This window comes from Solanum stenotomum, chromosome 8, assembly GCF_019186545.1.
Source record: "Solanum stenotomum isolate F172 chromosome 8, ASM1918654v1, whole genome shotgun sequence".
Lineage (NCBI taxonomy): Eukaryota > Viridiplantae > Streptophyta > Magnoliopsida > Solanales > Solanaceae > Solanum > Solanum stenotomum.
The window spans coordinates 18,348,759-18,492,937 of NC_064289.1; the positions used below are offsets into that span (position 1 = coordinate 18,348,759).

At 33.6% G+C, this 144,179-nt stretch overlaps 9 protein-coding genes and 1 non-coding gene across 61 annotated transcripts; 4 read left to right on the forward strand and 6 right to left on the reverse strand.

Moving 5' to 3' along the window:
- The first annotated feature begins 4,845 nt into the window (after positions 1-4,845).
- On the forward strand, positions 4,846-6,930 carry LOC125874558 (alcohol dehydrogenase 3). The gene is made up of 9 exons (XM_049555459.1): positions 4,846-4,998; positions 5,127-5,263; positions 5,360-5,406; positions 5,505-5,830; positions 5,906-5,988; positions 6,088-6,163; positions 6,275-6,336; positions 6,443-6,538; positions 6,625-6,930. The coding sequence occupies exons 1-9, from the start codon at positions 4,962-4,964 to the stop codon at positions 6,901-6,903; spliced, it is 1,143 nt and encodes a 380-aa protein (XP_049411416.1). The 5' UTR covers positions 4,846-4,961; the 3' UTR covers positions 6,904-6,930.
- An 8,100-nt stretch (positions 6,931-15,030) lies between these two features.
- Positions 15,031-67,750, forward strand: LOC125874619 (transcriptional corepressor SEUSS). 50 transcript variants are annotated; one of them, XM_049555549.1, is made up of 12 exons: positions 15,033-15,288; positions 15,678-17,016; positions 17,151-17,270; positions 17,510-17,558; positions 17,734-17,951; positions 18,078-18,146; positions 21,618-21,715; positions 22,827-22,888; positions 39,585-39,616; positions 40,369-40,438; positions 41,989-42,039; positions 66,133-67,750. In XM_049555549.1, the coding sequence occupies exons 2-12, from the start codon at positions 16,009-16,011 to the stop codon at positions 67,101-67,103; spliced, it is 2,748 nt and encodes a 915-aa protein (XP_049411506.1). In that variant the 5' UTR covers positions 15,033-15,288; positions 15,678-16,008; the 3' UTR covers positions 67,104-67,750. The 50 variants fall into 50 exon arrangements, 49 of the variants coding, with proteins under 49 accessions (XP_049411525.1, XP_049411526.1, XP_049411523.1 ...); XM_049555571.1 differs by lacking the exons at positions 17,151-17,270; positions 17,510-17,558; positions 17,734-17,951; ... (4 more) ...; positions 40,369-40,438; positions 41,989-42,039 and adding exons at positions 29,403-29,632; positions 54,125-54,308; positions 54,444-54,563; ... (4 more) ...; positions 61,430-61,523; positions 64,784-64,853 and having other exon boundaries at positions 15,678-16,599; positions 66,082-67,750; XM_049555581.1 differs by lacking the exons at positions 17,151-17,270; positions 17,510-17,558; positions 17,734-17,951; ... (4 more) ...; positions 40,369-40,438; positions 41,989-42,039 and adding exons at positions 28,927-29,025; positions 53,527-54,308; positions 54,444-54,563; ... (4 more) ...; positions 61,430-61,523; positions 64,784-64,853 and having other exon boundaries at positions 15,678-16,123; positions 66,082-67,750.
- LOC125875317 (small nucleolar RNA U3) lies at positions 51,584-51,800 on the reverse strand. Its single transcript, XR_007447386.1, has one exon. It is a non-coding gene; the product is annotated as a small nucleolar RNA U3 (small nucleolar RNA).
- Positions 67,751-86,103: 18,353 nt separating the features above from the next.
- LOC125874353 (non-specific lipid-transfer protein-like) lies at positions 86,104-99,780 on the forward strand. Of its 3 annotated transcripts, none has more exons than XM_049555230.1 (2): positions 86,104-86,453; positions 99,758-99,780. In XM_049555230.1, exons 1-2 carry the CDS (start codon positions 86,104-86,106, stop codon positions 99,762-99,764), a joined length of 357 nt encoding a protein of 118 aa, XP_049411187.1. In that variant the 3' UTR covers positions 99,765-99,780. The 3 variants fall into 3 exon arrangements, with proteins under 3 accessions (XP_049411187.1, XP_049411186.1, XP_049411185.1); XM_049555229.1 differs by lacking the exon at positions 99,758-99,780 and adding an exon at positions 95,166-95,222; XM_049555228.1 differs by lacking the exon at positions 99,758-99,780 and adding an exon at positions 86,571-86,599.
- A 2,189-nt stretch (positions 99,781-101,969) lies between these two features.
- On the forward strand, positions 101,970-102,326 carry LOC125873572 (non-specific lipid-transfer protein-like). Its single transcript, XM_049554475.1, has one exon. It carries the CDS (start codon positions 101,970-101,972, stop codon positions 102,324-102,326), a length of 357 nt encoding a protein of 118 aa, XP_049410432.1.
- Positions 102,327-103,053: 727 nt separating this feature from the next.
- LOC125874667 (F-box protein At5g62510-like) lies at positions 103,054-104,155 on the reverse strand. Its single transcript, XM_049555661.1, has one exon. It carries the CDS (start codon positions 103,873-103,875, stop codon positions 103,054-103,056), a length of 822 nt encoding a protein of 273 aa, XP_049411618.1. The 5' UTR covers positions 103,876-104,155.
- A 2,843-nt stretch (positions 104,156-106,998) lies between these two features.
- Positions 106,999-108,204, reverse strand: LOC125873573 (F-box protein At1g11270-like). Its single transcript, XM_049554477.1, has one exon. It carries the CDS (start codon positions 108,202-108,204, stop codon positions 106,999-107,001), a length of 1,206 nt encoding a protein of 401 aa, XP_049410434.1.
- A 2,232-nt stretch (positions 108,205-110,436) lies between these two features.
- On the reverse strand, positions 110,437-111,642 carry LOC125873574 (F-box/kelch-repeat protein At3g23880-like). Its single transcript, XM_049554478.1, has one exon. It carries the CDS (start codon positions 111,640-111,642, stop codon positions 110,437-110,439), a length of 1,206 nt encoding a protein of 401 aa, XP_049410435.1.
- Positions 111,643-126,356: 14,714 nt separating this feature from the next.
- LOC125873575 (F-box/kelch-repeat protein At3g17530-like) lies at positions 126,357-127,566 on the reverse strand. The gene has a single exon (XM_049554479.1). The coding sequence runs from the start codon at positions 127,542-127,544 to the stop codon at positions 126,357-126,359; it is 1,188 nt and encodes a 395-aa protein (XP_049410436.1). The 5' UTR covers positions 127,545-127,566.
- A 156-nt stretch (positions 127,567-127,722) lies between these two features.
- LOC125872232 (ACT domain-containing protein ACR3) lies at positions 127,723-136,563 on the reverse strand. The gene is made up of 8 exons (XM_049552948.1): positions 136,266-136,563; positions 134,173-134,380; positions 133,909-133,954; positions 132,280-132,394; positions 131,370-131,437; positions 130,013-130,630; positions 129,319-129,423; positions 127,723-128,581 (listed from the first exon to the last, which is right to left on the reverse strand). The coding sequence occupies exons 2-8, from the start codon at positions 134,241-134,243 to the stop codon at positions 128,261-128,263; spliced, it is 1,344 nt and encodes a 447-aa protein (XP_049408905.1). The 5' UTR covers positions 134,244-134,380; positions 136,266-136,563; the 3' UTR covers positions 127,723-128,260.
- Positions 136,564-144,179: the final 7,616 nt, after the last annotated feature.

A 144,179-nucleotide genomic window follows, 5' to 3' on the forward strand; every position in this document is an offset into this window, starting at 1 on the left:
TGTATCTCTATTTCTATTATAGTCAATTTATATCATTTTTAGAATATTATATTCTTCCTCAACAGATTGTATTATTTCCACCATGTATGCTATTTTTTTTCAGAATCTTGTATCCTTTATAAATCATATTCATATGTAATGATTAGATTATATTGAGATACAATCAATATTACTTTTGTAATACAAATAAAAGAAAAATATATTTGACAATCATGTAATACAATTTTGATCACTTGGATACAAGTTGTAGTTTTCACTATGAAAGTAAAATACCAATTTTAATTTGAATGGTAAAGTCATCACATAAAATGTAAAAATCATTGGTATACAATTACGATTTTAACATAATAAAAAAGAAAGTTGATTTCTTTGAAATTGTAACTGATGAGAATTAAGTAATATGTTCCTTTTTTAAAATATTATATCCCCTGATTTTCTCCTTTATGTTATTAAATAATTGTATTCTTGCAAATCAAACAAATAAGAAATTACATAAATCAGATATATAATAAACTAAAATATTGACATTTTAAATAAATATTGAAAGTATGGCAAAGGGATCCTATTAAATGTCAAAATATTGACATTTTGAAAAATTTCCCTTTTTTTAATTGTTTGTTAATCCTAAAAATCAATTTAAGCTCAATCTCAACATATTGATATTTTAATGTGAATTTCCTCTTAAAATTGAGATTGCTTCTTTGTAACAAGGGAGACTTCAATTTGATGTTACTTATATATTCTATCACGATAAAAATAGTTTTTACTTGTCGAATATTACATTTTTACTATATGTATCGATTCAATGTGTCAAGAACCATGATGAATCATGAAATTTTGATTGTTTATGTATCTTTCTTAATAAGTATTTTTAATTTCTAAAATATCGAGCAATCAATACTTAAAACTTTAGTTAAATTTTGATCCTGATTGTTCGAATTGATCCTTCACTTGTCTTTACACAAAAACAGTAATAAAACCAACAATCTAATATTGTCCTAATACCCAATAGTAGTAAAGAAAAAATTGGATTTTAATTGGACACCAAAAAGGCGTAGATTCTCCCTTAAACTTATTTCGAACAGTCAGTTACGCGCTTAAACTATTATGGTGATCTACTACACACTTTTACTACTTAAAAGTGAATTTATTTACCCTCTAAAACTGATGTGGAAAAATAATTTAAAATAAAAATAAAAATAGGCGCGTCAAATTTATTTAAGTAGACAAAAAAAAATCAAAATTCAATTAGACCCCACCCCACTCTTCACATCTCTTCTTCTTCTTCTTCAACCCCACTCTCTTGATGGAACATATTTTTCTCCTCTTTCTTTTAAGCAAAAATCTCTCCTTCTTCCTTCTTCTACTTCTTCTCAGCTTGCTTAGCAAATTACTTATCATCAATCTAAGTTTTGTGGATTTTGATTTGTATTTGTTAACAAAAGATTTCTCAATTTCATCGACGGTATAAAATTTTGGGGGTTTCTTAGTCGCTGCAGCTATGGCGGGCTTTTTTGACAGAAACGGGAGAATTTTCCACTCCATAAATCAGCTCCATGTTTCGATTAGTGAGGCCATTGTTAAAATTTTCATCTTATTGTAATTTTGCTATGAAGAAAATATAATTATTAGAGAATTTTAATAATTAATTGGAGATTAATTAGTGTAAAATATATTTAACAAAAGAAAATTTAATTAAAAATAAAAAAGAATAATTTTATTTTAAATTTCTAACATGGCACTGATGTGGCAACGAGTGTAATACACCACATATTGTGAGAGTGGTGTTACACGTCTCAGGGGTAAATAAATTCACTATTAAATAATAAAGGTGTATAATAGATTATCATAATAGTTTAAACGTATAACTGACTTTTCAAGACAAGTTCAGGAGGAATCTATGCCTTTTCCCTAAATTGTTGCTAGTAACATGCACAAATTGAAGCTTTTAGGCAGCCAAATGTCAGCACATAACATGTAGGTGATTGGTTTAAGTGGAGTTATGTTTATGTCTAACTTTATTTTAAGGCTTAAGTCATACACAGCTCATCAAAGTTGTCTGTATATTTCACTTGAACACCTCAATTAAGTTTTGTATCTATTGAACACCTCTAGTACTTCAAATTGATACCAGTTGAGCATTTTTTACTTGCGTGGCATTTTGGGTGTTATTCACGAATAATAAGCGCGCAAAAGAATTAAATTAGACATTTTTTAAACTTAAAAATCTCTTTCTTCTTTATTGGACTTGTTGCCATCACTTCTCCACCTTACCACTCGCATCCGCCATTGTTGCCATAAACACCCTTCTTTTTCCTCATTTTTTTCTCTTCATTTACCATCATAATCATTTTATTTTCCTGATTTGTTATTATCGCAGCCAATACATCCATTTCTTCCTCTTCTTTTAAGCAACAACTGTTAGGACCAAAATAAGCAGGGGTAATGCAGAAGTTAGCAACGCAAACCTCGAAAGACCACGAGTAAGAAGACAAACGAAAAACACACCAAAAGAGACAGATTTAACGTGGTTCGGTCAATCGACCTACGTCCACAAAGGAGATGAGCAATCCATTATAAATATGAAGTGCAAAATATAGAGAGAAACAATCTCAACCAATTCACTCGGAATACATGGAGGTACACAAAATTCTCCTCCATAACCGCAACTCTCAAAACCCTAGGACTACATTGTGAATGATGATTAAGTTAGAAGGAACAAGTCTTTATTTATAGAGTCCTAAACCTTTTCCTACAAGGAAAATCTATTTATGGTAAGAAATTTAGGGCAAATAAAACCCAACAAATCTCCCCCTTGGCTTGAATTTCTGACAAAATCAATTTGTCCACCTTCTTCACATAATCTTCAACAGCTTGCTTCTTCACATAATTTTTAGGATCTTGCATCTCTTCTCCATAATCTCCTTCATCAAATCTACGTCTCGACACAGAGAATCTCTCTGAAACGGTTTCTCCAACAAAATTTTCATTATTGTCAAAAAAGTTGCGACTAGAACTACACCCGTCAAGATGATCACCCATCTCTAACATGGTTCCATCATTGAACCATGACTCTGATACCACTTGTTAAGACCGAAATAAGCAGGTATAATGCGGAAACTAGCAAAGCAAACCTAGAAAGACCACACGTAAGAAGACAAATGAGAAACACATCAAAAGAGACAGATTTAACGTGGTTCTGTTAATCGACCTACGTCCACAAAGGAGATAAGCAATCCACTACAAATATGCGAGTACAAAATATAGAGAGAAACAACCTCAACCAATTCACTCGGAATACAAGGAGGTACACAAAAGTGATAACGTATCAAGCTTGTGACCCACAAATTCTCCCCCTAACCAAAACTCTCAAAGCCCTTAAGACTACATTGTGAATGTTGATTGAGTTAGAAGGAACAAACCTCTATTTATAGAGTCCTAAACCTTTTTCTACAAGAAAAGGACTAGCCAATCCAAAACATTTTCCTAAAAGGAAAACCTATTTATGGTAAGAAATTCAGGGCAAATAAAACCCAACAACAACTACCATCACCTCTACCATTAACATCAACACTTGGTCTGTATTTTTTTCTTTCAACGCTATATTCCTTTTCTTCTTATTATTATTTCTACAGTCACTTCACCTCCTCTATCACCATTGAATCTATATTTGTCATTGTTCATTTAGAAGCTTAGAAAATAGAAAAAAAAAGGAGAGTAGTGTTTTGATAGGTAGCAAGGAAGAACTTGGGTGGTTGGTAACAATGGTAACTATTAAACTTTTTTTTTCTTTTTTTTTTTTGAATCTAAACAATCTGTCATTGTTAATCTATGATAAAGAAGAACAGAAAACAAAAAGAGAAGGTCGGATGACCCCCTCACAGAAGGCTGGCTCCGCCCCTGTTTGTGGGTGGGGGAATTGTGCAGGGATTACAGAATTTTCTTTTATTTTTTATTATTTAAAATATATTTTTTCACTCATATTGAGTTATACTATTTTAATAATTTTTTTGGATTCAATTGACACATATCATAATTTAATTCGTCATAGTGTCATGTTATAACGAGTGTATTTCACACATTTAATATTTTTGGCTAATTGTCCAAAAAATGTCAAATAGGTGTCAATCCTAAGTGGTAGAGGGGTTCAATAGGTACAAAACTTAATTAATGTATTTAAGTGAAATATGCGAACAACTTTAAAGAGTTCTGTATGACTTAAGCCTTCTTTTAATTATAACGTTGTTAAGATACTCAAAGGACCAATTATAGGGAAACCACCCAAAGGTTTCATGAAAAGGATTGAAAAAACCATCAAACAACGCAATACAACTGCTTAGATAAAATCAAAGATAACAAAAAAAAATTCTACTTAATGAGATCACTTATAAGCTAATTATAATTTAATTTATATATAAATAATTAGTATTTCGATAAATATCATAATTATAATGACAAATACATTTTAGGAAACCAGAATGACCGAAATCATCCTTATTTTAAGTATAATTTTATTTTAATTTTATGTCTTTTTTATTAAAAAAAAAAAATTTTACGCATAAGAAATTTGAAAAAAAATTAAACTTTTTTCTATAAGTGGTAAAAAAATCTTAATTTCTCCTTCTTATTTTCAAGAGAAGATAAAAAAATTACAAGTGGACATAAAACAAAATGAGATACAATATTGTTTTCCCATTGGAATATTAGCATCACTTTACCTATCACATTCTTGACAAAAACTCAAACAACTAACACAAAACAAACAGCTAAAAAGCGGTTTTGGAAAATCCAGTGACCAAAACATGCAAATGGTTTTACTGTGGCCTATTGTATTTTCACTTTTCCCAGTTATAAATATCCCCAGTTAATGCACTGCCTCAACAAAATCAACTAAGTAAACAACCAAATTTGTGTTCTATAAAAAGTTGTCATATTTAGTGATCAGTAAAAAAATCAAGAAAATGTCGACTACTGTAGGCCAAGTCATTCGTTGCAAAGGTATGATTCCATGATTTTGAAATCAGTGAACTTCTCTATTTCATGATTCTGAAATTCTCTCCTCTTGTTTTTTTAATTTTGAGAATTTTTGTGGTAATTATGAACTAATGGGGATATATTATTTATAGCTGCTGTGGCATGGGAGGCTGGTAAGCCATTAGTGATGGAGGAAGTGGATGTTGCTCCTCCACAGAAAATGGAAGTTCGTCTTAAGATCCTCTATACTTCACTCTGTCATACTGATGTATACTTCTGGGAAGCTAAGGTAAACAAAACAAAATTACTTCTTGTTATTGTTGTGAGCAAATGTTATAAGGGGATCAATTTTTGTTTTTACAGTATTCTTTTGAACTAATTTCAGGGTCAAAATCCAGTCTTTCCTAGAATTCTTGGACATGAAGCAGCAGGGTATGTGCTATCTTGTTTCAATTGATTGATTTAAATTCATCATTTACCGTGTCTAAAGCCAAAAGGGTACTGAATTTTGTTGTTTTCTTGATATCTAGGATTGTGGAGAGTGTTGGAGAGGGAGTAACAGAACTTGCACCAGGAGACCATGTTCTTCCTGTCTTTACAGGGGAATGCAAAGATTGTGCTCACTGTAAATCTGAAGAAAGCAATATGTGTAGCCTCTTAAGGATTAACACTGACAGGGGAGTGATGATTAATGATGGACAATCAAGGTTTTCCATCAATGGAAAGCCCATTTACCATTTTGTTGGGACCTCCACTTTTAGTGAGTACACTGTGGTTCATGTTGGATGTGTCGCCAAAATTAACCCCCTTGCTCCTCTTGATAAAGTATGTGTCCTTAGTTGTGGAATCTCGACAGGTATAAACAAAATGACTATGTTAGTAGTTTCTTTTAAGGGGTTCAAATTGTTGATTGATATGCCTTAATTTCTAGGCCTTGGAGCAACTTTGAATGTTGCTAAACCAACAAAAGGCTCAAGTGTGGCTATATTTGGACTAGGAGCTGTAGGCCTTGCAGTGAGTATTCTCCATATTGTAAATGACTTTCTTGTTCTGTTTAATTATTTCCCGTATATATGTTTTAAGCTTACGAATGATCTGATCTCATTTGGTCAGGCTGCAGAAGGAGCCAGAATTGCTGGTGCTTCAAGGATAATTGGTGTTGATTTAAATGCTAGTAGATTTGAGCAAGGTAATTAACTTGTGCCTTATACATTCTCGATCCATTATCTTATAATTCCTTCCTTGTAACTTGTTTCATAGCAAATTAACTCATGCCATCCATTTTACTTCTATTCTACAGCTAAGAAATTTGGTGTGACAGAGTTTGTGAACCCCAAGGACTATAGTAAACCAGTTCAAGAGGTACTCATATTTACTTCTCCTAATGGATCATTTCGCGAAAGAAAAACAAAAGACAGCCATGAGTCATAGTTGATCATCTTTTCTTGAATTTTGATTATTTGATCAGGTAATTGCTGAGATGACTGATGGCGGAGTCGATAGGAGTGTGGAATGTACTGGCCATATTGATGCTATGATTTCAGCATTTGAATGTGTCCATGATGTATGTTTTCTATCATCAAATTTCCTTAGTTGTATGTTCTTATTAATACATCCATCTTAACGAACATTGTCGTGATTAACTTTCAGGGCTGGGGAGTGGCTGTACTTGTTGGAGTACCCCATAAAGAAGCTGTGTTCAAGACACACCCTATGAACTTTTTGAATGAAAGGACTCTCAAAGGAACCTTCTTTGGAAACTACAAACCTCGTTCGGATATTCCTTCCGTTGTTGAGAAATACATGAACAAAGAACTTGAATTGGAGAAATTCATCACTCATACACTTCCATTTGCTGAAATCAATAAGGCTTTTGATTTAATGTTGAAGGGAGAAGGCCTTCGTTGCATCATCACCATGGAGGACTAAACTTACTGTCCTAGAAAAGGAGCTTCTGGCTAGTCGCTACTGTTTGAGAAAAGACCAATAAATTGTCAGTCCTATTTTCCCTTTCTTGTTTGGTGATTGAGTTGTAACATTCCTGTCCAAGTCCATCCATGTCTTTTCTTTTGGTTTTTTTGCTTATAGATGTGCTTTGTCTTTCGCAATGCCATGTCTATTTCTGTTATCTAAGTATATTTACAGAATTTCATTGATTTCTATAGTATTCAAACAAGGTATGATAATGCATCTTTTATATTAGGGCTGGGATAGCACAATACATGAAGCTAGCAATCACTGGCAGAGCTAGGATAGTCATTAAGGGGGTGTCAATCGTTGTGGTAAAAAATAGCTAGCAAGTAGCAACTGTTACATTTCTAGCATTCAAGTGATCAGCCCATCGGCATATTAGTAATCTTTGGCAATTTCTCCTTAGAATTCTCCGACGTCACCTCCTACGATCACTCTTTCTTTTTCTGCACACTTTTTTTGTTTCTGCAAAATACTTTTACTATTGCATTTTCTCATTGTTCATCTGAATATCCTTGAGTAAATTAGCTATGGGAAAAAATTTTCCATAAATCTAAGCTTAGATTGCAATAGAAAATTGGGAAAGTAGATTGCAATGAGCTCTTATTACTCCCTCCATCTCAAATTATTTATCGCAATTTCTAAATATAATTATCTTTAGTTACTCTCATTGTCCATTTTGACTTGTCTAAAAATAATTATCTCATCTCATTTTTATTATCTAGCTAATTTAGAAAATCAAGTTTTATTATCTAGCTAATTTAGAAAATCAAGAGATAATTTATCATTTGACTCCTAATTTACATGTACTATTAACTAAAGTCATTTTTTAAAATATTAAATTTATTATATTCAAATGATGATGTAAAATAATTGGCATTTTATTTATTGCTCCTTAAGAAGTGTACTAAATCAATATGGACAGAAAAAATATTTATTATTTTAGAAATTCAAAATAAAACTGATTTTTTGTTTTAAATTTCATGTTTAATAGTAATTGTTCTTGAAAATTAGGAACATGTCAATAGAATAAGTATTTAATAAAGAGGGATTATACCTTAAAACATTAATGATAATAAAATAGTAAAAAGGAATCTGATAAATATTTTTAAAAAAATATATAAAAGAGAAATACGATAGAGGATAAATTTTTAGTCAAGGTACACAAATAATACCTTCTATGAATTTTTTAATTTTATATCACTCGCAGTCTCGCATGTGACATTAGTCTCACAAATTGATTGACGCAAAGATTTAAAATTTTGGGGCCATTAATTTGTGAGACAAAGAGAAGCTTTACACAATTAATATTAGGTGCCTGAGACATAAAGTAAAGTTTTTAATCTTCGGCTAAAAGCACACTACAAGTTAATGGCGGAGTTAGAATTTTTAATAAGAGGATTCAAAATCTAAAAAAATAAATACACAAACTAATCGAAGGGGGTTTGACATATACTAGATACATAAAAAAAAAATTAACAATATATAAATAGTAATATTTTTCGCCGAAGGAGGTTCAGATGAATCTCCTGAATGTATGTTGCCTCCGCCCCTGATTACAACCGTTGTGTAGGGATAATAGCGGGTGGGGTAAATGTGGGGTGGCAAGGGTTAAGGCTATATAGGGCGGGGGCGGGGTAAATGCGGGGTGGGAAGGGTTCAAAGCTATATAGGGCGAGGCGATTTTAAGGTTGTACGGGGATGGAAGGAATGCGGGGTGGGGCGGGTTATGGGTCTATGCGATTTTATGCGGGTTCAAATTTAATTTTAACTTTATACATGTTATAAAAGTGATAGAGCATCATTTCGTAAGATAGTTTTTTTAAAGTTACTAAAATATTCAAGATAGTAAATGAAAATGGTTCAATCAAAACTAATATGGTTTCTTACAAAATAAAATTTTAAGTCATTATCTATTAATTTAATGCAACGAAATTTTATTTTTAATATCAAACTTAACTAAAAAAGAAAATATTAAAACTATTATGCGGGATGAATTCATGCTGGCGGGTCTATGCGGGACGGAGTAGGACTGATTGAAAACTTTAAAAAAAGTTATTATATAAAATAAAGCGGATTAAAAATTTTACAAGTTAAGCTCAATCCGTTCCACATCCCATTGTCATCCCTATTGTTAGGCGAAGCCACCTTAGGCAAATAAGGATTGTTTAGTACATGCCTTTTTATCAAAAAATTATGTTGTATGATAAAAATTATATATTAGTTATTATGATTGATATTTAATTTTACTCCTTCTTAACGTAATTAAAAATAATTTGTACATTCTTCGTCAATTTTCTGAATCTATCTCAAACCCTCGCCCCCACCCTAGACCGTTTTTATTAGTTTATTTTTTCAATATAATTTGATAAATTATTGTGTATATGTATGATAATTTAGTACGACATGTATATCAATTTCATGGAGGCAATGCATGATATGACATGGAGAGATGTCATCAGGCTTCATCACATTCATGCATGCATATTATCATCAATGTTAGGTTTTCTTGTAATCCACCTTTGGCTGTCGTCACTTGCATTAGTTTAAGTAACTATTCGTCTCGTATTAATTGTCTATTTTTTAAAAATATATTTCTTAAAAAATTATAAACAAAAAGTGTTTCGTCCTATATTATATTATTATAGATGTTTATCTTAAATTATTCATCAATCGACAAATTAATATATAATTAAATTTTTTCTTATTTTATTCTTCAAATTAATTTATTTTTAAAAGTGTTGAATATTGATCGATCACCTAGATGAATATTATAAAGTTATAAAAAAAATTATATTGTTAATCATAGTATTAATAGACTAAGCACATAAATAAAAGTGCATTAAAATGTTAAGAAGGTAAATTAATAAAAATATCTTTTTTATTTATTATTTCTTATGAAGTGTGTAAATAAAATAAGTTGACAAGTAATATAGAACGAAAGGATACTATTTTATTTGTATGTCTCTCCAATAAATTACAATTTATTTAAAAATAAGATTTGGTTAATTTTATTTCAAGAATATTTAATATTAATAAAAAAATAGAATAAAAAATAGTTAATTTTTATTTGAATTTTATAAAATAATAAGTAAATTAGAACAAGTATATTAAGTAAAATATTGACAATTAACAAAATAGAATGTAGGGATATTTCGTCCATCGCTTTCTCCTAGTGTATTCTAGCGACAACTTTACCCCTCCATGAAAAGACTAATTTGCCATCCCACATTATTTATTGTTTTCATGCAAGTTTTTTTTAAGGCTTAAGTCATCAACGGTTCCTTAAAGTGGTCTGCATAATTCACTTAGACACCTTAACTAGGACTTGTACATATTGAACACCTCTAATTTGGATTTGAACCTTTTGAACGCTTTTTTTACCATCAGCTCAAAGTATGAAATGTGTGTAATACACTCGCAATGACATGGAAAATTGACAAATCAATGACGTACATGTGGCATTTTGACGGAAAAAAATAAAAGAAAAAAGAAAAAATTGAAGTTGACATCCACCCAGCTATAGATCATGCAGCTTGTTGCAATGTCCAATGATGCATTGAGAATTTCTATGAAGTAGAGACAGATTTACTATCAACCATAGTCGTTGTCACCATAGTCCCGTCCTCCACCATAGCCGTCGTCACCTTCAAATTCTCTTAATCCACTAATTTTTTTTCAGATCCGTTTTTTTTTTAAGTTGAAAATAGCAAATTACATATACATAAAAATTAATCAATACATGTACCTACAAAATATGAACCATTTATAATTTTAGATATCAATAAAATCATTGACTACATAATCATCTAAGCAATACACGGAGAAAGGAGGAAGGAGAGGTGATTCATTTTTTATTTAAAATCTGATTTGTTAGATATATTTTTCAATAAGAAAAAAAAATGGAAGAAGAAACAGAGTAGTCATTGTATGAGTCTCTATTTTTTCCTGTAAATAAGATCACAATATTTAGCAAATTTAAAGAAAATGGAGAAGAAAATCACAATGGTATTTCCCCAGTTGAATACGATAGAGGTGAGGGGGAGGGAGAGGAAGAGGAGGCAGGAGAAAAGAAAAGGGTGGAATGTGGTGGTGGCAACATCGACGGCAACGGCGGAGATGGTACTGATTTTGGAAGAAGTTATGGCTAAGGAAGATGGAAGAACAGAGAGATTTAAAAAAATAAACTAAAAATACGTTTTGACGTGCTGAATGGATGTGTATTACGCCTTTCTTGCCATGTTAGCGAAAAGTGTCAAATAGGTACTTATTATGAACAATAGAAGTGTTCAATAGGTACTAGTCCAAGTTGAAGTGTCTAAATGAATTATGCGGACAACTCTAAGGGGTCGCAAATGACTTAAACCTTTTTTTAATAACATGTATTAATTAGTAGTAGTTATTAATTAATTCAAATAAATCAATAAGATGTTTAACTTAATATTTCAAATTAGAATACAACAAATCGTCAAATTAGCTTCAGGATATTTTAATTGCTAATCGTATATCATAAAGAAGACGAAAAGATATATATTTCTGACCTGTGACCTGTGAGAGTGTCTAGCTATTAGAGAGTTATGGCCTAAGTCAGGAAACTAATATCCATCTGTTTTGTTCTTCTCCAGGTTGGCTTGTTTCACATGGCACATTATTTTACAGCTATATATGTCACCCTACTATATACACAGTTCAATTTTTATAATATATGTTTTCTTCACTGACCAGTTCACTGCACTTGTAAAATTATTACAAGCCCAAATTTTTGATATTTTGTTAAAATTATTAAATTCGATCGAATCAATAACTGATTAGTTATAGTTGTCGTTGTCCCAATTAGTAAATATCTTCCATGAGAGATTATATATATAAAGTTATTACAAATAAATAATTAGAGGTGATAATAGATAAATAATTAGAACAAATTAAATAAGAAAAAAATAATTGATATCTTCTCTAATCATAGAATCTTCATTCCATATCAGCCAAATTGTCAAAGGGTATCTATCAAAGTTAGAATGTGTTTCAGAATATATAGCGTTCGTCTTTTATTGATATGAATAAAGAAAACATAATAATACAATATATGAATAAAAAATTGGTATACTTTAGTAAGTCAAATAAAATTTTTAATTAATCTTTCTAATATATTCTAAATTGTTAACTTTTAAATTTTAATTTTTGTAATGTAATTTTAAATATAAAAAATTATTTCTAAAAGCGTGAAGACCTTCTACTCGTATACCCACCAAAATTTCGTATTCGGAACCTCATCAGTCCTCACAAAAAGTAAACAAAAATAGTACAAAAAAACAAGAGGGAAGATAAACAACATAAAAGTACTCCCTTCATTTTTGACATTTATTAATACTTCTAATCAATCACTAAATAAAATAATTTTGTTTTATCGGAGAGTAAGAAAAATGTACCTAAACACATAACTTAGCCCCTATTATTTTTGATATCCGTATTGAAGCCTGATTACAATTGTGATTATAATACTACTTTATTCCTCTGACCATTTCATATTACTTAGCTCCAATATTAAAACTTATTACTTTGATTTATAATTTTAATTTTTAATTTTAAATATTATTCCATTCGTTCACTTTTCCTTGTCATATTTTGACTTGCCACGCCCATTAGGTATTTTACCAAACTGTCCTATTAAATGATGTTTAGTATTAAATCTTGAAAAATGATTTAAAGAAAAAGTATTTAATATTGAGGGTAAACATCAAAAAATTATACTCCAATTTATTTTTCTTGATATGTCAAAAGTGACAAGTAAAAAAGAATTGAGGGAATAGTCAAATTAAAATAGTACTGTAAAAAAAAGGGAAAATGCATAAGTACCCCCCCAGCCTATGTCCGAAATTCCAGAGACACACCTAACCTTTACTAAGGTCCTATTACCCCCCCGAACTTAATTTAACTATAATATTCTACCCTTTTTCGGCCTACGTGGCACTATCCTTGAAAAAAAAGTCAACATGCATTGGGCCCATAAGATAGTGCCACATAGGCCAAAAAGGGGTAGAATATTACATATAAAATAAGTTCGGGGGGGTAATAGGACCTTAGTAAAGATTAGGTGTGTCTCTGGGATTTCGGATATAGGCTGGGGGGGTACTTATGCATTTTCCCTAAAAAAAAACAGAAGAAGATTACATCATGTTAACGTCACTGCTCACATACCCAATTTAGTAAAAAAGGCAAAATAGGTGTGCCATTAAAACAAAAGGGTAATAATGGAATTTCGAAAGCAGTTTCGAGATCCCTAGATGTAATGTGTGGGCATTATTCATCATTACAAATGATTTTCCCGAAGATGCTAACGGTACTCGTAGTAGCATGAAAATATATATGCTCCCCTCCTTCATGTTTTGACACCTGTAAATTTCCAGCTACATTCCACATTAATTTCTGTGAACTCCATGTGACGTTATCATTCCCCTTTCTTCAGCCGCTGTATTGAAGTTGTTAATTGCTTATCACACACTGGATGACACGTGGTCATCAAAATTGGCGGGCATGGTATTTCGCCTTCTGTTTTTATTTTATTGACCGAAATACCCTCCATATATCTTTTTAGTACTAAATGATACATTTGGGTGTGTTTAGTAGAAAGTGAAACACTCACTGTCTCGAGTTTGTTAGATTTGACACGAAATTTAAAAAATAGATAATAGTTTTTGAAATTTATCATATACAAAGACTTTTTTTATAAATATTTCATGTAGATACCTTAACTAAGACTATACCTATTGAACACTTTTATCTATTCAAAAATTGTTCCTATTAGGCATTTTTCGATAATCAGCAAAAAATATGAAGACTGTGTGATATACTTGTGGTGACATGGCAAAATAGCTAATTAAAAAATAACATGTGTCATTGGGCTCCGAAAATTATAAAAAAAATAATTTTGTTTAAAATTATTTCAAACACATTTATATCTAATTTTTAAAAAAAGAAAAAGAAAAAAAATGAAAATGTCAACCTATTCTACCCAACCCCACCCTTACCCAACCCCCTTTCATCTTCATCTTCTTCTCAAAACACATTCTTTCTCAAATCACAAAGCCTACCATTTCATCTTCTTCCCAAAACACATTCATTTTCAAATCATAAAATCTAATTTCTTTTCAAATAACTTGAAGATTAACTTTTTATTAAAAAAAAATATATATATTTTCATACTAAGAGTGAAAAAGAAAGAAAAAATTTTCGGCAGTTATTCAAATTTTCAAATATCATTTTTGATAAATTTAATGGGTTTATATATGACTTTGAGTAAAAATATCTGTTCAAAAATTGTGATAAATAAATATTGGCTAACTCTTTTTATACGCAAAGTTATTTATTTTCTTCATATTTGTTCCATTATTTTTATGAGATTTGAAATAAATCATACAAAAGAAAGTCTTTCTTTCAAATGTGAATCGTATGATTTCTTCATAGTTGATTTTCATTTATCTTCATATTTGAAAGAAATAATATTCTTTTTTTTATATAAAAAAAGAAATAAAAACAATGTTGAAGCTAAAGTGGAGAAAACTTTGCAAATTAAATTATGAAGAAGATGACTGGTAGGGGGTGAGGTGCTTTTCTTTTTTGAAAAAAGTGTAAATAAAAGAAAAAAAATGTTTTTAAGTTAATTATAATGCCAAATGTCAATAAAAGAAGAAAAAATGTAAAAAAATAATTTTAAAAAACACTATTTGAATCTTTTCACGCGCTTCAGGGAAGTGCAAAACACAATTTTTGCCATATCAGCATTTTGTGTTTAATAGATACATGTTTTAAACAATTTAGATGTTCAATAGGTACAAGTCTTAGTTAAGGTATCTAAGTGAATTATGCGGACAATTTTAAGGGACGGTGATGACTTTAAGCCATTACAAAAGGTAAACAAGCGGTGATGATGTACGTATAACAGTCCCATAAAATATCCATCACCATCCATCCACATACATGTGGAAATCACCCCCTCGCCCCTTCTCTCCCACTACCCCTACGCAAAGCTAGAAAAAAAAGAAAAAGAGAAGAGGATTTGACTTCGTTTTGATTGAGAGAAAGAGAAGAATTGGTAAGGAAAAGAAGGAATGAAGAAGAAAATTCAATCCAATTGAATACAACTTTGACGTCCGTAAACATACTCTCTCTCTCTTCAACTTTCTCTCTCTAAAAAAAATTATACAGCTAAGAAGCTGAATCTATCTACTGAAAGCGCAGTGAAGTTCAAAAAAGGTGACGCTAAAATTTTGTGTGTTTTTTGTGCTTGTAGTTCCGTGTAAGGAATATACTCAATCTTCGGTGGGTCGGTGTTGAAATTGTCTTCTGGTAAGTCTTCTTTGCTTTCTATTCTAAAGCTGGATACAGGTTGCTCATTTTGAGCTTTGGATCCACTATTTTGGGTTTGATCAAGTGTTCATATGGTTGTATAAGTTTTCTGCTTATTTTTCTTTTTTTTTTTTGTTCAGTGTTCAATCAATTACTGCAGCTTCTTTAATTTTTGTTTTGGGTAATATTCTCTATCTGTTACTTTTTTGAATTTGTGTTTTTTAAAGGGATAAGGATGAAGTTTGATGTCTGTCTTTGAAACTATTGAGATTTGGGGTTTTGTGTGTCCAATATTCTGATTAGATGATTTAAAGTAAGGTTGGATAGGGTTAATCTATCTTTCTCGGAAGGGAGGGAAAAATTGACACAAAGTTGAACAACTCTTGCAGTGGATGGTGCAGCAAAAGACAGTTATTTGAGAGGAAAGAAGTCTGGTTTAGTTGTTTCAGAGACGAGTTTCCATCTTTTGGGTAAAAATTGGAGACTTTCTGTCTACCTCAGATACATTTAGTAATCACTCCCTTAATTGAATGACATTATTGGTTTTGCTTGGTTCTCCGACTAGTTATTTCTTCGGAGCAATTGAAGTTTCTTGAGCTTAGTGGGGGATTTGATGCCATTTTATGAGTTTTCTCTACTCACTTGAGGCTTTTATGCCATTTTTTAGGAAGTTTCTATATTTGCTCAAGTGTTGGTAGATTGTGTACTTCTTGGTGAAAAATGGTTCCAACAGGGCCTCCTAATCCAATTGGAGGTTCCCAGTCTGTACCGTCTTCATTACTGCGATCAAATTCCGGTGTAATGGGTGGTCAAGGGGGCTCCATGCCTTCACCAGGTGGTTTCCCTTCTATGGTTTCTCCTCGGACAATGTTTGGTAACATGAATATGCTAGGGAATGCTCCCAATGTTTCACATCAGTCCTTTGCAAATGGAGGTCCTAATGCAGGACTGGCTGGACCAGGAAGTTCTCAGCGTGGTCCTGTTGATAATGGGGCCGAGACTGATCCACTTTCTGGTGTAGGAAATGGGATGGGTTTTAGTGCTCCTTCAACGTCATTTATGTCATCAGCCATGGTGACAAATCCAGATAGCAGTCGAGTTCAAGGACAGCAGTTTCCTAACCCCTCTGGTAACCACATGTTGACTGACCAACAACGATCCCAACAGCTTGATTCCCAGAATTTTCAACATAATCAACAGTTGCAGCAGTTTTCTTCCCCTATCAATTCCCAAACACAGCAACAGCAGCATCAATTTCAATCCATGCGTGGTGGATTAGGAAGTTTGGCACCTGTCAAAATGGAAACACAGGTGACTAATGATCAAACACCGCAGCAGTTGCAAGCTCTGCGAAACTTGGCACCTGTAAAAATGGAACCACAACAGATTCAAAGTATGAGAGGTCTTGCGCCTGTCAAAGTAGAACAACAACAATCAGACCCATCTTTATTTCTACATCAGCAACAACAGCAGCAGCAATTCCTTCAGATGTCCAGGCAGTCCCCTCAAGCTGCTGCTGCTGCACAGCTTTTGCATCAGCAGAGGCTAATGCAGTTCCAGCATCATCATCAACTCTTGAAGACTGCCCCTCAACAACGAAACCCATTACAACAACAATTTCAATCACAGAATCTTGCTGTCAGACCTCCTGTAAAGCCAGTATATGAGCCTGGGATGTGTGCCCGTCGGCTGACTCATTATATGTATCAGCAGCAACATAGACCTGAAGTAAGAAGAATGGGTCAACTAGATCATTGTTTGGCATCTATGCACTGCACCCTACCCCACTGCTTTCCCAGATAATGAAAAAGGAAGTATGATATCGATTTTTTCCCTAACATATTGCTCTACCTTCTTTATAGGATAATAACATTGAGTTCTGGAGGAAATTTGTTGCCGAGTATTTCGCTCCCAATGCCAAGAAAAAATGGTGTGTATCTATGTATGGAAGTGGTCGGCAGACTACTGGAGTTTTTCCTCAGGTTCACTGCTTATGTGGAAGCTATTTACATTTTTGTTTTTGTAATGTTTTTTGTTCTCCCATCAAATGAAAATGGAGTTGTAATAACTTTCATGCTACAAGTTTAGTATTCTATTACAGCATAGATATAATTTCATCTCAGATACTCCTTTAGCTTGTTCTATAAATGATGCTGATTAGCTGTAGAACAACTGTTAGCAAATGAGTTTATATCTTTGATTTATATTGTGTAAATTGCAGGATGTGTGGCACTGCGAAATATGCAGCCGCAAGCCAGGCCGTGGGTTCGGTATGTTATTTGCAGCATCAAGCTCTTGAATTATTTTTTGGTCCTAGAAGCACTTAACAAACTTTTGGCTTAACAAAACCCTTTCTTTAATTAATTCATCTTTATTAATTCGGTTTTCCTCGCAGTTGATAATTCTGTTTCAGCATCTGATAAATCTCAAATAATTTTTTCTCAGAAGCGACTGCCGAGGTTTTGCCCAGGCTTTTCAAGATAAAGTATGAAAGTGGCACTTTGGAAGAACTTCTCTATGTCGATATGCCCCGTGAATATCAGAATTCATCTGGGCAAATAGTCCTAGATTACGCAAAAGCGATTCAGGAGAGTGTCTTTGAGCAACTTCGTGTTGTCCGTGATGGTCAGCTTCGCTTAGTGTTTTCACAACCTGATTTGAAGGTTAAATGAAAGGCTGATAGTTTTATATTCTGTGAAGTGCTTATTCATGGACAGTTGAGACCTAGCATGGTGTATATTAATTTTATAATTCGTTTGATCTGGATTTCTTTTGTATCTACTTGGCAGATAGTTTCTTGGGAATTTTGTGCACGATGTCATGAGGAGCTTATCCCTAGAAGATTGTTGATACCTCAGGTTAACAATTTTACCTTTCAACTGCCATTCCGCAGATGCATTATGAAGTCATACTTCAACTGTGATTTGAATCATAAACTTCTATTCACTGATAGCAAACTTTTAGGTGGCCTAGGTTTAAATATACGTAAAAAAAAGTCGGTTGATTTTTTTCTTCAAAAAAATTTGAAAATGCTTTATAAATTCTATTTGAGAAGTAAAGAACTTCAATCGAATTTCTTGCCACATCTGCTATGGCAGAAGCCTTTTCGTTTCATTGACCTGGAACTATGTGCTAATTCAGTGCGATTGATCTTTATTATCGACATTACTTATGTAATTGGATGAGAGTATGGTCGTGTGAGTATTTGTGGTCACTATTTCCTTTTTCTTTTGTCTGTTGGTACAAGCTCAATATACATGGAAGTACAAGATTTCAGTTGCATTTTTGTTCTTTTCTAATTTCAAAATTTACCTGTTTCTTCTTCTTAGCAATATAGAACGGTTTAGAAGCATCTTATTCTCTATCCTCATCTTGTGATATTGAAGTGGTAGGGGCTGCTGGACAGACAGCTCTAAACTGCTTTTTAGATGAATCAAGCTCCAATTAGTTGTTTGTGGTTGCAATTTCTGTTAATTAATGGAAAGAATTGACTGTTCGTAATCGTATGGCATTTCTATTTGTTTTTTTCTTTAGTTTTGGGGAGAATCTGTCTCTGGAAATTTTTTTTTGAAAACTATTGCATGGCTGGATTGTGTTTGGATTTAATATTGTTTTTTGAAGTATTTGGTGGATTGTATTGCGTTCTTGAAGAATTTTTTTGGTATCCTGAGTTTGAGCTGGTTTTGCATTGGGTAGAAGTTCTAACCCTGGTTAAGGCCCAAGGGTTTGGATATGTTATGGTCACGGTCACGGGATAGTTAAGATGTGATGGAGAAAAAATCAGAACAGTTTTATTGGGTGATGTTGATGCTATCTGAGGTCCATGGAACAGGACTTTGATGCTCTAAGTTGTGCATGTTTTAAGAAATTTGTGTTAGCACAGGATAACAAAGTATAATTTAAATAAGCTCCGACTTCAAAATGGAAATTGAGGACTTGTAAAAAGGAGTTGTGCTTTTAATATGATCACTTGTGATTCTAACTATTCCTTGGTATATTTTTCAATCATAAATGGCTTCAAATGCCTAATATCAAGAAGATCTTTTCGCTGCTCAGTAGGATTGTTAAAAGAGTAGTACTGGTTGATGGATCTTGGTGCACCAAATTGGACACAACTCAATTAAAAAAGTCAAAACACAAATGAAAGCTAGATCTAAGCTAGTAAACCTCGAGTTCATTTCATAACCTTCAGATTTTGTTATCTTTTTGTTTTTGCTTGTATGCCTGTATTATAGTGAACTACTACTATATGATAAAAGTGTGCTACAAAAAAGAAACCAAATGTTAGAAATTAAACTTCAATTGACAATGTATAGAAACATGGACTGAAGTAAGCTTTAAATGTGTTCGTTGTATGAGGTGAAATACTTTTGGCGCCAGATTTGGTACAACTTATATTTAAAAGAAAGAAAAGAAAAACAAAAGCTAGATTGGAACCGGTAAACACAAAACTCATTAATTTTCACCTAGAGCTGCACTATCTTCTGTTTTTTTTTTTTTCCTGTTTAAGTGTGCGTATAGTGAACTAGGATCTGATATATGCATATGATAAAAACTCATTTTCGAGTAACCAAGTAAAGGATTCATGCTTTAACTATCATTTTTGTATTATGAGTTACTTAAATGAAGTGCCTGTTTGGGCAAATTTCTTGGAGGCCAAAAGTACTTATTTCAAAATTTGAAGTGTTTGGCCAATAAGTAGAACTGCTTTTGAGTAGCAGCAAAATCAGTTTTTTTGCTATTGGAAAGAAGTTAGAATTTCTGCTTCTTGAAAAAGGTGGAAGTAGAAATTTTTTTTTTCAAACAAAAAATTTCCCTACCATAAATACATACTTATCATGCATAACGCCTCATCAAGTTATTACTTTTTTATTATAGAACCACCATTTCCTTTTCTTTTAAAAATAGAAGAAAATAATGACTAGCTTTCAAATTATCTCATTTCCTTTGACTCTTAATATTAGTATCCATGCATTTCATGCCGAAGTTTTTTTCGTCTTTTATTTCGTTCTGTGAATGATTTTACTTATTTTTGTGGTAAATACCCCATATATGGTTATTTAATTTGAGGATTAATTTTTTAATATATATTGTGTAATGTTTCTTAGTATATTCAAATCATCATGTTAATATTATACTAATATTTAATATTTTCATTGATTTATTAATATGTACCATATATTGAAAATTTTAATATGTATTTTAATTTTAATTAGATAACAGTACAAGCTTGATCAAAGTCTTTCATTATTGATACTTTTAAAATAATATTTCTCTATAGAATAATCTTAATTATAAACGTGCATTAATACCTGTCATAATTTGACACTCAAAATCATTTTTGTTAGAAAGATTAGCCTAACACGATTTGCTTATCAAATATGAAAAAACACTTGCCAAACACATCGCTTTTCTCCCAAAGTACTTTTTTGGGAAGCTATTTTATAGAAAATGCTTCTCAAAATAAACAAATATTAGCAGCTTGGTCAAACAGTTTCTCTATGTGTGCCACTTAACAATTTTAGCGTTTGATTAGGAAGTGACATCTAATTAAACATGCTTTCTTAATAGATCAGTTGGCTTTTGTTTCGTATGTTTAAGTTGCACGGACTCTTCAATTTCGATGCCGCACTCGTGCCGGATCTCCAAAAATACACTACTTTTGGAGAATCTGACACGCACCAGTTGACATTTTTGAAGAGTCCGAGCAACATAACTGTAGGTTTGCCATGCTATTTTTCATGTTTTGGTACACTCATTAGGTCCATTGAAGAACCGTTAGTACAATATTTTTAAGAGATCTTGTGCACAATGAGCAATGTTATTAAAGCATGCTTCATCTCTGAAGCAAGACTCATAACACGTTGAACGCTTCACCCTGCTTAATGTGCCCTTCAGTGTTGTCATTAAGGCTCTAAGACACACTTTTCCTTGTGAATGAGCGTTCCCTGAAGAGGCGACTCTAAACCATTGTTATTTCATTTTATCCTAAAAACAATAAATTTCTTTGTCCATATATATATATATATATCCATTTACGCTTTTCTCAATAAAGCCAACGCTTTATTTGTGCTCAAAGACCAGCGCTTTTTTTGCTCTTTTGATAACACTTACGGTGAGTGGATCAGGTTTTCTACTTCAGGATGTCTCTTTGAGGCAGTTCTCAATTTATTGTGTGTGATCGTACTTCTGTGGCATCTAGTTGTTTTAGCATATAATTTTTATGTTAGCTGGATGTCGTTTTAGCTTTGAGTGTTGATGTTGCATATGAGGTAGGGGCTATAGAATCATTTCTGATTTGCCTATTATTGTTTTGATATACTGTACAGGTTAGTCAACTTGGTGCTGCAGCTCAAAAGTACCAGGCCGCCACCCAAAATGCATCATCTAGTGCGTCTGTTTCTGAGTTGCAGAATAATTGCAATATGTAAGTCCAGATACTTACATTAAGGCGCTCATTCTAAGTATTGGGTTGGGAATATTCCATAACTTTGTTTGATTGTTTTGTTGCGTTACAATTTCTATTTAGCTATCTAACCCTCTTTTTTAAGAGGTTTGCAATAGACTAACTTTGTTTAATGGTAGTTGTTGTTGCCTAGCAATTTCTATTTTGAATTTTGAATATCTAACCCTCTTTATTAAGAGGTAAGCTGTGGCCAATTATTAGATCGCCGTCATTAGTGGGCAGTGATGATGAGATAGGATCTATTTGTAATTCACATTTTATACAGCTCTGTTTTTGGCATTGAGCTTTAATGGTCTTTACTGGTGCTGTTACCTGCTCTTTCTTAGCTTAGGTTAGCCTCTCCATGCTAAGGTAAGATGTTCTACCATTGAGTTGCTCTAGTAAGCTTTTGGCTATCCAATAATTTTCTTAAAGCTGAAACTTACTGTCATCTGATTCAGTAATTTACCGGGTACATATTTTCTTGTCTTTCCTTTGTTGGATGAATTTGGTATAATGGAGTATGGTCAATTTAGCATACTGTTGAACCTTAGAAACTCAAACTCTTTAAACATTATTATGAATGTCTAGTTGATAAATATTCTACCACAATGGTGTGTTTAGGTGCATGGCTGTCTACCTTCCTTCGATACTTTTTTTTTAATTGAAAGTTGAACTTTGGAGTGTCATGATTTTGGGGTGTGGGTTGAGGATGTTGACAGTGACCTGCGTGAGTGTTGATTTATATTCTAGTCCTCTCAGTGCTATGGTGACATATGGGAGGAGCTAGGGATGTCATCTGGTGGACCTGCCAAAAGGGAAAGGAATAAATCTTCTTCCCATGGAATAACATTAATCTCACGAGCTGTGAGTAGTGGTTTGAGGTGGTGGGGCGAGGGTATGTAAAGATATGCATGCCCTTTGAAAAAGTCAGAAGTGATCCATGTAAGCATTCAGTTGTGAAGTTATGTTTAGAGATTCCTTGATTCTCGAAATTTTATTAAGATTGTGAATCTGCTATCATCATGTGTTCCTTTATTTAGCTTTAGATGTGCGAGTTATTTTGTAATTTTGACTTCTAATTGCGCTTCAGGTTTGTTGCTTCAGCTCGTCAGCTAGCAAAAGCTTTGGAAGTTCCGTTAGTAAATGATTTAGGTTATACAAAGAGATATGTGAGATGCCTACAGGTATGTACCTTGTTCTGACATAGAGAGCTCCTCTTTCCCCCCTTTTCTGTCCCTTGTGTAGGTTTTTGTTTCAGTAGTGGGAATAGTCCTCGTGTATCTATTGAGTCACTAAATGTGATTGTTGGAATTTTAGCTACTGTAATAGTTAGTTATTAAGGGTCTCGGCCAGCTTATGCATCTCTCTTTTTATGTCTGATTCAAAAGTCAATCAGTTCTGTCGACCTGTCTTCAGTTCATTTCTTTCCATATGTCCTACTGTTTTCAGAGCAGATTCGAAAACAGAGATGAATTCAATTCTTTTAACAGTCCGCAGGTTAGAGATGGTTGTTAATGTTGTGGATTTAAAAATTCCTTTTAATAATGTGTAATTAACTCATGCATAATGCTTCAGCTTTTCTCTTGGATACAAATATGTGGTGTAATGTTTTCCTACTGTTGGTTGTCTTTCCTTCAGAAATTGACTTCGTTTGAAAATGCTTGTTCTAGCAGGAAGTCAAGGTCTTTTGGTTTTAGGTTCTTCTAATTCAGTTTATTTATTTCTCAAATGTTTTATAATCATTAATTTTGAAACCAAATATAAAGTTGCTTTTGTGTGATAACATCTGGTCAAATGATGTTTTGCTTGTGTGATTAACTATGGATGTGTTGTGTTCTTGGTGGATTGCAGATATCGGAAGTGGTAAATAGCATGAAAGATTTGATCGACTATAGCAGGGAGACAGGGACCGGACCCATGGGTAAGTTCAACCTACTTAACCTTTCTATTAGTTCCTTACATCACAGTTCAAATTTCCTGACCTTGTGACAAACTAATGACTCACTAACATAGGAGGATAGATGGGGTTGTTTTCCTGTGAGTTAGTGTTGCATACAACGACAACAAAATACCTAGTGTAATTTCACAAGTGGGGTCCGGGGAGGATAGAGCAAACACAGACCTCAACCTCCCTACCTTGGGATGTAGAGAGGCTGTTTCCGATATACCCTTGGCTCAAGGAAAAGGAAATAGCGGAACTAAAGAAGCTACTAACATGGCATATTGCCAACTAATTGATATTTTCTCTATAAGGTGTTTTTTCCTTCCGTTGTGACCCATTTTTGCTAAGCCTACATAGATTCTAAGAATTGTACGTTTTTCGAGACACTATTGAGCTAGTGTTGTATAGATAATAATGTATTTCACAAAGAGGCATCTGATTGTTATTTAAAGGTGTCCCAGGAGTTTGGTTCAATGGGAAATGTGTGCTACGCTGTTGTTGCTCCAAGTTTGGTTCTAGGTGAAGTGTAGAGAATTAGGCCCATTATCTTCTTGTGAGGATTGTATTGGAGAAGAATATTATTGAAATTGTGTATCTACATTATTACATAGAGACCCTATTTATAGACACTACAATATAATCCTTTACCAAGTAGGATACTATTACTATTCCTATTCGTATTCTAAATAGGATTTTATAAACCTATTCCTATTCTATCACTTCTTTTAATAAGTAAAGAATGACACTTAAATAGAGAGCATTAGGATCATTATCCTGAATTTCTAAGCTGAAACAACGGATTTCTTAGTCAACCAAAAAAAACAGAAAAAGAATAAGAGAGCAAAATGTTGGGGGGGGGGGGGCAAAAGAAAGAAGATTGCCTTTTGAAGTAAAATTTGCTCATACCATGAAATTGCTTTGTGGATGGAAAATAGAAACCATCATGTGCCTGAGTAGAGAACCCATGGGACAAAGCAGATTCCGCTGCATCGTTAGTCAACTTTGTTGGTAATATAACTGTCATGTAATAACTAGTGCCATGCAATATGCATGAATGTGGGGGACTAGAGAATAGGACACTCAACTCTTGCAAACTAAGGCTCACTTTCATATTGGACATAATGTATCGTTAATTTTCTCGCTGATGCTGACACTGTCTCTATCAATGATGTGTTAGACTCATTATAGGGGTAGGACAGTGCCTTTAGAGTTCATTATGTAAATATGGTTTCAGTACAACCCATGTACTGATTTAAAGAAATAGAAACAGTTACCAATCTCAAAAAAAATATAAAAAATTCTCGCTGATGCTCATTGATCCAGTTGCATAGTTTCCCCCCTGAATTTCTTATCAATTCCCTCTTTTGCCCCAAAATATATCACTTTTCCTAGTGGCATTCTGGATTTGGTGTTTAGTTTTTTTTCGATAATGAGGATTTGGTGTTTTATATCTTAGTGCTACCTCTTTGTGCTCTGGAGTTTGCTGTGGTATTTAAGTCCCAGGAGACCGGGTAAGTGGTCAAGTGTTTCCCCAACATTCATGAAGTTCAAGTGGTAATCTACCAAAATTCAATTTGTGGGGTAAATAAGTGGGAGCTCAACTTATCATTAATCAGTTTTTATGTCTGGCCTAGTGTTATCCTCTCTACCTGTGATGCGTATGTGAGTGGGCCATTTTTGTGTGCGCTAATTGATAATTTGGAGTAGATATTCAACTTGAGCTTGATGAACTTATTTTTTTATTTTTCATCTAGTATTGATTATCTGTCCTGGTGTTTATGTTTAACATTATTCTTACTGTTCACATTGTGCCCAACTCTTAATTTTCCAGAGAGCTTGGCTAAGTTTCCTCGTAGGAACGGTTCTTCAGCTGGAGTACAAGGTCCAGTTCAATCAACTGAGGATCAGACTCAGCAGCAGCAGCAACAGCAGCAGCTGCAGCAACAACAACAGCAGCAACAACAACATACACATCAAACAGTCAGTAGCTCGAACCATGAGACGACTTCACAGCCTGGTGTACCGCCTCTACCTTTGAGCAACGGTATGTCGAATGTAAACAATTCTGTGAACCAAGCACCTGCTACTTCGTCTAGTGGTACTGTTGTTGGATTACTGCACCAAAATTCCATGAACTCCAGGCAACAAAATCCAGTGAATGGTGGAAGTAGTACCTACTCAGGAAATGCTGTCCAAATGCCTTCACCTAATTCTTCAAGTACAATGCCTCAGTCTCAACCCAACTCTTCTCAATTCCAGTCTCCAACACCATCATCATCCAACAATCCACCACAAGCTTCACACAGTGGCTTATCATCAGTGCAACACATGAACTCTGCAAATTCCCCAAAAATCACAATGCAGCAACCAGCCCATTCAAGTGACGTGGATGCTAATGACTCTCAGAGTTCTGTACAAAAGATCATACATGAAATGATGATGTCTTCACAGCTCGGTGGCGGTGGCATGGTAGGTAATGGTACTATTGGGAATGATATAAAAAATGGACATGGGATGTTGGCAACAAGTAATAATTCCCTTCTCAATGGAAGCAATTGCCTTGTTAGGAATGGGACAGCCAATGCTAACAGTACAGGTGTTGGTTCTGGATTTGGGAGTATGAACAATGGACTGGGCCAAGCTGCAATGGTTAATGGAATGCGTGCTGCATTGGGTAATAACCCTTCAGCCATGAATGGGTTAGTGGGCATGACAATGGTGAGAGAACGTAATATGAGTCAACAGCAACAAGATCTGGGAAACCAACTGCTAAGTGGTTTAGAAGCAGTCAACAGTTTTAACAACCTGCAGTTTGACTGGAAAACATCTCCTTGAAAAGGTTCAGGTTGGCAATTATTTGGCTATGTTCTGCTGCTTGTGTTGCAAAGATTGTTTGATGAGTTTGCCTCTCATGATGAGAGTAGCCATGGTTGCTGAGCAGAAGTGGTTTCAAAGATTGCCCCGTTTGTACTGATTTGAGTGGGAAGGACAACGTATAGGGTGGCATCTTAACAGCTGAAATGTTATCTCATCCGAGAGTGCACTCTCTTCTAACTTGATTTTGCCTGGTTTGTCGTAGCTGCTCCTTTAATGGGACATTCAGGGAACGACTTGGCTAATGGACCGCTACATTCAATCTGTTTATACCATGCGGAGGCATTTGTTAACTATGTATGGGCTGAGCTATTGCCCCTATCGTACTGCATCTCTACACCACTCCAGAGCATGCAGTTGTATATAGTTGGGGTTCTGTTGTAGAGCTTTCAGTAGCTTCTATAATTGGCACCGGTGCAATCATCATTTCTTCTCTCCTTCCTACTTGTCTTTCTGTTAGGCTTATTTGGAGTGGCTTGACAGGAAAAAAAAAAAAAGTAGGAAGAGGCTTGGTGGAATTAAAGTAAATCCATTAGTATGAAGTTATATCTGAAGGAATTTGATTTTAAGCACTGGAATTTTCATAGGGGCATAATTTGAAGTATTTCTATTAGCCTGTTGATTAGGAATTGCTGGCTTGATTTTAACCCACAGATGTTTGTTCTAATTGCTTTACAAAGTAGAAAGAGCCAGTTGCTCATGTTTTTTGCTGGAAAAAATTAAACCAGTGATGAGGCCGTCCTACTTTACTCTTGTTGCCATCATCTTTAACTTGTTATTGGCTTTCTGGAGTGCAGTGTTTTTCTTTTATTGAACTGCGAGGAGAGAGATGCTATTGCAAGGATACTAGTCATGAAGAAAACTTGTCGGCAACATATTCTGGTGTCTCTACTGCCGGCAACTCCATGAGCTCCAGAGAGATCATCGACAATGGAGCAGCAGAAACCTATCATTTGCAATTCTTAATTTATATAGTTTGAATCTCGAAAGTTCAAAATCTCAGGTCCGACGAAGTTAATGTAATGAAAAGAATGCATGTAGTATAAAATAAAGAGTTCAGAGGAGAACCTTTTTAAATGTTCATAAATTGAGTTCAAATTACAATATTAAAGTAAATTTATTGACAAATAGTAGGGATAAATAAAAACGTCCACCCATTTATTCTTTTGCTTTACGTGGCGTTTTATAGAAATATAATAAATATAAGGAGGGTACTTCGTAAATATTGTCGATATCAAATGTCAATTACAAAGCAGAACAATGTATGTATAACAGTCCCATAAAATATCCATCATTCTATCCGTCCACATGCATGTGTAAAGAAAAAAAAAAGAGATTTGACTTCGTTTTGATTGATTGAGAAAAGAGAAAATTAGTAAAGAAAAGAAGAAGAAATAAAGAAGAAAATTCATTCCGATTGAATACAATTTTGACGTCCGTAAACACACTTTCTCTCTCATCAACTTTCTCTCTCTAAACAAAATATACAGCTAAGAAGCTGAATCTATCTACTGAAAGGAACCACAGTGAAGTTCAAAGAAGGTGACGCTAAAATTTGTGTGTTCTTGGTGCTTGTAGTTCCGTGTATGGAATATACTCAATCTGCGGTGAGTCGCTGTTGAAATTGTCTTTTTGTTTTCTAAAGCTGGCTGCAGGTTGCTCATTTTTATCATTTATTGCGAGATTTAGGGCTTGATCAAGTGTTCATATGATTGTATAAGTTTCCTGCTTTGTTCTTTTTTCTTTTTTGTTTAGTGTTCAATCAATTACTGCAGCTTCTTTCATTTTCCGAGTTTGAAAATTTGGGTGTTTTTGGGTAATATGCTCTGACGGATGTTTTTCTGAATTGTTTTTCTAAAAGGGATAGGAATGAAGTTTGATTTCTGATTAGACGATTTCAAGTAAGGTTGGGTAGGGTAAATCTATCTTTATCGGAAGGGAGGGATAAATTGACACAAAATTGAATAACTATTGCAGTGGATGATGCAGCAAAAGACAGTTATTTGAGCAGAAAGAAGTCTGGTTTAGTGGTTTCAGAGATAAGCTTCCATCTTATGGATAAAAAATGGAATGATATTGTTGGTTTTGCTTGGTTCTCCGCCTAGTTTTTTCTTCAGAGCAATTGAAATTTCTTGAGCTTAGTGGGGGGCTTTGAAGCCATTTTATGAATTTTCTGTACTCACTTGAGGCTTTTATGCAATTTTAGGAAGTTTCTATATTTGCTCAAGGGTTGGAAGACTGCGTACTTCTTGGTGAAAAATGGTTCCAACAGGGCCTCCTAATCCACTTGGAGGTTCCCAGTCAGTACCTTCTTCATTACTGCGAACAAATTCCGGTGTAATGGGTGGTCAAGGGGGGTCAATGCCTTCACCAGGTGGTTTCCCTTCTATGGTTTCTCCTCGGACGATGTTTGGGAATATGAATATGCTAGGGAATGCTCCCAATGTTTCACATCAGTCCTTTGCAAATGGAGGTCCTAATGCAGGACTGGCTGGACCAGGAAGTTCTCAGCGTGGCCCTGTTGATAATGGGGCCGAGACTGACCCACTTTCTGGTGTAGGAAATGGGATGGGTTTTAGTGCTTCTTCAACGACATTTATGTCATCAGCCATGGCGACAAATCCAAATAGCAGTCAAGTTCAAGGACAGCAGTTTCCTAACCCCTCTGGTAACCACATGTTGGCTGACCAACAACGATCCCTACAGTTTGATTCCCAGAATTTTCAACATAATCAACAGTTGCAGCAGTTTTCTTCCCCTATCAATTCCCAAACACAGCAACAGCAGCATCAATTTCAATCCATGCGTGGTGGATTAGGAGGTGTGGCACCTGTCAAAATGGAAACAGAGGTGACTAATGATCAAACACCGCAGCAGTTGCAAGCTCTGAGAAACTTGGCACCTGTAAAAATGGAACCACAACAGATTCAAAGTATGAGAGGTCTTGCGCCTGTCAAAGTAGAACAACAACAATCAGACCCATCTTTATTTCTAAATCAGCAACAGCAGCAGCAGTTCCTTCAGATGTCCAGGCAGTCCCCTCAAGCTGCTGCTGCTGCACAGCTTTTGCATCAGCAGAGGCTAATGCAGTTTCAGCATCAACTCTTGAAGACTGCCCCTCAACAACGAAACCCATTACAACAACAATTTCAACCGCAGAATCTTGCTGTCAGACCTCCTGTAAAGCCAGTATATGAGCCCGGGATGTGTGCCCGTCGGCTGACTCATTATATGTATCAGCAGCAACATAGACCTGAAGTAAGAAGAATGGGTCAACTATATCATTGTGTGGCATCTATGCGCTACACCCTACCCTACAGCTTTCCCAGATAATGAAAAAGAAAATATGATATCAATTTTTCCCCTAACAAATTGCTCTTCCTTCTTTATAGGACAATAACATTGAGTTCTGGAGGAAATTTGTTGCCGAGTATTTCGCTCCCAATGCCAAGAAAAAATGGTGTGTATCTATGTATGGAAGTGGTCGGCAGACTACTGGAGTTTTTCCTCAGGTTCATTGCTTATGTGGAAGTTATTTACATTTTTTGTTTTTGTATTATTTATATGCTCCCATCAAATGAAAATGGAGTTGTAATAACTTTCATGGTACAAGCTTAGTATCCTATTACAGCATAGATATATTTTTTTTATCTCAGATACTTCTTTTAGAGCTCGTTCTATAAATGATGCTGATTAGCTGTAGAACAACTGTTAGCAAATGAGTTTATATCTTTGATTTATATTGTGTAAATTGCAGGATGTGTGGCACTGCGAAATANATTTTTTATCTCAGATACTTCTTTTAGAGCTCGTTCTATAAATGCTGCTGATTAGCTGTAGAACAACTGTTAGCAAATGAGTTTATATCTTTGATTTATATTGTGTAATTTGCAGGATGTGTGGCACTGCGAAATATGCAGCCGGAAGCCAGGCCGTGGGTTCGGTATGTTCTTTGCAGCATCAAGCTCTTGAATTAATTTTTGGTCCGGGAAGCAGTTAACAAACTTTGTGACTTAACAAAACCCATTCTTTAATTACTTCATCTTTATTTATTTGGTTTTCCTCTCAGCTGATAAATTCTGTTTCAGCATCTGATATATCTCAACTCATTTTTTCTCAGAAGCGACTGCCGAGGTTTTGCCCAGGCTTTTCAAGATAAAGTATGAAAGTGGCACTTTGGAAGAACTTCTCTATATTGATATGCCCCGTGAATATCAGAATTCATCTGGGCAAATAGTCCTAGATTATGCAAAAGCGATTCAGGAGAGTGTCTTTGAGCAACTTCGTGTTGTCCGTGATGGTCAGCTTCGCTTAGTGTTTTCACAACCTGATTTGAAGGTTAAAGGAAGAACTGATAGTTTAATATTCAGTGAAGTGCTTATTCATGGACAGTTGAGACCTAGCATGGTGCATATTAATGCTATAATTTGTTTGATCTGAATTCCTTTTGTATCTACTTGGCAGATAGTTTCTTGGGAATTTTGTGCACGGCGTCATGAGGAGCTTATCCCTAGAAGATTGTTGATACCTCAGGTTAACAATTTTACCTTTCAACTGCCATTCCATGGATGTATTTTGAAGTCATGCTTCAACTGTGATTTGAATAATACACTTCTATTCACTGATAGCAGACTTTTAGGTTGCCTAGATTTAAAATAGGTAAAAAGAAGTTGGTTGACTTTTTTCCTCAAAAATATTTGAAGATGCTTTAAAAACTCTACTTGAGAAGTAAAGAACTTCAATCTAATTTCTTGCCACATCTGCTAATTCTGTGTGATTGATCTTTATTATGAACATTACTTATGTAATTGGATGATAGTTTGGTCGTGTGAGTATTTATGGTCACTATTTCCTTTTCTTTTGTCTGTTGGTACAAGCTCAATATACATGGAAGTACAAGATTTCCGTTGCATTTTTGTTCTTTTCTAATTTCAAAATTACCTGTTTCTTCTTCTTAGCAATATAGAACGGTTTAGAAGCATCTTATTCTCAATCCTCGCCTTGTGATATTGAAGCGGTTAGGGCTGCTGGACAGACCACTCTAAACTGCTTTTTAGATGAATTAAGCTCCATTTAGTAGTTTGTGGTCGCAATGTCTGTTCATTAATGGAAAGAATTGACTGTTCATAATCGTATGGCATTTCTATTTGTTTTTTCTTCAGTTTTGGGGAGAATCTGTCTCTGAATAAATTTTTTTTTGAGAAATATTGCATGGCTGGTTTGTGTTGGGATGTAATATTGTTTTTTAAAGTATTTGGTGGATTGTATTTCGTTCTTGTGATTGGTTTTTGGTAATCTGAGTTTGAGCTGGTTTTATCTCAATTCCTAATAAAGGTAGATTCTGCTTTGAACCTGCTATCTAGGAACAATTTGAAATGCATCGGGTAGAAGCTCTAACCCTGGTTAAGGCCTAAGGGTTTGGATATGTTATGGTCACGGGAGATGTGATGGAGAAAAACTCAGAACAGTTTTATTGGGTGATGTTTATGCTATCTGAAGTCCATGGAATAGAACTTTTGATGTTCTATAATGTGCTAGTTTTAAGAAATTTGTTTTAGCACAGGATAACAAAGTATAATTTAAATGAGCTCCGACTTCATAATGGAAATTGAGGACTTGGAAAAAGGAGTCAAATTGTTGTGCTTGTAATATGATCACTTGCTATTCTAACTATTCCTTGGTATATTATTTTATCACAACTGGCTTCAAACGCCTAATATCAAGAAGTCCCTTTCACTTATGAAATTTAGAATCAAATTCTCTCTCAGTAGGATTGTTAAAAGAGTAGTACCGGGTAATGGATCTTGGTGCATTAAATTGGACCTAACTCAATTGAAAAAACTCAGAACACAAATGAAAGCTGGATCTAATCTTGTAAACCCTGAATTCATTTCATAATTTCCAGATTTTGTTATCTTTTTAATTTTGCTTTTGTACTTGTACTATAGTAAACTACTACTATATTATAAAAGTCTTCTACAAAAAAGAAAATAAGTGTTAGAAATTGAACTTCAATTGACAAAGTAAAGAAACATGGATTGAAGTTGTCGCGACCCAAAAATGGGTGTGTGATGGCACTCGTCTTATCCCACCAAGAGTAAGCCTAAAATTTGAAACCTAACGATTGAAATGCGGAAAGTAAATGATCAAAACATAACTATGGATAACTTAGTCAAACTCATAAATGCCCTCAAAAGCTGGTTGATACATGTACTAGCCTCTAATGTATTACAATAGGATGAGGAAAAATACAAAGTCTTTATGTCATTGTTTCTCGAGTAGAACAAGAACATAAGAAAGGAATAAGAGGGTCACTGAAATGACAAACAACTACCTCTCAAGTCTCCATAGTAAAGCCTCAGACAAGATAAAGGGGAAGGGTAATCAAGAAGATCTTGACTCGTAACCTACACAAGTGTTGAAGCAGGGGGTGAGTACCAATCAGCACGATACTCAACAAGTACACAACTGACCCAAAGTAAAGCATTATTGAACACAAGTACTCCAACTACTCCATCTGAACCTCCATAACTACAACCTGCAACAATCAAACAACCTAACCTAAACATTTCTCACTCCACCAGTGGCGGAGCCACCTTACAATTAGGGGTTTCATCCGAACCCCCTTCGGTGGAAAATTATATGATTTATACATGGTTAAAATAACTTTTTAGGTATATATAGTAGATGTTGAACCCTCTTCGACTACTTCATGTGTTTATTTTTTCAGATTTTGAACCCCTTTATTGAAAATCTTGGCTCCGCCACAACACTCCACATCACAAAGCTAGGAATAATTCAATTTGCACCTCAACACGAGAAGTCCATCAACACAGGGTTTTACAAAATCAAGGTTCCCAACAACATACATATCAATGGTTATAATCAAATGAAGTGCAATGCAATGATGTGCAATGTCATATAGAGTGATGCATGTCTGTCCTAACGACACACACCCACTATCTCTTTGTTCGGGACCCATGGGGAATTTCTCAGTCCATGCATCTGCCACGGGCGTGTGGCCCGATCCCAATTTCATCTCAATGAATCCGACACGAATGTGTGGCGCGTTCCTTATTTCCACTCAATAATTCCTCCATGGATGTGTGGCCCGATTTCTATTTCCTTTCATCCTCACCAATTTCATCACAACAATGGTACAACATCAATGCAAACATAATACTGCAATGATCAAATATGAGGATGATAATTCAACACCAATATCTAATTACAATCAGATAAAGCATGTCATCAAGTGAGTAATCTCATTCGGCCAATTGCCCACAACAAAATCAAGTCACACATAACAAGATTCTTGTTTTAACCCAAGTTATTTAGCAAGTTCACCTCATCAATTTACAATATGAAATTCTTACATGAATCCCTTCACCAATTCCCATTTCTCCCAATCATATCAAAGCATACAAGGTTCAAAACTCTAAGAAAAATCAAGAAGTCTGCTTGCCTTAAGAAAATCACACAATCACTCCGGCACTTGAACTTTTTTCTTCTGAACAGTATCCAAATCAATGCAATCTAATTAAATAAGTTATCACAATAAGATTTCAAGTCTATCAATACTCATATCAAACATTTTGGAAAAAAGAGTCAAATTGACCCAAAAACCCGATTCATAAAAACGAATGTTAAATCTGGAAATTTATACATGAAAACGCTACCCAAAGAATTTAGAAGTCACTGGTAAAAACCATTTTGAAAATGGAGTTGAAATCATTCACAAACCCCCATTTTCCCCCAAAACTCAAGTTCTTGAAAAATCCCCCCAAGTTTGAACCCAAATCAATAATTAGGTGGAAAAATATTTACATAATCAAGGCATAATAAAGGGGGAGAGTTGAAATCTGTTGCCCAATTGAAGTTTCTTGAAAATCCTCCTTGAAATCGCTTAAGTCAAGTTTCTAGGGTTCAAAAATAGAGAAAAAGGGAAGAAATTCCATCATTTTGAAAATACACATTGCCAAGGGTCCTCGCAAACGCGAACTCAGGTTCACAAACACAATCCCTAGTCATGAACACGACTGCTAGATAAAATGACCCTTTGCAGATGTGGTCAAGTCTTTGCTAACGCAAGGCACAACAAACACCAGACGTAAGAAAATCAACCAACACACAAGTCTCCGGAAGGACCTTGGGAATTCGTTCGGAATCTCGTACACAAACCAAATTTGTTACCCAACTAAACTCGTTGTTCCGAACTTAATGGAACCATCAAAACACAAATCCAAGGTCTTCTTGACTTGAAACTCGTGAAAGTTGCAATAAATTAACATAACGCCTAAAAAGACCAAATTAAGCTTGAAACCTTTGAAAATTCAACTGAGACCTCTCATAGGCCTAAAATCATCCCCCAAATTCGATGGAATTGCTGAAAATTTGATCTGAGCATTTGAACTTCGAATGTTGACCAAAGTAAACTCAAGGCATAAAATTATATCAATTTTCAACTTAGGACCTCAAATCCACGGAACCCCTCTAAATTTGAAAATGACAACTCTCCTAGTCCAAATTTCACATTTCGAAACGGATGGAACTAACGGAATTCCATTACAAGGTTCGAAACTCTGATTGCTACCAAAAACTATCTTGCTCGGACTCTTCAAAAATGTCGACGGGTGTGTGTCGGATCCTCCAAAAATAGTGTATTTTTGAAGGATCCAACACGAGTGCAACTACATTTTTGGAGAGTCCTAGCAACTTAGTCCAAAAACCACTTTTAAACAACTTGATTCTTTCAAACTCAAAACTTCCAAAAATCCATGTAAAAGTGGCTGATTCAACTTCTAATAGACTTGTTAGTTCCGCAGCTCAAAAATCATTACTTTCCAATCAATTTACAAATCCAACTCCACAAACTGGTCAGAAATGACCTGGGGCAACTTTCAGGAGGGGTAAAATGGTAATTTTATAAAAAAAATTCAAAAATGACCTTCCGGGTCATTACAGAAGTAAGCTCTAAATGTGATCATTCTATGTGGATCTACTTAAAGAATTCTGTGTTTGCTATCAGTAGAAAAAAGTTGTTTGCTATCTAATAATATTAACATCTGGATTTCTACGATACATTTAATAAATTAAGTATGCTATACTAGTAAGTTCCTGTCTTTCGGTGTTAGTTTCCTAGGTTTGTCAATGTGCAGTATGGGTTGAAAAACTTTTGGCGCCAGATTTGCTACAAACTTAGATTTAAATGAAAGAAAAGAAAAACAAAAGCTAGATTTGAACCGGTAAACCCAAAACTCTTTAATTTTCTCCTAGAGCTGCACTATCTTCAGTAATTTTTTTCCTATTTTAAGCGTGTGTTCAGTGAACTAGGATCTGATAAATGCATATGATAAAAACTCATTTTTGAATAACCAAGTACAGGATTCATGCTTTAACTATTATCTTGGTATGATGAGTTACTTGAATGAATTAGTGCCTGTTTGGGCAAGTTTCTTAGAGCTCAAAAGCACTTTCTTCAAAATTTGAAGTGTTTGTCCAATAAGTAAAAGTGCTTTTGAGTAGCAGCAAACTCAGTTTTTCTATTGTTGGGAAGAAGCTAAAATTTCCACGTTCTTGAAAAAGGTGGAAGTAGAAAAATATCCCTACCATCAATACTCTTGAGAATATCATTAACTAATAAAAGTGTGCTCTCTAACAACTTAAGCTTTTAGATGAGATGGTCACACACTTTTACATGGTATCAGAGCAGGCAGAGAACCTGATATTGAATCTCACTGCCACCCAAATTTAAAAAGGATTTCCATGTGATTAGCCCATGAAAAAGAGACAAGTCTGCACGTGAGGGGACGTGTTGAGAGTATCATTAACTAATAAAAGTGTGCTCTCTTTAAGAACTTAAGCTAAAACTTTTAGATGAGATGGTCACACACTTCAACAAATACATACTTATCAAGCATATCCCCTCATTAAGTTATTACTTTTTTATTATATAACAACCATTTCCTTTTCTTTTAAAAATAAAAATAGAAGAAAGCAATGACTAGTTTTAGAATATCTCATTTCCTTTTGACTCTTAATATTAGTATCCATGCATTTCATGTAAGAGTTTTCTTTGTCTTTTATTTATCTCTTTGTTAAAATGAGTAATATTAATAATTACTAATATGCTTCATATATCGTAGTGAATTTTCGTTGTGTGAATGATTTTACTTAGTTTTGTGGTAAATACCCCATATATGATGATATAATTTGAGGAATGATTTTTTAATATATATTGGTTAATGTTTCTTAGTATATTCAAATTATCATATTAACATTATACTAATATTTAATGTTTTCATTGATTTATCTATATGTACTATATTGATTGAAAATTTTAATATGTATTTTTATTTTAATTAAATAATAGTACAAGTCTTATCAGTCTTTGATTGTTGATACTTAAAATATTTTTTCTCTATAGAATATCTTAATTATAAATGTGCATCGATACTTGGCCATTTTTGTAATTTGACGCTCAAAAGCTTTTAAAAAATAAATAAAGATTAGCCTTGTACGATTTGCTTATCAAATACTGAAAAAACACTTTTAAAATGAACTACTTGTCAAACACATTGTGTTTCTCCCGAAATACTTTTTTGGAAAGCTATTTTAAAGAAAATGCTTCTGAAAATAAACAAATTTTAGTAGCTTAGTCAAACAGTCTCTTTATGTGCGCCAATTAACAATTTTAGCGTTTGATTTGAAGGTGACATCTAATTAAGTATGCATGTTAATAGATCAATTGGCTTTTGTTCCGTAACTCTAAGTTGCATGGACTCTTCAATTTCGATGTTGCACTCATGTCGTATCCCCAAAAATGTACTACTTTTGGAGAATCCGACACGCACCAATTGACATTTTTGAAGAGTTTGAGCAATGTAGATGTAGGTTTTTCATGTTTTGGTACACACATTAGGTCCGTTGAAGAAATTGTATATAAGTGTGTGCATGCATGTGTACACATATGAAATTGATACTTGTATACATGCGTGAGTATAAATCTCTCTCTTTTAGGCAGTTAGTACAATATTTTAAGAGATCTTGTGCACAATGACCAGTGTGAATGAGCATTTTCTGAAGAGGCGTTGCTAAACCATTGATATTTCACTTTATCGTAAAAGCAATAAATTTCTTTGTCTATATATTTCTTTATTCATGCTTATAATTATTAGTCTTGGACTATACATGGGCAGAAAGGGGTGTCGCTTGACACCCCTTCGTTGGAAAATTACTTTGTATATAGAGGTCCAATTTTGGTTTAATCAATATAAATACAAGTATTGACACCTCTTAACACAAGTTAAAGGTTTAGTCTAGTGGTTACGGTGTTGTGAAAATTCCTTGAGGTTGTGTGTTCTAGTCCTACTAACCTCATAATTATATTTTTTTCTCCAACCATCGACACCCCTAATGACAATAATGGGTCCGTTTACATATATATATATATATATCTCTTCTCCATTTGCGCTTAAATCCCCAATGAACTTTAGAGCTTTTTTGCGCTTTTGACAACACTTACGGTGAATGGATCTGGTTTTCTACTTCAGGATGTCTCTTTGAAGCAGTTCTCAATTTATTGCATTTGATCGTACTTCTGTGGCATCTAGTTGTTTTAGCATATATGCTTTGAAAGTTGATGTTGCATATAAGGTAGGGGGCTATTGAATCATTTCTGATTTGCCTTTTATTGTTTTGATATGCTGTACCTGTACAGGTTAGTCATCTGGGTGCTGCAGCTCAGAAGTACCAGGCCGCCACCCAAAATGCATCATCTAGTGCGTCTGTTTCTGAGTTGCAGGTTAATTGCAATATGTAAGTCAGATACTTACATTAAGGTGTTTATTCCAAGTATTGGGTTGGCAATGTTCCATAACTTTGTTTGATGGTTTTGTTTCATTACAATTTCTATTTAGCATATCTAACCCTCTTTTTTAAGAGGTCAGCATTAGACTAACTTTGTTTAATGGTAGTTTTTACCTAGCAATTTCTATTTAAATATCTAATCCTCTTTATTAAGAGGTAGTCGTGGTCAATTATTAGATCGCCGTCATTAGCGGGCAGTGATGATGAGATAGGATCTATTCGTAATTGACATTTTATATAGCTCTGTTTTTGGCATTGAGCTTTTGTGGTCTTTACTGGTGCTGTTGCCCGCTTTTTTTTAGCTTAGGTTAGCCTCTCCATGCTAAGGTAAGATGTTCTACCAATGAGTTGCCCTAGTAAGCTTTTGGCAATCCAATAACTTTCTTAAAGCTGAAACTTACTGTCATTTGATTCAATGATTTACCAGGTACACATTTTCTTGTCTACCATTGTTGGATGAGGTAGCTTAGAATTTGGTGTAATGGAGTATGGTCAATTTGTCATACTGTTGAACCTTAGAAGCTCAAGCTCTTTAAACATGAGTATGAATGTCTAGTAAATAAATATTTTACCACAATGGTGTGTTTAGGTGCATGGCTGTCTACCTTCTTTTCATACAATTTTTTTTGTTAAATCGAAAGTTGAACTTTGGAGTGTCATGGTTTTGGGGTGTGGGTTGAGGATGTTGAATGTGACCCACGTGAGTGCTGATTTAAATTCTAGTCCTCTCATGCTCATCCAACTTCTCCAATTAGTTCGCTTCAGTGTTATGGTGACGTGTGTGTGGGGGGTGGGGTAGGAGCTAGGTATGTCATATGGTGTCTGGTCCTACCAAAAGGGAGAGGAATAAATATTCTTCCCATGGAATTAACATTAATCAGGAGCTGTGGGTAGTGGTTTGAGGAGGTGGGGCAAGCGAATGTAAAGATATGCATTCCCTTTGAAAAAGTCACAAGTGATCCATGTAAACATTCAGTTGTGAAGTAATGTTTAGAGATTCCTTGATTCTTGAGATTTTATTAAGATTGTGTAGCTGCTACCATCATGTGTTCCTTTATTTAGCTTTAGTTGTGTGAGTTTTTGACTTCTAATTGCGCTTCAGGTTTGTTGCTTCAGCTCGTCAGTTAGCAAAAGCTTTGGAAGTTCCGTTAGTAAATGATTTAGGATATACAAAGAGATATGTGAGATGCCTACAGGTATGTACCTTGTTCTGACATAGAGAGCTTCCTCTCCCCCCCCCCCGCCCCCCCCCCACCCACCCCCGCCCCCCCCCCCCCCCCCCCCCCCCGCCCCCCCCCCCCCCCCCCCCCCCCCCCCCCCTCCCTCCCTCTTTTCTGTCCCTTATGCAGGTTTTCGTTTCAGTAGCTACTGTAATAGTTAATTATTAAGTGTCTTGGCCAGCTTATGCATTTCTCTTTTTATGTCTGATTTAAAAGTCAATTAGTTTAGTTCTGTCGACCTGTCTTCAGTTGATTTCTTTCCATACGTCGTCCCGCTGTTTTCAGAGCAGACTTGAAAACGGAGACAAATTCAATTCTCTTAACAGCCAGCAGGATATAGATGGTTGTCAATGTTGTGGATTTTGAAAATTCCTTTTGATAACGCATGTAATTAACTCATGTATAATGCTTCAGCTTTTCTCTTGGATACAAATATGTGGTGTAATGTTTTCCAACTGTTGGTAATTCTTGTCTTTCTTTCAGGAATTGAATTCATTCAAAAAATGTTTGTTCTAGCGGTAACTCAAGGTTTTTTGGTTTTAGGTTCTTCTAATTCAGTTTATTTACTTCTCAAATGTTCTATAATCGTTAATTTTGGAACCAAATATAAAGCTGATTTTGTGTGATAACATCTGGTCAAATAATGGTTTGCTTGTTTTATAATACTTGTTCAATTAAAAGAGGCTTGTGATTAACTATGGATGTGTTGTGTTCTTGGTGGATTGCAGATATCGGAAGTGGTTAATAGCATGAAAGATTTGATCGACTATAGCAGGGAAACAGGGACTGGACCCATGGGTAAGTTCAACCTACTTAACCTTTCTATAGTTCCTTACATCACAGTTCAAATTTACTGACCTTGTGACAAACTAATGTCTCTTTAAAATAGGAGGATAGATGGGGTTGTTTTCCTGCGAGTTAGTGTTGTATACAGCGACAGCAAAATACCTAATGTAATTTCACAAGTGGGGTGTGGGGAGGGTAGAGCATACGCAGACCTTAACCCCCCTACCTTGGGATGTAAAGAGGCTGTTTCCTGTATCCCTCAGTTCAAGGAAAAGGAAATAGTGGAACTAAAGAAGCCTACTAACATAGCTTATTGGCAACTAATTGTTGATAGTCATTAGAAGATTTTTTTTTCCTTCTGTTATGTCATATTTTCGCTAAGCCCCACATACATTCTAAGAGATCGTACGTTTTTCGAGACATTATCGACCTAGTGTTGTATAGATCAGAATGTATTTCACAAAGAGGCATCTGATTGTCATTTAAAGGTGTCCAGGGATTTTGGTTCAATGGGAAAGATTGTACAACACGAGATGTGATAGGCTACGTTGCTCCAAGTTTGGTTTAAGGTGAACTGTAGAGAATTAGGCCCATTATCTTCTTTTGATAAGTAAAGAATGACACTTATATAGAGAGGATTAGGATCATTATCCTGAGTTTCGAAGCTGAAACAACGGATTTCTTAGCCAACCAAAAAAAAAAAAAAAAAAAGAGCAAATTAAGGGGGAGCAAAAGAAAGAAGATTTGCCATTTGAAGTAAATTTTGGTCATACCATGAAATTGCTTCTGGGGATGGAAAATAGAAACCATCATATCTGAGTAGAGAATCCATGATGCAAAGCAGATTCTGTGGCGTCTTTAGTCAAATTTGTTGGTAATATACTGTCATGTAATAGCTTGAGCCTTGCAATATGCATGAATGTGGGTGAATAGAGAGGACACTCAACTCTTGCAAACTAAGGATCACTTTTATATTGGACATAATGTATAGTTCATTTGCTCTCATTGATCCAGTAGCACAGTTTTCCCCCTGAATTTCTTATCAATCTCTCTTTTACCCCGAAATATATCACTATTCCTAGTGGCATTCTGGATTTGGTGTATAGTCGTTTTCAATAATGAGGATTTGGTGTTTTATATCTTAGTGCTACCTCTTTGTACTTGGTAGTTTGCTGTAACATTTAAATTCCAGAAGACCGGATAAGTGGTCAAGTGTTTCCCCATCATTCATGAAGTTCAAGTGGTCAAGTGTTTCCCCATCATTCATGAAGTTCAAGTGGTAATCTAACAAAATTTAATTTGTGGGGTAAATGAGTGGGAGCTCAACTGATCATTAATCAATTTTTATGTCTGGCCCAGTGTTATCCTCTCAACCTATGATGCGTCGTATGTCAGTGGGCCATTTTTGTGTGTGCTAAATCGATAATTTGGGGTAGATATTCAACTTGCACGTGATGAACTTTTTTATTTATTTTCATATAGTATTTGATTATCTGTCCTGGCGTTTATCTTTTACATGTTATTCTTACAGTTCACATTGTGCCCAACTCTTAATTTTACAGAGAGCTTGGCTAAGTTTCCTCGTAGGAACGGTTCTTCAGCTGGAGTACAAGGTCCAGTTCAATCAACTGAGGATCAGATTCAGCAGCCACAGCAGCAGCAGCAGCAGCAGCAGCAACATACACATCAAACAATCAGTAGCTCAAACCATGAGACAACTTCACAGCCTGGTGTACTGCCACTACCTTTGAGCAATTGTATATCGAATGTTAACAACTCTGTGAACCAAGTACCTGCTACTTCGCCTAGTGGTACTGTTGTTGGACTACTGCACCAAAATTCCATGAACCCCAGGCAACAAAATCCAGTGAATGGTGGAAGTAGTACCTACTCAGGAAATGCTGTCCAAATGCCTTCACCCAATTCTTCAAGTATAATGCCTCAGTCTCAACCCAACTCTTCTCAATTCCATCCTCCAACACCATCGTCATCCAACAATCCACCACAAGCTTCACACAGTGGTTTATCATCAGTGCAACACATGAACTCTGCGAATTCCCCAAAAATCTCAATTCAGCAACCAGCCCATTCAAGTGACGTGGATGGCAATGACTCTCAGAGTTCTGTACAAAAGATTATACATGAAATGATGATGTCTTCACAGCTCGGTGGTGGCGGCGGCATGGTAGGTAATGGTATGATTGGGAATGATATAAAAAATGGGCATGGGATGTTGGCTACAAGTAATAATTCCCTTCTCAATGGAAGCAATTGCCTTGTTAGGAATGGGACAGCCAATGCTAACAGTACAGGTATTGGTTCTGGATTTGGGAGTATGAACAATGGACTGGGCCAAGCTGCAATGGTTAATGGAATTCGAGCTGCATTGGGTTATAACCCTTCAGCCATGAATGGGTTAGTGGGCATGACAATGGTGAGAGAACGCAATATGAGCCAACAACAACAAGATCTGGGAAACCAACTGCTAAGTGGTCTAGAAGCAGTCAATGGTTTTAACAACCTGCAGTTTGACTGGAAAACATCTCCTTAAAAAGGTCCAGGTTGGCAATTATTAGTCTATGTTCTGCTGCTTGTGCTGCAAAGATCGTTTGATGAGTTTGCCTCTCATGATGAGAGTAGCCACGGTTGCTGAAGCAGAAGTGGCTTCAAAGCTTGCCCCTTCTGTACTGATTTGAGTGGGAAGGACAATGTATAGTGTGGCATCTTAACAGATGAAATGTTATCTCATCCGAGAGTGTACTCTCTTCTAACTTGATTTTGCCTGGTTTATCATAGCTGCTCCTTGAATGGGACTTTCAGGGAGGAACTTGGCTATTGGACTGCTGCATTCAATCTGTTTATACCATGTGGAGGCATTTGTTAAGTATGTATCGGCTGAGCTATTGCCCCTACCGTGCAGCATCTCCACCACCACTCCAGAGCATGCGGTTGTATATAGTTGGGATTCTGTTGTAGAGCTTCCAGGAACTGCTAGAATTGGCACCGGTGCAATCATCATTTCTTCTCTCCTTCCTACTTGTCTTTCTGTTAGGCTTATTTGGAGTGGCTTGACAGGAAAAATTAATTAGGATGAGGCTTGGGGAAATTAAAGTAACTCCGTTAGTATGAAGTATATCTGATGGAATTGATTTAGCACTGGAATTTTCATAGGGGCATGATTTGAAGTATTTCTATTAACTTGTTGATTAGGAAATGCTGCCTTGTTTTTAACCCACGGATGTTTGTTCTAATTGCTTGACAAAGTAGAAAGAGCCAGTTGCTCATGTTTTTTGCTGGAAAAAATTAAACCCGTTGATGAGGCTGTCCCACTTTACTCTTGTTGCCATGATCTGTAACTTGTTATTGGCTTTCTGGAGTGGCAGTGTTTTTCTTTTATTGAACTGCGAGGGGAGCGATGCTATTGTAAGGATACTAGTCATGAAGAAAAATCTCAATATATATTCTTGTCGGCAATATATTCCGGTGTCTCTAAGTGCCGGCAACTCCAGAGAGATCATCCGGCAACGGCAGCATAGACACACCATAATTAGGATTCATTTCCTTGGGGTGGTTTGCAATTTTTCATTTAACAAATTTATATAGTTTGAATCACTAAGGTTCAAAATCTCACGTCCCACAAAGTTAATGTAATGAAAAGAATGCAGGTAATGTAAATTAAAGAGTTCAGAGGAGGACCTTTTTATGCCTCACACAATTGACACCATGTTGTGTAAGGTACTTTTCTGTGTCAAATCAGTGGTGTCAAATCTTTAACACTTTTGGATTCACAATATATTTACCCTTACATATATAAGCCAACAAGATTGGGACTATCACAGCACTAAATAATTGTACAAAATGCAATTCAAATTGTACTATCGAGTTGGACGAACACTGCATTACAGAAGTGGACCGAAAGCTATTTAGATTGTACTATGATGAATTTAATATTTTATTGTTTGTGGCCCTATTTGATTGGCTATTACAATTCATGCATTTTTTTAGAGACACACGTGTCTTTATTTGCTTATTCATCATACTTGGTACAAAATAAAGACCTTCCCTTTCTCTACATCTTCCATCTCTTGAAAGTGTTAGCTCTGTTCATCTTTCATCTTTCATCTTCTGAAAGTGTTGCTGCAGTTTAAGGTACTTCTTATCCTTTGTTCTTCTTCTCTCTTCAATTTTTTTTGTGCTCAAATGATAAACTGAGAATGGCAGTTGGATTTTTGTTTCTAACCAAAGGGAAAAATCAAAATGGGTCATTTCTAAATAAGGGATAATACATGGATGAAAATTTGATTTTTTCCATTCAAATTTCTTCTGAACAAATGGGTAAATCAAAATGAAAGTTCATATCTTCAATGTCTTTCCCAATTTTCGGTCATGGGAAAAATCGAAATGGTATTTCTATTCATGCAATAGACAAATTCAGTTTCTTTGTTGATGTTGAATTTGTAGTTATGATATATATTTGATCGACAGATCATTAATGTTGTTAGCGGTTCATTACTATTTTATTGTAAATGGGTGAGTAGTGGATGACTTTTCTCTGTCCTTTGTCTCCCTTGAATGTAGTCTATTGAAAATTTAAATTCTAATTTTTTATGGATTTATTGATTTCTGCGAACATTTTCAACTTGCATGTTTCTATTTTTTCTAAAATTTCACCAAATAAGTATTCGATTTGATGAACCTTTTCGAGAAGCCATGTTATATGGCTGATTTGTACAATACTTCGTGCCGCTATTGTTGATAAACTTATTTTCCTAGCAGACAAATGGCACTAAGATTGAACATCGATCTAATAACAACAACCGAAACAGTAGATTGGACATGTAAAGTCCAAATTGTGGACATGAGTGGAGGAAGAGTAAGCCCAGAGAAAAAACTCAGATTCCAAAATTTAATTTTGGAAGATGAAGAAGTACTTACACCTATAATGATAATTGTTAACTTGTATGCAAATATAATTTAGTCTCATCAATATAGACATTAACATTTACAACACTTTACAGGAGCAACAAATTAGGGGAGTTATGTATGCTGCTGATATTGATAATTATGCTGACAAACTTAAACTCTTTTAACACATATTTGATTACCAGTGCAAGAGTTGAAGTTTCATCAACTTCATATGGAAGACCAATTCACAAATTCCATTGGGTACTTGATGATGGAGAAACTATAATTGAACGCATCAATCTTACTGACGAGCATGAAAAGCCACTGCGACCACCGACCATACTGAAAGATCACATAGTTACTATGTTTTCTGCTCCAACTACAGAAATTGGTATATTACTCCTAATAACTACTACTACGCATAACATATATACAATTGCATACATGTGTACACATTCATTATATTTGATTACTTCTTACTTGCAGATATACTAGATGTCGTTCTTCGTTGTGGCCCCTTAAAATATGATGGCGCCTTCAAAATAAGTGTCGCGAGAATACTATTGTAACTGTAACTGAATCGAAAAGAGAGTGGACTATCAAAGATCTATCAAAGCCCATTTGAAATGAAGACCCCTGCTCTGCTTTCAAACTTTCCAACTGCCATAGATGCTCCATTGCTTTCAGGAAGAGACAATTTCTTCTCACTTTTATAGAAAGACTTTGGAGAAGTTGAAGGAGCAGAACTCCAAATTAAAATAGAAACGGCTGCAGAATTTCCTATAATCCTTGCAAGAAGTATAAGAATATCTCCTTATCAGGATATGATTGTATTAAATAAAATTCATTAAATATTTATACTCAAAAGATAACATTATAGAAACATTGTCCTTATACAGGTTTATCGCTTTAGAGTAGATTCAATTCAACGATTCACATAAACCCTACTAATCCACATGCATTGGAGCTCATCAACTGGTATGCATTTTTTATTATAATATATTACTTGCACTTGAACAACATATTAAATACTTTATTTTGGTGTACGAATAGGACAAAAAGAAACAAAGACATGCTTCAAGCTTTGCATTGGAGAACTTCTCCGGGTCATCGACGTCTCTCACAATGGCTCCAACTCAACAATAATTTATCACTATTGAAGAAATTTCATTTGAAACAATTGTAAGTTTTACAACTATTATAAATATATCTTACCGGAAGCTTTTACAAATATAAATATAGTCCTACTACATGTGTATTTCATTGTCCTGGACAGAATGAAATTTTCCACGTAAAGGCAGAAATAAAAAATTTCAGATGAACTGCAGAAGTTTTGTGTGCTCGAGTGTTCAGGATGTAAGCAGAAAAAGCACACAAAAGAAAAGAAAGTGTTCGAATGCACAACGTGCCATCGACAGACAACATTAGTGCCTCGACATTATATTTTCCTCATATACATTTCATTACAATAGAATATATTATACATACATAAGTACTAAACTAATCATAATTGCAGTTGTACCTTTCAAATTGACCTGATTGATGGTAGTGGATCGACATCAACCTTAATTTTTGAAGACTTGGCTGAAAAATTGCTTTCCATGACAGCTGCACACATATTTGAGACAACTTGCATCAAGGTTACCCGTTATTTAAATGCATTTGTATAGTTGTTTTTACTTTATTACTGAATTTATAATGCAGAGTCTCTGAATTTTTTTGAGAATTAAAAGTTATCTGGTAGCGTTTTCGTTGTTGGAAAAAGATAGAATGACATGTGCCATCTGATACTCTCGATTCATCAGTTGACTAAACTCTTTAAGCAATTTGAAGTTATCTGTTGAGGTTAGAAGCCAAATGTTCAACTTGCTAAGTTGAGGAAATTCTTTTTGTTGTTTGAAGTTATTTGTTAAGGTTACAATCCAAATGTTCAATTTCGACTCCTATTGGGGCTTTTGCTTTGTCTTTACAAGTTTTGTTTTTTATAACAGAACAACTCCAGTGACATCATAACTTTTTGGCAAATTTAAGAAATGACTTTCCCATTTTCAGAAGCAACTCCTCCCCATTAACCATGTCCAAGACATGCTGTCAGAACTCTTTCGAGTTAAACTACGAAAGTCATCTTGTAGAAGCTCTAATGTCACGCCCACAACTCTATCTGTACTGTCTTGCACATAAAAGAAAATCATCTAAAAAAGGTCAAGCTCTAAGCACATGTGAGCTAGCATTGGAACCATCTAATGTTCTACCAGAATCTTCAACCTCGGGGTTGAAAATTGAACCATCCACACCAGCAAATGCACTATAAAAGCTCAGTCTACTTAAAAACCTACAATTGAGCTTAGATGAGGCTTTTAAATACACGCTTGAGATATAAAGTAAGCTTGAGATATAATGTGACTTATTATATTCTCTGTTCATACATATTTACCCTCTGTATTGTCTGCTATTGCATGAAGTATCTTCCTTACTTTTGTACTTTTTGGTGACTGCAAAGGAATTTTTTTGAAATTATCATCCGCTACAACTACGCTCAATAGGGAAGACCCATCATAGGGAACTAACAAAGATGTTTTTCAGTTTTTATGTCGCTTGCTTTAACCCAGGTTGGTAGTTCGAACTCTTTGATAATTCTGAAGACCTAACCAAGAGATATTATTGTATTACTTTTCTCTCTGCTTTCTCTGATTGTTCCATTTCTTCTCAAATTTATAATATTTTTAGTGTTGAAGCGGTTTCTATTCTTTTGTAAAGGCAGTAAGTCCACTGTGTGATGTTCTCTTAGATCCTGATGTGTGATTCTGTAATAATTCACTTTGCCTGTGTGTTGCTTCGTATTAAGTCCTTTTCGACCAATTTTTTTTTGATATGCAATTATTGCTTTTGTTGAAAGAATATTTGTCTACCAAGTATTCGAGAGTTTCACTATTTGCTTAAGATTACTGGTTTTTCATCAATTTATATTTGGTGGATTTATGATGAGCATCTCCTTCGATCAATTATTTGGCATGGTCTATTTCTCTTTTTAAAATTGATTTATTAACAACCTACAAAGCAAGAGCATGTTGTGTGGTTGCTATATTTTCTCTGTGATCTTCTCCAATCTTTAGCTAGATTAGATTCTATACGCATTAATTCTGACTTTTTGCCTCATTTGCTTATTGCAATATTGGGATGTCTAACTTGGAAAAAAGTGATATTTCGGAACTTCTCTAGCACTGTGAACTCATTGACTCATACATCTTCTTACATACTTGATTGGATCAACTATTTCAGCAGAATCAATAACTATCGTTTTCCGATATTCATTTTCTACACTTTCATTGTTGTTGTTTGTGGGCTTAACAATTTTTTCTTCTTTTCAAATCTCAATTTCAGTTCTTAGCCGCAGATGCTTTCCATTTTGATATTCATTGGGTTTTTATTACCTATTATATATTAGTCTTTGTTATTAATTATTGATCTAGACATCTTTGTTATTAAATATTTGATTTAAAAGTATCAAGTGTACATATAGTCGCTATGACGATTTTTATTTAGGAGGTATTCAACCAACCTCATGAATTTATGTTGAGTCGAAACTAAGTAACTTTGTTCTATCTAAATCTTCTTATATTATCATAAAGATATAAAGCTGCAATCTGCTCAAATAGAGATGTTTCTACACTGAACATAAACTAACCATGATTATTTTTAGTATATGACCTTTTCAATAATTTGCAAGAACAACAGTTTGTAATTTCAAGTACCTATCCGCCTCCGGAAGATGTCATTTTTGGAATGCAGAAGATTGGCTATCAAGCATGAATTTTTACTCAACTTTTGAAGTATGAAAAGCAATAGTAGTTGTTTTTATGGCGTATAGCGTCTATTGCAAACAATGCTAGCAGACGATTCAACTTGAAAACATACTTTGATGTACATACTGTTAATATATATATATAATACTATGCTATTATTAAAAGACCGTTTTATAAGTGGTTTGAAATGTTGTAGTTTGGTAAACATGTTCATTGAAGCTTCAATCTGAGTTATTTTGCAAGCATGGGTTGTTAATGACTTTCCATTGGTTAGGATTGTGTTGATCTTCGCTTATTTAGAAATGCCTCTTTGAAAACGTTGTGAAAAGAGAATCAAGTTCGGAAGTTATAGTTGAGTTGATACAGCTTTCAATACTTTCGTCTTCGCATTCTGCAGGTTTTTATTGATCTTCTTTTTGTTTCTTTCGTAGACAACTAGCTGACTATGAACACTTTGTATCAATTTTTGAGAGCTAATTTAACAGTGATAGCAGTAGAAATTATCACAAATACATACGTTAACATCTTTTTTTAGTCTGAGCTATCAATGATTGCATGTATTTTCTGTTCTTATTTTACTCAGGATCATCATGAACTTTTTATTTTTCGTACTTTGCCCTATTTTGTATAACTGATTTGTTCAAATGTTTTATGAAAATCTGAGAAACTAATCTAATAAATTTATTCAGGTTGGAGGAGGAGGAGGAATATTCGTGGAGAGACACCTATTTACTCAGATTGCAGTTACTATTTTAGTCGGTCATTGTTTCTGTTGTGAAAAAAATTATTTGAAATGAAAGACAACAACAACCAATTTTGAGCTATTGAGTTGAGAGTTCTACACAGTTATATGTTTCGGCGCACATTAAAAAGAACGAAAATTTACAATACCAAATTTTGATTTCATGTTTCACCGCACATTAAAAAGAACAAACATTTACGATACCAAATTTTGAATTATAATTTACTCTTTCTATTACTGTCAATGACATATTGGGCCCGTGCCACGGGCTTCACCGTATATTCCATCAATTGTAGTTTTTTTTTCGGGAAGAGAGATTTTAGTAGGTATTGTCCTTGAACTTTAGTAAGTTATAATACATCATTGGTGTTTTTTTTTTAATATATGATTCATTTGGGTGGTGTTTAGTACAAAGTGAAATACTCACTCTCTTGAGTTAGTTTGACTTGATACAAAATTTAATAAATGAATACGGTATTAAATAGTCTAGGGAGGTAATAGGTCCTCATGAAAGTTTAGTATCGCAACAACAAATTCGACCAAAGTTGGGGTATTTTTCAGATACTTATCCCTTTTATTAACTAGAACAATAAAAGAAATTAGTGTAACTGTCTAAATTAAAAGTAAAAAATGGTTACTTATCGAGGAATTATAATCAAGACAAATTTAGGATTTAAAGTTTAATTTTTTATGTCATTATAAAATTATTATAATAATTTTTTATATATTTATTTTTTTAATTTAAAGGGGGCTCAACGGCCCATTTTTTACAACATTATATATATATATATATATATATATATATATTTTATTTTATTTTTTATTTATTTATTTATTTATTTTAATAAGGATTTTCTCTAATACTCCCTCTATTCCATATTAACTTGATTTTTGAGACTTTTTTCATTATTCTAAATCATTGCATTGTTCAAAGTTTAGGATGAATGTGTGAAACTTTTTTCATATTTGCCCTTTCATTTATTGAAGTATTATATATTTTAGGAAATAAATTACATTACTTGCAAAGTTATATTTATGATTTCACAAAAGACAATTGTGAAAAGTATGACTTAAATTGTGTATTTGAATATTTTTCTTAATATATGCATTGACTCACAAATTTAGTTAATGTGGAATAAAAAAAGTATATAAGATATGGATCTTTTTAAATTAAAATTATTGTGGAATTCATATTTACATGACATAAATATTTTGATATGACAAATTTAATTGAGTGTTTTACTAAGAATTTCTTTTAAAGTCAAATAATTTGATTGATACAAAATAAATTAAATGACTTTGCTACATAATTTCTCATATTAAGTGATCTATTGAGATATTTAGGTAAATTTTTGCTAATTTCAATTATACAAGTTTCTTTCAAAAAGTGTTGAATTCTATTGGCTGGTTTTTATTATTAATTAAATATTTTTGGATTATTATCTTCATTAAAAAAAGGCATAATCTATCTGTAACCCCTTAAAATTGGCACAAAGTTTCACTTAAATAGCTTAACTGAGCAATGTTTTTAGGATCCCGCTGTGTCATTGACACTTTTTGCACAGTCTCCTATTTACCACAAGCGCGTGTGACACAATCATGTCCACATGAATTAATTGACCAATCATATTATGCTAATTCTCAAAGCCTTTACGTTTCATATTTGCTTCAAATTAAAAGATTTTTTTGTTAACTTAAAAGTTTGGAAGTTTGTCAGACAACCATTAGACCATCCCAAGCTCCATTATCGTAGTTGAGAACGATCATCTACGGCACCATAACCCGAAGAAGGCCATGGTTGGCTGTTAATCACGCTCTAGTCTAATGACCATGATTCATCCACCAGACTTGTTTCCTATCTCCTTAGAAATCAAGGATACAGTGGTACGAGACTATAGAACAAATCATGTTCAAGTAAGGTCGTAAAAGATAAATTGATCTTTAAACTTCTATTTTCGATTTTCTCACTTCTTCGACTTCAACCGATCAAAAACCTAGGTAGGTTTCTCTCTTCTCTTGACTTCAAATTCACATTGATTACTTTATTTTTCACTCAATCCACAATTATTACTAACTATTATCATAATTTATGTCACCATTTTTCAGGGTTTAAGATTGAAAATCAAGTATTGACGTTCAATTTCTCTAATGTTGTAAAGCCCGACAAAAACGTATCATCGATTCATTAAGCGTCTCTTTTTTGTAATTGAAAAGTTTATTATTCAAAAATTATTTTGAACAAAATAACAAACATCCTTAATTAATTTGACACTTTACACCCATAACATATTTTTGCTTAAAATGAACAAGCCTAGTTAACGTGTTTAAGTGAAAGCTTATACCAACTTTAGGGGCCATCGATTAATTAGAAAAAAAAAAAGAAAAAGAGAGAGAAGAGATTTGACTTCGTTTTAATTGAGAGAAAGAGAAGAATTGGTAAAGAAAAGAAGGAATGAAGAAGAAAATTCAATTCGATTGAATACAATTTTGACGTCCGTAAACACATTTTCTCTCTCATCAATTTTCTCTCTCTAAAAAAAAAAATACAGCTAAAGAAGCTGAATCTATCTACTGGAGGCACAGTGAAGTTCAAAAAGGTGACGCTAAAATTTGTGTGTTTTTTGTGCTTGTAGTTCCGTGTAAGGAATATACTCAATCTTCGGTGAGTCGGTGTTGAAATTGTCTTTTTGTTTTCTAAAGCTAGCTGCAGGTTGCTCATTTTGAGCTTTGGATCCACTATTTTAATAATTTATTGCGAGATTTAGGGCTTGATCAATTGTTCATATGATTGTATAAGTTTTCTGCTTTATTTTTTATTTTTTGTTTAGTGTTCAATCAATTACTTCAGCTTCTTTTATTTTCTGAGTTTGAAAATTTGGGTGTTTTTGGGTAATATTCTCTTGACGGTTGTTTTTCTAAAAGGGATAGGAATGAAGTTTGATTTCTGTCTTTAAAACTGTTGAGATTTGGGGTTTTGTGTGCACAGCATTCTGGTTAGATGATTTAAAGCAAACAGCATTCTGATTAGATGATTTAAAGCAAACAGCATTCTGATTAGATGATTTAAAGTAAGGTTGGGTAGGGTTAATCTGTCTTCATCGGAAGGGAGGGAAAAATTGACACAAAATTGAATAACTGTTGCAGTGGATGATGCAGCAAAAGACAGTTGTTTGAGCGGAAAGAAGTCTGGTTTAGTTGTTTCAGAGACAAACTTCCATCTTTTGGATAAAAAATGGAAACTTTCTGTCTACCTTAGATCCATCTAGTAATCGCTCGCTATTATTGGGTTTGCTTGGTTCTCTGCCTAGTTCTTGTTCAGCGCAATTGAAGTTTCTTCAGCTTAGTGGGGGCTTTAATGCCATTTTATGAGTTTTCTGTACTCACTTGAGGCTTTTATGCCATTTTAGGAAGTTTCTATATTTGCTCAAGTGTTAGTAGATTGTGTACTTCTTGGTGAAAAATGGTTCGCGGTTCCCAGTCAGTACCTTCTTCATTACTGCGAACAAATTCCGGTGTAATGGGTGGTCAAGGGGGGTCAATGCCTTCACCAGGTGGTTTCCCTTCTATGGTTTCTCCTCGAACGATGTTTGGTAACATGAATATGCTAGGGAATGCTCCCAATGTTTCACATCAGTCCTTTGCAAATGGAGGTCCTAATGCAGGGCTGGCTGGACCAGGAAGTTCTCAGCGTGGTCCTGTTGATAATGGGGCCGAGACTGATCCACTTTCTAGTGTAGGAAATGGGATGGGTTTTAGTGCTCCTTCAACATCATTTATGTCATCAGCCATGGCGACAAATCCAAATAGCAGTCAAGTTCAAGGACAGCAGTTTCCTAACCCCTCCGGTAACCACATGTTGACTGACCAACAGCGATCCCAACAGCTTGATTCCCAGAATGTTCAACATAATCAACAGTTGCAGCAGTTTTCTTCCCCTATGAATTCCCAAACACAGCAACATCAGCATCAATTTCAATCCATGCGTGGTGGATTGGCACCTGTCAAAATGGAGACACAGGTGACTAATGATCAAACACCGCAGCAGTTGCAAGCTCTGAGAAACTTGGCACCTGTTAAAATGGAACCACAACAGATTCAAAGTATGAGAGGTCTTGCGCCTGTAAAAGTAGAACAACAACAATCAGATCCATCTTTATTTCTACATCAGCAACAACAGCAGCAGTTCCTTCAGATGTCCAGGCAATCCCCTCAAGCTGCTGCAGCTGCACAGCTTTTGCATCAGCAGAGGCTAATGCAGTTCCAGCATCATCATCAACTCTTGAAGACTTCCCCTCAACAACGTAACCCATTACAACAACAATTTCAACCTCAGAATCTTGCTGTCAGACCTCCTGTAAAGCCAGTATATGAGCCCGGGATGTGTGCTCGTCGGCTGACTCATTATATGTATCAGCAGCAACATAGACCCGAAGTAAGAAGAATGGGTCAATTATACCATTGTGTGGCATCTATGCACTACACCCTACCCCATAGCCAGCCCAGATAATGATAAAGAAAGCATGATATCAATTTTTTCCCTAACAAATTGCTCTATTCCTCTTTACAGGACAATAACATTGAGTTCTGGAGGAAATTTGTTGCCGAGTATTTCGCTCCCAATGCCAAGAAAAAATGGTGTGTCTCTATGTATGGAAGTGGTCGGCAGACTACTGGAGTTTTTCCTCAGGTTCACGTGGAAGCTATTTACATTTTTCAAATGTTTTTTAGGTCTCCCATCAAATGAAAATGGAGTTGTAATAACTTTCATGCTACAAGTTTAGTATTTTATTTAGCCCAGATACTCCTTTTAGAGCTTGTGCTATAAATGCTACTGATTAACTGTAGAACAACTGTTAACAAATGAGTTTATATCTTTGATCAATATTGTATAATTTGCAGGATGTGTGGCACTGCGAAATATGCAGCCGTAAGCCAGGCCGTGGGTTCGGTATGTTCTTTGCAGCATCAAGCTCTTGAATTATTTTTTGGTCCTAGAAGCACTTAACAAACTTTGTGGCTTTACAAAGCTCTTTATTTAATTAATTCATCTTTATTTATTTGGTTTTCCTCTCAGCTGATAATTCTCAGCATCTGATACATGTCAACTCATTTTTTCTCAGAAGCAACTGCTGAGGTCTTGCCCAGGCTTTTCAAGATAAAGTATGAAAGTGGCACTTTGGAAGAACTTCTCTATGTCGATATGCCCCGTGAATATCAGAATTCATCTGGGCAAATAGTCCTAGATTACGCAAAAGCGATTCAGGAGAGTGTCTTTGAGCAACTTCGTGTTGTCCGTGATGGTCAGCTTCGCCTAGTGTTTTCACAACCTGATTTGAAGGTTAACTGAAGAGCTGATACTTTTATATTCAGTGAAGTGCTTATTCATGGACAGTTGAGACCTAGCATGGTGCATATTAATGCTATCATTCGTTTGATCTGGATTCCTTTTGTATCTATTTGGCAGATAGTTTCTTGGGAATTTTGTGCACGACGTCATGAGGAGCTTATCCCCAGAAGATTGTTGATACCTCAGGTTAACAATTTTACCTTTCAACTGCCATTCTGATGTATAAAGAAGTCATACTTCAACTGTGATTTGAAATCATACACTTCTGTTCATTGATAGCTCACTTTTAGGTGGCCTAGGTTTAAAAATAGGTAAAAAAAAGTGGGTTGATTTTTTTCCTCCAAAAAATTTGAAGTTACTTCATTAAAAAATGGGAAAATGCTTGTTACGATGGATCTTGGGCCTTACTCAACCCCAAGTCCATATAAAGGAGACCAACTTTCCATCCCTTTTTCAATGTGGGACTTCTTAACAATGCTCAAATATGCCATCGAACTTTGACAAAAGGATCATCTATGCCATAAGTTTGGCTCATTTATGCAATTTCCTTTTGAGAAAAGGCTCATCCATGCAATTATTTGTTAACTGAAATGACATAAATGAGCCAAACTTTTAACGGATGGCAAAGATGAGCTTTTGTCAAGGTTCGATGGCATATTTGAGCTCTTTCCCTTAAAATATTTGAAGATGCTTTTCGATGAACTCTACTTGAGAAGTAAAGAACTTCCATCTAATTTCTTTCCACATCTGCTATGGCAGAAGCCTTTTTGTTTCATTGACCTGGAAGTATGTGCTAATTCGGTGTGATTGATCTTTATTATCGACATTATTTAAGTAATTGGTGAGAGTATGGTCGTGTGAGTATTTATATGGTCACTATTTCCTTTTCTTGTCTGTTGGTACAAGTTCAATATAGATGGAAGTACAAGATTTCAGTTGCATATTTGTTCTTTTCTGATTTCACCTGTTTCTTCTTCATAGCAATATAGAATGGTTTAGAAGCATCTTATTCTCTATCCTCATCTCGTGATATTGAAACGGTAAGGGCTGCTGGACAGACAGCTCTAAACTGCTTTTTATATGAATTAAGCTCCAGTTAGTAGTTTGTGGTCGCAATTTCTGTTCATTAATTGAAAGGATTGACTATTCATATGGCATTTCTATTTGTTTTTCTCTTCAGTTTTGGGGAGAATCTGTCTCTGGAAGATATTTTTTGAAAACTATTGCATGGTTGGATTTAATGTTGTTCTTTGAAGTATTTGGTGTATTGCATTGTGTTTTTGAAACCAAATAATTTGTTTTGGTTACCTGAGTTCGAACTGGTTTTTGCTCAAGTCCAAACAAAGGTAGATTCTGCTTTTGAACTTGTTATCGAGGAACAATTTGAAATGCGTTGGGTAGAAGGTTCTAACCCTGGCCAAGGCCTAATGATTTGGATATGTTATGGTTACGGGATAGTTAAGATGTGATAGAGAAAAATCAGAACAGTTTTATTGGATGATGTTGATGCTATCTGAGGTCCATGGAACAGGACTTTTGATGCTCTAAGTTGTGCAAGAGAAATTTCTGTTAGCACTGGATACAAAGTATAATTTAAATAAGCTCCGACTTCAAGATGGAAATTGAGGACTTGGAAAAAGGTGTCAAATCGTTGTGCTTGTAATATGATCACTTGCGATTCTAACAATTCCTTGGTATATTATTCAATCACAATGGCTTCAAATCCCTAATATCAAGAAGTCCTTTTCGCTGATGAAATTTAGAATCAAATTCTCTCAGTAGGATTGTTAAAAGAGTAGTACCTGGTGATGGATCTTGGTCACCAAATTGGACCAACTCAATTGGAAAAAACAAAACACAAATGAAAGCTAGATTTAAGCTAGTAAACCCCGAATTCATTTCATGACCTTCATATTGTTATCTTTCTGTTTTGGCTTTTATGCCTGTATTATAGTGAAGTACTATATGATAAAAGTGTGCTACAAAAAAGAAAACAAATGTTAGAAATTCAACTTCAAGTGACAAAGTAAAGAAACATGGACTGAAGTAAGCTTTAAATGTGATTGTTGCATGCTGATGATTCACTTAAAAATTCTATGTTTGCTATCAGTGGAAAGAAATTCTATGTTTTCTATCTAATAATGTTAACGTCTGGATTTCCAAGAGACATTTAATTAAATATGCTATAATAGTTAAGTTCCTGGTTTTCGGTGTTAGCTTCCAAGGTTGTCAATGTGCAGTAAGTACGGGGTGAAGAACTTTTGGCGCCATATTTGCTACAACTTAATTTAAAATAAAGAAAAGAAAAACAAAAGCTAGATTTGAATCGGTTAACCCAAAACTCATTAATTTTCCCCTAGAGCTGCACTATCTTCAGTTTTTTCATTTTATTTTCCTGCTTTTAAGTGTGTGTATAGTGAACTAGGATCTGATAAATGCATATGATAAAAACTCATTGTCGAATAACCAAGTAAATGATTCATGCTTTAACTATTATCTTTGTATTATGAGTTACTTAAATAAATTAGTGCCTGTTTGGGCAAGCTTCTTGGAGGTCAAAAGCACTTGTTTTGAAATTTGAAGTGTTCGGCCAATAAGTAAAAGTGCTTTTAAGTAGCAGCAAAATCAGTTTTTCTGTTGTTGGGAACATGCTAAAATTTCTGCTTCTTGAAAAAGGTGGAAGTAGCAAAATATTTATTTTCAAACAAAAATATCCCCATAAATACATACTTATCAAGCATATCCCCTCATTAAGTTATTACTATTTTATTATTGAACAACCATTTCCTTTTCTTTTAAAAATAGAAGAAAATAATTGACTAGTGTTAGAATATCCCATTTCCTTTTGACTTTTAGTATAGTATCCATGCATTTCATGTAAGAGTTTTTTTTGTCTTTTATTTATCTATTTGTTAAAAAAGAGTAATATTATTAATTACTAATATGCTTCATATATCGTAGTGAATTTTTGTTGTATGAATGATTTTACTTAATTTTTGTGGTAAATTCCCCATATATGGTGATTCAATTTGAGGAATGATTATTTAATATATAATTGCTTGATGTTTCTTTGTATATTCAAATCATCATGTTAATATTATACTAATATTTAATATTTTCATTGATTATCTGTATGTACTAGATTGATTGAAAATTTTAATGTCTTCTTATTTTACTTAAATAACAGTACCCGCTTTAACGTGCATTGATATTTCGTAATTTGACACTCAAAAACATTTTTTGTTTAGGAAGATTAACCTAACATAATTTGCTTATCAAATACTAAATAAACACTTTAAAACGAACTAGTCAAACAGCCCCCAAGGCCCAGCTTGAGTGGCAAAAGGTGGAGGATTTGCGGGTTAGGTCGCAGGTTCAAGCCCCACACCATGCAAAGCGAAGCCCGGTATTTAAGGGGGCGGGCTCATTATCCACCGAGTTTAGAAGGCTGTGATTGGTCCAAAGGGCGGATCATAGACGAATTTCTCGGTTATAAAAAAAAATGAACTAGTCAAACACAAATTGCTTTTCCTGAAGTACTTTTTTGGGAAAGCTATTTTAAAGAAAATGCTTCTCAAAATAAACAATTTTTAGCAGCTTGGTCAAATAGTCTCTCTATGTGTGCCACCGAACAATTTTAGCGTTGATTTGGAGGTGACATCTAATTATGCATGCTATCTTAATAGATCTATTGACTTTTGTTCCGTAGGTCTAAGTTGTGCGGACACTTCAATTTGATGCCACACTCGTATCGGATCTCCATAAATACACTGCTTTTGGAGAATTCGACACGAACCTGTTGACATTTTTGAAGAGTCTGTGCAAAATCTATCGTAGGTTTGTCATGCTATTTTTCATGTTTTGGTACACACATTAGGTCCATCGAAGAGCTTATATATAAGTGTGTGCATGCGTGTGTACGCATATATGAAGTTGATACTTGTATACATCTGTGTGTATAAATATTTCTCGTTTTAGGCAGTTAGTACACTATTTTAAAGAGATCTTGTGCATGTTGAGCAGTGTTATCAAAGGTGCACTTAAGCCTTGAAGCAAGGCTCAAAACGCGTTGAGCACTTCACCTTACTTAATGTGCACTTCAATGTCGTCATCAAGGCTATAAGACATTTTTCCTTGTGAATGAACATTTCCTGAAGGGGCGACGCAACCCATTGATATTTTGCTTTATTGTAAAAACAATCAATTTCTTTGCCCATATATTTTTTATTCATTCTTATAATTATTAATCTTGATTTTATCTATCTCTCTCTCTATATATATACCACCCAAAGGGTGTGGCCTAGTGGTCAATGAAGTGGGTGAGAATATTGATCTCAGGTTCAAAACTCAGTGGAGACAAAAAAACACTAGGTGATTCTTCTTAACTTCCTAGCCTTGGTGGACAGAGTTACTTCTTTCGTACGCAAGACTTGCTAGCACGCATTCTAAATAAAGTGGATGGGTCAGACAAGGTGTTGAAAAAAATGAAAGAGGATGTTTCCACACTCAATCAAACGGTTATGTTGCTAGTTGGAGGTGGCAGTTATCCCCTGGGATTAGTCGAGGTGCGCGAAAGCTGGTCCGTACACCACGGTCATATAAAATGAATAAATAAATAAATAATATTTCTATATATATGTTTTCTCCATTTGTGCTTTTTCTCAATAAAGCCCACACTTTATTTACGCTTTGCGCTTAAAGCACCAATGAACTTTAGAGCTTTTTGTGCTTTTGATAACATTGACGGTGAGTGGATCAGGTTTTCTACTTTAGATGTCTCTTTGAAGTAGTTCTAAATTTATTGCGTTTGATTGTACTTCTGTGGCATCTAGTTGTTTTAGCATATACGTTAGCTGGATGTTGTTTTAGCTTTTTAGTGTTGATGTTGCATATAAGGTAGGGGCTATTGAATCATTTCTGATTTGCCTTTTATTGTTTTGATTTGCTGTACAGGTTAGTCAACTTGGTGCTGCAGCTCAAAAGTACCAGGCCGCCACCCAAAATGCCTCATCTAGTGCGTCTGTTTCTGAGTTGCAGAATAATTGCAATATGTAAGTCCAGATACTTACACTATGGTGGTTATTCTAAGTATTGGGTTGGCAATGTTCCATAACATTGTTTGATGGTTTTGTTGCCTTACAATTTCTATTTAGCATATCTAACCCTCATTTTTAAGAGGTTAGCAATAGACTAACTTTGTTGAATGGTCGTTGTTGCCTAGCAATTTCGATTTTGGATATCTAACCCTTTTTATTAAGAGGTTAGCTGTGCCCAATTATTAGATCGCCGTCATTAGTGGGCAGTGATGATGAGATAGGATTTAGTTGTAATTCACATTTTATACAGCTCTGTTTTTGGCATTGAGCTTTGATGGTCTTTACTGGTGCTGTTGCCTTTCTTAGCTTAGGTTAGCCTCTGGATGCTAAGGTAAGATGTTCTACCAATGAGTTGCCCTAGTAAGCTTTTGGCAATCCAATAATTTTCTTAAAGCTGAAACTTACTGTCATTTGATTCAGTGATTTACCGGGTACATATTTTCTTGTCTACCATTGTTGGATGATGTAGCTTAGAATTTAGTGTAATGGAGTATGATCAATTTGTCATACTGTTGAACCTTAGAAGCTCAAGCTCTTGAAACATGATTAGGAATGTCTAGCTGATAAATAAATTACCACAATGGTGTGCTTTCAGGTGCATGGCTGTCTACTTTCTTTTGATACAATTTTTTTTTGTTTAATTGAAAGTTGAACATGGTTTTGGGGTGTGGGTTGAGGATGTTGACTGTGACCTGCGTGTGTGTTGATTTAAATTCTAGTCCTCTCATGCTCATCAAACTTCTCCAATTAGTTCGCTTCAGTGTTATGGTGACATGTGTGTGTGGGGGTGGGGGGTGGGGGGGGGGGATAGGAGCTAGGGATGTCATCTGGTCTCTGAACCTACAAAAGGGAGAGGAATAAATCTTCTTCCCATGGAATAACATTAATCTCAGGAGCTGTGGGTAGTGGGGCGAGGGATGTAAACATATGCATGCCCTTTGGAAAAGTCATGAGTGATCCATGTAAGCATTCAGTTGTGAACTTATGTTTAGAGATTCCTTGATTCTTGAAATTTGATTAAGATTGTGTATCTGCTATCATCATGTGTTCCTTTATTTAGCTTTCGATGTGTGAGTTGTTTTGTAATTTTGACTTCGAATTGCGCCTCAGGTTTGTTGCTTCAGCTCGTCAATTAGCAAAAGCTTTGGAAGTTCCATTAGTAAATGATTTAGGATATACAAAGAGATATGTGAGATGCCTACAGGTATGTACCTTGTTCTGACATAGAGAGTTCCTCTCCCCCCCTCTCCCTTTTCTGTCCCTTATCCAGGTTTCGTTTCAGTAGTGGAAATAGTCCTCGTGTATCCATTGAATCACTAAATGTGATTGTTAGAGAGTAAAATAGAGATTTGGGTTGGAGTTGATTGTCTGGAAAAATAGAGAACTCTATATTGGGAGAGTAAAATTGAGAATATGATTGGAGATCCCCTTATGTCTGATTTAAAAGTCAGTTCTATCGACCTGTCTTCAGTTCATTTCTTTCCATATGTTGTCCCGCTGTTTTCAGAGCAGACTTGAAAACGGAGACAAATTCAATTCTTTTAACAGCCAGCAGGTTAGAGATGGTTGTTAATGTTGTGGATTTTGAGATTCCTGTTAATAATGCGTATAGTTAACTCATGTATAATGCTTCAGCTTTTTTCTTGGGATACAAATATGTGGTGTTATGTGTTCCTACTGTTGGTAATTCTTATCTTCTTGTCATGAGCCAGCCCACCGAGCCGGTGGGCATCTACTCTAACATCTAGCTAGGAGAATCCTTACCACCCAATTTAAAACTACAATGCCGAAGTTTGTAAAGACATAGTAAATCTCTTTAATACTTTGAAATCATCATGAAACATCGAATATAAAGAATATCTTTTTACAAACAATCGAAAAATCCCCCCAAGGAACTAGTCTAAACAGGTACAAGAGTTACTAAGAGAGTACAATGTATAAAAGAAAATGAGACACTGCTCCCACCATAAGGAAAGAGTAATAAAAGTTGTCGGAGATCATCATCGTCTTCACCTAAGAAACTTTACTGTATGCAGCAACAAAAGTACCAAACCACGCCAAATGACATAGCAAGAGTAGTATCAATACAAACAATACATACGGGTAGGCATCATCGGTTGACCCAAATCCACCACATAATATAATGCAGATAAATAAAGGTTAGGAAATAAAACAACATGTTTAGGATTCACACAAGTCACCTTAAGTCATCCATCTCCTTTTGCTCCAACTTCAACCTCTAAGGGCCTGTTTGGATTGGCTTTTGGCTTATGACTTATAAGCCAAAAGCCATAAGTTAGGATTTCTAACTTATGATTTTTGGCTTATTTTTGTTATTTTGGCTTTAAAATAAGTGCTTATAAGCACTTTTTAACTTTACCCAAACACTTCAAAACTACTTAAAAACTATTTTGGCTTAAAAGCACCTAAAATAAGTCAATCCAAACGGGCACCAAGTCATTCCACCCACACATTCGATCGTAACCTAACCCCTTCTATACATTAGTCATTATTAATTTTGTTACTCAATTTACTATTTCCCCTCAAGCTCTCATGCCAACTCCTTACCTTACATCGCCCCAATTGTACGGAAACATGAACAAACAATCACCCTTATAAAAACAGAGATATACAATTATACCCACAATTGGAAAATAGCCCGGACTCCATGTCTTCATCCCTACTTAGCATTCTCCACACATCACACCTCATTCATCACACCATCCCAATACTCGAACCACTAGGATTCCCTAATTATCTTCTACCCCGTTTAACTTGCTATATCGGTCTGCACAAAGGTCACCCAGCATTTCAATAACCCAACCTGGCCACTCAAGGACCAATAAGTGATACCTAAAACACAATTGCCGTCTCACGGACCAACCCATAACCATCTCATCACAAAGAAGTAAACCTGGTTCTCTTCATGGAATCCCCACACAAATATTTAGTGTACCGACGTGGTACTCCTCTATCGTTGTTATGTAAGAGGAAAAGAGCGAAAAACTTACTTTTAGGTAGTGGCCTAAGCGCTAAGAAGTGAACATCATGCTACTCAGACAATATGCTTAACACATGCAAGTCGAATTGCATCATGTCCATATTGCTATGACTGTACTATCAAGTCTTAAGACTGATGGTACATTCAACCAAGAACGTCCATTGCAGTATCTAAAACTTAAAAGACCGAAGAGATGCGACTCAAATGCTTTTATGTTATAATAATATATGATATATGTATCGGTGTGGTACCCGATCCAATAATAATATATGTATCGGCATGATACTTGATTCAATAATATATGTGTAGGTATACGTGCTGGCGCTGTACCGATCCAACATCCACACACAATAGCGACCACACTTGTACATTCAAGTAACACATTTATGGCAAGCAATTGATAATTTCTTCCCGAATAGCTCTTGATCACAATTTCCCTAATCATATACATGCATGCATTACTATTGAAGCAATTAACAAGCACATATAGCATAAACGGAATAAACAACCATTACCTATGTGAGATAATTTCTTCCCGAATAGCTCTTGATCACAATCCGACCACCCAATTATCCCCTAGGATTACACCCGGCAACCATCAATATGCCAACAATAACTAATCAAGTCCATCACCAGCCTAACCATAGCTAACCATACATTCAACCATTCAGACTATGTTCCCGAAGGCCTGTGCATGAAATCTCCCAACAATCTACAAGATATTATCCAAGTGAAAACAGATCTAACTACTTAGTTAAGAAAACCTAGTCTACCTGGGCGTCAAACAACTGCGGAAGAACATTGAATGCAAGCTTTCGGATCCTTGGGGTGAATCTTGACGAACGTGGACTGGAAATTCCTGGGGTTTTAACCTTCTTTGCACTGAAAATCCTCTCCTCCATTGTTCTCAGGAATCGAGTGGCTTAGGGAGATTTTGGGAGTAATGCTCGTCTGGTTTCTCCCTGGAAAGTGGGAGGTAAAATAAATGACACCGCTTAATTAGGGTCTGATTCTGTCAGGACGCTGCATAGCGGGAGGCTTCTTGCTACGGTGGACTGACGTCATCCCGGATCAGTTTCAAATTTAAATGATTTCGTCATGTGCCCCAAATTTTAATTTGGCACCGTATTTCAGGAATTTTTGGGACTCCGCACGAGATGCATTTAAGTAACGGAGAATCGGGTCATTTCACTTTCTTTCAGAAATTGACTTCATTTATGTTGTTCTAGCAGGAAGTCAAGGTTTTTTGGTTTAGCAGGAAGTCAAGTTTTTTTGGTTTTAGGATCCTCTAATTCAGATTATTTATTTGCAAGTATTTTAATTTTGAAACCAAATATAAAGCTGTTACTACTTTTGTGTGATAACATCTGGTCAAATGATATTTTGCTTGTTTTATAATATTTGTTCAATTAAAAGAGGCTTGTGATTAACTATGGATATGTTGTGTTCTTCGTGGATTGCAGATATCGGAAGTGGTTAATAGCATGAAAGATTTGATCGACTATAGCAGGGAGACAGGAACCGGACCCATGGGTAAGTTATATCTACTTAACCTTTCTATTAGTTCATTTTATCACAGTTCAAATTTAATGACCTTATGACAGACCAATGACTCATTAAAATAGGAGGATAGGTGGGGTTGTTTTCCTGAGAGTTTGTGTTTTGTACAACAACAACAAAATACCTAGTGTAATTTCACAAGTGGGATCTGGGGAAGGTAGAGCAAACACAGACCTCAACCCCCCTACCTTGGGATGTAGAGAGGCGGTTTCCGATATACCCTCTGCTCAAGGAAAAGGAAATAGCGGAACTAAAGAAGCCTACTAACGTGGCATATTGCCAGCTAATTGATATTGTCTCTATAAGATTTTTTCCCCTTCCGTTATGTCCTATTTTCACAATCACGAGGCATCTGATTGTCATTTAAAGGTGTCCCAGGGCTTTGGTTCAATGGGAAAGGTGGTACACCACGAGATGTGTGGTAGACTGCTGTTGCTCCAAGTTTGGTTTTACCGTGAAATTGCTTCCGGGGATGGAAAATAGAAACCATCGCATCTGAGTAGAGAACCCATGGGACAAAGCAGATTCTGTTGCATCTTTAGTCAACTTTGTTGGTAATATAACTGTCATGTAATAACTTGAACCTCGCAATATGCATGAATGTGGGGGACTAGAGAGTAGGGCACTCAACTCTTGCAAACTAAGGCTCACTTTTATGTTGGACAAATGTTCAGTTAATTTTCTCTCTGGTGCTCATTGATCCAGTAGCACAGTTTTCTCTCTGAATTTCTTATAATTCCCTCTTTTGCCCTGCAATATATCACTATTCCTAGTGGCATTCTGGATTTGGTGTTTAGTCTTTGTCGATAATGAGGATTTGGTATTTTATATCTTAGTGCTTTGGAGTTTGCTGTGACATTTAAATCCCAGAAGACCGGATAAGTGAGGAAGTGTTTCCCCAACATTCATGAAGTTCAAATGGTAATCGAACAAAATTTAATTTGTGGGGCTAAATGAGTGAGAGCTCAACTTATCATTAATCAATCAATTTTAATGTCTGGCCCAGTGTTATCCTGTCAACCTGTGATGTGTATGTTAGCAGACCATTTTTGTGTGTGCTAAATTGATAATTTGGAGTAGATATTCAACTAGCGCGTGATGAACTTTTTCATTTTCATGTACTATTGATTATCTTTCCTGGCGTTTATGTTTTACATGTGATTCTTACAGTTCACATTGTGCCCAACTCTTAATTTTCCAGAGAGCTTGGCTAAGTTTCCTCGTAGGAACGGCGCTTCAGCTGGAGTACAAGGTCCAGTTCAATCAACTGAGGATCAGACTCAGCAGCCACAGCAGCAGCAACATCAACAGCAGCAGCAGCAACATCCACAGCAGCAACAACAGCAGCAGCAACATACACATCAAACAGTCAGTAGCTCTAACCATGAAACGACTTCACAGCCTGGTGTACCACCACTACCTTTGAGCAATGGTATGTCGAATGTACACAACTCTGTGAACCGAGTACCTGCTACTTCGTCTAGCGGTACTGTTGTTGGATTACTGCACCAAAATTCCATGAACTCCAGGCAACAAAATCCAATGAATGGTGGAAGTAGTACCTACTCGGGAAATACTGTCCAAATGCCTTCACCCAATTCTTCAAGTACAATGCCTCAGTCTCAACCCAACTCTTCTCAATTCCAATCTCCAACACCATCGTCATCCAACAATACACCACAAGCTTCACACAGTGGCTTATCATCAGTGCAACACATGAACTCTGCAAATTCCCCCAAAATATCAATGCAGCAACCAGCCCATTCAAATGACGTGGATGCTCATGACTCTCAGAGTTCTGTACAAAAGATTATACATGAAATGATGATGTCTTCACAGCTCGGTGGCGGTGGCATGGTAGGTAATGGTACTATTGGTAATGATATAAAAAATGGACATGGGATGTTGGCAACAAGTAATAATTCTCTTCTCAATGGAAGCAATTGCCTTGTTAGGAATGGGACAGCCAATGCTAACAGTACAGGTGTTGGTGCTGGATTTGGGAGTATGAACAATGGACTGGGCCAAGCTGCAATGGTTAATGGAATGCGAGCTGCATTGGGTAATATCCCTTCATCCATGAATGGGTTAGGGGGCATGACAATGGCGAGAGAACGCAACATGAGTCAACAGCAACAAGATCTGGGAAACCAACTGCTTAGTGGTCTAGAAGCAGTCAATGGTTTTAACAACCTTCAGTTTGACTGGAAAACATCTCCTTAAAAAGGTTCAAGTTGGCAATTATTAGTCTATGTTCTGCTGCATGTGCTGCAAAGATAGTTTGATGAGTTTGCCTCGCATGATCAGAGTAGCCGTGGTTGCTGAAGCAGAAGTGGCTTCAAAGCTTGCCCCTTCTGTACTGATTTGAGTGGGTAGGACTACGTATAGCGTGGCATCTTAACAGCTGAAATGTTATCTCATCTGAGATTGCACTCTCTTCTAACTTGATTTTGCCTGGTTTATCACAGCTGCTCCTTGAATGGGACCTTCAGGGAGCGACTTGGCTAATGGACCGCTGCATTCAATCTATTTATACCATGTGGAGGCATTTGTTAACTACGTAGCGATTGAGCTATTGCCCCTATTGTGATGCATCTCCACCACCACTCCAGAGCTTGCGGTTGTATATAGTTGGGATTCTGTTGTAGAAGTTCTAGGAGTTGCTAGAGTTGACACTGGTGCAGTCATCATTTCTTCTCTCCTTTCTACTTGTCTTTCTGTTAGGCTTATTTGGAGTGGCTTGACGGGAAAAAAAAATAGGACGAGGCTTGGGAAAGAATTAAATTAAATCCATTAGTGTGGAGTATATGTGAAGGAAGAAATTGATTTAGCACTGGAATTTTCATAGGGGCATAATTTGAAGTATTTCTATTGATCTGTTGATTAGGAAATGCTAGTTTGTTTTTAACTCAGACTGATGTTTCTTCTAGTTGCTTGACAAAGTAGAAAGAGCGCGTTGCTCATGTTTTTGCTAGAAAAAATCAAACTCGTGATGGGCTGCATCTGTGAGTTGTTTTTAGCTTTCTGGAGTGGCCTTATTTTTCTTTATTGAACTGTGAGGGGAGGTCGTGCTACTGTAAGGATGCTTCAATGCTAGTCATGAAGAGAATCTCAATATATGATTATGATTCATTTGGATAGGGTGCTCTTGCAACACATTCCGGCGTGCTGGAAACCCTTTGCATACGGTGCACTTTTTTTTTTTTTTTTAAAATGAATTAAACCCAGATGGGTCACTTATTTATTTGAATTAAAAAGACAAAAACTCAAAGTATGACAGTTCAAAATAACGGTCCCAAATCCAATTTATAAGTCAAAACTATTTTTTGTTTGCTCCTCTTCCATCTTTAGGATAGTTGAGGTTTTTCACCCTTTTTCATGGTTGTTCCTTCATTTCTTTGTACCGCTGGAGCTGTGTTGTTGTGTTCCTTGAATAGATCTGTGCTTGAGGATGCTCCTGATGGCCTTTGTTTTCTTCTCCATTCACTGTGCTTCTTTGATGACCTCAACTCCTCTCGTTTTGAATTTTGCTGACCACTCTCTCTCTGTTGGGTATGGAAAAGACCTTGAATTCATTTATTGCTTCTGGATTTTGATGGCTCTCTGGTTTGATTTATCTTCCTTTGCTGTATTTCTTATATGCCCTCATTGTGATGAATGTTGTGAATTCTTCTACTCTTATTTCTGATGTATGGAACTCCAGAATTGTCTGAATTGATAAGCTTCCCCCCATCATAGTTAGTTCTTGAAAAATTACGAATTTGTATAGTATCTTCATGTCCAAAGGCTAGACTTGTCATATAATCTGCAAATTTATTTGCTTCTCTGAAAATGTGTTTACTCCAACATGCACATTTTTCATCATGTGCCTTGTTTCCTCTATTTGTAGTATAACCTCCCATGGTGGTTTCCAAATACCTGCAAGAATATTCTTGAGTACCATTGAGTCTGTCTCTATCTTAGCATCTTGAATTCCATGTCTGTAGCAATAGCTCATAACCTTATGCTCTGCTGTAATTTCTGGGACCGGACTCGTAGTTTCTCCTATTTGCCCAGCTTGTGCATAGGTAAGATCTCCTCTGTCATTCCTTAGACAAAAACCATAGGAACTTGGGCCTTGGCTTGCTCCATCTGTGTTGATCTTGATTGTGCCTGTGACTGGCTTCCCCCACCTAACCATACAATGATGTAGTCTCGGCTTATAGTTTCTCAAGTACTGTTTCTCGGTATATATTGTAATACATGAGCAATTAAAACATACTTGCTTCCAAAGGAAAAGAAATTATTTTGCCATGACATTACACTCTTCATTACTTTTTTTACCAGATCTTCAAATTATTTTTACATGTACTTTTCTCATTCCTGTTCTTCTCCTGATTGTATTGTTGATAGCAAACTGACATTTTATGATGAGCTTTTAGCATTATTTACCATTTGACATGAACAGTTGTCGATCATCTCCTTCATTGAATAAGGATCTGCAGAATAGAATAAGATAGTATCATCAGCATATGATAAATGATTGATTGATAGATACCTTCAAGTTATCATCTTCATTGAGCTTATTAACAGTATATAATGAATAATGTAGGTGAAAGGAAGGAAGTCTCCGACGTCTACTCGATTTGAATAAATGAGGTGGCTGTCCATTTACTGACACTGAGTAACAATTATTTGAAATAAGCCTCCACACTATATCAATTAGAACTTGTGAGAAACCAAGTTGCCTTAGTGCCTTTGTTATATATCTTGGAATCTCCTGCCCGCAGAAAAATGGTTTAACCACATTGGTCACATCCTGATCCCCTGACCAGCATCTGGTCCATTAAGCCAAAGACCGCATTCATTCTTGACCTCCTCCATGTTAGGTAGATCTGCTAAGATAATATTTTTTTTTCTTGTGTAATTACTATTGGGATATTTAATTTGCAAAATCAGTCTGGTTATTCTGCTCTCAAAACTCTTTCATCAGTTTCATGATACTTTTTCATTTTACATAAGAATGACTATTTCTATCTCCATCTTTTCATTCCTTCTCAAAATTCTTCCTCTATTTTAAGATATCTCTTCAGTTCTTCCCTATTCTAAGTTGTCGTCCTGATGTCAAATTGGATTTCCTTGAGTCTTCTACTTCTAGGGTGGAAATTCTTATAAATATATTGCCAAAAGTTTCTTTGCTCCACTCCATTAGTGCCTTGTTCATCTTTGCATAAAGCTATGTAAAAAAGGATTAGCAACAAATTCTCATGAAGGAGTGTCCAGAAGTTCAAATGCTTTGTGATAAGATCTTTCTCCGTTTTGCACACCACATGTAATGGAGAATGGTGTGACCCAAATGTTGAACTGCACCGGATCGTAAGATATTCAAGAGTTCTCGGTTAGTATAGTCTCTTAAATATACAATCCTCCCATTCCACCATGTGAATTGTATCTCATTTCTATAAGAGCACTATTATATTATTCACATGGTGAGCAAAATCAACAATTTCATGTAAATTTTTATTTTGTCTTGGCGATAAGCTCAATGGTTTTCTCCTCTTTTTGGTCTCTTAGAAGCTCTATTTGTTCTGTACTCAGTTGTTCTTCCTTAGCTTCTTTTCCTAGTGCTAACTCTTTGTCAAAATTAATTTATGATCGCCTTTGTAGTATTAGTGTCTGTACGTAATCTTTAGTTCTGCATTCCCTTTTTATAGTTCTATGTTGTCTTCAATGCTCGTGATGTGTTTTCTTCTTATATGTTAATTGGTTGTACATCATTGCCATTCCATATAAACAACTCTGTTCCTCCCTTATCATGTGTTTTATTATTACTCCTATTTATTTTATCGGAGTACCCAATCTTTTGTATACTTGGGTCATCTTCTCCCCTTTGTTCAGTCTTCTTATTCTATCCCATTAAATCTTCCTTCTTTGGGTATAGTTCAGGGTGAATAACAAAATAATCTTTTCCACTATGACCTTGTAGTTTGCATCTCTTACAATATACTTGGGAACATAATCATATTTTATCTGTATCCACTTGTTTATAATCTATCTTGTATTTTTTTTCCCATTTCCACATTAATTCTTTGTGGAAATTCTCTAAGTAGGCCAATTTCTACCCTTACTCTTACACAACTTGGCCTAATTTGATTTCTTGGAGAGGTTTTTCAACTGTTTTACTCGAAAAAAAGACTTGTTTTGAAAAATTGACTAAACTTATGACTTGAAGAGAAATCGATTTTTCAAATAGGTTCGCCACTTAATTTTTTAAAGAAATTAAGAAAACTTATATATTTTTTTTCAAAAGATTTAAACAAAATAAAATCATTTGAAATTTAAAGGGGTTCGAACTTTAATTTACATTCCGAAAAGGTGTTAGGCCCTCGGAATGTCCGCTAACTTGCGGTTGACCAACGATTTGACTAAAATATTTGACTAACTTGAAAAATATTAGCTAAGTAAGAAAACTCATTTTTTTTTTGAGTTAATACCTCAAAAGGTCACTCAACTATGCACTCTTTTCTCAGAAAGTCACTAAACTTTCAATTTTCACTCAAAAGCCACTCAACTATGCACTTCTTTCTTAGAAAGTCACTCAACTTTGAATTTTAACTCAAAAGTCACTCAACTATCCACTCTTTTCTCAGAAAGTCACTCAATTTATTTAATTGGTTTTTAATTAAAATTTGCTAATATTAATTGTTTATATAACAAATCAAAATTTAAAATAAAAATAAAAATACCATTTAAACCATTTAGTGATCCACCCACCTAATCCGACCCATTAAAAAATATAATATGACCCATTTTATTTTGCCTTTAATCCTAAATATGACCTTACCTGCTGAAAATTATTCCCTCTCTTTCTCCTACTGTGTAATTTTCAGTGCCATTTAAAAAATATAATATGCATTATATGATTATTTTTAATGCATACCAAAAATAATCTGTGTTCAAATATGACCTTACCTACTGTGTCTGGCAGGTATAATTACACATCAGATGGAATTAAATATAATATGACATTTAAAATGCAAGGTCATATTATCCTAAATATAATATGGCATTTAAAATGGCACTGAAAATTACACAGTAGGTAAGGTCATATTTAGGATTAAAGGCAAAATAAAATGGATCATATTATATTTTTTAATGGGTTGGGTTAGGTGGGTGGATCACTAAATGGTTTAAATGGTATTTTTTATTTTTTTAAATTTTTTATTTGTTATATAAACAATTAATATCAACAAATTTTAATTAAAAAATAATTAAATATATTGAGTGACTTTCTGAGGAAAAAGTGGATAGTTGAGTGACTTTTGAGTTAAAATTCAAAGTTGAGCGACTTTCTGAGAAAGAAGTGCATAGTTGAGTGACTTTCTGAGAGAAAAGTGCATAGTTGAGTGACCTTCTGAGATATTAATTCTTTTTTTTAGGGGAATAACTAAAGGGAAACCTTCTAAGAGGAATAATTTATATGTTGCAAGACAAATAATAAAAATAAAGCTAAGTAATAAATATATATATTTTGAACATAAAAAGAGAAATGACTTTCTTTTGGGAATTAATTAAGTTAAACAAAAAATGTTAGTCAATACAATAACAAATAAATAAGGAAAAATTACTTAACTACACAACATTTATTATCATATTTTCTTATTTTCCCTACCATTTCAAAAAATATAAAAAATTCCATATTTTCCTTCCATCATCCCCTTTTCCAGATACATTAATTTGAAATCTCATACCTATGATTTTCCTTCCTTTTTTCACGCCACAAATCTTTCCATAATTACATCAATTAATCTATTTTTGAATTTCAAATATTTTCTATTTCCAATTAATGATTTCAAATTATTCAAGAGGTAGATTTCTTTCCATCACTTCAATTTCCGATTTTTTTTATTATTATTTTTTTAATTTTTTCATCTTAAAAAATAAAAATAAAATTACCTCCGCTCCCTGCCCCTATTGAAATCTTATTGAACCTTTGCAATTTTAGTTAAGCATATCGTCGTTGAAAAATTTTCTTAAAAAATATTTATTTTCTTTTAATGTATCTACTATTGAAAAATGTCCAAAAAAAAAAAGGTTGGATTTGTCATTGCACGGCCATCATTATCAAAGATACAATTTTTTAATGTATCTTGTTTATTTTGAGTCTTAAATTAGTCTTTGTTAGTGTTATCATTGATCTGATACATCACTGCTACAATAACCTTCGTTTTATGCAATGTATAATGTTCATATTTAAGGTATTGATACATAACTCTAATGTAGTTGAATCTTCAATTAGTGTTTATCATGTTCAATATAAATGTACTTGATACATAAATTTTGTGTTATGTATCACACACAAAAAAGAAGCTATTTTGGAACAATTACATGTATAATGTATTTTTTTAATTTTAAAATATAGTATCTCTCAAAAACAAAATAAGATACATAAATAATAATGTATCATGCATTAATTTTTTAGTTATGATACGTAAATTGAAATTTATACTAAATGTATCTGATACATAACAATTACCAAACAATAATGTATTGATCTCAAACCTAAAATCTTATGGGCAACACTTTCTTATTTAATGTATCTAACAGAAATACAACACTTATCAATTTTAATTGAAAGGATCTTCATGATGTATCTTCTCAAAATTTTCAATAATTTTGAATCAAAATTGAAAGGATCTTCAATGAACTAGGAGAATAATTTTGAAACTTAAAATTTTCAACAATTTTGAATCAAAACTGAAAGGATCTTCAATGAACCGGAAAATAATTTTGAATCTCAAAATTTTCGACCATCTTGAATCAAAATCGAAAGGATATTCGATAAACTTGAAGATTCACATTGTTTGTCCAACAACAATTCTATCACTTTTGTATCCTTCATAACTCACCTTACTTATCCAAAATTTCAACAATCTTTTTTATGAAATAGAGAGAACGATGAGCAAGAAGAAATTTAAATTTTGATTTTTTTGATTTGTAACACTATATGATTGAATTCTTGACAATAATTTGGCATGGAATAGCGCAATTTATGGGATTTTAATTTGATTTTCAAAATTTTCTCCCCTTTAATTAGTGCAACAGATGGATACTATGAGATCTTAATTTTATTTTTCAGTTTTTTTCCCTTAATAAGTGCAACAGATTGATACATAATGTATCAACAAAAATGTATCCGGATCCTTAATTATGTATCCGAAATGCCTAAAAAACATGGAATTTATGTAATTAGAAAAATAATAGGGATAGAAGGTAATTTAGGTTTTACACTATGGGATTTATGTAAGTTATACAATAAATAAAGAGGAAAAATGAGAGAATGTTTGAACTTGGGCCATTTGCCCAAATTCAGCTAAGTTGGGCCTTTGGCCCACCTATCCTAACTCTAAAAAATTAGTCCAAATAAGGACTTTGGCCCAAATTCAAACTTTGTTGAACCTATCATAATATTAAGAATTACCCAAAAACAAGGGTTTGGCCTTATTTGGACTCTCCATGTTGATTATTTCATGGAAAAATTACAGAAATCCCACATTTTAGTTTACTTATTACCATTATCCCTTATAAGTTTTACAAATCTCCAAAATCCCTCATTTTCGTGCATCAGATTAATGTATCAGCGCTTATATTATTGTATCTCGCGCATCAGATTAATGTATCAGAGCTATATAATTGTTGATACATGCACGAGATACAATAATATAAGCGCTGATACATTAATCTGATGCGCGAGATACAATAATATAAGCGCTGATACACTAATCTGATGCACAAAAATGAGGGATTTTTGTAATTATAAATTTTTAAGGGATAAATTGTAATTTATCCTTAAAAGTATGTGATTTCTGTAATTTGCCCTTATTTCATTGGGCTTTGGCCCATTTTTTCTGCTACCTGAACCTGTTGGAATTTTTTTAAAGGCTTTTGGGCCTATTTCCCTTTGGAAAATCTGCATATACATTCTATGTATACCACTGTATACGGGCCGTATTTATGCATCATTCATATATATTAGCTTTTGACCTGTATTTCTTCTTCAAACCTGTATTCTCACATTTTTGTAACCTTTATATTGTATATTCGACTGTATACTAGTGTATACAACGGGTATATCAACCTCTTTTTGGGGTTTTCGGACACCGAAAATCCTACTTTCAGCCACTTGTACTGCCTTCAACTTGTTCACCTGCTTCTCTATTGGCAATGAGGCTGACTCGAAAGAGAAACAAGTGGATGTGGGCCTTTATGATCCATCCGGAATATGGAGAAGAAGATAGGAGTCCAAGAGGACTCCGATAGTATCACAAGCAACAAAAAATGATGGTGAGGATTAGTACTCAATATTAACATCTCAAAACCATAGTTCTAAACGATAACAAGATTCACCAATTACGAAACAATAATGCATCCAAGGGACTGTGACTAAACACATCTCAAGCAAAGCTAAACAAATAAATGATTTGAATAATATGACAACTAATTTGCAGTAGCTAGTATGCTCATGACCTTTGTGAGGACAAAATGAGTTGCTGCTCATCCGACAAATAATTTACACTCATCAATGTCAAAGATTTAAACAGTAACAAGAAACCCAAGCAGAGAGTTAATCAACATTAGATTGAGAAACAAGAAATTGACACCAAATTGTTAAAAGGAAACAAGCATGGAGAAAGCATGAAACACATACATATACACTCAAAAGTAAAATCCATAAAAGGGGCTATACACAGAACACACCACCTCATGATGAACAAACAATTAACAATCAACACATAATTTCAAAATATTGGAAAAATAAAGAGAGCATGATGCACATTTGATAACTTAACTCACATTATACAATAAACAAGATGCAAGCTTATCATACTAACATAAACAAAGTTGCTGGAACAAGTGACAGACAAAATAACTTTTAGCAAGGAAAAAGACGATTACATATCTCAAATGACTAAACAAGGCCATATCAATATTCAACCATACATGTTAACAAGAAAGCACAATTAGACATGATTAAATGTAATATCTATATAGAGCAGTAACATCAATCAAAGGACTAAGATAGACAGCAAGTTAAAAAAATATAAGATCGATATTTTCAGATTTTTGACAAAAATAGGAAATCTATTTTCTGGAAAAAAGAGGGCAACCTTAGCTAAATCAACACATTATAATAGTTGAGATATGAGCATGATATCATGAGTTAAAACTAAAGAGACACAAACATCATTTTGGCTAGTGAGAAGAGAGCCCGGAAACATCCTTTGGACATCTCAAAGGAAAAGACTAAACTCTTAAACAAAAACATTTGGAGCATAAATCATACATAAAGACACCTTCTACGCCTCAACAATAAAAATACACCAACTCAAACCGAAAGATTGATCACTAAGCGTCAACAACAAACCAAGGAAAAGAAGAGACATTTGAGTGAGAAGAAACAAAAGTCAACAATAAACTTTAGATTACGAACGAGATACCAGCTAAAAACGAGTTAAGGTCAAAAGGAAGTTACCTTTTTCGGTGTAGTGAACTAGGCAAAAACGAGCAGGAGAGCAACGACTTTACCACCAACGTGATTCCGATGAGCTTTGCAAGCACTGAGCAGAAAGAAAAAATAATATCTCTTATCTTTTATAGCTAGTGATTCTTTATGTGTATTCTTGTCTGAGTATATATCTCTAAAACTTTATTCTCCAACATTTAACAATGAAGAGGAAAAGAGTATTTATTGGCAAAATTAGGGTTCGGTTTTCGGGGGGAAAAGTACGAGGGTATTCGGATATAAATGGACCTAAAAATTTAAAGTCCCCATCCAATTCCTCAAGAAACCCTCCGATTTCATACGAATTCATCTAATTTTCCAACATTCTCGATTGAGGTGGACGATGTAGATGAATCCCATGTCCTTGCAGCTCGACGTGGCATCATCTCGCACTGATGAGGACGAAATTGCAGCTAGAATTGTGGAAAGTCGTACGAGAAACAGTACTAGACTGAAAAAGAAGACGCGTGAACAACTATTTGCTTTCCGTCTATTTGACTCCGTAAATCTTATTTTGTGAACGTTGGAATTGGGTTGCTTGCGTGAAAAGAGGTGAGACGGCTCAGTGACCATTTTGAACCTCAAGAACTGCTAGGCCATCTACAAAAATGTATAAAGAATTATACACCCCAAACCCAAGGCACAACAATTTGTAAAACAGCGCATACATCCTTCAAACACGTAAGTATGACGTTCGTTCGGGCCGTGAGCCCTTTGGACTCTGATACGCTCAAATTACACCTCCCTAAAAAAGTATAAACGATCGTTATCAAGTAAAGAACCCAACTTGGAGGTTGGGGTCTATCTCACGAGGAATATGGTTTAGACTTAACCTTAACTTACAATTACATTCTTTTAGTCAACGTACTTCCGAAATAAGTAATTAAGGGGGGAGGGATTTGTGAAACAAATTATGGAAATTATGTGAACAATCAGTGAGCAAGATTCACACTTTAGTTGTTATCAAGATGAGAGAGAAACTAGGGTGTATGTGTTCCCCAAAAGCTCATAACGCGGTAATCCTAATAATAGTAACCCTTTCCTAGTGTATTACATACAAAGTGATAAATTATGTATCTCTAATTCCTTGATCTGGCAACAAGAGAATTTCATCCCGCACCTTGGTTCGACTACGTGTGTATAATTTACTAACCCTTACCTTTACCTCATATTAAACATCACATCAATGTATGACTTAGTTTTCACCCTCACACCAATTGACACTAGACTATTAAATAGTATCACACTAAATCTATGTTGATAATTCTTTTCTTATTAACTACCTCTTTGGTTCGGCAAGTAGCAACAAGGCGAGTTCTAACGTTGATCACCGTTAAAAAGACTTCTAAATGAAAGAATTATCAATGTATACAATAACACAATTCGAGAATTACTTAATTACTATTCATACATTCTTAATCGCTCATGGTTCCCACAACCTTAGTTGTGGATTTAGTTACTCATAGTAGCAAGAACACAATTCATAATTTTAGATGAAGAAATCATGAACTTACGTAATGAGCAGAATAAACCCAGAATCTCAACTTGAATTTCAAAGTCAATCTTCAAATCGAACTTAGGAAATTAAGAATTGCTAAAGTTGCAAGTTAATCTCCAAAGCCAAAAATTAGAACTAAAATAATAAAATCTAACCCAAATAAGAAGAAGAAAAGAACCCTAAAAAGTATCCTCTTATGAATTCCTCTATTCCAAAATAATATTTCTATGGACTATTTATAGATATAGAAAATCCTAAATAAAATAATTGAGTCCAAATTTAATTAGGAATCCAAAACCAAAAGGAATTGGATTCCTTTTCTTTCCGTGAAGCTGTTCGCGTGAAAAAGTACTGCCGCTTCAAGCACTTGCTGCGTTAATTTCCTGCCACGTGTTAATTACAATTAACGTTCTCTTAATAGCTGCCACGTGGGATCAATTGAAAATTTGATATTTGATCAGCCGCCTTTTCCGTATATAGAAATATATTATTTTATTCAATTTCATCCATTAAGCTGTCTACTTTTCCTTCTTCAACCTTTCATCTTTAATTCGTTTTAGCTCCAAACTTCTTCATTTTTCACTAGTTTAATCCTACAAATAAAATATATTATTTAGCACAATTCATAAAATTCAAGCGCAAAAAGGATAAATATAAATATAAATAATAAATGTGAGAAATATAATGATTAACAATATGCATTTTGACCTCACATCAGACTCAAGGTGGTATTTTTAATGGGTCCAACACGCCTTGGGTGATGAGTCATCTTAGGTCAATGCATTAAATTTTGGGATTGAGTTTAACTCTACACTAGTCTGACTAAGAGTGAGCTTTATTTATAGTGGATAGGTGATCCAAACGGACTATTTGGGCTGTGACAGTTAACGGGCGTTGGCTATACAGTAGCCAACAATATTCGTTAGGGTCCCCTGAAAAAAATTTGGTTAACGAACAACTGCGGCCCACATAATCGTCATTTAAGTGAAAATAAAATAAATGTCGTTTGATGAAATATATCAAGCTATGAATATAACAGTTTATAACAATTTAACAAGTAAAACATACAACAGTTTAATAATTAATAACAAATAGTCAAAACATTTCGGTTAGAGTCTAATTAATTCTCCAGTAGAGTCATCATTTATGTTTTACTTGAAAAATACAAATAAAAATAGAATGATTTCGAAAAATTGACTAAACTTATAACTTGAAGAGAAATCGATTTTTCAAATAGAGTCGCCACTTACTTTTTTAAAGAAATTAAGAAACCTTATATTTTTTTCAAAAGATTTAAACATAATAAAATCATTTGAAATTTAAAGGGGTTTGAGGTTCAATTTACATTTCAAGAAGGTGTTAGGCCCTCGAAATGTCCACTAATTTGCGATTGACCAACGATTTGACTAACTTAAAAAATATTAACTAAATAAGAAGACTCATTTTTTTTATTTTTTTTAGAGGAATAACTAAAGGGAAATCTTCTAAGGGGAATAATTTATATGTTGCAAGACAAATAATAAAAATAAATCTAAGTAATAAATAGGGAAAAGACATAAATTTCCCCCTAAACTTGTACCGAAAAATTATTTACACATTTAAACTAATATGGTGATCTATTACACAACTTATCTTATTCAAAGTGATATTAATACCCTTAGAAGGTGACATGACAGAGAAAGTGTCTTCACTTTCCTTAAAGTGCGTGAAAAGAAGAAAATATATGTTAAGATGACAAATTTGAACATGTGGCACTATTTTATTGGTCATTATACAATTAAGTATTAAAAATTTCAATATATTAATTATATCAATCTTCTTTCTTTTTTTGTCCTTTTATTGGTGGCCCCAATTTATTTAATGTTTTTACAATTATTTTTGTTTCTTCTTCTTCAACAATTCATTTTCATTTGTCACCATTGATGATTTCTTCACTTTATTCTAATGGAAGCATATCCAATACACTATTCTTAAAGAGAAACTCTAAAATGAACAATTGTTTTTCTCAAGTTGTGACATCAAAAGGATAAAACAAACATAGAATTAAAATAAAAATTTTAAAATATCTACAGTCATGTGCTCACTTTCATAGAGTCAATACACATAGCTCGTGCTCTCTGTTTGTTGAATTGTTTGCAGATTGTAGAAAAACTCTTAAAAAATTCACCCAAAAGGGAGCAGCAAAATAAAACAAAATCTACGTTAAAGTTCGTGATTTTTTTACTCACAAAATCATTGAAAATTCTATCACATTTATACATAAAATTCATGATTCTATTGCTTAAATTTATCAAAAATTCATAAAAAGAAATGATTTCTATCTATCTTCTTTACAGATATGAAATTTACAGATCTGAAGTTCACTGGCAATAATGGTGTTGTCCCTCCACCTATTGTTGTCGCCAACATCTCTATATTTCATAATCGTCTTATTGTCTACCTTTATCTTTTCAAATTTCTCATTTTTCATCCGATTTATGAATATAGGAGGAAGAAATGGATTTTAGAAAGAGAAAAATGTATGGTGAGAGAAGGAAGAATTGTCAGGTTTCTACTTTTTGCAGATCTCTAAAATAATATTAAAGAAAAAAAATTAAAAAAAATTAAAAAAATATAATTTACGTGTCAAAATGCGTGTATAACACATTTTCATACAAAATTGAGAATGCCTTCGAAAGTGGGTATTAATATCGTTTTAAACAAGATTAGATGTATAATAAATCGGCATGATAGTTTAAATGTGTAACTGACTTTTCGTGATAAGTTCAGAGGAGAATTTATGTTTTTTCCCTAATAAATATATATATTTTGAACATAAAAAGAGAAATGACTATCTTTTGGGAATTAATTAAGTTAAACAAAAAATGTTAGTCAATACAATAACAAATAAATAAATAGGAAAAAAGAGAGAATGTTTGAACTTGGGCCATTTGCCCAAATTCAGCTAAATAAGTCTTTGGCTCACCTGTCCTAACTCTAAAAAATTTGTCCAAATAAGGACTTTGGCCGAAATTCAAATTTTGTTGAACATGTCCTAATACTAAGAATTACCCAAAAACAAGGGTTTGAGCCTATTTGGACTTTGCTTCAATTCTGCTGATTATTTCATTGGGCTTTGGCCCATTTCTTCTGCTACTTGAAGTTGTTGGAAATTTTTTTAAGGCTTTTGGGCCTATTTCCCTTTGAAAAATCTACGTATACATTCTATGTATATCCACTGTATACAAACCGTATTTTGGACCGTATTTCTGCATCATTCATGTATATCATCTTTTGACCTGTATTTCTTCTTCGAACCTGTATTCTCACATTTTTGTGATCTGTAATAGTATATCCGACTGTATACTACTGTATACAATGGGTATATCAGCCTTTTTTCGAGCTTTTTGGACACCAAAAATCTAATTTCCAGCCACCTGTACTGCCTTCAACCTGTTCACCTGCTTTTTTGTTGGCAATGAGGCTGACTCGAAAGAGAAACAAGTGGATGTGGGCCTTTATGGCCCATCCGAAATATGGGGAAGAAGATAGTAGTCCAATTCCTCAATAAACCTTTCGATTTCGTACGAATTCATCCAATTCTCCAACGTTCTCGATTGAGGTGGACGATGTAGATGAATCCCATGTCATTGCAGCTCGACGTGGCATTATCTCGCATTGGTGAGGATGAAATTGCAACTGGAATTGCAAAAAGTCGTACGAGAAACAATACTAGACTGATGAAGAAGACGCGTGAACAACTATTTGCTTTTAGTCTATTTGACGCCGTGAATCTTTCTTTGTGATCGTTGGAGCTAGGTTGCTCGCTTGGAGAGTGGTGAGGCGTGTACAAGGTCATTTGGGGTCGTTCACGCGTTGCCGTTGTCGTTGTTTGGAACAGACGTGAAGACGCCGTTCTTTCTCTGTTTGTATTGTCATTTGTGAGCTGCTGGAAGACGTTGTTGAAAGCTTTTGGGTTTCTTTTTAGAATAGAAAAGTGGGCTGGGTATGGTAGTAGAATTGAGTTGCTGGAAGAAATGAATTGGAACGTTGGGAATTTGGGTCACTGTGTCGGCTAGAAAATTGGAATTAGAATGGGAAATGGTGGGCTGGGCTATTGAAAGTGTTTCTTGGACTGATTAAAAGGTCCAATCTCTGGGTCTTAAAGACTTGAAGGCTAAGATAGGAAATGACTATATTTGCAATTACAACATAACCATTGAGTTACAATTGTAACCAATTTAAGTTATTGAAATATTAGCCAAATTGAATTAAATTGGCGAATTTGGCTAACAACAAAACAAGACGAATTAGTATCAATTAATGAGCTTCTTAATCCTAACGAAATAAAATAATTAATTTAATTAAAAATAATTAATCTAAATACAAACTAATTAATTCAAAATTGCAATTATGATTTAAACTAAACTAAATTAATAAAACAAAATCTTTTTGATGTGATTTTCAAATATTTATAAAAATATACTAATTACATTTATAACTATATGAAATATATTTATTATTCAAACACTATACAAGTCGACTGAAATTATTTAAAATAACCTTGAAACTATTTGAATTTTTTAAGGCTAATTATTCTAAATAGTTTGAAAATTAAGAAGTTCGAAAATCAATTATTATCAGGGAGGGTCAAAATTGGGTGTCAAAAATTAATAAAGAAAAGTTAATTAATAAAAAAAAGAAAACAAAACATTATAATTTATGACATGACGTTGACATAGCACTGATGTGGCAGTTAGTGTAATACACCACATAATGTGAGAGTGGTGTTACATGTCTCAGGGTGGTAATAAATTCACTTTTGAGTAGTTAAGGTGTGTAATAGGTCACCATGATAATTTAAGCGTGTAACTGATTTTTCGGAATAAGTTCAAGGGGAAATCTATGTCTTTTTCCCTGTTCCTTCGATAAAATTCTCTTGTCCTTTATGTGATATACCGTACAATTCCACAAATTTACATCTTTGAGAGCATCATGTTATTCAAGATTATAAGTTCATGGATATATACATGCTACTCCTGCCCTTATTGTTCTGATGAGATGTGAATTTAGTGTGAATAATATATGTGGAACCAAATTAACCTTCTTTTCAGTGTTGAAGAGGGTCACTACGATAAATAAAAAAAATTCGGCAGTAATATAATTATTGTTATATTATATTTGGTAACAATAATAATTATGAGTATTTATAATCAACACTCTATATAAATATTGCGGCGAACTGATCTAACGAAACAGCGAGAAAAAGCGCTATCAACCGTGTTAAAAATCAGAATGGATCTCGCTGCCGGAGCAGCGAGTTGTCCGTTTTGGTTAAGAAAAAAACTTGAGTGACCCTTTATGAATTTTGTCTGTTTTGGTTAAGAAAAAAATTGAGTGACCTTTTATGCATTTTGGAAGAAAAAGTGCTCTTTTTAACTCCAAACTCTATATTCCAGTTAGTAAATAGTAGAATAATTTATAATACAAATACGTATATCATTAGAGGGTCCATAATAAAGCCTAAAGTCATTAAAGTGACATAAATTCAATGGCATTATAGTTATGAAAAAACGTGATTTACGATTGTTTCCTTTAAAATATTAGGCAAAAGTCTTATATAAACAAACATTTAAGGCATGACTTTCAAATTGAACTTCTATGCCTAATAGGATTTCTATCCCAAAGTGCAATAGGACATCGACTCTCAACAAATTATACAGCTAAAACTAATTTCACAACAATCTTACAAGGATTCTGCATTTAAAATATGAAAAAGAATAATGTAAATATACGTAACAAATATCTGCCAAACTCCATCTCATGTGTAATTATATCTGCCAAGCATAGTAGGTTGCAAAAACATTTTGAGAGTGTGGATACATTGTTTATACGTTATATAGATATTGTATAACAGTGTATATGAATATATTACATTGGCTACAAACTATTTGCCTCAACGATACATATACCGTAAGAATCCCATAAATGGGAAAATAATTGATCATCAAAATTCAAATGTAGTACAAGTTATTTAAGTAATTGAAATTTATTAAAATGATGTAAACTGAATCTGTTAGATGATTTTAACTAAATGGCAAAGCTTCTCCGGATTTCTATCCTACTTGCGTTCAAGACCAACCTTTTCTTTCCATAATTATTTTTTCCTAGATCTGTTTATCACAATAATAATCATAGGTGTATCTTGAGGGTTTTTCGGGTTGGCCAGTCAGACACCCTTTGTCAAAAAATTATAAAATCAATAGAAAATTATACAAAGTATATAAGTCAAAAAATACTTTTCATATATATATATACACACACACACACACACATATATATAATAAATCTTGAATATCCTTAACGAAATTTCTACTCATACTTCTATCCCGAAATCAATATACTAGTGTTATATTTTTATTTTTATTTTTAAAAATACTTAAATATACATGTGTGAATCCACTTCCGAAGTATTATGTAATGTGTTGATGAGTGGGTGAAGCTTTCTAAGTGAGGCTTGGAATTTAAATCTAATAGCTATCTTCTTCGTTTTTTTATAAAAAAATTTGGGTATAACACCTCCCTAAGTGGTTATTAGTAACACTTTTGACGTTTTATTTTTATTTTTGGTTTAATCTTTCAAATTTTTGAAGTCTTATCACTTAGAAATTTTTTATTTTTTTAGCACTGCAATTTATTTTATATAATTAAATCGAATGTGTATGTTAGAACTAGTAGTACACCGGATGATATATATATCATACTATCAATGGATTCAATTGATCTCAATACCTTCAACACGAAATATAGCTACATATATATACAATTTACTATTTGAATTAATAAGAATCAATCTTGAACCTATAATTTTAAAAGTTTAACGACTTCAATAAAATGAACCTAAAGGTGGTACCGGTCAAATTTATACACATCTTAGATTTACCTTTTCAACATTTCATAACAGTGCACCCATCCTCTCAAAATCCTGAATACGCCCCCGATTATATTATCAACAAATTATTTACCCTGGTAAACGATTTCCTTTTTTAAGGTGTTGCTTATATTCTCCATAAATTTCTATAAGAAACTTGCTAGCATAGCTAATCCATTTATATTAAAATCCTCCCTCCACCCCCTCCCCCCCAACCCCTACAATGAAAGATCAATAATTTTGCGTTTAATTATTTACTCCCATTATAAGATGATTTTGACTTTTAACTGATTTCTTGGGGTTTTTTTCCCGGAAATTGTCTACACCATGACGCCTTCTTAATTTTTCTTTGAAGAGAATATAGATGCATGATACTATGAAAAGTAAGCAAATTTATATCCCAAAAAATAAAATAAAAAAATTAATCATAAAGTATTGTAGTGGGAGAGTTGATTGTCTAAATGATCACACAATTTTTAATTATTGTCCATCAAACTTATCTATTTTTATTTTTTGTCTTCTAAAGAAATATGAGCACTGGTTTTTCTTTTTCTTTTTCAGAATACATAAAAAAAAAAGGACGAGTTGGGTCAAGGAATGGGTCTTTTTAAGTGGATTGAGTTTTAGTTTGATCCACGTTCTAAATTAGTGTTTAAACTGTTTTTTTTTTAATAAAAAAATTAATTAAAAATGCATATCATATCTCTCCTAAGAATATAAAATTTAGCTATGATTATCATTAAACCGAACTAGGTAATTGATAAATTACCATGACTTTTGAAAGAAAACATAGAAAATAGATAACTTTGACCGCTAATTAATTACCATGAGTTGAGTGACACTATTCTAAATACTCTCTCTATTATTGAATGAACATAATCTCTTCACTCATAATTCGATATTTCAAGTTCAAGCCTTAATGATAAATTAAATTATTTTTTTGGTAAGGAACATTTCGTCATTAAATTGACCTAATGTTATGAAGATCTGAATTAATTAGTGGATCCGATCCCTAATGACGTTACGGTACTAAATATCAAATGGGAAAAAAGAAGTAAACAATCCAAAAGTCATTAAATCTCAATAATTTTAAATATTCTATCCTAGAGTTCGTTATATAGAAAAGAAGAAAATGACAAAATTGACCATGCCTTAAAACACTATAAATTAACATCCATTCTTACTTACTTTGACAACTTATTCACTCCTTATTCCTATACCATTTCTACTTATTCACAAAAAAGAAATCAATCTCTTTATATTCTAAAAAAACATGTCAAGAAACATAATTCCCATTTACTCTTTACTATCACTCTTTTTGATGTCTCTCTGTTTGGTTTTAGCAAATGAAGACGTTCAATGTACAGATATGATGACAAATTTGATGCCATGCCAAGGGTTCTTAATGAGTGGAGATGAGTCTCCTAGTGTTGATTGTTGCAGTAAAGCACAAGCTCTTGACAAACAATTCGCAGCGTCTGATAAACCGGACCGCGAAGGTATCTGCTCATGCCTCAAGGCTGCTGCACAAATGCCTATAAATCTTGAGAAAGCAGCAATGCTCCCTGCCTTATGCAACCTTGATACCAAAATACCTATCGACCCTAACGTTGATTGCACCACGTAACTTCTTCAATCTCATGTTATATATATGTCTTTAATACCGTTCTGTTTTGTTTTATGTGACACATTTTTCATTGAAATATATGTCGTAACATGTTTTAATATATTTCCTTGTAGGGTTTGAAGGACAAGCTAGTATTGGAATCCTATTAATTAGAAGAAGTGATATACATGTTTCCATTATATGATGATGTAATGGTTTTAATAAAAGGACTCTATAGCTACACTATCCCAATTATATTATGTTATATTTAAAATTATGTTTAACATCTATTTTGTGTTAGTGGGAAAAAGCCCTGCTTTATACGCATATTAATAAGAAAAGAAAATATTGTTGTTGAAGCTTAGTGTATTATCATTCTTTTTGATCCATTAACTATATATTTCTCTTCCCCTGTTGGACTATACGACCCAATTGATACAGGCCCAATTGATAATAGTAGTTAGTTCATATGTAAGTTGTATTGTAGGTAATCTATATATATTGGTTCTTCTTTTTAGTTGTAACAGATAGTACAGTTTTAGTTGACAATGAATACAAGATATTTTTCTCTCTCTATCTTTACCTCTTTCACCGACTCAGAGAACTAGGGTTCCGCTATGGATAACTATCGAGTTCTTTCTCTATTTCNACATGCCCAATTGATAATAGTAGTTAGTTCATATGTAAGTTGTATTGTAGGTAATCTATATATATTGGTTCTTCTTTTTAGTTGTAACAGATAGTACAGTTTTAGTTGACAATGAATACAAGATATTTTTCTCTCTCTATCTTTACCTCTTTCACCGACTCAGAGAACTAGGGTTCCGCTATGGATAACTATCGAGTTCTTTCTCTATTTCTTTGCAAATTAACATGGTATCAGAGCAATTCCTGGTAGTTCGTATCGTTCTCTACATATTTCGTCGGTGTATCTCTGTTTGTCAACGGTTAATTTTCTTTTTGACTGTTTTTTGCTTCGAAGAATTTGAGATCGAAGTTTTGTTCTTCCGCCATCGCTGCTTAGAGCTTCGAAGAATTTGAGATCGAAGTTTTGCTCCCGTTTCGCACATCTGGTGATATCTGATTTTCTTAACTTGATTACTTCAACATGCCTACTGATACGCAATCTGAGGTTACCGCTACGCGATCTGAGGTTATTGATCCGTTTCATCCTTTATATCTTCATCCATCCGATACCCCTGGAACTCTACTGGTGACAGTTCCTTTCAATGGAACGGGTTTCGGAGAGTGGAAAGAAGGGATGCTTATTTCCCTTTCTGCAAAGAATAAAATTTAGATAATCGATGGTACTTTTCCTGAACCTAACTCTAATTCACAACTTTTTCGACACTGGGAAATGTGTAACAATATGGTGAAGGCTTGGATACTGAATGCCCTTTCCAAAGACATTGCTAAGACTGTTCTCTACTATAAGACTGCAAAGGAAGCTTGGACTAATTTGGTAGACAGATATGGTGTTGCTAACATTTCTCAATATTATAGCATTCAAAGAGCCATCTCATCAACTGCTCAAGGTTCTTTTGACATTGCTCATTATTACACTAAGCTCAAAGGATATTGGGATGAGCTACATTCTTTGTCTATTGGCAATCCATGCACTTGTGGAGCTATGCATGAGTCTAATGAGACACATAAATTGATACAGTTTCTCTCTGGTTTGAATGACTCTTATTCCACTGTTCGCAGTAGCATTCTCATGATGGTTCCTGTCCCTTCTGTTGAAAAGGCACACTCTATTCTGATTAGGGATGAAAAACAGAAGGAAGTCTATTCTGATTGCCCTGTTTTCTCCCCTGATTCAGTGTCGTGTTCTGCAAGCTCCAGTTCTAATTCCAGAATCCACCCTTCTTCTCAATCTACTAACAGATCTTTCAATCAGAGGGTCAATTTTGATTCTAAACGGAATGATTTTGTCTGCAAATATTGCAAGAAGTCTGGTCATACTATTGACAAGTGTTTTAAACTTCATGGTTTCCCACCTGAGTTCAAGTTCACCAAAGGTAAACGGATCGCTACATGCACTCAAGTGGAGACTCCTGCCGATCCTACTTCCCCACTTGATTCTTCTCCGGTTGATCCACCTCCACATGGTTTTTCTAAGGAACAATATGATCATATCATGAAGCTCTTCCATAATGTTCAGATCTCTACGACAAATCCAGGACCATCCTCACAGGCTTATGCAAATTTTGCAGGTTGGCACTCAGTTCCTGTTAGTAAACCTTCTGGTCACACTGTTTGTCATGCTTCTCTTGAGGATTTTAGCTCTTGGATCTTGGATTCTGGAGCCACAAATCACATGACCCCCCACAAACATCTCTTACATAACATTCAACCTTTATTATCCCCGTCTCTTGTCACCCTGCCTAATGGTTACAAAGTGAGAGTGACTTCTTTTGGTTCTCTGCTTATTTTTTCTGATATTATCTTACACAACGTGTTGTTAGTGCCTTCTTTCCATTACAACTTAATTTCTATTCATCACCTTCTTACCCAACTTAATACTTCTGTTCTCTTTACTAATTCAACCTGTTATATGCAGGGCCCTTCTCTGAAGAGCCCACTGGTGATTGGTAAGGCTGACCATGGCCTCTACATCCTGCGGATCCCCTCCGTTGCTGCAATTCTTTCTGATGACTCTGATTCATCCCGTGGTGGTTCTCATACTTTAGCTGCATCTATTTCTACTGATTCTTCTTCTACTTTCACTGTTCCTTGTACTGTTTCTCCTATTTTTTCTCTCGAATGTAATACTTTGTCTCACATGAATAAAACTGATATTCTTTGGCATCAACGGATGGGTCATTTACCTTTTGTAAAAATGATTTCTATTCCTCATATTTCATGCAAATTCTCCCCTAAACAATCTTTCACTTGCCCTATTTGTCCTATGGCACGTCAACAGCGGTTGCCTTTCCTTGAGAGATCCACCCAGTCCACTTCCATTTTCCAGCTTGTTCATATTGATCTTTGGGGCCCTTATCACACTTCTACATATAATGGTTTTCGGTATTTTCTCACTTTTGTGGACGATAAGAGTCGCATGACATGGACTCATCTCCTATCTTGTAAAGGCAATGCCTTTACTGTAATCAAAGCTTTCATTGCCATGGTTTCTACTCAATTTCGCACTTCTGTTCAAACTATTCAGACAGATAATGCTTTCGAGTTGGGTTCCACCTCTGCTCATGCTCAGTACCTTTCTTCTCTTGGCATTCTGCACCAAACTTCTTGCCCTCACACTTCTCAGCAAAATGGAGTGGTTGAACGTAAACACAAACACCTTTTAGAAACTTCTCGGGCCCTTCTTTTCCAATCCAAGCTTCCTACCAAGTATTGGGGGGGATGTGTGTTTACTGCTACCTACTTAATTAATAGGTTTTCTTCCAAAATTCTCTCTCATAAATCACCCTATGAAGTTTTGTATGGTCGAGCTCATTTTTATGCTCATTTGCGATCTTTTGGCTGTTTATCACATGCTACTGTTCCTCTTCCTCTCCGAGACAAACTCAAACCTAGGGTCATCCCCTCTATTTTTTTAGGCTATGCTTTTGGTAAGAAAGCATACAAACTTCTCAATCTCCAGTCCAAATCCATTTTCTACTCTAGGGATGTTTCATTTGTGGAACACATTTTTCCTTCCACCACTTCTCCTTCCCTATTTTTCCCTCCTTCCACAACCCCTTCTTCTCACTATTCCGATCCTTCTCCCGTCTTTTCTTCTCTTCCTCCTACTGTTTCCCCTTCATCTTCTCTACCACCTCCGCGGAGGTCCATTAGACAGATATCTACTCCCTCTCACCTTCGAGACTACATTTGTTATTCTGTTCCTTCCTCCATCTCCTTTCCATCCTCTGAAGCATGTCCACAGGAACCTTTGTTTTACCATCAGGCTACGTCCAACCCTGCTTGGCAGGATGCCATGCTACAGGAATTCCAGGCCCTGGAGGCGAATCGGACCTGGGATATCATACCATTGCCTCCTCATAAGAAAGCTATCTCTTGTAAGTGGGTTTATAAGATCAAAAAGAAGTCTGATGGCAGCATTGAACGTTATAAGGCCAGGCTTGTTGTTCGAGGGGATACTCAGAAGGCTGGGTTGGACTATACAAAGACCTTTTCTCCTGTGGTGAAGTTTACCACTATCAAATGCCTTCTTGCCCTTGCTGTCAAGTTTTCTTGGACTGTTTACCAACTTGATGTCAATAATGCGTTTTTACACGGGGATCTTGATGAAGAACTCTACATGAAAATTCCCCCTAGCCTTGATGTTTCTTCTTCATCTCCTTCCCATTCCCCTCTTGTTTGTCAACTCAAAAAAATATTTATATGGTCTCAAGCAGGCATCCCGACAGTGGTTTGCCAAACTATCTAGTGCTTTGCTATCCAAAGGTTTTTTATCTAGTCTCAATGACTATTCTTTGTTCACTAAGTGTTCTGGCAACTCCACTGTTATCATTGTGGTTTATGTTGATGATATCTTACTTGTTGGGAATGATGTGCCTGAATTAAACTCTCTTAAGTCTTTTCTAGACTCCCAGTTCAGGATCAAAGATCTCGGAGACGTACATTATTTTTTGGGTTTTGAGGTGTCCACAGTTTCTCAGGGTGTTGTTCTCCACCAACACAAATACACCAAGGAGCTCCTAGCTGAGTTCCATTGTTCATCTGTGTCTTCTGTTGTTGCTCCACTTGAACTCAACCACAGGTTATCTCCTGACTCTGGCGACTTATTATCTGATCCTTCCACTTATAGGTGACTTGTTGGGAAACTGAATTTTCTTCAACACACGCGGCCAGACATTTCTTTTGCTGTCCAACATCTCAGTCAATTTCTGAATGCTCCACGTTCTGCACACTTTCATGCTGGGTTACATGTCTTGAGGTATCTTGCCAAGGAACCCGATAGGGGTATTTTGTTGAATAACTCTCAGGATTTCACTCTTCAGGCTTACTCTGATTCGGACTAGGCTGCTTGCCCCACATCTCGGAAGTCTGTTACCGGATTTTATATTACTATGGGTGGCAGTCCCATCTCTTGGAAGTCTAAGAAACAACCCACCGTCTCTTTATCCTCTGCGGAGGCTGAATATAGAGCTTTAAGAAAACTTGTGGCTGAAATCACATGGTTGGTCCGATTGCTTGCTGATTTGGGTGCCCCTGTGTCTTCACCTGTTCCTATTCATTGCGACAGCCAATCTGCCATTAGCATTGCCAAGAATCCTGTTGCACATGAACGCACGAAGCACATTGAACTAGATTGTCATTTTGTCCACGAAAAGCTTGCCACGAGTTTGATTTCTCTCCACTATGTTCATGCTGGCTCTCAGCTGGCTGACATTCTCACCAAGACTCTCTCTGGTGTCCATCATCAATTTCTTCTGTCCAAGCTGGGTGTTTTGTTACCCTCCAGCTTGAGGGAGGGTGTTGGACTATACGACCCAATTGATACAGGCCCAATTGATACAGGCCCAATTGATAATAGTAGTTAGTTCATATGTAAGTTGTATTGTATAGGTAATCTATATATATTGGTTCTTCTTTTTAGTTGTAACAGATAGTACAGTTTTAATTGATAATGAATACAAGATATTTTTCTCTCTCTATCTTTACCTCTTTCACCGACTTAGAGAACTAGGGTTCCGCCATGGATAACTATCGAGTTCTTTCTCTATTTCTTTGCAAATTAACATCCCCTCCCTCGCCCTTTGGGACAAAATCAAAATTTGTATAATATGGTTTTTGATTATTGAAAAATAAAAGTTGAAGACGAAACCAAAACCTAAAATTTAATCATCATATCTGGAAATCGGACATAACGTTCTTTTATTCCCCATGAAAGTGGCTACATTTCAACGAATTTTCAAGCATAAAATGTAAATGTGACTTTTAACTTGACCTTTACTGACATGCATACCCTTAAACTTTGGATGTGCATAAGTGAACACTTAAACTTGTATAAAATTAACAAATTCACACATACAATATAGATACATTACATTATATAGACATAGTTATACATTATTTACACAATACAGATACATTACATTCCCTATATTTTATATAACAATATATAAATATGTATAACAATGTGTATGGATATATATACACCTTTTATATATAATTATACATTATTTTTATGTGAAAAAGAGTAAATTACATTAGCTGTAAACTATTTGGTACATATACGTAAGAATCCCATTAATGGGAAATAATTGATCATTAAATGTATGTCAAGTTACTTAAATTATTGAAATTTCCTAAAATGATGTAAACTGAATTTGTTAGATGATTTTGATTGTTATCAACTTAATGGCAAAGCTTCTCCGGATTTCTATCATACTTGCGTTCAAGACCAACCTTTTCTTTTCATTATTATTTTTCCTAGATCTGTTTATGATAATAATAATCGGGGATGTATATATTTATTTATTTGGATAGATAATTTTTTTTGAATTTATAAATTTAAAAGTTTGACGGGTTCAGTAATAGGAACTTAAAGCTTAAACCAAGTCAATCATAAATTTAGCTTTTCGTAATAATATACCATCCTCTCGAAATTTTGAATACACGTCTTATATTAATAATTATCAACAAATTATTTACCCTACTAAACGGTTTCCTATTTTAAGATGTTGCTTACATTCTCCATAAAGTTCTATAAGAAACTTGCTAGCCTAGCTAATCCAATTATTTTAAAATCCACCCCCACCCCACCCCACACTATGAAAGATCATATTTTCTCTACTCTTTTCCATTTCCTTATGATGATAATTGATAAGTAAAAACAATAGTAAAAAAAGAAAGGATATTGGGTCTGGTTAAAAGAAGGAAATGATTTATTTAGGAGAAATTGGATATTTTTATTTGATTTGGGGGATTTCATACAAATTAGGGGCTGTTAAGATTAGTGAGCAAAATTAGTTAGTTCAATATTCAAAAATAGGAAGTTAATAAGTTAGTTAGTTGGTTACATAACTACCTATCCAAAAGTTAGTTAGGATCTCTAACTAACTAAGTTCCAAAAAATGTTGTATATATATAATGACTCTTGTACTCATTTGTTTAAAAATAAATCAGTTTCTTCTATCTTAGATTGATTCTTCTTCTTCTTCCTCGTCTATTACTTCTTATTCTTCTTCTTCTACTAATTCTCTAGTTCTAATTCTCATTAATTTCATGGTATCAGAGCCTACAAGCAAGAGATTCATTGCTTGATTCTGGAATTCCGCAAGTTTTCTCAAGTGATATTAATACAGATTCGAAGGTTCGAAGTTGGTTCAAGAAATGGCACCAAATTCTGATGATGACTCTCAAGGTCAAACCACTAGTACCAATGGAGGAGCTGTAGCTGTGATTGATCACAATCACCCATTGTTCTTGCACTCTTCTGATGTAAGTNNACTTCTTATTCTTCTTCTTCTACTGATTCTCTAGTTCTAATTCTCATTAATTTCAGGGGCATATTTAAATATTTGCATAAAGGAAAATTACTGTATTTAGCCCAATATATAATGATGAACAAACTTAACTAATAAATGAAAGTAAAAGTTGGAGGAGTTAATATTCTGACCGTTACCCCCAAAAAGTAGATATTCCAAAAGTCATTATTTATTAATAAATTTAAAAGTCATACTAAAAAAAGGAAGAATCATTTCATGAGGAAACTGATAAAATAAATAAATCATAGAGTTGGTTATATAGCGGAGAGTAAAATGACAAATTAAGCATGCCTTAAAGCACTATAAATTAACATCAAATCTTTCACTTAATTCATATACCTTTCCCCGATTCCGTTTTATCTCTCTAATTCACTTAGTTAGCTTTTTAAAACTCCAAAGGAAAAATGTCAAGAAACATAATTCCTACTTATTTTTTTCTATCACTCTTTGTTTTGTTTTAGCAAATTCAGACGTTCCATGCGCAGATGTGATGTCAAATTTGTCCCCATGCCAAGGGTTCTTAATGAAAGGAGACAAGTCCCCTAGTTTTGCCTGTTGCAGTGGAGCACAAACTGTTGACAAACAGTTCCAGGAGTCCGATAAGCCGGACCGCAAAGCCATCTGCTTATGTCTCTCGAATGCTGTAAAAAAGTTGCATATAGATCCTATGAAAGCAGGAATACTCCCTATTTTATGCAACCTTACTATGGATCCTAATGTTGATTGCTGAGTAACGTCTTCTACCTATATGCTCTGTTTTGTTTTATACAACACACTTCTCGTTTTACATTTAGTGACATGCATGCTCCATGTCTAATTATAACAATTGACATATATGTCATAGTAAGTTGTCAATAATGTGAATGTCTCATGACATTAGTGGTGAAAACAATCGATGTGTAATTGTTTTTTTATCTGACTTGGACAATCCTCCATCACCGCGCTAGTCTTGACCATTTTCCTAACGTTTACTCAAATATATTTTTGACATCTATCTAAAGGTCTATGTATGTTTCTTTCTTAAGTTTCGTGCTTAATCAATAACCTTTGAAATGGGGGAGATGAAATTAAAGATTTATGTATTGTCTACAACATTCATTTTTTGTCTATAAACTTCGAATCATCTCCCCCGCAGAGCTTGTATTACTAGATTTTTATATTTTTTGCTTCAACATTTAATTAATCAATATATATATATATATCATAGTAATAACAATATATATTGAATGAATGTTGATTACCATTTTTGTTTCTATTCTCTTGTAGGGTTTGAAGGACAAGTACTGGAATCCCATTAGAAGAAGTGATATACAAGTTTCCATTATATAATGCAATGTTTTTACTAATTAAAAGGACTCTAATATGGCTACACTATCCCAATTATATCATGTAACATCTATTTTGTGTTGGTGGAAAAAAAGCCTTGGCTATACTCATATGAATAAGAAAATATTGTTGTTGAGCTTAATTAGTGTATAATCTTTCTTTTTGATCCATTAAATACTTCCTCACCCTTTGGGACAAATAATTCAAAAATAACCATTTTCCAGAATAGCACAATGTTCTCCAATCAACCATATCTTTAAGTACATATTTCATCTAATGATTTCATATTGCAATATGAAATCACATGTCCGTCCAAATGCCTAGTGACCGGATGTTGTAGGCTATTTTTATGAGCAAAAAAGTGAGTTACATAAGCGAGATAATATCTCAAATGGTCACTCAATTATGGATATCTTTCTTCAGAAAGTCACTCAACTATGGATAGTTTTCTCAGAAAATCACTCAACTATGGATAGTTTTCTTAGAAAGTCACTTAACTTTGTTTTATAACTCAAACGTCACTCACCTATGTGTAGTTATCTTAGAAAGTCACTCAACTATGAAATGTTATCTTAGAAAGTCACTAAACCAATCTAAATAATTTTTTCATTAAATTTTGTTGACATGAGATTTTTATTTTATACTAAATTTTTAAAAAATAGAAAAATATCAATTTTAAACATTATATTGATGCACCCCACTAAAATTATATACAAATATATATATTTATCAAGACTTCATTTTAGATGAATTTAAAATCATATTTAAAGCAATAACTCAAATTTGACGACATAATTTGCTACTCTAATTTTTCTCATATAATTAGAAACATTGGAATCTTCGTTATTGTCCAACTACTGTTCAAACGTTGACACAATTAACTGATTACTCCATTATAAGCTAATTTTCTTATATAAAATACGTAACAGGGTTGTTTGTTTTTGTATTTATAATATAACTTATATTGGTACTTTAGATATAATTTTGTTTTACTAACTATACTCTATAGTATTAAATTTTGTTGTATTATATATATTACTTAAGTATAGTGTGACATGACAATAAAAAGATTACAATGAGAACTTTTTCATTTCTTAAAAATTTAGCTTCAAATAAAATTTTCAAAACCAACAAATTTTAATGAAAAAATTATTTAAATTGGTTGGGTGACGTTCTATTTGAAATATCAATAGTTGATTACCTTTCTAAGATAACTATTCATAGTTGAGTGACTTTCTGAGATAACTATACATAGTTGAGTGACTTTAGGGTTATAAAATAAAGTTGAGTGAGTTTCTGAGAAAACTCATAGTTGAGTGACTTTCTGAGAAAGTTATCCATAATTGAGTGACCATTTGACATATTATCTTTTCCCTAAGCTGCAAAGTGCAAACTAGTTGCCTCAGTGGTACATATACGTAAGAATTCCATAAATGAGAAAATAATTGATTATCAAATGTATGTCAAGTTATTTAAGTAATTGAAATTTACTAAAATGATCTAAACTGAATCAGTTAGATTTCTAATTTCTATCATACTTGCATTCAAGACCAACCTTTTCTTTCCATTATTATTTTTCCCTCTATTTATGATATTTGAGGAGTTTTTTGGGTTTACTTGAATTCATGTTCTTTTATCATGATCATGAATCATAGTGTCATATTTTTTAATAATACTTAAATATAAATGTGTAAGTTCACGTTAGAAGTATCATATAATGTGAATATGTGTGATGATGACGCACTTTAAGTAAGGTTAGAAATTTAAATCTTACATTTATCTTTCAAAATATGAGGAATACCTTTCTAAGTGGTTATTGGTAGAACTTTTTGGGTTTTAATAAATATTTTTTTGCATTAATCTTTCAAAATATTCAAGCCTGTCACATTGAAAATTCATTATTTTTTTAGCACTATTAATTTTTATATAAATAAACCAAATGTGTATATTAAAACTAATAGTACTGGATGATATACCATTCATTCAAGGAAAAATTATCTAAATACATAATTTATTTTATCATATTCTCTAAAATTTCCTATCATTTGAAAAAATTACAAAAATCTCTACTCTCTCCTATTCTTGAATACGTCACTTTACGCGGTGTATTGGGACGTAGAGTGATGTATCCGAAATTGAGACGCGATATATCGGGACATTGAGGGATGTAATCAAATTCGAGATGCAATGTATCAAAAAACATACTCAAATTCCACCAAATTTAAAGGATTTTTGTAATTTGAAAAAGAGTAGGGATAACATGTAATTAGCTCTTAACGTTATGAGATTTGTGTAAATTTCCTTCATTCAATCGGTCTAGCTGATCTCAATACCTTTGACACATATGACTATACCTATATATATATATATATATATATATACACACACTACTATACTACTATTTGAATAGATGAAAAATAATTTTATATCTATAAATTTAAAATTTGATGGGTTCAGTAATATGAGCCTGAAGGTTAAATCAATCAATCTTAAATTTATTTTTTCATAATAATGTACTCATCCTCTTAAAATTTTAAATACGCATCTAATAATAATTATCAACAAATTATTTACCTAAACGATTTCCTATTTTAAGGTGTTGCTTACATTCTCCATAATAAGAAACTTGCTAGCATTGTTAATCCATTTAAAATCTCCCCCACCCCCCACTATGAAAGATGAATAATTTTGCGTATAATTATTTTCTACTCTTTTCCTTTTCCTTATGATCGATGACAAGTAAAAAAATGGCAAGGATATTGGGTCAGGTTAAAAGAAGGGAATGAATTATTTAGATTTTAGGGGAAATTGGATATTATTGTTTGATTTTTAGGAGATTTTATTCAAATTAAAGGCATATTTAAATATTTTCATGACTGTAGGCATATATATCTGACCCAATAATATAACAAAGAACACATTTAACTAATAAACGAAAGTAAAAAGAATATTCTGACCTTTAACCCCCCAAAAAGTAGATATTTGGTGTATTTCTTATTAACATGAGCCTTATTGTCTCATATAAATGCATCTTCATTGCTAATTTCCTCTCCAAATTTCGTCTCAAGAGGTCTCCAGAATTTCTAACCATTGCGCATGCATCTTTTAAATTATCGAGTGCTATTAGCTTTTTTTAAAAATTTGAGTACAACGATCAGTTATATGAGCAATTAATTCCAACCCTCGGTTAGGGACGCATTGCTTAAGAATAGACTGAAAGTGGGACAATTGGAGCAGATTATTTTTCTGCACAAAAGCATGAAAGAAAGTCTCAACTAAGATGTGTGCTATTTATTGTTTATGAAGATGAAAAAATCAAGCTATAGCATATGGAGGTTTGGGGGGAGTCGTGCTTAGCACATGTATTTATTTTTGTTAGTTTTTTAATAGTAGTTGACAGAAAGGATGTTTAAGCAAGTTTTGGGATAGTTGAAGGATATTTTTTGTTCACAATTATACTATAAAAATGTACTCTAAGTTTGAGTTATACTTGAGGAATGATTTTAGCCTAAAACTCTATAATTATTTGCTCTACTCTTTTCCTTTTCCTTTTCCTAACGATGATAAGTTAAAAAAATAAATAAAGGCAAGGATATTGGGTCAGGTTAAAAGAAGGGAATGAATTATTTAGATTTTATTCAAATTAGGGACATATTTAAATATTTTCATGACAATAGACTGATGTTTTTGACCCAATAATATAACGAAGGACACATTTAACTAATAAATAAAAGTAAAGCAATATTAAGACTATTAACCCCCCAAAAAGTAGATATTACAAAAGTCATTATTTATAAATAATTTTAAAAGTCATACTAAAAAAAGGAAGAATCATTTCATGAGGAAAATGATAAAAATAATAATCATAGAGTTGGTTATATAGAGGAGTACAATGACAGATTGAGCATGCCTTAAAGCACTATAAATTAACATCCAATCTTTCACTTAATTCATACACATTTCTCCTTCACAAAGGAAAGAATTTCATTTTATCTAGTTCACTTATTTATCTCTTTAAATTCCAAAGAAAGATGTCAAGAAACATAATTCCTACTTACTCTTTACTATCACTCTTTTTGATGTCTCTTTGTTTTGTTTTAGCAAATGCAGACGTTGAATGCGCAGATGTGATATCGAATTTGTTCCCATGCCAAGGGTTCTTAATGAATGGAGACAACTCCCCTAGTGTTGCCTGTTGCAGTGGAGCACAAACTATTGCCAAACAATTCCAGGATTCTGATAAGCCGGACCGCGAAAGCATCTGCTTATGTCTCAAGAATGCTGCAATAAATTTACCTATAGATCTTAAGAAAGCAGAAATGCTCCCTCTTTTATGCAACTTTACTACCACAATACGCATCGATCCTAATGTTGATTGCACTAAGTAACGTCTACCTATATGCTCTGTTTTGTTTTGATTTATATGACACACTTCACGTTTTACATTATAGTGACAATGCTTGATATCTAATTATAACGTACAATTAATTGAGATATATGTCATAACATTGTTTTTATATATTCTCTTGTAGGGTTTGAAGGACAAGTACTGGAATTCCATAAGAAGAAGTGATATACAAGTTTCCATTTTATAATGCAATGTTTTTTTTCTAAAAGGACTCTATGTCTACACTATATATCCTAATTATATTCTGTTTCAATATTATGTAACATCTATTTTGTGTTGGTGAAAAAAGCCTTGCTGATACTCATATGAATAAGAAAATATTATAATATTGTTTTTGATAGCTTAGTGTATAATCTTTCTTTTTGATCCATTAACTACTTCCTCACACATTAGTTTTGTAATTCGAGTAAAATGCAAAAATAACCATTTTCCAGAATAGCACAATGTTCTCCAATCATCCATATCTTTAAGTACTGATGTCCGATATCATATTGAGATATGAAATCACATGTCCAAACGCCTACTTAATGACGGATGTTTTAGGTTATTTTTTATGAGTAAAAAAGTGAGTTACATAAGCTGCAAACTATTTGCCTCAGCGGTACATATAGGTAAAAATTCCATAAATGAGAAAATAATTGATTATCAAATGTATGTCAAGTTACGCATTCGAAATATCATATAATGTGATAATGATTGGATGCCTCTCTTTAAGTAAGGTTGGAAATTTAAATCTTATATTTATCTTTCAAAAATTAAGCAACACCTTTCTGAGTAGTTATTGGCAGAACTTTTTGGGTTTTAACTAATATTTTTTTGCATTAATCTTTCAAAATATTCAAGTCTGTCACATTGAAAATTCATATTTTTTAGCACTATTAATTTTATATAAATAAACCAAATGTTTAAATTAAAACTAATAGTACTGGATGATATATGCTATACATTCAAAGAAAAATTACTTGGATGCACAACTGATTTTACCATATTTTCTAAAAGTTTCTACCATTTGAAAAAAATTACAAAAATCTCTACTCTCTCCTTTTCTCGGATACATCACTTACGCGATGGATTGGTCGGATACATCACTTTATGCGATCGATTGAATACATCACTTTATCAGGAAAGTTGAGTGATATATATATATATATATATATAATTGACGGGTTCAGTATTTAGATCTTAAAGGTTAAATCAGTCAATCTTAAATTTATTTTTTCATAATAATGTATTTAGGGGTGTCAAATGGGCGGATTGAGTTGAAATTGGATATATTAAAATGAGTTGAAATAAGGGTTGGGTCCTAACCCGCCCAAGTTTACTTTGGGCTCAAATGGACTATAAAATGGGTTGGGTCTTGACCAGCCCAATTTGACCCACTTAATCTCAAAAATTTTAATATATTGTTATCTAAGTTTAATAACCACAATTTGAATTCCCACTCGAGAATTTTTTTTTAAAAAAGAAGAAGTTACAAATGGATAGATAAATCATAAAAGATATAAAATAGATAATAATTCATACCTTCAATATAGGAACATACATTACATCAATACAAATAAAGAGTCTTAAAATGAGTTGAAATTGAAGTTTAAATTGGGCTCAATTGAGGATTCTCTTAAAATGGGTTAATGCTTCATTGAGTTGGGATTGAACCCAATTTAAATTATCTTGAGCCCAATTCTTAAAATTCTGGGCGAATTGGACGGGTTACCTATAGTTGGGCTCATTTTTTACAACCTTATATGTACTCATCCTCTTAAAATCTTGAATACACATCTAATAATAATTATCAACAAATTATTTACCCTAGTAAACGATTTCCTATTTTAAGGTGTTGCTTACCTCCTTCTCCATAAAGTTCTATAAGAAACTTGATAGCTTAGCTAATCCAATTATTTTAAAATCTCCCCCACCCCCCACTATGAAAGATGAGCAATTTGGCGTATAGTTATTTTCTACTCTTTTCCTTTCTCTTATGAATTATGATGATAAGTTAAAAAAGAAGGAACATACTTAACTAATAAACGAAAGTAAGGGAGTATTCTGATCCTTAACCCCCCAAAAAGTAGATATTACAAAAGTCATTATTTATCAATAATTTTAAAAGTCATACTAAAAAAAGGAAGAATCATTTCATGAGGAAAATGATTTTTTTTTAAAAAAACAATCTGAGAGTTGGTTAACTAGAGGAGTAAAATGACAAATTGACCATGCCTTAAAGCACTATAAATTGACATCCAATTTTTCACTTAATTCATATACCTTTCTCCTTTACAAATTTCGTTTTATCTAGTTCACTTATTTAGCTCTTTTAAATTCGAAAGAAATTAAAGATGTCAAGTAACATAATTCCTACTTACTCTTTACTAGTACTTATTTTGATGTCTGTTTGTATTGTTTTAGCAAATGCAGATGCTGAATGCGAATATGTGAATTCAAATTTATTGATACCATGCGAAGGGTTCTTAATGAGTGGAAGCGATTCCCCTAATACTGCCTGTTGCAATGGAGCACAAACTATTGACAAACTATTTCAAGAGTCTGATTGCCCTGATCGCGAAGCCATCTGCTTATGTCTTAAGAATGCTGCACAAACTTTACCTATAGATCTTCAGAAAGCAGCAAAGCTCCCTGCCTTATGCAACCTTACCTACATATCTATCGACCCTAACGTTGAGTGCTCCAAGTAACGTCTTCTTGTGCTATATACGTGTATATCGTTGATATTGTTCAATATGACACATTTTTCATTTTACAGTTAGTGATATGCTCGATCTAATAGCAATATGTCATAACATGTTTAAGAGTGTGAGTCGTCAATGTGAATGCCTTTATATATATTGTATAGATGCTGATTACCATTTTTGTTTCTGTTTATATATATATATATATATATATATATATATATTCTCTTGTAGGTTTTGAAGGACAAGTATTGGAATATAATCCCATTAGAAGAAGTGATATACAAGTTTCCATTATATGATGATGATGTAATGTTTTTATAAAAGGACTCTATAGCTACACTATCCCAATTATATTATGTTACTGGAAAAAAGCCTTGCTTTATACGCACATTACTAAAAATATATATCTTCCGACCCATATCTGCTCTTTAATGTTTATCGTAATTCAAATTTGAAAGCCATATGAAAAGATTGCGAACAAAGAAAAATTTATTTTAACTCTCGAAATTCAAATTAACTTTGATGTTCACTAATTGGCTCTCTTCTATCTGCACAAGGCTTACAAAAAATCTCATAATGTGGTAAATTAGAGGAAAAACAACTGCAAACATATATTTCATATAAAATATAAACATAATTTAACAAATTTGTGTCCCATACATTAACTAACTAACTGCAAATAATTTTGTGAACGGCTACAAAACCAAATCTCCCCGAACAACAAGAATGTTTAAAACGTTATCAAGAAGTATTCAACCGTATCCTCCTCAGTTGGATTTTCTCTGTTTATTGGTACTAAACTCTCTTTATAACTAATAGGATAAACACAGCCAGAGCCAATTTCAGTGAAAGCTAAACCAAAATTTGTAATTTGTTTAGCTGTGGGGTCATAATACGCCAAACTGTAAGTTCGATTCAATTCATAAATGTACTTATCATAGTCCCACATGCCAAGAGGCGAATGCCATCCTATCGGCGGATTTACTGTAATGATTTTGATCCAATTGTTCTCTCCGATCCTAGCCCATATATCGTAACAGGACGTTTCAGGTTGTGACATTTGGTTACTAGACATGGCAGCAAGGGATCCACCGCGCATCATTAGCTTCCCCCAATGATTTTTTGGAATTGCTGGTCCTTCTATTTGCCCAAACAATTCCGTTGTGAAATCAAATGTTGAAATAACATAGCCACTGCCTTTGATAAGGCATAACCAGTAATAGATCCCGTCTATATGAGTGCAACCCTGGGACTCACACAAGGTATCGTTGTAATGGAAATTAGGCTCAATGTGCTTCCAGGAGTCATTGTTCATCGAATAAACAGCACCAAACGTCCTAGGATGAGTCTCTCTTTTCTCTTCATTCGTGTATATTCGAAGACTTAGGAGTTTGTAGTCTTTGCTCTCTGCATCGTACCCTATTGCAGTTACAGTATCATGCTCATCGAAGAATCGTTGAAGCTCAAATTCAACTATAGGAATAATCCTACATTCTTTAGTAGCAGGGTTCCACCAAGCAAAACGAACATTACATAGAAAATGTCCTTTCATTAACAGGATCAATCCATTAACTGGACCATAAATTCCTCTGAAATCATCAACATCTTCGCAACGGTAGACCCTCTGACTGGTAGGGACAATGCCGGTAATTAATTTATCAGGGAGCAAGAAGACGGTAAGAGCTCTTAAAGGGGGCGATGGCCTATAGTCAACACCGAATTTACAAATCCAGAGACGAGGACGACTACTCTCACAATCATAGTGCTTCTTGATAAAACTTTCACTTTTAATAAGATCACGCCAACTTGCACATACACATTTGAATCGCAACAGTGATTTCGCAGGCAACCTGACTAATAAAATATCAGTTACAGCTTCTTCTCGTGAATAGCTTTCGATACTAGTTGTCATTCTGCTCCTGGTGTAAATTCCTACGACATATTCAAATATCTCGGTTATATAATAATGGTACAAATGAATGAAAGAGTTGATTTCTCAGATGATCATTTAACTAATAGACATTATCTCAAAATGTCACTCTTTTTCTTGATTCCAATTTGCTTCAAGTGACTTTCTGAGATAATAACTATTAGCTGACTGACCTGAGAAATCAACTCATTAATGAAGTAAAGGCCTAAAATCAACAAATGTATCGAGTATTGGTAAACTAACCTTAGTACATGAAGATGAAGAAGAAAGATCAGTGCTTGTTCGTATGAAGAAGTGTGACAGAAAAACTATACAAGACAAATGAGAAGGCAGTTACGAATGTTAGTTACAAAAATACAGAATAAAGCAGAGAAGTAAAAAAGATGTAGATCACAAAAGGCACAAAAAAGAGTAAAATTCTGATGAAATTAGTGATTATGTAGGTTGAACGTACAATAAGGAAACAAGAGAATGCGCATAAAATTAGCATATAACCAATGAATTTCTTCCTATAACAATGATGATAACAATAATATCCATTAAATTGCTAAAAGACCGGGTAAAAGTACCGAGTAACATAAGGGACAAATGATTCTATAGTAAAATTTAATGTTTCTTCTTCAAACATTTTGTAATATCTCATAATCGGTCGGTCCTTCACTAGTTACAATTTTGGGAGGAAATTAAATGAGATCTTTTGTCCTCTAACTATTTGAATAAAAGAAAATGACTTTTTCAGATCTCTTACGTATAAAACTGAAGATTACTGGTAGAAAGGACATAAAACTAAAAATATAAGTTTGTATAAAGCTAGAACGCCATTTCTCCCTATATTTGGAATCCTACAAACTATTACTACTAGTTTGTATAGTATTTCCATAAGCTTTAAAATACCCGGAGATAACCTATAATCAAATAAAAAAATTGAAGTGAGATAATCAAAAGGAAAATTAAATGTAAGGTAAATTTTGTAATGTTCGCACAAATTCATACTTTGGTAGCCAAAAAGAATATGAAGGTACATATAAGAAGTAAGGATACCCCTAATGGCGTGAGATATTTTGAGAAAAACTTTGTGGACTTTGGCCAAAAACAGATAATGTTAAAGGGAAACTACACAAATGGTTGTTTTTTGGACCCCTATTTAAAGAATAGTTGAAGTTTTAAAGTTTAGCTCTGTAGGAATCAACTTTAGACCATTGGTTCTGAAGTTGAAATCACGAGTCTGAAGTTTGAAAGTGGTTCTCATCCGTTTGTAAATACGGTTCAGTTATTTTTAAATGTGGGAATATAGTAACCAGATTTCCCATGTTGTATGCAACGTTAATATTATCCTTCCGAGAGTGGAGTTTTTTATATTCAGAATGACATTGGACTTTCAGTTGTATTTTTTAGTTTGGGATGCCAATAGTTGCTTAGAACGAGAGGTCTATTACAATATTACAATACATGTGCTAATGGTCTCTTTCTTATCTCTGTAGCATGTTTGAGCTAGAACAAGAGGGCTTTTTGTTACCCTTTCAATATTTTGGAGCAATCAATTACTGTTATCTTTTTTAAAAAAAAAAAAAAACGAAGAAGATCATGATTACATGGTGCAAACAGGGCTTTTTTCAGTTTTTCCAGGACGAATGTTGAAATGTGTGACCATCTCATCTAAAAGCTTAAGATATTACAGAGAACACACTTTTATTATTTGATTATATTCTCAACACTCCCCCTCATGTGCGGGATGATTTTTTTTTTTCATGGGCCAAGCACGTGGAAATTCTTTTTGATTTGGGTGGCGGTGAGATTCGATCTCAGGACCTTTGCCTGTTCTGATACCATGTTGAAGTGTGTGACGATCTCATCTAAAAACTTAAGCTATTAGAGAGATCACACTTTTATTATTTGATTATATTCTCAACAAAGAACAAGTGCTGTGATTAAAATTATTCTTTTTTTCCATTTAACTTTCTGCAATTAGTGCCAAAAGAATCGGATGCTATTGTCGATCTTACTACTTGCTATTACAAACTTTGATGTTAATTTTTATCATCATTTGTTTGGATGCTCCTTTTGAAGTTTAAAGGTTCAGAATTCTAGTCCTTCTAAGTTATTAGGTTGTAAATTAATTAATTGTACATATTCAAGGATTTCTCAAGACAAATATAGGATTTTGGACCAATCCAACTCATTATAAGCTACAGTACTGTAGCTATGCCCCTGCCTGAATGGTAACTCCATTTATACTGATGAAGGAATATAACAAATGATGATGTATTATGCTTCTAGCATTGTATGTGACTGGAAAACTAGTAATCAGCCCAAGCGTTTCTTCAAATATAATATCTCAGATTGTCACTCAAACTTTTTTTTCTTTTGATCGTATATATGTAATATTTTTTTATTATTACAGCAAGATCAGCTCCTAAGCTTCTGTTCGTGCATTTTAAATGTAAAGACTCACAACTGTCATACATTGATCGTAAGAGAATTCAATTCATCAAATCTCTGCATACTCGAAACCAAGAACAAATAAAAAGGAGTGGAATATAACATAATTAACCCAGAACATCTTTTTATCCGAAGTGTTATACAATCCAGCAACAAATATATTTACAATACGTATGTTCTCATATAATTTCCGCTTGTTTTTTTTCCACCTTGTTGATTAGGTGTGTCTGAAAGCTAACACACTCACTCATTTCACATTCATAAGCTCTTTAATATTATCCTCGTACACCCACATCTCATGGTTGTTTATCGATACTTTGTTAAAAAGTATTCAGCGTTATCGAATGGAGTTGGTTCTTTTCTCTTTACTGGGACTATACTCTCCTTATAATACAGAAACCAACAGAAGCTAGAACTTAGAAGCCGAAAATGATTAAATCCAAGATTTGTAACTTCTTTAGTGCTATGGTCATAGAAAACCAAGCTTCTAGTTTCTGTTAGCTCAAAAATAAACTTATCGTAATCCCAAACGCCTTGAGGCCAATGACTTGGTATCTGAGGATTTATAGTAAATACTTTGATCCATTTATCCTCTCCGATCGTTACCCATATATCATAAAATGATATATAAGCCCGCGCAGTGTCATTACAAGATATAGCTGCAATAGAACCACAACGTAACATTAAAGTCCCCCAATGATCCGATGGAAAAGGTGGTGGTTCCCTCTTCCCAAACAATTCCGTTGCAAAATCAAATGTTCGAATACCATATGTTGTGTTACCATCACTGTCCGTGGTTACAGACATCCAATAATGAAGTCCGTCTAAATACGTGCAATTAAGTGACACACATAAGTTGCAGTCGTAAGGTAAATCAGGCTCATCTAAAAACTTCCACGAGTCATCGTTCAATGAATAGACAGCAACGTATGTCTTAGGATAGACTTCACTTTTATCATTATCGTAAAATACTCGTATCCATATGAACTTATAGTCATTGTTCACGAGGTCTAATCCTATCCCAGCTGTCCGGGTGTGATCGTCGAAAAAATCCAGAAGCTCAAAATTCATTTTAGGAATAAGCCTACACTCTCTAGTAGCAGGATTCCACCAACAAAAGCGAACATTTTCTAAGTAATGTCCTTTCTCTAATACGAATAGGCCGTTAACCGGACCATAAATACATCTGAAATCTGTAACTCCTTCGCAACGATAAAGCCTCTGATGAGTAGGGACAATCCCGGTGAATATTTTCTCCGGGAGCACGTAGAAATTAAAACTTCTTAAAGGCTCAGGGTCATGGTTGTAGTTAACACCGAACTTGCAAACAGCTGGATGAGTACCATTACCCCGGTTATCACAGTGTTTTCTGATAAAACTCAAGCTATTGAAGAGATCACACCAATTTTTGCACACACATTTGAATCGCAACAGTGATTTCACAGGTAACCTTGATATAATATGATCAATTAAAATTTCTTCTCGCGAACAACTCTCTGTATTACTCGTCATTCTGCTCGTATTATCTCCTACAAAATATGCAAATATTTTGGTTATAAATAATCATACCATGAATATATACTTCCTCCATCCTGACCAAGGCATGAAATATAAGGGGGGGAAAAAGATTTATAATTTTAATTTGCGGTCTATAACATGGGATTTCAACATAAGTAAATACTCTGTTTTGAACAAAAACAGTTGTGACAGAGCAATACAAATGGAAACAGAGTATTTACCCTCTCTTGCACGCGTTAACTAATACTCCGGTTTCAATTTGTTTGTCTGTAATTGATTTGATACAGAGTTTAAAAAAGTACACCACACTTTTGAATCTTGTGTTATAAACTAAAGATATATAAAATGTACCAATATGCCCTTTAGTCTTCTGGTTTTAAATATGTCCCATGGAAAGTTTTTGAAAAGTAAGACAAACAAATTGAAACGGATGGAGAAATATTGAACAATTGTAACAAAATTTAAAACTTAAAAATCAACAGATGAATTTCAAATTAGTCATCTAACCTTGTATGCAGATAAGAGGAATTGGTCGTTGTTCAATCCAACGAGAAAACAGAGAAAAGACTTGGAATTGAATGATTTCTAAACAGTTCTTATTTGTACATAAAAAAAAAAAAAAACTAGCCTTTCTATAGGGATTGCACATGTAACAAGAATATGACATAATATGCGTAAAATTAGCTAACAAAACCAGTGACTTCTTCCTGTAACGTATACAAAAATAATTTCCACTCAATTCCTAAAAGAATGGGTAAAAGTATTGGCTAACAGAACATCAGTAGAGGTAGAAAAAGGCGAAGATCAAGCTATAGGCACAAGAAAATTAGGTACAATTACTCATTGACTTTGTGGAGTTTCTTGTCAAACATTATAGGAAAACAAGCTCAGAGAATAGTTAAGTGGAAGCCCGATACTCGGTTTATGTCTGGTGGGGTGGCAGGAGTAACGCTATTATAGGGTTAAGTGAGTGAATGTATATATATTGTTAGGATTTAACATATACACACGGCGACTGCATGTAACAAAGTTAATATAACATGTAACTTGTGTTATTTTCCGAAATATATACTAGTCTAGCTTTTTATAGACGGGTATATTTAGTTACTCTTTGAAGTGACCTGATTATATAATTTCTTGTTATATGATAATATATACGTAGAAGTTAAACTCATATTGTTATGAAATATTCACCTTAATTGTGTTTCTTAAAGTACTTCTTTAGCGGAGTATTGTGTTTTTCCCTCATAAGTTAAAAATCATGACAGATAGAATTAGTAATTTAGTAGTACTATAAGTCATTCTGTTTTCCCTTAGAAGAAAAATTTGTTTGATTCTCGAAATCCAAAATGAGTTGATCGTGCTTCTGTACACGTCTTCTGGAAGATTGTGTGAGAGTCTGATTTCAAACCAGTTTTGTCATCGTTCATGTACACTAGTCCTCATGTTTAGTTGTGAAATTTTTAAGTTCTTTTGTTTGAGGATGAGTGTAATCGAAAACAAGAAGGGTAGTAATGGGTCATCCCAGTATATTTATGAACCAGTTCATTATCTATGACATATGTTCAATTACATTATATTTCGAGATATTTGGTATTTTGTAGACTTTTACAAATTTGTATTTAGTTTTATGTTTTACACATAAGAGATTTGAAAATATTGTTTTCTTCTATTCAATTTGTAAGTGGTCATAAAAGATCATTTCCTTTTAAATTTTAAACTTTTTTGTTCAACACATGACAGTCGATGAGTAATATATTCTTTGTCTATTTCGAATAATGGTAAAACTCGTGGAGGTAGAGATGTTTTTCATGGATCGACACTCTATATTATCGTGCAGTTGCAAGGCGGTATTAAATCAACATCATTTGACAGTTTTTCAGAGGTAATAAGAATCCTCAAGTACCTAAAAAATACAGTGTTTCCTGATGCTAAACACACTCAGTTACTTGGATTGGAAAAATAAATAGAACTTCTTTTTTTGTGTGAAAAAAGAACAGAAAAACTAAAATTAATCGCTACAATTACAATGTCAATCTAATAACTTGTTCTTTCCATATATACCACATCTGTTCAACTTATAAGTCACACACGGATTTCAGGAGTCAAACTTTCAATTTATGTGTCACCATTCGAATTTCGAGAGTCAAATTGTGAATTTGGACATGGAATCTTTTAAGTATTTTTACGGGGCGGAGGGACTAGATGGTTACATTTGGTGCATGTTTAATACTTTCTGAAGAAATATTCATCAGTATCCTTCTCAGTAGGATTTTCTGTCCTTAATGGAATTGGAAATAAGCTCTCCTTATAATCTAAAGGCCAAGCAAAGCCAGATAGTAGACGTATAAAAAAATCAAATCCAAGACTCGTAGCTTGTTTAGCGTTCTGATCATAACACATCAACCTGTAATTTTGTGTTAGTTCGTAAACATACTTATCATACTCCCACATCCCATTAGGCATATGAAAGGGTATCTGGGGATTCACCGTGTATACTTTGATCCAATTATTCTCTCCAATCCTTTGCCATATATCGTATTCTGCTGTCATTGCCTTTGACATGTCTTTACTAGCCATAGCTGCAATTGATTTACCGCGTAACACTAATGTAGCCCAGTATTCACCTGGAATAGGTGGCCCTGGCATTATCTCGAAAAGTTCAGTTTCAAAATCAAATGCCAGAACACTGTACACATTTTCTTTGTCACGCTTCACATTGCTGCTGGCCAGCCAATAATAAACTCCATTCTGGTATGTGAAATTTTGCGAAAAGGATATTTGAGATTCGTGAGAGAAATTTGGTTCCAAGAACTTCCATGAATCATTTTTAGTCGAGTACAGAGCAGTAAATATCTTAGGATAAACAACTGATGTAAATTTAATGTTAAATGTCCGAAAATAGATAATCTTATAGTCCTGATTCGTTTTGTCAAAACCTATTCCAAGTGATCTGCAACAGTCCTCAAAATTTTCTTCTATATCAAATTCAATATTCGGAATGACCCTACACTGTTTAATTGCAGGATTCCACCAAGCAAATCGAACATCCAGAAAATGTCCATTCTCTAGTAAGAATATTCCATTAATCGGACCAACCATGTTTCTGAAATCATTAACACCATCACAGTAATAAATCCGTTGATGTGTAGGTACACATCCCGAAATTATATTATCAGGGAGTAAGTACAAATGAACTTGTCTTGTAGGCAAAGGGCTTGTCTCATAGTCAACACCGAACTTAACTACAATTTTACGAGTACCAGTACTCTCATTATCAAAGTGTTTTCTGATAAAACTCAAGCTTTTGATGAGATCGCGCCAACTTTTACACACACGTTTGTATCGCAGCAGTGATTTAACAGATAATCGCGTTAAAATATGATCAGCAATAATATCTTCTCGCGAGTAACTCTCTGTATTACTTGTCATCCTGCTCAAATTATTTCTGGTAAATGTAATCAAACATCTGATTATTTGTATGTATATATAAGATAACAGATCAGAAATAATAATCTCTGTCTTGTCTATAAGAAAAAAAAAATAGATAATAGATTGCACATGTAACAAGAAAACAACGAAATGAGAGTAAAATTAGCTAACAATCTGTTACTTGTTCCTACAACAATGATTAAGAAATAATGTCCGTTCAACTCCTAAAAGACTGGGTAAAAGGATTGAGTAATTGCAATTTTGATCACAAGTAAGGAATATTTACAATGTATTCCATTATTTGGAAATATAACTAAACAGCTTCTTAAATTTGGCACGATTTATAAGTTTGCGACTCAAATTTAACTAGTGACCATATAAACACTTCACTGTGCATCTTTTAAACACATGAGTGTTGGAAAATGCGGACAAACATAAAAATATATAGTCAAAATAATGAAAATAGAATGGAAAAATAATGATACCAAGAATTTTGCGTGGAAACCCTCTAAATAAGGGGGAAAAACCACGGGCCAAGAGGAGCAACTGACATTCACTATAGCAAGGAATTTTTTACACTTTGTAGTCCCGAATACAATATTCAAAGTGACTACAACACGCTCAAAAGGAATAATACTCTTTTTATTTACCACCATACTAAATATCCCTCACGCTCTATTTTCCTTCACATACTACTTTGCTTGTATAGTCTATGAAATATCTCACTTTGCTCTCAAATAATTTTTCTCTCTATCTTGGTGTGTTGTGCAAATGAGCAAGAATGCTCTATTTATAGGAAGAGAAAAATATGCCTATGTCACTGATGACATAGGCAAATGTAGCAAATTTCAAAAGGTTGCAAATCTTACCAATTTGTCAACTATCCAATCTATCATTTTTTCAACTCTAGCATCAATTTCTTTTTCAACATTTGTTATCACTATTCCTTTTTAACAATTGTTTGCAGCAATTGAGTAGCAAAAGTTAACTAATAAAAATATGGGATGGACCCCACAAATCTCCCTCTCCAGTCCAATTCACCGGAAGGAGGTATCTTCATTTTCTTTAAAGAGAGCTCATACCGACAAGTTGTTTGTATAACTCAAACTTGTCTTTCGGTATCGTCTTGGTCAGCACATATCTGCAGGATTTTCACTTATGTGGATCTTTTTGACGTGAAATGATTCACTCTCTACTTCCTCACGAATCCAATTATATATGATGTCGATGTGTTTTATTCTTGCATGGTACATGGAGTTCTTGCTCAAGTCTATTGCGCTCTGATTGTCTCAATAGACAACATACTCCATCCGTTGAAATCCAAGTTCTTGAAAAAATTTCTTTAGCCATATCATCAATCGCTTTAGCCATATCATCTTCTTGCCGGCTTCAGTAACCGCAATTTACTCAGTTTCAATTGTAAATAGTGCAACACATTTCTGCAACTTCGATTGTCATGATATAGCTCCCCCTAAAAAGTAAACAAATATCCAGCAGTGGACTTTCTGTTATCAAGGTCACATGCCATATCAGCATCTATATAGCCCTTTAAGATTGGATCTGATGCTCCAAAACACAAACATTCATATGAGCTTCCTCTAAGATATCTGAGTATCCACTTCACAGCTTCTCAATGCTCTTTTCCCGAATTGTCAAGAAATTTGTTGACAATACCAACTGCGTGAGCAATATCAGGTCTAGTGCATACCATTGCATACATTAGACTTCCAATGACGGAGAAATATGAAACTTTGGCCATGCTCTCTTTTTCCTCCTTAGTTGTAGGACACATTTTCTTGCTCAACTTCATATGACCAGCAAGAGGTGTACTAAAAGGCTTAGCATTCTTTATATTGAAGCGATCTAGTACATGTTCAATGTCTGTGACAAATAAATCTTCCTTTCATCTCTGAGATAAGTAATTCTCATGCCCAAAATTTGCTTGGCATGACCCAAATCTTTCATAGCAAAAGACTTACACAACTCTTTCTTCAACTCGTTAATCATGGAAGTATTTATGCCCATAATTAAAATATCATCCACATACAACAAAAGAATGATAAATCATCGTTAAATTTTTTTTGTACAAATACACAATGATCTGAAGAAGTCTTTTTATAGCCTTGCTCGCCCATAACAAATTTAAACTTCTTGTACCACTGTCTAGGAGCTTGCTTTAAGCCATAAAGACTTTTTTGAGTTTGCACACAAAATTTTCTTTACCATTTACTTTAAAGCTCTTGAATTTTTCCATATAAATCTCTTCTTCTAGGTCACCGTGAAGGAAAGCCGTCTTTACATCCATCTGCTCAGTCTCTAAATTGATACTAGCAGCCAAACCTAGAACTGTACGAATTGAGGACATTTTCACAATAGAAGAAAATATTTCGTCAAAGTCAATACCCTTTATTTGACCAAATTCCTTAACAATCAATCTAGCTTTGTACCTAGGCTTCAAGTTGTGTTCTTCAACTTTAACTTTGAACACCCAATTGTTCTTCAAAGCTCTCATGCCCTTGGGCAATTTTACCAACTCATAAGTGTGGTTCTCATGCAGAGACTTCATCTCGTCTTGCATGGCTTCAATCCATTGATCCTTGTGCTCATCTTCCATGACCTTTTCATAACATTCAGGTTCTCCTTCGTCAGTGAGTAACATATACTCATTGGGTGAATAACGAGAGGAAGAAACCCGATATCTAGTGGACCTCCTAAGCAGAGTATTTAATTCGTCCACAACTTCATGAGTAGAAGGATCATCAATAACAACATCATTGTTATTATCAACATCAATGTGTTGATTCGATACATGATTTTGGGCGTCACCATGATTATCAAGCCCAACAACATCATGCACACTTGTGTGAGGAACTTCATCTAGATGAACTATGCCATCAAAACTTGAAAATTCTAGCTTCTCCGCTTTGTTAATATCTTCAATTGTTTGATTCTCCATGAAAATAATATCACATCTTCTCACAAATTTCTTCTCAACTGGATCATATAGTCTGTAACAAAATTCATCAAGGCTATATCCAATGAAGATACATTGCCTTGTCTTGGCATCTAACTTTGACCTCTCATCTTTAGGCACATGTACAAAAGTTTTGCAACCAAATAATCTTAAATGGTCATAGGAAATATCTTTTCCATACCAAACTCTATTTGGAACACCACTTTGCAAAGCAACAATAGAAGATAGATTAATAACATGTGCAATGGTCAATAAAGCCTCATCCCAAAATGAGTTTGACAACTTTGCTTTAGATTACAAATATTTAACTCTTTCTATCAAGGTCATGTTCATTCTCTCAGTCAAACCATTAAGTTCAGGAGTCTTAGGGGGATCTTTTGGTGTCTTATACCTTGATGCTCGTTGTATTCATCAGATGGTCCACAATATTCACCACCATTATCAGTACGAATACATTTCAGTTTCTTTTCAGTTTCTCTTTCAACTGAAGCCTGAAACTGTTTGAAGACACCTAACACTTGGTCCTTAGTCTTCAAGACATAGACCCAAAATTTTCTCGAGCAATCATTAATAAAAGTGACAAAGTAGAGTGCACTACCCATTGTTTTGTTTTCATTGGACCGCATAAATCAGAGAGCACCAACTTAAGCAGCTCTATTTTTCTCAAAGGAGGATTAGACTTAAAGGAAACTTTATTTTGCTTACCAGCCAAGCAGTGCTCACACTTTTCTAATTTAGCACTTTGAAAATCTGACAATAATTTCTTTTTGGCTAGAACATTAAGCCATTTCTCGCTGATGTGGCAAAGCCTCTTGTGCCATAATGTTGAAGAGTTATCGCTCTCAACCGCATTCACCATATCAACACAAGTAGAAGTTGTAGTTCATTATAGACCACAATGTTTGTTACCATGAGCCACAACCAAATAATCCTTAATGAGTTTACATTATCCATCACTGTTGGTATTAACATATCCTTCATCATCCAAAACACTAACAGAAATCAGGTGCAGACGAACATCAGGAGAATGTTTACATTGTTCAAAACTAGTTTAGTTCCAACATTAGTTTCCAAGCAAATTGTACTAATACCAACCACCCTAGATACAATCTCATTACCGATACTCAAGGTTCAAAATCACCAGGAGTATAGGAATGAGAAAAAACTCTTCTTTGATGTCACGTGAGATGCGGCACCAATGTCCACAACACAGACTCATCATAATTAATATTTATCAGATTCGCATCAAGGACGATAACAATATCTTCGGTGGTAACGGTGGCTAGGCAATTTTCATTGCCATCTTCTTTAGTTTCCTCTTTGTTTTTCTCTCTCTTTAACTTCCTACAAAATTTCTTTGTGTGCCCTTTCATTCCATAATGATAACGCTCAATATTCTTGAGTCTGCTTCTGAATTTGCTCCTATTTTGTTCTCTATTATGATAACCACGAGTTTTGTTTCTCCCCTATAATCAATCACTAGGACATTCGACGAAGAAGAATCTAGAGATTTTCTTCTCATCTCTTGATTCAAGACACTACTGTTGGCGAAATTCATAAAGATCACACTATTCGGAGTAGAATTTGATAAACAAGTTCTAAATGTTTCCCAAGAATTTGGTAGGGAACCAAGTAGAAGCAAGCCTTGAATTTCTTCATCAAACTTGATGCCTATAGCAAATAATTGGTTCATGATCCCCTGAAAATTATTCAGGTGATCTGTCATCGAAGAACCATCATGAAACTGTAGACTTAGCATCTGCTTTATCAAGAACATCTTATTATTTCGACTCTTCCGAGCATATAAACTTTCAAGATGCTCCCATAGGATTTGAGCATGTGTTTGTTCAGAAATATGGTTCAACACATTATCGACAACCCATTGCCTAATAAATCCACAAAATTGTCTGTGCAATAGATTTCATTCTTCATCTGTTTTATTATCAGGCTTTACAGTGGTAAAAACTGATTGATAAAAATTCTTGACATAAAACAAATCTTCTATTTTCCCCTTTCAAATGACATAATTAACACCATTCAAAGTAATCATTCTACTTGTGTTGACTTCAATCGTTTTCACCAAAAATAGGGATAAGAGTCTGAAAAATATCTCAACTTTGGTCAAATTTGCTGTTGCAATACTAAACTTTCATGAGGACCTAATACCTCCCTAGACTATTTAATACCGTATTTTAAACATATATATTTTCCCACGTGGACATAAAAAATAATGCAAAATTATAAATAGTAATGTGTCCATGTGGGCACATATATACCTTTAAAATACACTATTAAATAGTTCTGAGGGTAAAAAATACGGTATTAAATAGTCTAGGGAGGTAATAGATCCTCATGAAAGTTTAGTATCGCAACAGCAAATTCGACCAAAGTTGGAGTATTTTTCAAATCCTTATTCCTTAAAAATATAGTTGTTGCCAACCAAAGTAAAATATTTCTTATGTGAAAGTTGAGACTGTGTTGCAACCACAAAGCATACTCAGATAAAATCTTGACTCTGATACCAGTTTGTTGGAAAAAACGTGGACAAACACAAAAATATATAGTCAAAATAATAAAAATAAAATGGGAAAATAATGACACCAAGAATTTTACATGGAAACCCTTCAAGAAAAATGGGAAAAACCACGGGCCAAGAGGAGCGATTGATATCACTATAGCAAGGAATTTTTTACATTTTGTAGTCACGAATATAATATTCAAAGTGACTACAACACACCTAAAAGAATAATACTCTTTTGATTTACCAACTTACTAAATATCGTTCACACTCTATTTTTCTTGTATAATTTATGGAATACCTCACTTTGCTCTCCAATAATTTTTTTCTCTCTATCTTGGTATGTTCTACAGATAAACAAGAATGTTCTATATATAGGAAGAGAAAACCATGCATATGTAACTAATGACATATACAAATGTAACAAATTCAAAAGGTTGCAAATCTTACCAATTTGTCAACTACCCAATCTATTATTTTTTCAACTCTTGCAGCAATTTCTTTTTCAACATTTTGTTGTCACTATTCTTTTTTAACAATTGCTTGCAGCAATTGAGTAGCAAAAGTTGACTAATAAAAACCTGGGATGGACCCCACAATGAGTTGGCGAGTCCTACATGACATATTATGTGTATTTTGTAATTTTTGAGCCTTGGTATATATTGACTTGTTGACAATGAGAAAAGTTAAAACTTTTTATGCAATTTGAAATGGTATTAGAGCAATACTCCAAAATTACGAAAAGAACTTGCTAATTTTGAAAAGATACCTACGTCATATGTTGCTCGAACTGTTTAAAAGCTATTGATGGTTGCATACCAACTATTGACACCCAATTTTGGTCTAACATTTTTTAAAATTCGTAACATTTAAGTTTTTTTTTATTTATTTAATAGTTCGAAATACATTTTTTATAATTTTAAATAAGTTTATCGATAACTATCCTTATTTGTCAAAATTTAGGATTTTTTTTATCAATTAATTTTAATTACATTATTTTTGTCACAACCAGTTGACTACGTTCAAATATTTATTCATTTTGATTATATCATTAGTTCTAATAAATTGTATTTTTTACATGTCATTATCTACGTTCATTATACTTTTTAATAATCATCTTATTTGTTATATTTGTCAATATTAATTTTGATATTTTGAACAATCTATAAATTCATTCGAATATGGATAAGATTTCATGCACATATATTTTTAAAGGCTAGTTCTTTTGGCGCACGATTTTAACAGAATGATACTGTACTATAGGTAAAAAAAATATTTTCTATATAAACAATGACTTATTCATTCGATCAAGGGTGGAGGAAATTATTTTTTTAGGAAGTAAGAATTTTCTAAATATCAAAAATTCTAAAAACAAATTCTCTCCCCTTTTCCTCCCTTAGCCTCCACCACCTTAAACCCTACCTGAAACCCCAGCTCCGGCGAGGAGCTTTCTACTAGGATGAATCAGAGAAAATGAAAATGGTGGTCAATTCGATTTTTCTTTCCCTTTTTCCTCCTCACTGCCACGAAACAAACCAGCAGTTCACTACACCAAACAGTTAGCCAACCATCACCTTTTTTCGGCAGACCAGCGAACCAAACCCAAAACCCTACTCGCTTTTCACCATTTTCCGGCAAAAAACCCAGCTGAAACGATCACCAGACCATCCCCACGTCTATACAACCAGAAGACCACTATTATTTTCGATCGAAACAGCTCCAAGCGAGAGCTAACAACGAACACAACAGCTCAACCAAACCACCATCAAAATCCACCAGCGAACAACAGAAAAACAGAACCCAAAAACAGACCAGCCATTCCCCTTTTCAATTTTTTGTTTGTATTTACAGGTGTTTTCACCACTAACTCCGACGGAATCGCAAACTCCACCAAGAGCCACCAGATCAACTCCTTTTCTCTCCAGCGAAATAACAACACCTCAACGAACCAGGAACCAATGTGGTGTGCTTGAAATTTGCATATCCGACCAGAGAAGCCATATATCGGTAACTTTCTATTTTGCAATGTTTATTCTTTTTTGAGAAAATACATAGAAATCCCCCTAAACTATGACCCTTTTTTGAAAAAGACATTTAAACTTTGTGGGGATCCTAATACACCCCTAAACTAGTTTAAAGTGAAATTTTTAAACCATTTTTTGACATTTAAGACAGAGAGTGTATATAACTCGCCTGAAGAGCGTGAAAACTAAAAAAAATAATTAAACTTTTTATTTTCAATATTTTTTATTAAATATATAAATATAATTTATTTTAGAGTTAAATTTTATTTTTTCTTTCTCCTTCCTAAGAGTTTCACTATTGAAAGAGATGGCAATGACTTCAAGGATTTTTTTTCTTTTTTTTTTTTTTCATTCTCTTTCAATGGCAACTAGTTGATTTCCTCTGCGATAGCAACACCGACTGATTTTGTCGTTTCATTCTTAGATTTCTTTTCTTCCTTCTTCACCGGCAAAAATCTTCTCCTCCTTTTTGATCGGCGAGGTAAGAAGCGTGGGAAGATGATGGCGACGTTAAAAAAAAAATCATCGGCGTTATTTCCAGTGACTCATAATCAATTACGGGGCTGAAAATCTTCTTCACACCAAGCAAAAATTGTTCCATCCAAGCTCAGAGAGAGAATTTCCGTTTTTCCAGATACAATCGTGTTGATTGCAAAAATCAAAGGCAAAGTTCACAAAATAATATTTTGATAGAGATTTTAATTTAAGAAAAAAATTAATTTGCTAGCTGATTTGATTTTTCAATTTTAGGGTTTAATCTTGATTGATTGATAATAAACACAGTGGAAATGGTGTATAGCATGTCAGTGATGGTGAATTGAAAAAGGAAAAGAAAATTAAGAATTAAAATTAAAAAAAAAACAAAAAAACTGTAAATAAAAACAAAAAGTAGAAAATTATATAAAATTTACACATGGCAAGCAACAATTGGTGCGTGCTTTCACCTTCTTTCTTATAAGTGGGTTTGACCAAAAAATGGGATATTTATATTACTTTCAAATTGTTCAATGGGGTATTAGGATCCTTGTAAAGTTTGAGTGTCTTTTTTAAAAAAATGTTATAGTTGAATGGGGTAACTATGTATTTCCCCTTCTTTTTTCTTTCAATTGTTTGGATGTCTTTTTGGAGAGTTTTAGTTTTTGTAGTTACCTATATCTGTTTATATTTGTTATTATCTTTACGTTTGCTTATTGATTAATATTATTTTGGTGAAATTTGTTACTGATTTAGAAGTATTGGTTTGTTCAAATGAATTTTGTTTTTCTTTATGGGTTAAGATAATATACTTTTGACTCATTTTTCCTCTTATTATTATAATAATATTTTATTATTGTCACCCATTGGACTGTTTTATAATATATTATTTTATATTAGATTGGGTTGGTCTTTACTCAGAAATGTTTGTTCTGGCGACGCTATACTTGATTATTAGTTATGGGTGGTATTATTATTTTTTTATTTTTAATGGTCGTTGTATTTCTTGATTGACCCCTTTTGTTTTGTTAAGTTAATTAGTTTTATTTATGGCACTGTTCACTATTCTACAGAAATGATGTTGTTATGTTATTATTATTTAATTATTATTGTTTTGCTAGGTTATTGATAGTTTGGTGTTTTTTATTTACTTATTATTATTATTATTATTAGTAGTAGTAGTATTTGTTTGTTACATTTTTCTTTAGATCATTTCTCATTTGTCTCATATCATTTCATGTTTAAAAATTACAAATTAGTCAATGAGAAAATCTCTCCGTCGGTTTTCGAGGCCTTCCCAATATTAAAGACGGAAATTTAGTTTAAGTTTATATGTATTGTTTGTTAAAATTGGCCGATGAAGAAATTACCGTCGATTTCCAAGGCCTCCTATGTTAATAAGACGAGTTTTTATTTTTAAGTTATTAGTTGATTCATTTTTTTTTTCATATATATTTAGTACTAACACTTTTACTAAGTGTCTTTACAGGTATCCTGAAGTCGCTTCTCATCGAAGCCATTCGAATAAAGTTTGAATAATATATTCATTATTATGTATATTGTTGACGATAGACAAATATTATGTCATTTCTCATATTACTTGTTTACTTTATTACTTGTGTATATTGCATGTTTGTTATATTTGTATACTATTTTTACCTCCTCCTCCATTTGAAAAATGAATTCAGTCAGGACCCACAATTGTGGATTTCGAAGAATGCCTAACACCTTCCCTTCGAAATAACTTGAACCCCTTACCTAGAATTTTGGTTCCGTAGATCACTTAATGGTTTCCTAGTTTTTTTTTCTAAAATTAGGTAGCGACTCCTTTAAAATTCATTTATTCTTTAAATTCTTTTAAAATTGACTTACTTGATTAATTTTTGAGTCACCGCGATGTTTCGCCCTATTTGAATAGAGTAGGGATGTAAACACCAACTTACTAAATATTGATCACATTCTATTTTCCTTTACAAACTATTTTTCTTGTATAGTCTATGAAACACCTCACTTTTCTCTCAAATAATTTTTTACTCTCTATCTTGGTGTGTTCTACAGATGAGCAAGAATGCTCTATTTATAAGAAGAGAAAACCATGCTTATGTCCCTGATGACATATACAAATGTAGCAAATTTCAAAAGGTTGCAAATCTTACCAATTTGTCAACCACCTAATCTATAATATTTTTAACTCTTGCAGCAATTTCCTTTTCAACATTTTGTTGTCATTATTCCTTTTTAACAATTGCTTGCAGCAATTGAGTAGCAAAAGTTGATTAATAAAAACATGGGATGGACGCCACAATGAGTTGGCGAGTCATACATGGCATACTATGTGTATTTTATAATTTTTTAGCATTGGTATATATTGACTTATTTGTCACGCTCCGAGCCTACACCCTGGGTGGGATCGGCACCCGGAGACCATTTCTGGCCCCAAGCGAACCCTTGGTTTGGCTTTCTTAACTCAGCGAAAATCTAACCCAACAGAATAACTCAATGCAAATGCAAGGTTACAAAACAACTTAACTTATAAAATCTGGCCACAACGACAACTTAAATCTCAAAATAGAATATTTACATATATACATAGATGAGAGACTCAAAACTAACTGACTAACTGTCTATGAAGCCTCTAAAATACTGAGATGGATGTTGGGACAGACCCCGCAACACCCTAATAAAACAAAACTAAGAACACAAAATAATTGAGTCCTCCGGAATGCAAAAAGGCTCACCACTGACTCTGGAGTGCTTAGCTGGATCAACGGCGTACTGGATGCTGATCCTGGGTACCTGCGTCTGCATCATAATATGATGCAGGCCAACTAGCATCAGTACATGGAATGTACGAGTATGCGAGTTGAAAAGCTAAACCACAACTTAAGCTTGAAAAGAGTAGAAAGGAACTCTTACCTTGACTTTGTTCGACTCATGAATAATTGAACTCAATATATAAAGCAATAAGACACATGCAATATATAAGGCTTGTAAAACAGTATAAACAACTTAGCTTGTTAATGATAAAACAATAACAACTCAACTTTACTTATATAAAAGTAATATAACTTATGTGGGAGGTTCTTTAACCGACAACCACCACTATGAGCCCTAGTGATGATACAACGTTTTACCTCACGTTGCCCAAGAACCATCTTATACCTTGCCGTGATATAGGAAGCTAACTTTACTAAGGTGGATCCACTAGCTTAACTTTCGTGATCATCTAAAAAGTATGACCCGAGAAATCTCATGTTAGCGCATGGTTCTTATGGAGAGTTGAGTTAATATGAACTCGTGTCTCCAATTCGGTGCTCAATACTACTCCAAAAAATACTTTGGCTCATAAGTGTCTTTAAACACATCTTTCTTTAGTTGAGATAATTACTCAAAACTTAGCTCAAAGGCTCTTTTGGAAAACATGTTTCCTCTTTTACTCAAATGTAAAAACATTTATAAACTTCTTTGGGAATACTTAGTTCCCTAATAGCTTTTGAGAAATGAACTCGACTTTAAACTCTTGACTTAACTTGAAACTCTTGACTTAACTTGGAACTCTACATTCTTTACTTAACTTGAATTTGAGACTCTTTACTTAGCTTGAAACTCTATACTCTTTACTCGACTTGAAACTTGAACCTTAAAATGAAGTTAAAACGTTCAATAAAGACTCTTGAACAACTTTGAAAAGTTGTTTTGACTTACTTAACTTCACTTGACTTGGAAATTAACTCTCCTTGAATCGGATTATGAATTCAAGGTGTTTGATCACATGTTATGGATGAGTTTGGGATGTTAAGATGTACCTTAAAGTATTGGAAACAACTATAAAACATAGGTACTTTACCAAGGAACATGTATGAAAAAGTGGGGAATGAAGGTAATGGAAAAGATTGGTGTCCTTGGCGTTCTAAGAGGTGCGGGACACCAGCCCTCAAACTTCAGAGGGGCCTGCTGGGCGTTCTGCCAAGCGCTCTGCTTAGAGGGGAAAGTTCAGCGTCCCTTTTTGGGGTGCGCTGGCTGGCGCGACAGCCCAGCCTTTTTCCCCAAAAAATTCAACTTTTTTCCCTTGTTTCTTTCCAACTCTAAACCCTCTCAACCTCAAAGGTTCCAGCAGCAAAATCACAACCAAATCATGTCCCAAATCAACAAGGAACTTCAACACCACAATCAACAACACAACCAACAACTTCAACAACACAACCAATTTTTTCTTGAAAATAAAATGAATTTGGAGTGTGGGGGAAAGGACCAACCCCAACACTAAGGATCATAAAATCCCTCAACATACAAGAGATTCAACTCAAAAACACAACCAAATCATGTCCCAAATCAACAAGGGACTTCAACAACACAATTAACAATATCAACAACACAACCAACAACTCCAAACAACACAACCAATCTTTTCTCAATAATAAAACGAGTTTGATGTGTGGGGGAAAGAATCAATTCATCACTATGAACTCACATACCTAGTAGGGATCACCCTCGACGATATCCACGATGATCTCCTTGCTTGATCTTCCCTTTCTCCTCTTCTTCTTCTCTTCTTTCTCTCTTATCTCCCAAGCCCTAACTCTCACTCTTTTAAAATGAGACGAACTGATCTAAAAATCAGTCTAACACAACAATATAACCAAAAGAATTGGTTAGGAAAAAGACCAAAATACCCTTAAAATTTCCGAACGGATTTCTCTGCCAACTGCCCAACTTCCAAAGGGCATAACTCGCTCATACGAACTCGAAATCGAGCAAACTCGGTGGTGTTGGAAAGATCATTCCACAAGCTTCGCAAACATAACTAGAACTACTCCTAAGGATGAGTTAGGAGTTATGACTGCTCAAAGTTGGTCAAAAACTCACTTTTTCCCACACTTAACCAAATTTCCAGATTCTGAACTTAGCCAAATTTTCAGATTCTGAACTTTTTCAAAAATGACTACTTCCAATTTCAAGCTTCTTCATATTCATTTTAAATTATCGGATGTTACATTATTGACAGTGAAAAAAGTTGGAATTTTTTATGCAATTTGGAATGGTATCAGAGCAATACTAAGGGTAACTAACGAAACTATAGGAAGAACTTGCTAATTCTAAAAAGATACATACGTCATATATTGCTCAGACTGTTTAAAAAATATTGATGGTTACATACCAACTTACTAAATATTGTTCACACTTTATTTATTTTTCACAAACTATTTTTCTTGTATAGTCTATGAAATATTTTCACTCTACTCTCAAATATTTTTGTTCTCTCTATTTTGATGTGTTCTACAGATGAGCAAGAATGCTCTTTTTATAGAAAGAAAAAAACATGTCTATGTCAGTGATAACATATACAAATGTAGCAAATTTCAAAAGGTTGCAAATCTTATCAATTTACCAACCACCTAATCTATCATTTTTTTCAACTCTTGCAACAATTTCTTTTTCAACATTTTGTTATCACTATTCCTTTTTAACAATTGTTTGCAGCAATTGAGTAGCAAAAGTTGACTAATAAAAACATGGGATGGACCCCACAATGAGTTGGCGAGTCCTACATGGCATACTGTGTGTATTTTGTAATTGTTGAGTCTTGATATATATTGACTTATTAACAGTTAGAAAAGCTGAAACTTTTTATGCAATTTAGAATGGTATCAGAGCAATACTAGGGGTAACTAACGAAAGTACGAGGAAAACTTGTTAATTCTGAAAAGATACCTACGTCATATGCTGCTCAGATTGTTTAAAAGATATTGATGGTTTCCTGTCACATACTCCAAATATAGTGTATTTTTGGAGAATCGGATACGGGTATTGTCAAGAAAGTCGTTTATACAGTTCTGCTTCTTAACTTGTCTGTCCATCAACATATTGTCGCAAATACAAAATAAAATATTGATATAATATAATCAGACCAACTTCTTACTTCTTAATTTCATTACAAATACATTTTATTTGTTATTCATCAAAACGACACATGAATCATCAAATACTGAGAAAAGCAATGTATTGGCCAAACATAAACTGCACCTTTCCAGAAATATTTATCTAAAAAGCTATATATCTTGACAACAGTAAAAACTTGTCTGAACAAGCTCTTAGTTCGTTAATTTGAAATTGATATAAACCTAATTGGCCTATATGCAACCATAATTTGGTTTGAAATTGAGGCATCTTCATTAGCAATACCCTCAATCACTGCTAGTTAAAGAGACAATGGTCAAAAAAACACCTGAAGTATCATGTTTTTGCAAGTTTCTTATATATGAGGTGTTTGTGATTTTCTACTTGAATTATTACCAATTATTTAACAAAACACACCTCGAAGCTGACCAGCCATTTGTAACCAATATTATCGTTTGTCAATTGCTAAGAGGTTTAATAAGAATTCTTAAGTTCTGAATATTTCAATACTTCCTTATAAACAAAAAGAAGAAGAAACGTATGCACATGTCCAATTCAAATATTCAATTGCTACATTTACAATGTCATCCTCACATTTCTCCTAAAAAAACATATTGATATGATTCTTTAAGTGGGATGTAACATATTTTGAGAATCTCCTAATTGTTCTAGAGCAACTAGAAAGAGATCCTTCCCTCAAAAGAACCATGTTTAGTTGTAGGATATCGATCTATGTAGAAGTTTTCATAACTCGATCATATAAATGATAGAATCATAGGAAAAAAATAGACTTTTTTCGAACTTATAACTCGTTCCTCACGCTTGTTTAATAATCTACCATGAAGTATTCAATATTATCCTTCTCGCTCGGTTTTTCTTTCCTTATCGGAACTAAGCTCTCCTTATAACTCAAAACCCAACATGAGCCAAAGCCTATTCCATCAAATTCAAATCCAAGACTCGTAACTTGCTTAGTTGTTTGATCATAAAACAACACTTTACAACTTGGTGTTAGTTCATAAATAAACTTATCATACTCCCAAATTCCAATACACAAATGATTTGTTATTGGTGGATTCACAGTATAAACTTTAATCCAATTATTTCCTCGAATATTTACCCAAATATCATAAAAAGCTGTCATTGCTTGTGTAACATCTTTACTAGACATTGTTGCAATTGAACCACCTCGTAAAAATAAAGTTACCCAATGTTCACCTGGAATTGGTGGTCCTTCAAATTCCCCAAACAATTCAGTTGAAAAATCAAATGTACGTATAAAATACACGTTTATCCCTTCCGCGATATACTTCTTGCTAGTACTAATCCAATAGTACATACCATTCTTGTAGGTGCAATGTTGGGACGACATACATATTTGACATTCGTGTGAGAAATTAGGCTCCAAGTGCTTCCATGAGTCATTTTTCGTCGAATAGACAGCTGCATAAACCTTAGGGAAAATGTCACTCTCATTGTCATTCCAATATGTTCGTATCCAAATGATTTTGTAGTCATGAGTAGCTAAGTCTATTCCTATTCCTATTCTACGATCGTTGTCTTCCAAACCTTCTTCTACCTCAAAAAAAACACGAGGTATAAGCCTACACTCTTTCGTTGCAGGGTTCCACCAGCCAAATCGTCCATTGTCTATGTAATGTCCTTTCTCTAATAAGAACAAGCCATCAATTGGACCATAAATACCCCTGATATCACCAACGTCTTCGCCATGATAAATCAGCTTATGAGTAGGGACACATCCGCTGAATATTTTATCAGGGAGCAAGTATGTATCGAAAGGTCTTACACACGGGTATTTGTGGTAGTTAAGACCAAACTTGGTAATCATTAGACGGAGACGATTACTCTCACTGTTGAAGTGTTTTTCGATGAAACTCGAGGTTTTGATAAGATCGTTCCAATTTTTGCATACACATTTGAATCGCAACAGTGATTGCACAGGCAACCTTGATAAAATATGATCATAGATCTCGATCTCGGTGTTAGTTGTCATTCTGCTCAAATTAAATCCAGAACACTGCCAAAGAAGTAAAAACTAATTTAGTGATTATATATTTCGTGGCACAGAAAACAGATCGAGGCCAGTAATGAAAAGAACAAACAAACTCAGCGTAAAATAAGCTAACCACCTGTAGTATCCTCCCATACAACTAAGATAAAAACAAATTCCCTAAAAGAATGGGTAAAAGAACATACTATACTTTTCCTTGAGAGAAAAATGGCGTTCCACGTTACTTAAATTCGCATCCTTACATGCAAATCAATGGTATTACATAGTACAACTTTTCCCCAAATGGGGTAAACACTCAACCAGCTAGAATTAAACTGAAGTACCTATTAATCAAAACAATGCTAGCAGCTCGATCATTGTCGAACCAAGCTAGCTGATACACAACATATAACACTATAACGTATTGGTGTTCAATCTTCAATACCTGCATTTCTTGACGAAAGCTCCAATGCAAAGTCATAGTGTCATCAGCAATATATAGATCTTCATCTTTTATTGTGCAAGAACAACACACCATCATCTCGTAATCTTCCAAACTTCAGCATAGAATAAGACTGAGAGGGACTAGTTCCTTTTTCCCCTTGTTTATCCCCGACAAGGATAATTGTCCAATGTATCTACAGGTTTTTACAGGGAAACCTTGCCACATTTATATATAAGTGCTTTATTCTTCTATACAAGTAGGTGTAGATGAAGTTTCAGGTTCGGAACTTTTCCAGTAAGCCTCCCAAGAAAAAGCTTGTCTTAGCCAGACCACCAGTTTCAGGTGCCTTTGCAGATGTTGGGACTTTCTTCACATTAAGCATCATCGTCTGTCCAATTTCTTCACGCAGTCTTTCAATCGTCTTCATCTCTACAGGGTTTCCAGACGCATCTCTTACATAGAAGAAATTCTTTGCTTTCTCCCCAATAGTTGTGACACCAGCTCTAGTCACTGATAGCCCATTTTCTCGTAGGACTCTCGTAACTTCAGAAAGTAAGCCAACTCGGTCCTTGGCACACAACTCAAAGCTGAAGCCCTGTATATCAAAGGAATATAATTAAGTACATCCCACCTGGTGATATTAGAATTTTGAGGGTTTTGGATAGGTTCGTGCATCTCATAATGTTATAGATTGAAGTAACATATGAATGCGCGCTTGGAGGGCAATCATAACACTTGAAGTACAAGTCAAAAATAGAATAGTAGCAATGCTAATGTTCCAAAGTATAATATTAGATGACCACATCCTACTATCAAACTTACACATTAATCCCAATAGCAAAACAAAAAATTGCACATGTTCATGGACCGCTTAGAAAAAAATTAGCTTTGTGTGATTCTTTAGATGACCAGTCAATCACAGACATATAGAATGAAAGTTTATATATGCAATAGTTCTTGATTCTTTCTAAAAGTAAAGATCACCTTAGCTATGAATTATTTATAAGTTAAGAGACTTTTGTCTATTTGACAAAGTAGTTCAAAATGGGGGCGAGCAAGAGCCTGTTTGGATCTAAAAAAATGGTGTTTTCCCAAATAATTCCAACAACAAAAAGTGACCATGTAATAATGTTAGGAGCATTGGTTCCATATTTGTTTATCTGAAGGATGAGAAATTGGCAATGTCATAAAGAGACAAGAAATATCAATCATTGGATTTTCTTATAACTCAACTAAATGAAAAGATGGGAAGAGATGTAACATTAGAGCTGGCAGATCGCAATCTTGAGAAACATTCAAGACAAGTTAAGAGGAGTAGATAATCTCCCTTACCTCACTTATCCTTCGCCGAATAGCAGCTTCAATACACTTCACAACCTTTTCCTTCTCCGCTTCAGATTCCAGAGTGCAACCATCCATGTGGCGAATAAAATATTCCTATAAATAGAGTTGTCTATATTACATATTGGAATCAAAGCCTAATGAAAATCTATCAGTGATTCCAATATAGAGCCACTTTGGAAGTGGAAGGATTCTTAGGTACTAGAGCATAAGCTAAACTAGACTTCTTCTTCTTCTTCTTCTTCTTCTTCTTCTTTTTGGGAAGGGGGATTCACGCCTGTATTTCTTTCATCCCCTTTGGGAATAAAATTAAGAATTACACTAATCAGTAACCAAAATTTCAAAGGTGATGGATGAAAATACTTCTAAGGTAGACATGGGGGATGAGGATTTTAGTGGGGTAGTTTCTGAAACTCAAACAAGGTAACCAAATCATTGATGCTATCAGCTCTGATCTTTCTGCTCTAGCTGAAAGAATTGAAATTAAGTGTAGCTCCCTCTATAATAATGTAACTTTTATTTAATGAGATGACGATAGTACTAAGGACCATACAGATCACATCCCTTTTCAAAGTGTAGAGGCTGGAGCAATGTTGACATTGTTGAGCAGAAATAAAAGATAAATGATCTATCCTCCATATGTAAGGTTATCTTAGCAGTCATCAAAATTACATAATCAGATTACCTGTGATGCAGAGGGACCATCTGATGAGATAGTGGCATGGAAAACAGCATACTGCATGTCTGTGAGGGTGCATACAATGTCAAACATAAGCTTTGCTCTATCCTTGCAACTTACACTGACCACTGAGTACCCTTTCTCGACACAGCTTTCAATTCTGACGTCTGGTTTGGAGTTAGGAGGGTATTCTATCTCCATTTCGAGACAACCACCTTCGTAGTCCCTATCAGCAAAAAACATCTGATGAAGCCTCCGATCAACATGAGTACTACCAACTGAGAAAGTAGCATGTGCCCCACTCTCATCATCCTCACGCCCACGAAGAATGTTATTGAGTTGCTCTTCCATGACACACAATCTGGATTCTTCATCGTCATCAAGGGATGAACAATTATCATTGATATAAAGGACACATGCTATGCGCCCATTATGAGTCCAAACCTCGGCAGCAGCAACATTAAAATGAAGATTGGCTAGAACAGCAGAAATTTCTGATAGAAGACCTGGACGATCCCTGCCTATTAGCTCAATGGTGGTGTAATCACCCATAGAGTTCTCTCCTACCTTTCTACCTGGACGTGTCTTCAATATGCCTGATGTGTAACCTTCAGGTCCTAGAGCCTAATGTAAGAAATTTAATGAAATAATTAATAACTTGGATAAAAATTACGTCTTTTTCTCAGGTAGCTATGTTTACAGTTTCAGTCACCTAGATGACACAGCTACATTTTCTCCGCATGAATATGATCTTACTGGGTAGTCACTAGGGTAAAATCTGATCCTGAATACAAATTTCAGGAAAGCCTAACCATAACTCATGTGAAGAAAAAAAAAGAAAAAGAAACTGCAGTATAGGTAAGGATTACAATAGCAATAAGCTCATGACTGTAACACATAAGTAAAATAGGCAAATCCAAACACATTATCAGGAACTATTCAGTTTGTGGAATTGGGAACTCTTATCTAACAAATGAGCAGCTATTCTATAACAACTTTTAGTCACCAGGGATATCTGAATGGTTGCTTGACTTTTTCTGTGCTCTGAATAGTCAGTCCCAAAAATAAAACTCTTCTATATGCTAGGTGCAATAAAATGCATGAGTAGAAATGTCATTGGCAATGCCTGCATATAAATCCAAAGTTATATAATATAAACTGCAAGTCTGCAATGATAGCTTGGAGTTGCATGATTTTACAGCAAATTTTGAAGATGCTACATATAAGTTTATCCCTCTTTCCTTTCTTTTGTATACTATCATACTAGGAACTGCCAAAGTAATTGTTGTCTTATCCTCGCATTAATTTTGTATAGACCATAAAAATATGAAATTAAAAGGTGACAAAAATAGGGATAATTTACCTTTTCTATATGACCAATAGTATTGTTGTCTGTAACCTTGTTGCCATGTTGATCAGTAACATGAAATACTGTTAAAGTAAAAGAGAAATGAAATTAGAAAAAAAATTCCCAGCTGAGTTCCCCAAGTCCTTAGAATATGCAGATAGGACAGAACTAGAAAAGAGTGTCAACGGAGGAACAGCGCAGAAGGTTGATACTTTTTCAAATGGCCCAAAAGCTGGCAAGGTGAAAAAGGTATACATGGCCGCCAATTAAAACCTACTATTATTTTCATATGAGGAACTGAAACATACTAGTAAATCTATAACCACCACTGTCGAAGAAACATGAATTTCGGTATTTATTTGGATAGCAGTCTGAACTTGTAATGAAATAGTGTAGAACATGATCCATATCCAGCAGTAGCGGAAGATGAAGTTTATACAAGGGAATTCAAAAAGATATTAGATTCATACTTGGGATCTGAACCTATGACCTAAAACCAGGGGTGGAACTATTTGTTAGAAATGCAAAGAATATGTACAAACAATAAACTACAGAAACCAGAAACTCCAAATTTAGAACCCATAAACTTCAAATTTTGGATCTGCCTTTGCTCAAACCAACTTGTGCATTCCCTTCACTATACTAGAATCTTCCATTATGTCAAGGGAATTCACTAGTTTATACAGCCAAAAGAATTTGTTTTAGCCCTACTTGCATTGTTATCATATTTTGAGGAAGAGGATTCAATTGACCCCACTTAGTTATACCTATTTCCGCCCCTAATATACTATCCCCTAGAGTAGCTGTGAGAATTGCAACTAAAAGAGGTTATAAATGAACTCAAATGAGAACAGAGAACCTCAAGCAAAAATATTTGGACATGCCTTGTTTACCTGAAAATACTAACAAGAAATAATAGACTTACCATCCATGAACCACCCCCCATCAGAGGATATGTAGGCTTTGGTAATTACAAGATCAAGGTCTGATAGGATTTGCACCACTTCCAGCAGTATTCCAGGTTTGTTGATACTATCAACCTGAGGAAAAACAGGAAAATCTCGGTGGGTACTTTTAATAACCATTCAGCTTATTAGAAACTATTAAAAATTATTAAAGAAAAGTTACAATCAGCCGATGTTCAGATACTACTCCACCATAAGCTTGTAAAGTCATATAAGCTTAGCTACTTATCACATACAAGACCAAATATAACTTTTGTAGTAAGTTTGGTAAGTCAAATTATGCACCTCTTGAAGAGCAACTGGAGGCAATTCATTGGGAACATGAGCATCAAAGTATTGAAGCATATACCAAAAGCTGATTGGGAAGGTCTTATCATAGACAAAAGGTCTACCTCTAGATATTGTACCTATTTATGGGATGATCTAGTAACCTGGAGGAGCCAAAAACAGAATATGGACCGCCCAGCAGAAACAGAATTTCATGCCATGGCCAATGCAGTATGTGAAATAATTTGGCTCAAGAGAATTTTGGAGGAGTTGAGAAGACCTGTAACAATGCCTATGAGACTATACAGAGACGACAAAGCAGCAATCAACGTTGCTAACAGCCTAGTTCAACATGATAGAACAAAACAGGTTGGAGCTAAACAGAAATGTCATTGAAGAAAAGGTTGAAGATGGGAAAATTTACATGCCTTTTATTCCAACTTCTCAACAAAGGGCCGACATTTCAGTAGGAGATATTAAAGCACCAGTTTGAATCCTAAGCAAGTTAAGAATGATTGATCTCTATGCACCAACTTGAGGGGAGTGTTGAGATTAAAGAAAAAGATTATGATCCATATTTAGGAGATATGGGTGGATATTTTAGGAAAATAGTTAAAACAGAAAATTCATCCAAATAAGGAATTTTCTTGAGTCAAGACATTGTTACCCTTTTTCGTGTGACACATTTTGTATAAATTTGTGAAACTTGTACAAAGTTTATTCAATTAATAGAAAAATATTTTCTTCTCAAGCCAACAGAAGTACAAGTATTTACATAATTCAGCCTCTAGTGATGTAAGGAGGATAGCTTGATAGATTTTATGAACTCTCTTACAGGCATAGCCTACTTGTACATTCTTTGAACACGTTCATCAATAAATTACTTTATTTTACCTATCAAAATGATGTATCAACTACATTGACAAAGCAACTGAATGACATAAGAGATAATGTAGGATCCCTTATCTGACTCAGACTAGTGACTTCAAATGATGCCTCTCAGATCAACAGACTGTAGCTTACTAGTAATTCTGCTTTTGACAGCAAATAAAAAACTTGACAAATAAAATTAGTGAAATATGCTTCAATGTTTTGAAAAAATCTTCAATCTACTACTTTCTTTCAGTAAAACTATTGACTGTGTACCATAGCAAGCTGAGATGACCAGACTCACTTATCTGTCAAGCGTTATCATTGTAATCTAAAGAGCTTATGGAACTGTGGCAAGAGAGCTTCATCTCATAAAAAAAAATCTTCCGCATCTTGAAATAAAAACTAGAAAAAGCAATATCACTCAATATTCTTAAGGTTGAAAAAATTACCTTCACTAGAGTACAATCCTTGCAACTCGCATTGTCCACAGATACCCTAATAGCATCATATAATCATTAGTAAAACCACATGAAAAAAGATGAGGTGTTAAATACGAAGCAATTCAATTGACATCCATAATATTTTTCCATTGGTTCAAAGAACAGTGATGCTGCCACAGTTAATAAATATCTAGGCAGGCCAATGAAAGTAAATAAAAACCTAATAAAGGCAGGCAGTGGATGTGGCAAAAGCTAAAAGTAGAAAAGCTCCACCTTGGAGGATTTATTCTGATACTTAAGGTCTCGTATTCAGGATCAAAATAAGGCCCATAACTCCTTGCCATATGAACAACACTCCTGTAGTCAACAAAGATACTTCCCGGTTTTCCTTTACATCGAAAGTAGCAAATTTTTCTCTATAGCAGCTGACTGGCCTAGTCATCCATGACGACCAACGTAGCAAATTAAACCAGCATTTTACCTACCAAAGATGAAATAATAAATGTGTGAGCAAATGTATGTGGCTGTAAGTAGCAGGGCCTTGAAAAAGAAATGCAATAAACCAAAGTACTTTTCTAGCTAGATTTCCCGTAAAGCATTTAAAGGTTCTGGTTATTATCAGATGTATGCATAGAGGACGAAGCAAATGGTTGTACTACTCAACAGTTCAGAACCTGATGAGAGAACTGATCCTATCCACAATTTTCTTGGCAAGCTTCACATACAACTACAACAACAACAACAACATACGCACTGAAATCCCACTAAGTGGGGTCTGGGGAGGGTAGATTGTACGCAACCTTACCATTACCTCGTAGAGGTAGAGAGGTTGTTTCTGATAGACCCTGGGCTCAAGTGCATCAAGCCTTCACATGATGGTAGAATATAGCCAAATCTAGATTCTACGAACGAAAAATCAAATGGCATCCTAAGATCAAGGAGAAAGCAACACAAATCCATAATCTAAAGCCATTCCTGGATAGCTTTTACCTAACAAGATAAATACAGTTGAAAGTTTTTAGTTCTATTATTGCTCTGATTACCAACTTGTGAGGACAATCTATCAAATTCAAAGCAGGGTTGCAAGAATAATGATGAAACGCATAAGCTTTTGGGCTTTTTAACTCCCAGGTCCTCATAAAGTGCTCAACTGCTCATAGACCATAGTAGAGTACAATGTTTTTAAGCTCACATTTGAGGTCTCTTATTGATAGGTTATCTATTGCTTAAGATGTTTGAATTTTGCATAAATTGCTTAGAATATGGAGTATTGAAATAAAATTAAAAAGGTTAACGTTTTTAAAAGATTTTAAACTTTTGAAAAACAGATTTTGCTACTACTCAAATACATAGTAATTTTTCCCTAAAAGCTTGGTCAAACAACTGAATTTAGGAATAGTTTACTCAAGAATGACAACTTTTTTTTCCTTGAATTACTCTTCTAAAAATAAAAATATACTCCCTTCGTTTCATTATACTTGACTCTTATATTAAAATAATAGATATTTCATTTTATCTATTTTTGCATGTCCAGAATTGAAGGAACAATTTGATGATTTCAACCGTCATTATAAGTGTGCACTGCAGCTTGAGGTTTTTGTAAATTAGCAAATCTTTAATTTGGTATTGGGTTTTATATGTGCAATTATATTATTATTTTTAAGAAAAAAGTGAGGATTTATTGATCTAACAACATTGAGATTCGAGACTTGAGCAATCGGAATTGGGCTCATCAGAGCTGCCATACCTGCTTGTTCTTTGGTGTATGCAGTCTAACCAAAAGGGAGAGTGTGGTTATTAACTATGGTTAGAAGGTTTTAGTTGATAAAATTAATCCAATTCATTCAACATTTAACTGTAAGCATTTTAAAGGCCCACTGGACAAATTGGAGGGGGATGCCTACTGGACAGGATCTATTTATGAGCGGATATTTATGTATAATCCTATTATTTTATTAGAGCATGATTGAGTATCTTGACAATTGTTAGTTTGAGGGAGAAGAAAAGACGGAATCTGCGGGAAGGGGTAAAAAAGGAATTTGATAGGTTATTATGACTAGAAAGAAAAAACAGAATCTGACAGGGAAGGGGTAAAAAAGGAATTTGAGAGAGTAGCATCAGTCTCAATCACATCTTTGAACCACAGAATTTAACGGCCCTGATTTAACAAAAAAATACACCACCAATTTGACCATCAAATCAAATCCACATAGATAGAAATGCCGAGAAAATAACAGAGAATAGTGTCACAAAACTTTCTCGGGAAAACCGACAACGACGGCCCTTCCTTTTTTCTTAATCAAACAATTAATGCACAGATATGGATAAGCATAATCAGTACTTGAAAATTAGAAAAGTGAACTCACCGATACTGAGAAGAAATTTGTGGAAACAGAGAGATAATCTTCGCTGAATAATAGAGAAAATTAAGTAGGAATCCAGTTGTTTATACATTCACTTTCTTCTAATTAGTTGATTTATTGAAGAGAAAAGAGAGAATGTTTGGAATTAAATAGAAGGAGGAAAAGGAAAAGTGGAAAAACTTTCGACGTCACTTTGTGCTCCGCCTCCTCCTCCTCCTCCTCAGCTACCACTCTCTCTCTCTCTCTCTTACAAGTGCAGCGCTGAGTGCCTATTAGTAGCAGCCTATAGCTAAAGTGGCACAAGTGTGTAAACAATGTATTTCCCCTTTGAGACATTATTATTACTCCCTCCGTCCCTATTTAGTTGTCCATATTTCCTTTTTTAGTTGTCCCTATTTAGTTGTCCATTTTGACAAATCAAGAAAGGACAACAAATTTTTTCCTATTATACCCTTATGTACACTTTTTGAAAATTGTAAAAGTGTATGTTGTTTCCCTCTAATTTATTTCACTTGAATTCACATAAGTGGTTGTAATTTTGAAGTGAAAAGTTGTCATAAGGGTAAAATTGTAATTTCACTGTGCTAATCATTGTTGCTTTAATTTGTGTGTCATTTCTAAAGTGGACAACTAAAAAAGGGACGGAGGGAGTATTTACTCATTTTAGTTTAAACTAGTGAAATTTTTCGCGCATTTTGATAATTTTATTAAATATTATATTAATGTAAGATAAAAATGTTTGGTTAATATTTAGTAGACTTTCAATAAAGTTATTAAAATTTTTACTATTTTGAACAAAAATATTGCAATAAGAAATTCACATAAGATGCGAAATAAAGATAAATCATACCAATAAAAATGTAACATCATTCTTAATTCCTTACTCATTAAAAAATAGAAGGAAAAATGTGAAATCAGTACACATCTTCCGAGTTCTTATGGACGTCCACTCCACTCCCACAAGCCGATCACCATTCTTCATCTTATTCTTCAAATCAAATTAAAATATGAATATAATAAGTACCAAAAATATAACAACGTAAAAGGCTAATGTGATCTTCTATAAAATCATACAATGATTTTATTTACAGGGCTACAATATAAAACACCAAATAATATGATGAATATGACTATTAATTATTTTATGGGTCATAATAATAAAAAGTTGTGTGGAGTAATTAATGAAAATAAAGACAAATTAAGTTTTACATATAACATATTCTAAAAATGTCTTTTTAATTTCTTTGCAATGCACATTTAATATAATGAACGGAGTTACATATTTTTTTTAGTTCTTTTAATATAGCACACATAAATAAATAAAGAAATCTAAAAAAATTATATAATTGTATTTCTTGACCAAAGAAAAATATCACCCTCACTTTTTCTTTTCCTAACTGTATTGTGGTGATATAACTATTTAGCACAAGTCAATAAGTTACTAAAGATTTTAAAAGAAACATATATATATATATATAAATAATTTACAATCCTTCTAAAAATTAAATATCCACTTAATATATTTTAGCAAGAGGAATATTACATATTAATTAAGTAAAAATTTAAAATTTATCTAATTAAGACTATCCGTCAATAAAAAAATTCAAATCTTAACACAATATTAAATTTAAAGATCCTTAATATTTGTTAAGTTTAAAATTATTATGTACAAATTTAGTCAAGACTTCTTGTTAATTTGTTGATTAATTCATCTTAACTATTCTATTATAATGCAACAAAATAAGCTTATTCGTGCTTAAAATTATTTGAACCTATAGTTATTAGTTAACATATTTTCATTTAGAAGTAAGTTTTAAACATATAATTAACACTTTTTTATTTTTAAATAAATTTTGAACCCGCGAGTAAAACATAATAGTTCGAATTCAACAATCAATATTTTTTGAACAATATAATTAAAAAAAATTAATATTATTTTTCAAAAAATTAAACCAAACCTCTAATATGTATGAATAATGAAACTAATAAATCAATCAATTACAATATATTGAGATAATTTTTCATTTGCCGTCTCTTTATTATCCAACAATTTTTTTTATTATTTTGGATGTTAGATGAAAATAGAGAAAATACTCAAATGACAAGATGCTTCTGCAAGAATCTTTTCCATGTCTACTCCTCCATACATGTCTCGACAATCACCAATATCACACCATGCCATGATAACTTACAGAAACAATTACAATTTCTCATAAAAAAAATTAATATTAAATATCCTCTAATAATGTAACAACAATAACATATTTAATGTAATTTCACAAGTGAAATATGAAAAAAAATAAATTAGAGAGACAGAAAATATGTGTCCTGAGATCCTTAGCTTGATAAAGCCTGCCAAATTAATTGAAAAAAAAAAGAACTAAGGAAACATATGAACAATGCATTTGTATTTAATTTAATATAAATATTCATATTATGAATCCCTTTACAAATTTCCAAATATAGAACAACCAAACAATTTCATAAAAATGTAAATCTCAATTTGTTGGAACAATTTTTTGATAGTATGAAAGATGCCTCAATGTTTATTGTTATATACAATATAATCATCATATTTTTGTTGATTATATAATTTAAATGAAATGAAAAAAAAAATACATTTTCACAATAGTATAAACATAAAAATAGTAAGGAAGTTAAAATTACTTTATGTCTCTCCAAAGTATTATTTTCTAATAGCAATGTTGAAAAGCTAGAAAAGAAAATTGTGAAAAAAATCATGGCTGAATTTGAATTGAGGCTCCTTTTGCTACCATAATTAAAAGAATATTATAATGACTTTTAATTAAAGCGGGATGTGAAACGGTGATGTGGCACCTCTTAGAAGCCAGGATTCCTATTTATCTATTTTCTCAATTATTTTAATTTTTCATCACACTAAATACAATATAATTTAATATTATATTCAATATATTAAGCATTAATTGCATTGCAAGAATAGAAAGAAAATCACCATTTATGGACAATAAAGATTTAATTCATCTCTTTATTCTATTTGTGTATAAAGAGATAGAAATATAAGAAAATGATATAAATAACAATAATCAAATAAAAGTTTATACTCTTATTATTTTTTGTTGAAAGAACGTGAAAGAAAGAAAAGAAAGATGAGGGTTTTTTTTTAAAAAAGTAAAAAAATAGATAAAGAAATATAGAGGGTTTAAAAATATGGATAAAAATATATATTGTAATTAAATTTTTATTTTCCTTAAATGGTGATTCTCTTTATATACTCACAATATTTTTAATCATTACGTTAATAATAAAATTTGCAAATGATTTTATTGTTTCATCCCATAAATACGTAATTATTCTAAATGGAATTTATAATATTTAATAGTATAGAGAATGCCAAAAGTTTTAGATTAGGATATTAGAATAATTTTTTCCAGGAGGTCTTTCATCCGTTTCCAACTATACAATTAATGTTTAGAATATTGAATGTGATTATAGAATGTTGAATTAATCTTTCCCTTTCCTTAATTATAATAAAACTAGTAAATTTGTTCGTGCTTCGCGCGGTTATAAAAGATTAATACACATAATTTTATCAATATTATTCCTTCTATTTTATATAAAATGAATTTTTAGACATTTTTTCATTGTTTAAAATAATGAAATTGTTCAACGTTCAAGATAAATGTTTAAATTTTTTTTCCATATTTGTCCTTCCCTTAAGGCTTTACATTTTTCCAAACTGTTTTGAATAATGACTATCTTTACTTTTAAGAATAACTTGAAAATAATCAAAAGGAAAATAGTGAAAAATATAGTTTAATTTATGTCCTTGAATATTTTTCTTGATATAAAAGGAAGAGGTATTTACAAAATCATTGCTATAACCTTTATTGTTAAAAACTAAAAGAATAAATTTATGAATTCTTTATATGATCTTCTAAGTTCTTGTTGACATTCACTTTCACCAGCCGATTTATAGGACTACAATATGAAATATCAAATAATGTATAGTGACTATTAATTATTTTCGGGATTAAAATAATAAAAAGTTATTGGAGTAATGAAAATAGAGACCATTAATGTTTACATTTAAAAAAAAAATCTATAAAACAACTAATATACTCACATGTTTATCGATATATTGTCTTCATGTTATCAATATTTGATACAAACTAATCATTGTTTACATATTTTTGATAATAAATTTAGATACTCTTAAATGAGATCAAAGAGTGAGATGTACATTTATATAAAATAATTAAAATATTTATATTTATCGATCTAACTTTTTTTTCTCGCTACTTAAATGCTAATTTTTATCTCAAGACTTATATTATGTCATTAGAATATGACATTTGAAAAGATAGCAATAACAGACAACCAAATTATAACTATAACAATTATATTGTTATTTTCAAATAGTGAATGTCCATCAACGTATATGCTTCATTTTGCCTCATTTTGAGAATGAAATTAAATACCTCATAATTCTTGCAAGTGTTTCAAATTCTTGATTCACTGTCAAATATCTTAATAAAATATATGAAGTCTTTATAAGGTTAAATTCACAATAAATTATGGAAAGAAAGAATAAGAAAGACTACAAATTCACCTTCCTTGGCTTAAATTAGCACAACAATCTCCTCCATTCCTGTCACAAGAAAATCCAAACTCTTGCAACTCAAAAGAAATGACGTGTAGATTTTATTTTTATTTTTAAGAAAACTATGTAAATGAGTTTGACAGAAAATACGAAATTACAAAAATATTAGAATTTTTTATATATATATATAGAAGGAAGAAAAGATAAAAATGTTTGTAACCAATTTGAAATTATAATGTTTATTTAGTAAATTCAATTAATAAAAAATAAATTCCATTTAGAATTATCAAAATTTAATAATTGTTTTATTTTTTAATAAATAAATAAAATATGAGAGAAGGTAAAAGAAGGAATTCAGTAAAATTAATTAATAAGATCAAATGATAAAATAAAAAAATACTTTCAGTTTTCTACAATTCTTTTATGGCAATAAATTAAATGAGATTGATTGATAGAAAAATTAACATGAAGAAGAATGGAGTTTTTAATATAGCACATAATTTAAAAAAAATGAAAAATCACAAAAATGAAAAAAAAAAGATAAATGAGTTTTTTTTATCATAAAAAGGTGACATATCACTTTGTCTATATCTAACTTTAATATATATAGATTTATGTTTGTTAATATTTTAATTAAATATTTTTGTGAATATTTTAAATCAAATAAAGAGGAGAAGACAACAAACAAATCCTTTTTGAAAAAAAAAACACCGGATGACAATCTATCTATATATAATAGGAGAAGAAAAAAGTGCCACGTGTCAGTACCACAAAAATTCAGCAATTTTAAATTTTTTTTAAAATTTGTATTTAAAACTAACAAAAAAAAAAGTAACCAACTAAATTTTTATTTAAAAACTGATTATTAAAAAAAAAAGGTTAAAAATTGTGGATATTCGTAGGTGAAATGAGTGATTTGTTTATTTTTTAATGGGGTAGTTTCTTTTTTATTTTTTTATAAATTTATTTTAGATTAATAATCAAAAAATAAAAACTTAAAAACTGATTATCAAAAAAAATTATAAAAATAAGTTAAAATTGTGGATCTGATTACGTTAAATGGGGTTTTTTTTTTCATTTTAAAAATATATTAAATTATATCCATATAACACACCTTAGTTAATAATATAAAGAAAAAACTTCCAATCCAAAAAAATTAAAATGAAAAGAACCCACATCCATTAAATAATCAATTTAAAATTTGAATTTCAAATATTAACTAATCTTATCCCTTAAAAAACGTCTAAACTTCCTAACCCACATCTTTAAAAAAAAAATACTACTTAAACTACATCATCCACACCTTTTTAAACCAATTCATCAAAAATGTGTAAAACAAAAATCACATTCAAACAAAAATCCAAAGCCTTATTGTATGTTTGGGAGCCGGACGATCATGCCAATTTCTGCATTTCAGGCAATTATGATGAAACTTTAGTTCAACCTAATCTTCAAAGATCAACTTCCATTTTACTTATTGCCAAGCCAAGAGTGTAAGATTGACAATATTGACCAATTTTTAAAGTATTTATTTCTTTTTTGTTTTCTTTTTTTATCAAGAAAATATGTTGTATATGGAGATCTTAGATATATTTTATCTGAATAAAAAATTGAACCAAAATGATTAAATTAATTCATTTTAAGCATAATTTATGGCTTATGAACTTTCTTTCGTATTTTTCCTCATTTCATTGCAGATGATTTATAAAGGAGGAAAAATCTGTCATTTTTTTTTTTATTGAATGTCTGATTTATGTCATTAACATTGCAATTTGCAATAAAATAATTCATTTAAGCAAAATTTATGGCTTATGAATTATCGTTAATATTCGGGAGATAGAAATTGAATCATTATTATATTTTATTTTTATTTTTATATTTTATGAATATTAAAATGAATCCACAATAAAAGATTTATAGGTAAGTTCTTTTTTTATCTGAGATTTATCATAAAATTGAATCATTATTATATTGAATTAAAATATTAATTTAAAATATGAAATATTTAAAACTGAATATATCTATTTAAAAGATAAAAAAAATACTTTTTAATTTTAAACAAAAAAAAGGAAGAAAAATATAAAATCAGAAAAGGAATAATAAAATATTAACTAACTAATTATAAATATGTGGCTATAATAAATACTCCACTCATGATGAAGTCTTTTAAAACAAAATTTATATCTAATTAATAAAACTATTTAAAAAACCGACATTGATTAAAGAAATATTTAATGGTAATTTATATTTATGACAATGAAAGTGATATGTTCCATTTCACTTTCATGCACCTAATATGATATTTGGTTGTATCAATGATTATATAAATCTCTCCATTTGTAAGGCCCTATAACAAATGGATAGTTTTTGCTCAATATGTGTGAATATCACAGTTAATGACATAAAGAATTATAACAAAGGAAGATCTCTTATTGTCATACATACTTGCCACTACACATAATTTTCCAAAGATTTCAACAAATTACAATACGCATGATTTGAATAATAAACTTTACCGTAAACAACATATAAATATTTTTAATTTTTACAATAGTAAAAATATTTTGAATTTTAAATATTTTAAAGGTAACATTAAAAATAATAAATATTTTATAGATAATATTTTAAAAAAAATAGAGAAAGATAAGTGCTCTTTTTTCATCTGAGATTTACCATAAATATTTGAAAATATTGAATTCAAAATATCAATTTAAATTTCTGAAATTAAAAATAAAAAATATTTAAAATTGGAAGATATTTTTTGAAGGAGAAGACTACTTTTTAATTCTATAAAAAAAGAAGAAGATAAATTAGAAAAGGAAAAATAAAATATTATATGTGGCTAAAATAACTAATGGAGTCTTTTAACACATAATTTATATTTAATTAACAAAATAAATTTTAAATATGAAACTACAAACTAAAAATATTTTAGAAGATAGGGATATTTTTGAATTTAAACAAAAAATGAATAAGATAAAATCATAACAGTTACAAAAAAAATGCTAACTAACTATATTTAAATACATAGCTAAATTAATTACTCCACATACACACGATGGAGTCTTTTTTAAAAATATTAAAATCTAAGTATTTTAAATCTAAAAATCTTTTAAAAGGAAAAGGATATTTTTCAATTTTAAACAAAGAAAAAGAAGAAGATAAAATCAAAAGAGGAACAAAAATAATAATTAACTAACTATGTTTAAATATGTGGCTGAAATAACTGCTCTCATATACGATGAATTCTTCTACAATTCATATTTATCTTTTTCATTTTACAATATTTGTAGGCTAAAATTTAGGAATGTAAATTTGTTTATTTTAAAAAAAAA

Excerpts from the sequence above, each read along its gene's own strand:
- LOC125874667 (XM_049555661.1), bottom strand. The coding sequence starts at position 103,875 with ATGAAAGGACATTTTCTATGTAATGTTCGTTTTGCTTGGTGGAACCCT.
- LOC125874619 (XM_049555568.1), top strand. The coding sequence starts at position 16,009 with ATGGTTCCAACAGGGCCTCCTAATCCAATTGGAGGTTCCCAGTCTGTA. Across the intron at positions 30,496-30,672 it reads GAAGCCAGGCCGTGGGTTCG|AAGCGACTGCCGAGGTTTTG; the intron begins GTATGTTCTTTG and ends ATTTTTTCTCAG. Across the intron at positions 30,891-31,016 it reads TTTCACAACCTGATTTGAAG|ATAGTTTCTTGGGAATTTTG; the intron begins GTTAAAGGAAGA and ends TCTACTTGGCAG.
- LOC125874558 (XM_049555459.1), top strand. The coding sequence starts at position 4,962 with ATGTCGACTACTGTAGGCCAAGTCATTCGTTGCAAAG. Across the intron at positions 4,999-5,126 it reads CCAAGTCATTCGTTGCAAAG|CTGCTGTGGCATGGGAGGCT; the intron begins GTATGATTCCAT and ends TATTATTTATAG. Across the intron at positions 6,539-6,624 it reads CATTTGAATGTGTCCATGAT|GGCTGGGGAGTGGCTGTACT; the intron begins GTATGTTTTCTA and ends ATTAACTTTCAG.
- LOC125873573 (XM_049554477.1), bottom strand. The coding sequence starts at position 108,204 with ATGACGAGTAATACAGAGAGTTGTTCGCGAGAAGAAATTTTAATTGAT.
- LOC125872232 (XM_049552948.1), bottom strand. The coding sequence starts at position 134,243 with ATGGCAAGGAGTTATGGGCCTTATTTTGATCCTGAATACGAGACCTTA. Across the intron at positions 133,955-134,172 it reads ATCAGAATAAATCCTCCAAG|GGTATCTGTGGACAATGCGA; the intron begins GTGGAGCTTTTC and ends TGATGCTATTAG. Across the intron at positions 132,395-133,908 it reads AGGATTGTACTCTAGTGAAG|GTTGATAGTATCAACAAACC; the intron begins GTAATTTTTTCA and ends GTTTTTCCTCAG.
- LOC125873572 (XM_049554475.1), top strand. The coding sequence starts at position 101,970 with ATGTCAAGTAACATAATTCCTACTTACTCTTTACTAGTACTTATTTTG.
- LOC125874353 (XM_049555230.1), top strand. The coding sequence starts at position 86,104 with ATGTCAAGAAACATAATTCCCATTTACTCTTTACTATCACTCTTTTTG.
- LOC125873575 (XM_049554479.1), bottom strand. The coding sequence starts at position 127,544 with ATGACAACTAACACCGAGATCGAGATCTATGATCATATTTTATCAAGG.
- LOC125873574 (XM_049554478.1), bottom strand. The coding sequence starts at position 111,642 with ATGACAAGTAATACAGAGAGTTACTCGCGAGAAGATATTATTGCTGAT.